General features: G+C 33.7%; 10 protein-coding genes and 2 non-coding genes across 20 annotated transcripts; 6 read left to right on the top strand and 6 right to left on the bottom strand.

Annotated features, from left to right (window-relative positions):
• Nucleotides 1–21,474: 21,474 nt before the first annotated feature.
• On the bottom strand, nt 21,475–21,581 carry LOC121225766 (small nucleolar RNA R71). Its single transcript, XR_005923646.1, has one exon. It is a non-coding gene; the product is annotated as a small nucleolar RNA R71 (small nucleolar RNA).
• A 14,480-nt stretch (nt 21,582–36,061) lies between these two features.
• On the top strand, nt 36,062–36,166 carry LOC121227735 (small nucleolar RNA R71). The gene has a single exon (XR_005925263.1). It is a non-coding gene; the product is annotated as a small nucleolar RNA R71 (small nucleolar RNA).
• Nucleotides 36,167–47,634: 11,468 nt separating this feature from the next.
• On the top strand, nt 47,635–50,075 carry LOC107886791 (tyrosine aminotransferase). 4 transcript variants are annotated; one of them, XM_016810857.2, is made up of 7 exons: nt 47,635–48,105; nt 48,196–48,535; nt 48,614–48,832; nt 48,936–48,995; nt 49,077–49,232; nt 49,311–49,404; nt 49,795–50,075. In XM_016810857.2, exons 1-7 carry the CDS (start codon nt 47,837–47,839, stop codon nt 49,911–49,913), a joined length of 1,257 nt encoding a protein of 418 aa, XP_016666346.1. In that variant the 5' UTR covers nt 47,635–47,836; the 3' UTR covers nt 49,914–50,075. The 4 variants fall into 4 exon arrangements, with proteins under 4 accessions (XP_016666346.1, XP_040956597.1, XP_016666345.1 ...); XM_041100663.1 differs by having other exon boundaries at nt 49,770–50,075; XM_016810856.2 differs by having other exon boundaries at nt 49,050–49,232.
• Nucleotides 50,076–67,261: 17,186 nt separating this feature from the next.
• Nucleotides 67,262–69,924, top strand: LOC107886792 (nicotianamine aminotransferase 1). The gene is made up of 7 exons (XM_016810858.2): nt 67,262–67,654; nt 67,784–68,123; nt 68,211–68,429; nt 68,576–68,635; nt 68,841–68,996; nt 69,075–69,168; nt 69,520–69,924. Exons 1-7 carry the CDS (start codon nt 67,386–67,388, stop codon nt 69,636–69,638), a joined length of 1,257 nt encoding a protein of 418 aa, XP_016666347.1. The 5' UTR covers nt 67,262–67,385; the 3' UTR covers nt 69,639–69,924.
• A 12,575-nt stretch (nt 69,925–82,499) lies between these two features.
• Nucleotides 82,500–86,171, top strand: LOC107886793 (reticulon-like protein B17). Of its 2 annotated transcripts, none has more exons than XM_016810860.2 (7): nt 82,500–83,218; nt 83,315–83,465; nt 83,565–83,775; nt 83,892–83,961; nt 84,059–84,124; nt 84,213–84,335; nt 84,427–86,171. In XM_016810860.2, exons 1-7 carry the CDS (start codon nt 82,660–82,662, stop codon nt 84,564–84,566), a joined length of 1,320 nt encoding a protein of 439 aa, XP_016666349.1. In that variant the 5' UTR covers nt 82,500–82,659; the 3' UTR covers nt 84,567–86,171. The 2 variants fall into 2 exon arrangements, with proteins under 2 accessions (XP_016666349.1, XP_016666348.1); XM_016810859.2 differs by having other exon boundaries at nt 82,506–83,218; nt 83,312–83,465.
• Nucleotides 86,172–87,041: 870 nt separating this feature from the next.
• LOC107886795 (protein NUCLEAR FUSION DEFECTIVE 6, mitochondrial) lies at nt 87,042–88,941 on the bottom strand. The gene is made up of 3 exons (XM_016810862.2): nt 88,563–88,941; nt 88,350–88,471; nt 87,042–87,344 (listed from the first exon to the last, which is right to left on the bottom strand). The coding sequence occupies exons 1-3, from the start codon at nt 88,706–88,708 to the stop codon at nt 87,325–87,327; spliced, it is 288 nt and encodes a 95-aa protein (XP_016666351.1). The 5' UTR covers nt 88,709–88,941; the 3' UTR covers nt 87,042–87,324.
• Nucleotides 88,942–88,945: 4 nt separating this feature from the next.
• On the top strand, nt 88,946–91,482 carry LOC107886794 (nuclear cap-binding protein subunit 2). Of its 2 annotated transcripts, none has more exons than XM_016810861.2 (8): nt 88,946–89,101; nt 89,206–89,429; nt 89,522–89,660; nt 89,840–89,873; nt 90,121–90,231; nt 90,798–90,851; nt 90,940–91,046; nt 91,128–91,482. In XM_016810861.2, exons 1-8 carry the CDS (start codon nt 89,084–89,086, stop codon nt 91,200–91,202), a joined length of 762 nt encoding a protein of 253 aa, XP_016666350.1. In that variant the 5' UTR covers nt 88,946–89,083; the 3' UTR covers nt 91,203–91,482. The 2 variants fall into 2 exon arrangements, with proteins under 2 accessions (XP_016666350.1, XP_040956572.1); XM_041100638.1 differs by having other exon boundaries at nt 90,798–90,860.
• A 2,747-nt stretch (nt 91,483–94,229) lies between these two features.
• LOC107886796 (DDB1- and CUL4-associated factor 13) lies at nt 94,230–99,139 on the bottom strand. 2 transcript variants are annotated; one of them, XM_016810864.2, is made up of 16 exons: nt 98,841–99,139; nt 98,649–98,760; nt 98,514–98,541; nt 98,221–98,319; nt 98,021–98,090; nt 97,873–97,907; nt 97,690–97,764; nt 97,504–97,599; nt 96,759–96,822; nt 96,424–96,477; nt 96,140–96,225; nt 95,995–96,055; nt 95,837–95,901; nt 95,644–95,749; nt 94,926–95,014; nt 94,230–94,670 (listed from the first exon to the last, which is right to left on the bottom strand). In XM_016810864.2, the coding sequence occupies exons 1-16, from the start codon at nt 98,994–98,996 to the stop codon at nt 94,508–94,510; spliced, it is 1,359 nt and encodes a 452-aa protein (XP_016666353.1). In that variant the 5' UTR covers nt 98,997–99,139; the 3' UTR covers nt 94,230–94,507. The 2 variants fall into 2 exon arrangements, with proteins under 2 accessions (XP_016666353.1, XP_016666354.1); XM_016810865.2 differs by having other exon boundaries at nt 98,649–98,765; nt 98,841–99,100.
• A 9,511-nt stretch (nt 99,140–108,650) lies between these two features.
• Nucleotides 108,651–109,705, bottom strand: LOC107886797 (protein E6-like). Its single transcript, XM_016810866.2, has one exon. The coding sequence runs from the start codon at nt 109,609–109,611 to the stop codon at nt 108,847–108,849; it is 765 nt and encodes a 254-aa protein (XP_016666355.1). The 5' UTR covers nt 109,612–109,705; the 3' UTR covers nt 108,651–108,846.
• A 19,864-nt stretch (nt 109,706–129,569) lies between these two features.
• Nucleotides 129,570–133,658, top strand: LOC107886798 (receptor-like protein kinase HSL1). The gene is made up of 2 exons (XM_041100619.1): nt 129,570–132,367; nt 132,553–133,658. The coding sequence occupies exons 1-2, from the start codon at nt 129,721–129,723 to the stop codon at nt 132,945–132,947; spliced, it is 3,042 nt and encodes a 1,013-aa protein (XP_040956553.1). The 5' UTR covers nt 129,570–129,720; the 3' UTR covers nt 132,948–133,658.
• Nucleotides 133,659–134,664: 1,006 nt separating this feature from the next.
• Nucleotides 134,665–137,097, bottom strand: LOC107886799 (protein-lysine methyltransferase METTL21E). 3 transcript variants are annotated; one of them, XR_005918103.1, is made up of 3 exons: nt 136,041–137,097; nt 134,992–135,181; nt 134,665–134,859 (listed from the first exon to the last, which is right to left on the bottom strand). XR_005918103.1 is itself a non-coding variant. In XM_016810869.2 (2 exons), exon 1 carries the CDS (start codon nt 136,735–136,737, stop codon nt 136,045–136,047), a length of 693 nt encoding a protein of 230 aa, XP_016666358.1. In that variant the 5' UTR covers nt 136,738–137,097; the 3' UTR covers nt 134,945–135,181; nt 136,041–136,044. The 3 variants fall into 3 exon arrangements, 2 of the variants coding, with proteins under 2 accessions (XP_016666358.1, XP_016666359.1); XM_016810869.2 differs by lacking the exon at nt 134,665–134,859 and having other exon boundaries at nt 134,945–135,181; XM_016810870.2 differs by lacking the exon at nt 134,665–134,859 and having other exon boundaries at nt 134,945–135,163.
• Nucleotides 137,098–139,552: 2,455 nt separating this feature from the next.
• Nucleotides 139,553–142,054, bottom strand: LOC107886800 (zinc finger protein NUTCRACKER). The gene is made up of 3 exons (XM_016810871.2): nt 141,575–142,054; nt 141,085–141,481; nt 139,553–140,862 (listed from the first exon to the last, which is right to left on the bottom strand). Exons 1-3 carry the CDS (start codon nt 141,687–141,689, stop codon nt 139,986–139,988), a joined length of 1,389 nt encoding a protein of 462 aa, XP_016666360.1. The 5' UTR covers nt 141,690–142,054; the 3' UTR covers nt 139,553–139,985.
• Between the last annotated feature and the right edge of the window lie 2,125 nt (nt 142,055–144,179).

The raw sequence follows: 144,179 nt of genomic DNA, 5'->3' as shown, positions 1-144,179 counted from the left end.
TATGATATTCTGTTTATACTGTGATTATATATGTTTTTACATTGAGGACAATGTACATCTTAAGTGTGGGGAGGTTATCTATAAAATTATTAGAAAATCCTTGAATTATGTCTTATGTTTAAGTAATTTTCTCACATTAGTATTAGAATGAATTCTTATTAATTTATGATTATCATTAATGTGTTTTAGATTAAATTCATAGGTAATTGTGCATTGATTGTTTAAACTTTAAGACACTAGAGAAACAAGCATGATAAGTCTATATTTAGAATAAAAAAAGTTTTAGGCTGTTTCCCTAAATTGAAGTGTTACCTTGAAGTTTGAAATTTGCAAGATTAACATCAAAAGTCATAATTTTTGTGAGATTTTGAGCCTTTAGAGCATACCATTTTTTCTTGCTCACTTTATTTTTGGTTATGAGTGTGTCAATATTGATTTGTTATTCTAGAACTTGCTTCGGTTATACATGTCAAGACCACACCTTTGATTTGATATACTGAGATGATAAAGGGCAATCTGTTTCTTGATTTACCCTTTAATATTAACCCATAACTTTTTTTTGATTAATTGATAATTGTTTCTCGTTTTATTGACTCCATTTTTGTCGAGATTTGATTTGGTTAGTTGCTTAACTATGTTCTTTTGTTTCAGTTGTTAAATTTTCTCTTATTATCTATTATTCTCAAAACAAAAAGAAAAAAAGTGAAATATATATATACACATTTATGTTGAACTATTACTAGTTCTATGTTTTTGAGTTTAAGTAGTTAATGTCATATTCTGAGAAGAAGCTCGTGTTATTCTTTAATAATTTCGATTGATGTAATTATTCAGTATTAGTTTACTTTTCTAGTTAGGTAATTTATCAATTCGATCTCGATTCTAACCTTCTTTTAATCCTTTATCTACACCTTTAACCCAAGTCCAGTTACAACCTTTTAAAGACCTTTTGATTTGTGTATCATATCATTTTATAGTGGTGGAGATTTGATTTTCATGCAAGCCCATGGTAATGACATTTCATAATTGACTTTTGAGTGCTTAATTTTTGAACCTTAAACACTTTGAGTGATTTGAGTGAATCTTTAGTGAGGATGTAAAATCTTGTCGATTTTGAATTAAAGGTAAGTACTTAGATAAGGGAAGATACCTATGTTTTCATGTCTTAAAAAAATGTGTGACTTGGATTGTTTGAATCTTTAGGGCTCTTTTAGTTGAATTTTCAATGCATGATTATTTTTGAATTATTTCGAAACATTATTGATGAGAATTATAAGTTGAGAAGAATTAATTTTAATTGTGAGTTGAGGATTTTGCTTGAGGACAAGCAAATGCTTAAGTGTGGGGGTATTTGATAAACTATAAATGCAACATATTTTAATCCTATTCTTAATGTGTTTATGGATAATTAATGATGTAAATTAGTAAATTTGATGCTCCTAATCGCTTAAATTCATGTTCTATACTTTGGAGAGCATTTGGGAGCAAAATGAGTGAAAAAGGGGCCAAAATCGGAGTTTTCAGGATCCACACGGGTAGGCCACACGCCCATGTGATCCACACTGGCAAGTTACACGCCTATGTGCCAGCCCGTGTCGATATCGCTCCTTGTTTCCCAAACACACGAAAAAATCCAATTTTTAGGGTTTTTGAGCATTCAAAAGTCTATAAATATATACTAGAAGAAGACCTAATGGGACACATAGAGTAGAAAGCAGAAATTACTCGAAGGAAGCTGTTGGAATCATCTCAGAAATAGATCCACCTCAAGATTGAAGATCTCCATTAAAATTTCTCTCGAAGTTTATTTGAGTTTTTTATGCCTTGTTGTTTTTCTAAATTTGAGATGTTTTCCTTTTACATTATGAACTAAACTCCCTAAATACCTAGGGAGGATGAAACCTACGATGGATCTTATTATTTAGTTATCTGAATTACACGATAAATGCTTGTTCTTGTTCTTGATTATGTGTTCTTAATCCTTATTTTAATATTTTCAGGATATTATTCCAAGTTTGATGTGCTTATTCAGTGGAGCAAAAGTCCCTGTTTAAGAGTAGATTTAGCATAATTAAGCGGAGTTGCATGCAATCCTAGAAATAGGACGACATAAATCTGCCGAATTAGAGTCAAATCTAATAGGAGAATCCATAAATCGAGTTAATGCGACGATAGGGGTTTTAATTAGAAAGAGTGTAACATTCCGAATTAAGGCCTAGTCGGAACAGTGGTTTCGGGAGCACAAATCTGAATTGGAAATAATTATTTTATGATTATTATAAGGATTATGATATGTTAATATGTTTGTGTAAAAATTTCATGAGGAAATTTTATGTCTAAAGTGCTTAATTTGGCTTTAAGGACTAAATTGAATAAATTGTAAAACTTGAGTTCTAGAATCTTCATTCATGAAATTGAATTGAATTATTAATTATAGGTCCTTAAATAGTAATTTAACCAAGTTTTAAAAATTTGGACAAAAATGGGCTTGTATGTTAAAAATTGAAAGAATAGTAAAAAGGGCATTTTAGTCATTTTGTAATTAAAAGATTAAAAAGGGAAAAATCAAGCCAAAAACCCTTGCCCATCTTCTTGTTTGGCCAAATGTAGCAAGGGGGAATCCATGGTTAGTGTTTTCAAGCTTCCAAGCTCAATAGTAAGTACATTCGAGCCCCGTTTTTAGCGTTCTATGCATTTTTGAAGTCCCGGGAACATGATTTACTCATTTCTACCATTAGTTTGAGCTAGGATTTATGTTTGAAAAATTGACTCATGCATGACATGTTAGTATTTTGATGTTTAATGGTAGAATATGAAATATTAAAGCTTGATAAACATATTTTACTAGGTGATTTTTCATGAAAACACCCAAAAAGGACTAAAATGTAAAAGTTGTAAAATGGGTAGTAAATGTGTGAAATGAAAGAGAAATGTGGGCTGATATAAGAGTAAAAATGGTTCGGCTAGGCTTAAAGAACAAAGAAATTGAATGAAAATCATTTTACGAGCCTAGGGACTAAAATGCAAATATGTGAAAGTTTAGGGATCAAAATAAAAATTTGTAAAAATATGATTTTTGGACCGATATGAATAATGTGAGTAATTAGTAAGCTAAATGTGATATTATAGATCAAGGAAAACAAGATTCGGGCTTAGAACGAGGTTGAACAAGGTTATGGACTAATTCGGAATAAGTAGTTGTACTCGAACCCAAGGTAAGTTCGTATGATGAAATAAGCAAGTTTTTAATGTTATTGTTGTTTATGGTTGAAATCTAAATTGGTATGTTAATTTAGTTGTGATGAATTGATTAGAATATGAAAAAGTGAAATGAAAAGAAAGCTTTTACTATGGTGAGTATACATAATTAATGTAATGTTGTACCATGTGTTTAATGCTTAAATTTTATTATGGAATGTGCTTTGATTATCCATGAATATGTGGTTGATGCTATGAATGGGCAATTGGTATTATTGTAAGCTTGAATGACAAATGGCCATTAAATATGACATTACAAGCAAGTATGCCACGTGTAAGTGGAAAAGGGTCCAGTTTGAACCTTACGAATAGTTTAGGATACACGTGACATGTCACTAGGAATTAAGCAATCTGAGCTCGTTGAGTGGTCCAATTTCGTGATATGTATGAGATTCCGAACTTGTTGAGTGGTCCAAGTTCTTGAGATATGTGGCATCTGAGCTCGTTGAGTGGTCTGAGTTTATTATGGATGCGAGCATTCGATCTTGTTGAGTGATCCGAGTTCATTATAGCCTGTGACTGAGTTTCAGGCAATGGTCTTGAGTGTTCTACTGGTGGCTAGGTAATCCTTGAGCAGTCAGATACCTATCAACTTTTATGAGCAGCCCGTTTAGTTACACCTAGATCGGTTACTATATGTGCAAGGTTCCGTGTATCCAATAGTATTACAAGTGTTCAACGGGAATTGATATGTAATGAATATGATGAAAGTCCCGAGAAGGGAATGTTAAGAGGTATGGTTATATGATATACTATGATGAGCACAGGTATGTATGCTAAATTCATGAGTAATACTTCGGTGAATGATGACTAGTGATGAGGAAGCATATGTATGTGTATATATATAATAAACAAGTGAAAAGGGTTGAATGGTGAACCATCCTTATGCCTATGATTATGAAATTTGTTGCAATATCATGTTAACTTACATTGTGTAATTTGAATAGGGGATCCATGAAATGACGAGTCCATGATCAATGTGACAATGAACTTATGTTAGTTATTATGAATTTGCACTATAACAGTGTTGGACAGCAGCACTTATGTGACTTTGTAAATCCACCAAAAATTGTGGAAATTGAATTAGAAACTTAATAAGATGTGATATTAAATCTTATTGAGTCTAGTTTCACATAGAGGAAACAGTGTAAGAAAAAGAGTTTTATACTATGAGATATTTGAACTTTGTGAGACAAAGTCAGGGTGTTTTTGAACTCCCCTGTCTCAACTTTGAAAAATAACTAGAAATTGTACAAAAATAATTATGGATTACAATTTATATGAATAATGCCTTAATGAGTTTATTTTCAATATAATTATATGAGAACATTATTCGAACCCCGTGTTAAGAGATAATTAATTTTTAGTGAAGAGTGGTCAGAACTGCCAAATAGCGAAACATGGGAGACTTTAAAGAATAAAATGTACTTATTGGATAGACAAAAAATTCTAAAAATTTTATGCTAAGAAGATATATGAGTCTAGTTTCAGCGAAAATTAGTGGATCTAAATTTTGAATTTTGTAGCTCTAGATTTAAATGATTTAGTAACTATGTCTCGAGAAAATAGCCTGACCAGAATATAAGTAAAAGTATTATTATGGTTGTATTACCTTGAGAAACATAATGATATATTGCTTATTATCTTCATATGGACTTACTAAGCTTTAAGCTTACTCCCTCCTCTCCATTTCTTTAGTGTTGTCTGGTCGGCTCGGGGTTGGAGATCTTCGGAGGCAGCATCACACTATCAAGCCATCCCCTTTGGATTGTTAACATGTATAAGTTAAACGTACACAAGTGAGTAGCATGTATAGAGACTTAGTATTTCGATATATATGTTTCATGATTTGGCGAAATGTATTGGATTATAATGATTCAATTGCATATAGCCATGAGATGTGGCTTATGCTGATTAATAGGTTCTAACCTTATTATATGTGCATGCACAAGCTTAAAAATTTCATGTGATGTAAGTATATGACTTGCCATGGTGTGCAATGTCTTAGACAAGCATGTTATTCTACGCATGTGAAATATGTTGGTATTTTATAAAGTTATGAGTTAGCCTTGAGTATGAATGTTTGATGATTAAGTTGAAATCTTTTGGTATGATGGTAACTATGGTATAAAAGTATAAGTGATATTATAATAGACAAGACCAAATAAGTGTGAAATGGGTGTGTTTAACCTAGTATAAAATGAGTATGTAAAACACATGCATCATGACATGCAAATGCTATGCTTGTGGCCTAATTGAAGATGTTTAATCATTAAATGGACGTCATGTTATATGTTATAGATGTTGTATAAATGTGTGAGGGTTTATGGTTGACCAAGGCTTGAAAAATAACTTAAGTGTTGGCCACACGGGCAGAGACGCAGCTGTGTCTCTTAGCCGTGTGGGGGACACGGCCTTAGCACATGGGCGTGTGACTTGGCCGTGTGACCCGATTTCATTACTGACGTTATAAACAGAGAGTTGCAAGGGCTGAGGACACGGGCGTGTGTGACTACACGGCCTAACCCACACTGGCGTGTGACTCTCTAAACATGGAGAATTTCCTAAGCATTGTAAAATTTCCAGAAGTTCTTAGTTTAGTACCGAACCACCCCGATGTATGTTTTAGGCCTCGAAGGCCCGTATAAGGGACAATATGCATGTGTTTGAAAATTTTTAATTTTAGACGAAATTTTGTGACCCGATTTTGCATGTTTGTGAAAGTTTAAATCCGGTAACGCCTCGAACCCTGTTCCGGCGTCAGATACGGGTAAGGGGTGTTACAAAGAGATTTCAATTAATCAACCTAGAGTCAGTTATTCTTAGTCTCGAAAGATATATTAACATAATTTAGGGATTTCTACGGACCAAGACAAGTGAATAAATCGTTTGATTCAGAGTCAGAATAATAAGTGAAGTCTAGGTGGATTCTTTCCTGGGTATTGTCCTCCTTATAAGTTTTCTTCAAGTATTTTTCCCAATTCGCTCTCTGTTGCGTTCATTAGTTAATTAGTTTAGATAATTTTAGATTAAAAGAAATCCCTTTTATTTTAGACTAAATAATAGATAGATAGTTAATACTAGTACTTTTAGTCTTTGTGGATGCGATATTTTAGCTATACTTCCATTCTATAGGTGCGCTTGCCTTTGTCGTGATTGTAGTCTAGTTTAATGAATCATAAAATGATTATCACTAACCTAAACCGTTGTCAGAACAGGGTTATGGAGCATTACCAGACATATCAGACAATTTACGAATAATTCATAAATAAATTAACACACATAGTATAATTTAATCATTAAATCCCTATAATAGATCCTCGATGTCCAAAACACGTATTAAAAGTGGAACAGACTTGTTCAAGTATTCCAAATTTTTTTTGTAAATATATATATTTTGAACTCAATATAACTCATTTATAAATATCTAACATTCCTTGCAAATTTCAAACCGCAACCAATTTATAGTTAATATGGAAACCAACAAATTTTCACATTCAAACATACTTAAATCATGCCTAAAACATTGACTTATCAAATTGATCAACAACATTCATGATACTATATAAAAGTTAACTAATAAACTTCATTTATCTCATTTCAACTTTAGTACCAAACATACCATTTTATAACTTAACATTTCATTTTTCATTCAAACATTAGAGACCAATTCTTTACAACCAAAACTCACAAGACTCTTAAATAAGACCTAGGTACATGCCACATTTACCAAAAGGAAAAAAATACATCACCAAAGTTGAGCTAAAGTCGGGATTGATCTAGATGCTGAACCAAGACCTTTGACTTCTACTAACCTGCGTACGGAAACAATCGTACTCTGAGTATACCTATACTCAGTGGTGTTACCATAATTCAAACTAAATAACATTAATGTTCTATAAGCATCATATGTAACAATGTAAATCATAAGAATTAATTTACATTCAATTTCATACTTCATTTATAATAATTCATCAACTGATATCATATATCAACAATTCGAATCTTCGATCAATTCATGAACCTTAGGTTCATGCTTGCAAATCTCATATCTCAATTTCAATTCATAGTTCCACTTTCTCATACTTTCAGTAGATCAATCGATCAAACTCATTCAATTTTCTCATTTCATTTATTTACCCCTATTACCAAGACTCGGACCTTTACGGATACACGGATCCAACCAAACATACCAGAATGATCCACCCAAACACACCAGAATAATCTACCCAAACACACCAAAACGACACTAAGTGCCTCTTCGGATAGTCCTTAAAAATCTAGTAACATCAGTGTCTCCTCGGCCAAGCCAAAAAATCCCGAAATCCTTTCAATCCTATGGCATGCCAACTATATCTGACTCAGCTCGACTAGTTAATGGGGTATTCAATTTTCATATTTCAATTCCATCATTTTCTCATATTTTCAATTCAAATCATTCTCAATTTAATCACAATTCAATTTAATATAATTTTTCACTTTCCAATCAATATATCATCAAATATTCATACATAATCATACTTCATCTCAATTTCAATCATTTCAATATTGATACTTACCTTATAATTTACTTACCATACATATAAATTTAAATATAACATCAACAAATAATAGTTCGAATTATAGTAATACAAACCGTGATTTTCTCGTGTCTATTCCTCGATAACTTTTTCCTTTCCTTTTTGAGCCGATGCCTCTGGTTCGTTACTAGCTACGGAAATTAAAGTAATTTACACTACTAATACAGTACTAATTTATATTAAATAATTGAATTTTCTATTCAACTTCAACTTTAATTCAATTTAGTCCTAACTAAATTCATTTACTTTTCTATCTCAATTCATATTTTATTTCTACTCAATTTCCTACCAAATTCAACTTAACTATCTAATATTCATGAATAAACCCTAATTTCAAATTTCTTTCAATTTAATTCCTCTAACACAAAACTTATAGCTTACTTTACAATTTAATCATTTTATCAATTCTAACTAGAAATTCTATCAATCAAACCCCTAATTCAACAATTTGTCCAACATGAATCATGTTCAAAAATCTAAGAACTTTCAAAATTTAAACTCAATTTCAACAAAACTTTGTTCTAAGGCTTCAAAAACATCAAAATTAAAAGAAAAGGACTTAATTGACTTACCAAATCAAAACTTAAATCCTTAAACCCTAGATTTTCCTTTTTCTTTTCTTTTTCTCCTTTCGCTACTTTGTTTCGAAATGGCTATTCTGTTTCCTTCCTTCCATTTGTTTTCTTTTTTACTTTTTTTTATACTTTATTATAATAATATAATAATAATTAATATAAATATCTTTTAACTTAAATTTTAAGTAATTAAATATTTAATTTACAATTGTACAAATATAATTATTACACATGTATATTTTTATTACCATAAAATTGTCTTTATTTTATTTATTTTATAATATAATAATATAATTAATATAAATTAAAATTTGAATAAATAACAATATATTTTATAATTAATTAACATAAAAATCTAAGATTTTTATACACATTTGCTGCATCATTTAATGGAATAGGCTTAATTGCCTATTTGGTCACTATTTCTTCCTTTTAATCTACAATTAAACTTTTAAACTTTATTCACTTTAGTCCCTTCTTATAGGCTAAATTCACTTAATTAAAACATAATTAGACACACCACTAGACTCATAAATATTTTTAATAATTATTTATGAGTTCGGTTTACTAAGATGAAGGCCCGATAATATACTTTTCTGATACCCGTGAATTTTGGGTCATTACAATTGACTTGGAAATAATGATGAATTTGATGAATTTTGGGTTAATGGACTAAATTGAAAAAATTGTAAAAGTTTAGGGTAATTGTGCAAGTTAAAAAAATAAAAAGGGTATTAATTGTAAAATGGTTTTGAATGTGAAATCTAAGCTGATAATTGAGAAATTTTACATTTTAGATTAAGATCCCGTATATACTCGTGAAAAGGAAAAATTATGAAATAATCCCTGAACTTCTATAACTACTACAATTCAGTCTAGGTAGGTTTGTACGATTTAAAATTTAACATCTATATGGATTGTTGAATAATGTAGCATAGTACAATAGATATATTCAATTGTTGATAATGAATGGTTATTTAAGAAATGTTATTGAATTTGATGTTTGAGTTGGATTGAACGTGGAATAGAGTACAGTCGAGATATAATGTGTTATGGGGGATTGGAGTGGAGATGATTATGGAGTGATGTATATATATGTTTCCTGAGTAAATAGAGGTTCAGCATTTGTTGAGAACTCTTGTGTTATAATCTCTGTTTGGTGTGTTTTGGTTGGACTAGTTCTTATGGGCATTGGTGTGTTTCGGAGGGATTAACTTTTATGAGCATTGGTGTGTTTCAAAGGGATTAGCTCTTACGAGCATTGGTGTGCTTTGGTTGGATTGACGATGTACTCTTACAACACCCCAAACCTGGCCTGGACGTTATAGCCGGATTAGGCGATGTCACATGGTAGTGTGTTTGAAAACCATAACTTTATTTAAAGCAATTTTCGTTTAGAAACTTTTCATTATTACTTATTAATTCTAAAATAGTGTTATTTAATGAATCGAAAGTTTTCAAAATGTTTACTCAATGACAAAGCTTTTAAAACGGTTTGCATAATTGTGAGTATTTTGTTAAAGTGTTTGTTTCTTTTGAAAACTCAAGTTTTCCTAATACTAGCAGTTATAAACCATAACCAATAAAAATCCCAAACTAAAATAAAAATCTATGGAGGCCATATTTACAGTAAAACACCCAAATGAAATCTAAAATCATAAATAAGTGCGAAACAGTGTCAAAGAGGTCCTGTGGCCATCATCGAGTCCTCCACTGCACCGATCCGTGAACACTAGGGATTACCTGTACAAATTAAACCAAAGAGGTGAGTTTACGTAAACTCAGTGTGTAATCCCCATATAACAAACAGACAGTATGCACAAGAACACAGTCTGTGCCTAAGCCCTATTCAGTAATAGTACCAGTTTCAATTTGACCTTAGCCCATCTCAGTACAGAACCAGTCATGCAGTTGAGGCTTAGCCCATCAACGTAGCAGTAGCAGTAATAGATATGCAATCATAAAATCCTACCCAGCCAGCCTCTACACACTATCTCTGTCCAACCCTACACTCCATGTGAGGATATAATCAACCCATCCATCCCTACACTCCAAAAATACCGAGTGCGGCACCAGACAGTAATTTGAAGCTGAGCTGCTAGTAAACTAGGCTTGAGGCCTTTCATTACACTTCCTCCGAACAATATCAACCCCAACCCAATGCAATGCAATATACAGTTATGACATTCTATAACATGGTAACAGTACATACAATATCAGTTCAGTGAAACAACATCAAGCTCGATAACATGTATACGTATAAATCAGCCATATAGTCATTTCATTCAATTAGGGGTCTAGGTAAGCTTACCGACCATACAGTGGGTTCACAGTCGTCTTAGGCGACCCGTGCAACCTTGGCAACAAATCAGTGAACATGGGCTCACATGCCCATGTTGTTTGCCCTTGTGGGCCCACACGGCTTAAATTGGCCTTGGCCGTGTGGATCACACGGCCTGGTCCAGATTCCCACACACTGCTGTGGTTTACCCGTATAGGCCCACACGTCTGTATGGCCACACGGCCCAAATCGGTTGAGCCCGTGTGTCGCACATGGCCCACACGGGCTGGCTCGTCAATCACAAGCCCTTGTTCTATCACATGACCTACGGCACGAGTGACCACACACTAGTGTGGCGTCGACAGTAAGCTTTTTGGCTTTTCGCCAAACCCTAATTTTTTTTATTTTGGGTACACACCTGGTTTCATTTGAAGCTAAACCAACTCCGAAGCTTAAGAACCTAAAAATTGATAATCAAATTCTGATTTTAGAGATATACGAAACTTGAATTGAGATTATAACATTACGAAAAACTCATTGATTCAACTAGCACTAACACGCACTTACCATCAATGAACTTAAATTCCTAATGCTTTAATCGCTGTGGCGCACCAACAGGTTACTAACCATCACCTAACGAAAACAAATAAACAATCCTTCATCAACACTTAGTCCAAAAACATCAATGCTTAAGCAAAGACCCAAAACTTACCGAGCACGCCGACGTCATACCAAAACCAAACGTGTTAATGGCAAAAGAAATGAAATGACAGAGGAAAATGAACAAAGATCAAAAAAGGAAAAAAGAGCAGAATTTCGGCAGGGGAGTAGTGAAATTGACATTAGAAGAAAGAGGGAAAATTTTGAGAATTTCGAAATACAATATAAAAAGAAAAAAATAAAAATCAGGTTTTGGATGATCCCCAACATCCCCTAATTCACTCCTAAGATCTCTCCACCTGACTCCCCACTACTCCTAACTACTCAGAATCCACACTAACTCAAACTCCTGCCAAAACCAATAGATAAAATTATCCCCTTTGCACACGCAGGGATTCGAACACCAAACCTAAAGCATACTAGCACTCCTCTTAACCACTAGACCAGCAGGCCATTCTGTTAGCATTTTACAAACAATCAAATATAAGCCTATTAAACCCAGTTAAGGCTTTATTCATAAAAATACCAAAATTTTCCCAAGTCAAGGCTTAAACTTAAGACCTCTCACGCACATCTAAAACACTTAACCCCTTAAGTAGATACACACTTGTGTCGAAGTTTACAAAAGCTGAAGAAGTAAATTTTTAGGGCGTTACGACTCTTATCCGTAAGTCGTTCTTCAAATTGAAAATATTAGTAAGGTAATTTATTTAATGATTTTGATAGATTTTATTTATATATTTGAGTATTGAATTGAATATTTTGATTTATCGATTGAGATTGTGGATGACAAGGAACCTTCATGGTTGAATTTTTATTGTTTGAATTATTGTACTTACTTCGGTAAGATTTATCGTTTTAATACATCAAACTTACTAAGCTTCCTTGAGCTTAATTGTGTTATTTAATGTTTTTATAGATACTGGGAAGGTTGGACGATCAAATCGGCACTCAAGTCACACTATCCAGCATAATTCGGTAGTTTTTGGAACGTTTATTTCAGATTATATGACATGTAATAGGCTTGAATATTAATATTAATGTTTTTGATATGCAAATAGTTAAGTATGATCTTGAATGTATAAACTGTTTTGGTTGATACCCTTTTTGGTACTTTAGTGCTTTATTAATATGTGTTAGTATGACTATGTTTTGATGCTTTTTTGAATGGTCATAATGGTATGTCATTAACTGGTTTCAATATAGCCAAGAGATGGTATGTTTTGAGATGCTATTGAACTAGATATGTACGATTAAAATGTGGTAAAGTATATATGTTTAGGTATGTTTGAATGTTTGCATTTGATGTGCCTCTTATGGCATACTGGTTGAATGATTTTAGACTATTAAATTGGTCATTTCATGTAGGTTTTAGTCATGTTTTGATGCCTTGATTATATGTATTAAAAGTCTTTAGGTGGATTCATAGTTTGGTGTTAAGAATGGCTTAATTTTGGGCAAATTCATGTCCACATGGCCTGAAACACGGGAGTGTTACTCATCACGGCCTAACGACATGGTCGTGTATAGGGTTTGTTGCATGCAAGTCAGGTTGTTACATGGTATATCACATGGCTTGGCACACGGGCATGTGGAGCTATTTCGAGAGTTACATGGCTTGGCACACATACGTGTGACTTGGCTATATGACCCTACTTAGAGAGTTACACGGGTGAGGACACGAGCTAGGACATGGCCGTGTGTCCCTATTTTGAAGGTTACATGGCCTCAGACATGGGCGTGTGTCTTAGTTGTGTGAGGCACACGGCTTAGCCACATGGCTGTGTGACCTCTACAGTCAAAATTTTTTAACTTTTTCTTGAACTTTTTAAATGTTTTCAGTTTGGCCCTGAATTATTTCTAAGGTGTTCCTGGGGCTTTAAGGGCTCGATTAAAGGATGATACGTATGTGTATAAGTGTATTTTAATATGTTTGCAATGATATATGAAATGTATGTTTAATAATCTATTTGTACGGTAATACTCTGTAACCCTAATTCGGGGACAGATATAGGTTAGGGGTGTTACATTTAGTGGTATCAGAGCTACAGCTTATTCGGTTCTTAGACTGAACTTAGTGTATGGAATGTCTAGAATTACATGTCATATAATCTATGATAGTGTGACGTGCTTGATCCGATCTAACCTTTGTTTTTATTTTAGATTGTAAAGATGTTAAACAAATTTGATTGTGCTAACAATAATGAGGTTAATAGTAATGTATCGACCTTTGATAATGGGAAGAGTAGTAATGTTTTGATTCCTCCAATATAGAACCATGAACTTAAAAACATGTTATTCAGATTTATGAACCAATGGTTTAATGAATATATACAAATGAATTCTCCGACTCAATGACCTCCACCCCTTGTTATACCTCCGGTTGCACTTCCACCTTCTCCGGTGACTGAGCTTAGTCGACGTATTTCGATAGAGAAGTTTAAAAAGTGTGGTACCAAAGAATTTCAGGATAGATCAGAAGATGATCCGGTTAAAGCTGAGTATTGGTTTTGGACCATTTTGCAAGTTTTCGAAGAAATGGCTTACCCTCCTGATGATTTTATTAGATATGTCATTTCATTACTAAAAGAGGATGCATATAGTTGGTCGACAACGTTGGTAGCTGTGGTACCGAGAGAGAAAATTTCTTGGGATTTCTTTTAGACTGAATTTAAAAAGAAGTATGTCAGGAAATAGTATCTGGACAAGAAAAAGAAAGAATTTCTTGAGTTATGTTAGGAAATTAAATCGGTGGCCAAGTACGAAAGAGAGTTTGTATATCTTAGTAAATATGCCTAAGATATTATGCCTACTGAAGAAAATATGTGTATTCAGTTTGAAGATGGCCTGAATGATGAAATTTGAATGATGATCAGAGGTAGTGAAATTCGAGAATTTTTTTATTTTATTTTATCGTGCATAGAAAATGGAAAAAGTGTACAACTGCAAGATACAAAGGGATAGACGGATTCGAGAGTTTAATAAGAGAAGTTCTTCCAAATCGTTTTCAATACCACTAGTAAAAAAGACTAGAAAAGAATGTAGTTGAGTTACTTCAATGTCTAAGTAACTAAACAAAAATAAATCGATTTAGCATGATTTCAAAGATCCTACTAAACTAGTTGATAGTGTGGGAAGTGTACGAAACGCTTCGAAGCCCAGTTGTAAACATTGCGGAAAATATCATCCTGGCAAGTGTACTGCTAAGTCGGGAGCCTGTTATAGATGTTGGTCGACTAATCACTTTCTCCAAAATTGTCCTAAACAGTTAAAAGAAAATGAATAACAGAATGAAAAGTAAATGTCTACATCTCAGAAAAGTAGACGTCTGGGCCAGAACAGTACTGTTAGGACTACTCGTACAGGAGCAAAAGATACTATTGTTCGGTCGGAGGCTAGAGCACCTGCTTGCACATATGCCATTCGAGCCAAAGAAGAAATTGTTGCACCTGATGTGATTGCGGGTACATTTTATATCTTTGATGTTACTGTGTATGCACTGATTGACCCTGGGTCAAATCATTCTTATATTTGCACTGCATTAGTAACAGAAAAGAATTATCCTACTCATGATCTTAAACTTGCTGCGATTGTATTCGCTTTGAAGATTTGGAGACATTACTTATACGGTTAGAAATGTCACGTGTTTACAGATTCAAAAAGTTTAAAGTATCTAATAACTCAGGAAGAACTGAATTTGAGACAGAGACGTTGGTTAGAGAGCTACTAAAAGGTTATGATCTAGTTATTCATTATCATTCGGGAAAGGCCAATGTGGTTGCAATGCACTCAGTCAAAATTTGTCATTGTTTGCACTTCGAATGTTAAATGCTCATTTAGCTTTGAATGAAGATAGTTCTGTACTAGTAGAGTTGAGAACTAAACCCTTATTTCTATAACGAATTCGGGAATTGCAAAATGAATATCCAAAGTTGATGTTGAAATGACAATTGGTTTAGAATAATTTGAGTACTGAGTATAGTGTGGATGATAATGGTATATTGTGTTATCATGATAGGATTTGCATTCCGAACGATATAGATTTGAAACGTGATATTCTGATTGAAACTCACAATAGTACATATTCTATTCATCCTAGTAGCACGAAGATATATTGTGACTTGAAACCGATATACTGGTGGTCAGGTATGAAACGAGAAATCTGTGAATTTTAGCTAAATGTTTAATATGTCAACATGTAAAAACAAAGCATCAGGTACTGTCGGGTTTATTACAACCTATTATGATTCTTGAGTGGAAGTAGGAGTGAATCATGATAGATTTCATATCTAGTTTACCTATAACTCCGGAAAAGAAAAATTTGATATGGGTAATTATTGACAGATTGACTAAATTGACACATTTTATTCTAGTCAAAACAGATTTCTCACTTGAGAGATTAGTAGATTTATATGTATCTGAGATTGTGAGATTACACGAAATTCTGGCATCTATTATTTCTGATCATGATCCGAGATTTACATCAAGATTTTGGGGCAAACTTCATGAGGCTTTAGGCACTAAGCTCAATTTCAGGATAACTTTTCATCCTCAGACGGACGGGCAACCAGAACGAGTGATTTAGATTCTGGAAGATATGCTGAGATGCTGTATACTCAAGTTTAAAGGTAATTGGGAAAAGTATTTATTGCTAGTTAAATTCACTTATAATAAAAGTTATCAATCCGGTATAAAAATAGTATCGTTTGAATCTCTTTAAGGTAGAAAGTGTAAAACACCGTTGTATTGGTCTAAATTGAGTGAATACAAAATGGTTGGAATTAATTTAATCTGAGAAACTAAAGACAAAGTTTGAGTTATTCGAGATTGTTTGAAAGTTGCATCTGATCGTCAGAAATCGTACGAAGATTTGAAAAAAATATAGAATTTTTTGTTGGCGATCGAGTATTCTTAAAAGTCTCTTCGAAGAAGAAAGTGTTACTTTTTGAAAAAAATAGGGAAACTGAGTCTAAGATTTATAGGACCGTATGAGATTGTTGAAAGAATCGGCCCTGTAGCTTACAAATTAGCTTTGCCCTCTGAACTCGAGAAAATCCATAATGTGTTCCTCTTTTCGATGCTAAGATGGTACAAATCTGATCCTTCACACGTGATTCTTGTGTATCAAAGATACCTATGTATCTGAGTCCATTTACTAGAGTTCATCAGGCTATGTGTTTATAGGTAAATGAAAAGTTAGAATGGAATGATATGAGCTTGATGTTTAAATGGATAAATATTAAATTGAGCATGAGCATGGCATTCAAATATTGATTTGGAAATTAATTGGTTTGAAATATGATTGAGATATTATATGGTTGATTATATGTTAAACTCACTTTGTTGATGTTGTACATTGCCAATGCTAGCCAATTATGTCAAGTTGTGGTAGTTTATTGTATTTAATTGAAAGATAAGTTATTGTTTAATGCCTATGAACTTACTAAGCATTTTATATGCTTACCTATTTGTTTTCCCTTTTCCTTGTAGATCGTTACCTTACGAAACACGTCAAGTCGAATCGTTTTAAAGCTCACATTATCCTCATTTCGATAGTTATATAGACATTTTGAGTCAAGGATTGTGGCATGTATATAAGTGACATGGCGTATTTATTAAATTGTGAATGTGCTTATTTGTGGCAAGTTATTTTAACCATGTTGAATCGGTGTTTTGGTATTGCCTATGGTGTTAGACTTATATATGCTTATATGCTAAATATGTGATATCCAATAAGTATATGAATGGAAATGTGGAATTGAATGAAATGAGTTAGAAATGGTAGCTTGATTGTTTAGTGAATGAAATTGTAATGTATTTGAACATTAGCAACTTAAAACATACTTATAAAATGTGACCTAGTTTGGATGATTAATAGATATGCTTGAGGCTTTTATGTCATATTTATGTATAATGTTTACAATTGTAGGTAAATGAAATAAAATAGCTTGTTTCAAAATGGTATGGCATAGGTGAGGTTAGATGTTTGAATGATTTGAGATTGATATACCTTAATGATATGAAAAAGTTCAAGTTTAAATGATGTTTAAGTGGTAAATGCCTTGTTGAAAAGTTGAATATGAGCATTGAGCTTGTTTGGTATGATTTAAGCATGTATTGAACCAGGTGAATTTAATGTTTTGTGCACAAAATTGATAGGTTTGGTGAATAGCATTGAAATAGGTACCAAATGATTCATTTTTACCAAAAATAGAGTCCACGTCTCGACGAGCAACCTACCTCATCGCAACGTCAAATGATAGTGAGTCACGTTACAACGTCAAGTGGCATGAGGTCACGATGTGACATACTATTTTGGAAACATCAAGAAATGGAGGAAATGATGCCACAACGTCAAACCTGAACTTTTAAAACTGTGCAATTTGGTCCTATTTTATGCTCAGGTTGTTAAAAGTGCTTTCGTAAGCTCAATTAAGGCTTGGAATTTGGTTGATTAACATGATTTGAATGTGATTGGCATTGGATTACATGTATAAATTATTTTATGATGTTTTATTGACTGTAATTGCTCTGACAACAAATGTAGCATCCTATAGCTCGGACTCGACAACCGGGTCGAGTGAGGGGTGTCATAGTACTCCTATCCTTACATGTTTTGGATCATACTAACAAACTTATATTTAAAGTTTACTTTAAAGAAGATTATTTTACTAAGGAGGAGTTATTTATGGGAAGAATATGTAATTGAGATGTTTAAAAATTGCCAAAAGAGGAGATTGTTGACATATTTGAAGGCAAGGGTAATTTTGTGGCTAAAACAATAGCCACAACTTAAGGCACTGTTTCATTGTGTTACTTGCCTATTATAAAGAGTTGGAAAAACTTAGAACAAAGATATTGGGGCTATCTATTTTAAAGTTGTTTGGATGAATTTGAACCCAAAACATGAAGACCAATTGAGTTGAAATTGAAAACTTGAAGATTGGTTACTTGTGGAACAAGTAAAGTCACTTTCTATGATTGAAGACTTTTAGATTGTACCGAGACTTTTATGGAAGTATTATCTTGTAATAATTTTTAGCTTTACTTTATTGAAAAATGATTAAATTATAACTTTTATGTAAGTAAAACTTAATTAGTATACAGACTTAAGTTTTGTCTAGGTTAAAATTGATTGAGAGTAACCGAGATATTAGGAGCTTGATATAAGATTAATTTGTTCAAGTTAGAAACTTGCATCTGTGCATTGTTTTCGTAAGCAATCAAAAGATTTTCTTGAATTGCAAAACCAAGCTTTCGAGTAGGAAGCTTAATGGGAGAGTAATCTAGTCTTTATACAATGATGAGGTTGCCAAATTGATGAGTGTTAGACTAGTGTTAAGACTTAAATCATTGGTTGTACTATGAGAAAGATAGTGGATCATAGTTCTGGGCAAGACCCCATAGATGTAGATTGAGGTTGAATTGCATAATCAATCTCGATGTTCATCTTTATCTCTTATGCAATTTTTAGTTCATGGTTGAACTATAGTTACAATTCAAAGCATTGTTTTAGCCACAATTTCAGTTTGCTAAGCAAGTAACCCTCTTAGTTCTATAGAGACAAAACCCCTGAGTGGAACAGTACTGTTAGAGTTGTGTGACTCGAATCCTTGTTAAAGAAAATACAGTGGCAAAACAAGGGGATCTATGTAGGGCTAAAAGATGAAAATTAGGTGCTAGTTTATAGTTGGCAAGTTGTTGTAAGCATTAACCATATTGGCGACTTGGTGGGTGCCTCATGATATCTCTCCCTTCTTTTTATAGCTTTTAAAATGTTAATAAAATGGATTAAAATTCTTTCATACTTAGTTGATCCAACTAAAACCCTTTATAATTTTACACTTTTAGTTTTCAAAATTCTTTTTTGTTTTAAAATATGAATTGGGGATTTTGAAGGTTAAGTGAAGCTTTTGCCCTATAATTAAGTTGGGATTCAATGATGAAGTTTGTTACTTTAATTAGACACACAAATGTCTGGTTCAACACATTAATTAGATAATATATTACAATTTTTTAATAGAACCAAACTGATAAACCATAATATATACATATTTTTACCCCATGCTTGGCATATTTAATGATGATTTTTCCTTGGTTTTATTGAATTCGATGCTCCTAATCCTTTAAATTCATGTTTTATACTCAGGAAAGTTTAGGATAACCAAAAGAGTGAGAAACGGGCCAAAAACGGACAAGTTGGGCCTAAATCAATGTTTCACACAACCTAGGCAGTCCCACACGGGTAATCCACACACCCGTGTGTGACACACGGGTAGACCACACGCCCGTGTGTGACACATGGGTAGACCACACGCCCGTGTGTCATGGCCGCGTCGACATTAATCCAAGTCAGAAGTGCACACGGCCTGAGCATCTGCACACGGGCGTGGCACACAGCCGTGTCCCTGTCGAGCCCACGTCTAGTTCAACTCAGAAAAGACTTATTTTGGGTTAATTTAGGCAATCAAAAGTCTATATAAAGACCTTAGAAGTGGAGGAGATAGACACACAAAGAGTGGGAGGCAGAAAATACTCGCGACTAGCCATCAGAATCACCTCGGAGCCAGGATCTACATCAAAACTGAAGATTTCCATCCAATTCCCTAGAAGTGCTTGGGTTTTCTTTATGTTTTGTTGTTTTCCAAACTTTGAGATGTTTTCCACTATTATTATGAACTAAACTCCCTAAATACCTAAGGGAGATAAACCCTATGACGAATCTTATTATGCTTTGATTTATATGATAAGTACTTGTCCTTATTCTTAATTATGAGTTTTAATTCCTGCTTTAATATTTCAGGATATTAATCCAGGTATTTGATGTGCTTATTCAGTGGAGCAAAAGTCCCTGTTTAAGAGTAGATCATTCATAATTAAGCGGAGTTGAATGCAATCCTAGAGATAGGACGACATAAATCTGTCGGATTAGAGTCAAATCTAATAAGGGAGTCCATAGATCGAGTTAATGTGACAATAGGGGTTTTAATTAGAAAGAGATTTCAATTAATCAACCTAGAGTCACGTGTTCTTAGTCTCGAGAGAGATATTAACATAAATTAGGGATTTTTACGGAATAATTCAAGTGAATACATTGTCTAAGTCAAAGGTAATAAGTAAAGTCTAGGTGGATTCTTTCTTGGGTATTGTCTTCTCAATTGGTTTTTCTAAAGCATTTTCCAACTTTCGCCTCTATCGTGATCTTAGATAAATTAGAAAATTAGTTTAGTTTAAAAACACCCTTAAATTCTTAGGCTAGATAATAAAAAGAGAGTAACTACTAGTACTTTTAGTCCTCGTGGATACGATCTTCCGGTCTCACCATAACTATACTACTGTTCGATAAATGCGCTTGCCTTAAGTCAAATTATTCGTTAGTTTCACGACCATCAAGTTTTTGGTTCCGGGGACTAAGATATTAGGAACGCTTAATTTTTATTATTTTAGCCATTTGTTTTATTGCAATTTAATTTTTATTTTAATTTTGTTTATATCACTAAATTTTCTTTTATTTACTTCTGGCAGGTTTTTATAGTTTATGACTAGAAGAAACCCGTCAGGACCCCAACTTTTTTATAGTGAGATCGAAAGCACAGCTTGCAGAAACCGAAGAGAAATAAGGCGAAGCCTATGATACATAGAGGAAGGGCAAGAGAATGATATTCAACCCACAACCGAGGAGATGACTGATAATCATAATAATCCGCTACCTCCTGTGGCTATTGCAAACCCAGTAAATCAGGATCCTACTCCTCGTACTATGTATGATTATGCTAAACCTAGCTTAACAGGAGCTGAATTGAGTATAGTTATACCTGCTATTGCTGCAAATAATTTTGAACTGAAACCTAACACGATTCAAATGATACAACAGTTTATTTAGTTTGATGGTTTACAGGACAAGGATCCAAACATTCATTTAGCAAACTTTCTAGAATTCTGCGACACCTCTAAGATCAATGGCGTTTCTGACGATGCCATTCGCCTTCGGTTATTTCCCTTTTCATTGAGGAATAAGTCTAAACAGTGGTTGAACTCGTTACCACGAGGATCAATCACCACTTAGGAACAAATGACCTAAAAGTTTCTGCTTAAATATTTCCCGCCGGCTAAAATAGCTAAACTAAGGAATGATATTTCTTCTTTTGTGCAGATGGATTTAGAAACACTCTATGATGCGTGGGAGAGATACAAGGATCTATTGAGAAGGTGCCGTTACCATGGGCTACCACTTTGGCTACAGGTTCAAACTTTTTACAATGGACTGAATCATTCGACTAGACAGATGATTGACGCAGCTGCTGGTGGGACTATTAATAATAAGACACCTGAAGAGGCCTATGAATTTATAGAAGAGATGTCATTGAATAATTATCAGCGGCAAGTCATGAGGATAAAGCCGACGAAAGCGGCCGGCGTTTTTAACGCCGATTTGGTTACTATGCTCTCGAATCTGGTAGAAATTTTGAATGAAAAAATTGATGGTTTACTTGGTTCTTCACAGGTTCATCTAGTAATGCAGTGCGATGCAAGTGGAGGTGGAACGAGAAATTCAGAATATCCACTCTATGGCCACAACATGGAGAACGAACAAATGAATTATATGGGTAATAATCCTCGACCTCAAAATAATCCTTATAGTAATACTTACAATGCAGGTTGGAGGAACCACCCAAATTTCTCATGAGGAGGCCAAGGGAATCAGAGACCACCACCCCCTCCAGGCTTCCAATAACAACCTTACCAGCAAGAGAAAAACTCGAACCTTGAGGAGATGATGACAAAATTTATTTCAGTAGCGGAAACTCGTTTTCAGAATAATGAAACTGCACTTAAAAATCAGCAAGCATAGATCCAAGGGCTCGAGAATCAAATTGGACAGCTGGCTAAGATAATTTCAGAGAGACCACCAGGAAGTCTATCTAGTAACACCGAACCCAATCCAAAAGAACATGTGAAAGCAGTTACACTAAGGAGTGGGAAAGTGTTAGCTGAATCTGAAAAGAAGCCACCACAAAAAGCTGACAGAATCGAAAGAGATGAGGGAAAACCCAAAAATACTGACATTCTAATGCCAAAGGAATACAAACCACCAATCCCATATCTAGCAAGGTTGAAGAAAGACCGCATGGATGCACAATTCGGTAAATTTCTTAAACTTTTTAAACAACTGCATATTAACTTACCTTTTGTTAAAACTATATCGCAGATGCCTACATATGCAAAATTTTTAAAGGAGCTTATAACAAATAAAAGGAAGTTTGAAGACTTATCTACAGTAGAACTTAACAAGGTGTGCTTGGCCATACCCTAAAATAAACTGCCAACTAAGCTGAAAGATCCAGGAAGTTTTACTATTCCCTGCTTAATTGGTAGTTTGAATGTTGATAAGGCACTAGCTAATTTAGGTGCTACTATTAATCTAATGCCATATTATATGTTTAAACAACTTGGTCTTGGGGAACCTAAACCCACTAGGATGAGTATTCAACTAGCTAATAGATCTGTTGAATATCCTAGGGGTATTATAGAGGACGTACTTGTAAAAGTAGATAAACTTATATTCCCTGTTAATTTCGTTGTGCTTGACAAAGATGAAGATGTTGAAGTGCCTTTAATCTTAAGTCGTCCATTTTTAGCCACTGCTAGGTCTGTTATTAATGTGGGTGATGGTAAACTTATGCTTAGAGTATGTGACAAAGAGATTATTTTTAAAATTTATGATGCCATGAGATTTTCTAGGGAACAGGATTACTCATGTTATTTCATTGACTTTATTGATCATGCTACTCAAGATTCTTTTCAGGAAATCGTACATAAGGACACGTTGGAGCTGTGTCTTGCTCAAAGAGAGGAGGTAGATGATGATGATTCTGAGATAGGAAAGATAAAAGCTGAACTAAATTCCAATAAGCCCTTCCAAGACAAGTGAAATTTGAGGGTATTAAGGTAAACGATGAACTTAAGCAAAAACCCTCTATTGAAGAACCTCCTAAACTGGAACTTAAATAATTTCCAAATCACTTGGAATGCACATTCCTTGGAAATAATTCTACATTACTAGTGATTATTGCATCTAACTTGCAACCCAAGGAGAAAGAGGAATTACTCCAAGTATTAAGAGAGCATAAAAGGGTCATAGCTTGGAAAATTTCTGACATTAAAGGGATCAGACCTTCTTTTTTCACCCACAAAATTTTAATGGAAGATGAATATAAGCCATGTGTGCAAGCTCAGAGAAGACTGAACCCCAACATGAAAGAAGTTGTTAAAACTGAGGTAATTAAACTCCTAGATGCTGGAATTATTTATCTTATTTCTGATAGTTCATGGGTAAGTCCAGTGCTGGTTGCTCCTAAGAAAGGAGGCATGACTGGCAAATGAGAAGAATGAATTAATCCCAACAAGGACAGTCATAGGTTGGAGAGTTTGCATTGACTATAGAAAGCTGAATGATGCCACGAGAAAATATCACTCTCCCCTGCCATTCATTGACCAAATGTTGGAAACATTATCAGAGCATATGTACTACTTTTTAGACGGACTCTCTGGTTATTTTCAAATCCCAATAGCTCCTGAAGATCAAGAAAAGACGACATTTACATGTCTATATGGTATGTTTGCTTATCGTAGAATGCCTTTTGGATTATGTAATGCTCCTGCTACTTTTCAGCGCTGCATGATGGCCATCATTGTTGAACTCGTAGAAGACATCATGGAGGTACTTATGGATGACTTCTCGGTATTCGGTAACTCTTTCCATCTTTTTCTTAAAAATTTAGAACGAGTTCTAATAAGATGTGAGGAAATGAACCTTGTACTTAATTGGGAAAAATCTTACTTTATGGTTCAATAAGGTATTGTTTTAGGACAAAATTTCTAGTAAAGGGATTGAAGTTGATAAATCCAAAATTGAAACCATTGAAAAACTATCTCCCCCTAGTTCGGTTAAGGCTATTAGAAGCTTTTTAGGACATGTTGGGTTTTATAGAAGATTTATTAAAGACTTTTCTAAAATATCTAAGCCTTTGACTAGGGATGTTTTGAAGCGTTTAATACTTTAAAGGATAATTTGGTTAATACTCCAATCATAATTGCACCTGATTGGAATTAACCTTTCAAACTAATGTGCGACGCAAGTGATTTTGCAGTAGGTGCAATTTTGGGACAGCGAAGAGATAAGCATTTTCAACCTATCTATTATATTAGCAAAATTTTGACAACCGCACAAGAAAACTACACCACCATAGAGAAAGAGTTGCTAGCTGTGGTTTTTGCATTTGATAAATTTAGGCCATATCTAATATTGTCTAGAGTTGTCGTTTATACTGACCATTCTGCTCTTCGCTACCTTTTAACTAAGATTGATGCAAAACCTCGACTCATTTGATGGATTCTATTGTTGTAGGAATTTGACTTGGAGATTCAAGATAAGAAAGGAGCTGAAAATCTCACGGCCGATCATCTTTTCAGGCTTGAAAATTCAAGTACCAAAGAGCTAGATAAAGTTGAAATAAATAATTCGTTCCCTGAAGAACAATTCTTTGCTATATCTGATTTCAAAGTACCTTGGTTTACCGACATTGCAAAAATTTTAGCCGCTAATGTTCTCCCAAAAGGGTTGACACATCAAAAAAAGAAGCGATTCTTTATTGATGTGAAAAACTACTTTTGGGAAAATCCTTTTCTTTTCCGAATATGTGCAGATCAAGTCATTAGGAGATGGGTTACAAGGTCAGAAGCATTTAAAATATTGGAGTATTGCTACTCAGGGCCGACTGGAGGACATTACAGTGGAAATAAGACCGCACATAAAACACTCGAATCAGGTTTTTATTGGCCTACACTATTCAAAAATGCCAACAGGTATGTTGCTTCCTGTGACAAATGCCAACGAACAGGTAATATCTCTAAACGTGACAAAATACCCCAAACGTACATACTCTCATAAAAAATATTTGATATATGGGGTATCGACTTTATGGGTCCATTCCATAATTCATTTAGGAATAAATACATCTTAGTAACCGTCGATTATATATCCAAATGGGTGGAAGCCCAAGCTTTACTTATAAATGATGCTCGAGTGGTAGTACGATTCCTTAAGAAACTCTTCTATCGATTTGGAACACCTAGAGCAATTATCAGTGATAGGGGTACTCATTTTTTTAACACCCATTTTGATAAGACCCTTAAGAAATACGGAGTTCACCACAGAACAGCTACCCCTTACCATCCTCAAACTAGTGGACAAGTCAAAGTAGCAAACCGAGAACTTAAACGTATCCTAGAAAAGACAATAGAATCAAACAGGAAGGATTGGGCGATGAAAGTAGATGATGCCTTATGGGCTTATAGAACTTCTTTTAAGACCCCTATAGGAACATCCCCTTACAGACTTGTTTATGGAAAAAGTTTTCATCTACCGCTTGAGTTAGAACACAAGGCATTCTGGGCTATAAAGTTTCTAAAACTTGATTTCAAACTTGCAGGTGAAAACAGGTTGATTTAGTTAAACGATTTAGATGAGTGGTGAACTAATGCATATGAGAATTCACGCTTATACAAAGAAACCACGAAATGCCGTCATGATGCTCGATTAAAGCAACACAAGCAATTTGAAGCTGGGGATCTTGTCTTACTATACAAATCAAGGCTCAAATTGTTTCCTAGGAAGCTAAAATCACGTTGGTCATGTTCATTCGTCGTCCAAACTGTTTTTCCTTATGGCACAGTAGAGGTAAGTCATCCAACTCACGGCACCTTCAAGGTAAATGGACATCGTCTTAAACTTTATAACAGCGAGGACTTTAAGGATAATAGAGAGGAGCTACGGCTCCACTAACCTGCCTAAATATATCACATGGTAAAGTTAAGGTTAGACTTTAAATAAGCGTTTCTTGGGAGGCAACCCAAGCACTAACCTCACTAAATAGGGTTTAATTTTTCTTAACTGTTTATAGTTTAACTGCAGGAAATTTTGACATCTAACAGGGGCGAACACAGCCTGGCTCACGGGCGTGGCTAAGGCCTTGTTGAAACAAGACTCATATTTTTTTTCAAAATAAAGGTACACGGGCTGCGACAAAGGAGCCACGGCTATGTGATACGGCCGTGTTAAGCCCACGGTTAAGAGACACGGGCGTGTCCCAGACCGTGGTAAAACTGCACCTTAATTTTTACAAAAATTTAGCAGAGACACGACCTACGATAAAATACCACTGTCGTACGAGGCAACCGTGAGAGCCGCACGGCCTAGAACACGGGCGTGCTTGCGACCGTGTAAGAACTTACCCAAACATAGACCAACAAATGAAGTCAGAATAGTACACGGGCATAGGCCATAGTGCTTCCATGCCGTGTATAATCCTGATTAAGTGACACAGGCGTGTTAGCCTGCCAATGGGCGTGGGAGAAACGAAGGGAGTACTACACGATTATGTGATGCAGCCCTATGGGCCACACGGCCCAGACCCACGAGCGTGTCTGAAGGCCGTGTGTGATACTGACTTAAAACATTACCATAAGCATGAACCATGAACACGGTCGTGTTGGATATAACATGGGCGTGGGAGAAGCGAACGAACGTGCACACGACCCTGTCGTCTAAGGGCTTGTGTACGAACCTGACTTCGAAATCACAAAAAAAATGGGTTGGTAACACTCTACGCAAGCGTGTGCAATGGCCATGTCGCCTGAAACGGGGCTTACACGACCGTGGCCCCTCTTTTAATCCCCCTAACATTAATTTCTTTTATTTCATTCACTAATCATCTTCTTCCCCAAACCAGCCACTCTTCTCTTGATCGCGTGATTCGTAACAAGTAATAAATATTTATAATAAAGATCAAACCTAGACTAACTATTATCACGACGAAAAGGCAAGCACACCTATCGAACAATAGTATAGTAATAGCAAGACCGGGATATCGTACCCAAGGGAACCAAAAGTACTAGTAATAACTATCTTTTTATTATCTAGCCTAAGAATAAAAGGGTTTATTTATTAAACTAATTATTTAAACTAATTAACTGATTTAATTAAAGCAACGAGAAAATTTGGAAAAAGACTTGAAGAAAAGCAATTGATAAAGACGACACCTGATAATACTCTAAAATGACGTGTTTTTATATACTAATCATGTGTTTATTTTGAGCTTGAGCCTACTAATTTGAGCTATTTATGTCTTTTTATCTTTTAGGGACTAAATTGGAGGTGAAAAGTAAATTCAAAGGAAAAAGCGTAAATTTGGAGATTAAATAGGCCAATATGCAACGTGGGACAAATATGGTGCCAAAAGTGCGAACATGGAAGGCACAAGGACTTAAAAGCAAATAGAAGAGATTTTATTTTGGAAGACTCTATTTTCTTTTATTCTATTAGGATAATTAATATTAAGATAATTATTAGGATTATTCAAATTTAGGATTTTATTTTAATTATCTTTGTTTATCTTTAATTAAATGTATTTATCTTTTTAGAATTTAAGTTCAATTAGACTATCCCCCTAGCACTATAAATAGGGGGTGAAGTGACTCTATTTGGAGGATCTTTTTCTGTAAACACTCTCCCCCAAAAGTCTTTTGCTCTTTCATATTTCTTTTCAATAAAATTTCTTTTTCCATATTTTATTTATTTTCTTTCCCACAATTATCATGAGCCACTAAAACCCTTCTAGCCAAAAGTTGTCAATATTTCCCCAAAAAAGGTTCTTGAGGCCTAGAATCCGTACTTAGCCTTCTCGCCAAGTATTCATCTTTTCTCCGCACTACGGGCTGACGCTTCCGTCCATGGCCCTTAAGAAGTAAGCTTTTCAGCATATGCAAAGGCGGCCGCTTTGTATGTTTTGGAAGGATTGCATAGTCGGTTCGTTAACTTACTGCGTCAGAGGTTGGCGAGCCAAAGAGACAAAATGGCGTGGGATTCGCCATTGAGAAGCATTGATCTAGCATAGATTACTGGCTAGAGTCAGGTTCCCTAAAAATCGTAAGTCTAATCTTTGGAGCTGGTGGTCGTAGGCGTCCTCTTCCACTATAACTGTCTTACTCGAGTCGAGAAGGATCATCCGAAAGCCAAGGATTGAGCCCAAGGCGGAATGAGACAACCGGAGGCTGGAACTTTCCCATAAGAATTTCTTTTCACTTAAAACTCTCTTTATTATTTTTATTATTTTCGTAATCATAATTTCAGTAAACTTTAAAATCTGTTTTAATTTCGCTTCCAAAATCAATTCTTAAAATCTATTTTTTTTTTACTTTTTTTTCCAGGAACGTAGGTTTTCTTGGGCACAATTCTGCCCAGGATTTCGAGAAACAAGCATTCGTATAATCCGATCCCTGAGGATTCGACCCTACTTTCCCTTTACTATTCTTTTTCTATTTTTATTATTTTACAGGGAATAGGTTATTTTTGGTGCTCTCAACGACCACATCAAATTTTGGCGCCGTTGCCGGGGATCGAACCCGGGTCACCCGCGTGACAGGCGGGAATACTCACCACTATACTACAACCAGACGATTTATTCACTTAACTTGATCCTTAGAGATCTCTAAGTTAAGTTATTATCCCTATTCAAGACTAATAACGTCTAATCCCTAGATTTAATAACTGAGAATTTTCTCTAATTAAAACTCTAGGGTTGCATTAACTCGATCTATGGATCCACTTATTAGGTTTCACCCTAATCTGATAAAATCTCGTAACCCTATTTCTAAGCGTTCGATCAACTCCACTTAATTATGCCAAATCTACTCTTAGGCAGGGTCTATTCCTCCTCTGCATAAGCACATCAAATCCTAAATTAATACCCGGAATACTAACTCAAGCATTAAGAATACATAATTAAGAACAAATCAAGTATTTATCATACAGTTCAGATAATAATAACAAGATCCATCATAGGTTTTATCCCCCTTAGGTATCTAAAGGGTTTAGTTCATAATAAAATAAGAGTACATCTCAAAAGTATGAAAAAAACAAAACATAAAGAAAACACTAAAACCCCTGAAGGAATTCTGAGAGAGATCTTCAGTCTTGGAGTAGCTCCGGCTTTTGAGATGGATCGTCTAGCTTTCTTCAAGTAATTCCTGGCGTATGGTACTGTATTCCAGAAAAGTTCTGGAAAGAGCGGCCTCCTTCTAGGTCACACTTAGGGTGTTTATATAGGCTTTAGATTGGCTTTCTTCCTTTCTAAGTACCCTTATTCATGTAAAATACAACACTTTGAAAAAGGGACACGCCCGTGTGCCACAGTCGTTTGACGTGGTTACCAGGCTGTGTTCAATCCGTTGAATTACACACGGCCGTGTGGGCTCAATGGCCAGGCTGTGTGAATCATGAAAACCTTGGTCGACACCCCCGAAGGCCACATGCGTGTGAGATGCCCGTGTGGTAAGGCTTAGGCTGTGTCATCTTTTCGATTTGGTCTGTTTTCGTCCCTTTTAGCTCGTTTTTGGCTCCTTTCGACTCTTGGTTCTCTCCTGAGTACAAAACATGAAATAAGCGGATTAAGAGCACCAAAATCCATAAATCTAGTAATAAACATCCATAAATATGCTAAGTATTTGGGGTATAAATATGTATAATTTGGCGTTTATCAAATACCCCCATACTTAAGCATTTGCTTGTCCTCAAGCAAAATTCTCATTTACTGCTAGGATCCATTCCTCTCAATCACACAATCATTACTGATAATGTTACAAGTTATTCCACAGAAAATCATACAGTGAGAATTCAACTATAGGGGCATTAAAAGCCTCAAACAATGATAATAAAATCAAAGGTAATCTCCTTCCTTTAAGTAATTAACTTTAGTCCTAAATATACAAGAGATGACATCCTTACTAAAGATTCACTCAAATCACTTAAAGTTTTTAAGGTTCAAGATTAAGCACTCGATTGTCTAACATGAAAAGTTATTACCATAGGCTTGCATGAAAATCAAATCTCCACCACTTGTAAATGATATGATATGATACACTAATCAAAAGGTCTTTGCATGGTTATAACAGGGTTTAGGTTACAAGTATGGATACAAGCTGAAGAGAAAAAGGTTAGAATCGAGATAATTTCAATATATTACCCCACTATCAAAAACTTAATTACTGAACCACAAACAAATATCTAGAACTATTTTACATGAGCTCATGACAACTTTAGCTTGCTGAGAATTACAATAATAATACTGAGTTTTTTTTTTAGAACAAATCAAGTCGATACAATATGGAAATCAGATTTCATGATTCAGTAACAAAAAAAATGATGAACATAGTGAGGTAACAGTATTAAATTCAATCTTGATAAAAAGGGTCAAACTAAGTAAGAGGATTTCAACAGTAATGGGTTAATGGGTTAATGGGTTAATGATTAGGGTTAATCAAAGAAAAGGGTTAGTAGACTCAAAAAAAGGGTTCACTAAGGGTTTAATTATGTGGGAAGGTTTTTTATGGAGTAAATGGATTAAATCCTAAGTGCCTTTATCATCTTAGTATATCAAATCATACGTGTGATCTTGATATGTATAATCGAAGCAAGTTCTAGAATAACAGTTCAATGTTGACACACTCAAACCACAAAAGAAGTGAGCAAAAAAAAAGCTATATGCTCAAAAGGCTCAAAAATCTCACCAAAAATTTGGGTTTTTGATGTCATTCCTATATACTTAAGATTTCAAGATAATACCTCAATTTAGAAAAATAATCTAAAAAAAAATTAGTTCTCAAAATATCAACTTATCATGCTCGATTCTCTAATGTCCTATAATCAAATAATCATGCATAATTCCCATGGTCTAATTCATGACATACCAACAATAATTATAGATCAATCAGAATTTATTCGATCAATATTATGAGAAAATCACTTAAGTACAAGACCAAATTCAGGGAATTGAGAATAATGCACAAAGTTAGGTTTCATGTTCACCCCCCCACACTTAAGATGTACATTTCCTCAATGTACAAAGAAATAGTATTCAAAATAAAGAAAACCATAAGAGGAAAGGAGGTAAAACTCCCTGTTATATGGACGTGGAGCTTGATTCTGAGGATGGAGTGTTCAGGGAAAGTGGTAGCTACCATTGTTCGTGGCTAGATGAAGAAAATCGGTCGTTGAACATGGCACTTATGAGGTATTGTTTCCCTTTTGTTTCCTCATTTCGTAAAATATTCCTAGCAACTTTGCTTGGAAATCTGTAGAATCATGAAGAGCTTATTAAGAGTTGGTGTCGAAGAGAGCGTAATGGAATTACTTGTTAGAAATACCAGAAAATGGAAAAAGTAAAATTTACTAATATAGATGTCTTTCAAAATAAAATAATAAAATTGAAATGAAAATAAAAATAAAAATAAAATAAGAGTAAATAATAAAAAAATAGGAGGATTCAATGATCTTCATTGGTGGGGCCCTCAGGTGGTGATGCTGGAGTAGCAACGTGGAAGTGCTGGCACAGTTGCTGCAACATGGCCTGTATATCGTCCATCTTTCGGTCCCGTCGCCAATCTCGATCGTGGATCATCTCGAACTGTGTAGTGCAATACTGCTCGAAGTGGGCGAGTCAGTCGGAAAGATGTGCCAATGAAGCAGCCGCATGAATTGGTCATTCCCTAGGTGGCACGGTAGAAGGCTCCTCATCTGTGGGGGAACATCATCAAGGATGTCCTCAAGATCCTCCTAGTCAATGGCATGCGAGAGATGGTACTGAGGAAGATCGATCCCACGTTGGCGCTCGATCATTCTCATGTGTAACATAGTTGTGATGCCCTGTGGGGACATCTAACCTATCAGAGTAAGCGCTGATGACTGGGCCGTGGTGCTGAGGAGGCCAAAGTGTCTGGCAATGCGCGTCACGTAAGGGCCGATGGAGATCACTCCCTTCCTATGCCGCTTGGTCTGATGGCGAATGGTGAAAGCAATGAAGTATGCTAAATCGGTCACGTGTACATTCACCATGCACCATAAATAGTAGGCGTTGTGGGTATTAACGACGCCGGTGCTCTCTCTCCTCCCGGTCAAGGTGTGTGCCAATATGGCATGGAGATATCGTAGGGAAGGGGGGAGAGCTGAGGCCTTTGAGCGTCTAAGTTCGTAGTTGGAAGAGAGTGGTGCCAAAGCCATCCAGCACAAGGAGGGGGAGATGTGGATATTGCGTGGTAGTGCGTTCATGTCCTCCTCCTCCATAAACTCATCGGGGTAAAGTCCCAAAGTAACTCCAAACTCTAGGACACTCATCACATGAACTAGACCGCCTAATTGGAAGTGAATGGTGCCTGGGTCGTCATTGTTCGTCATCACCACCTGAAAATGAAAAGTAGAGCATAATTCTAAAGTTAGCTCTAAATAAGTGGGCTCGGAAATAGCGAAGAACCGTTCCCATAGTCTGTGGACAAGAGAGCGCGGATGGTATCAGCGAGCTAGACTTGCTTTACGGTAGCCCAGTTGATGCAGCGACCTATGGTGATGGGTCGTGCGCGTAATATCTGGAATAGCTCCTCCTGTGAAGCTTGCGAAAATTCAAGGAACGGGTGCCGAACTTCGGCTGTAGCATGTACCGAGGAAGAACCCGGTCCCTTACGTCTCTTTGAGGATGGGACCGCAACTTTCTTTCCTCTTGATGACGACATAATGTACCTGAAAATATATGAGCATTGATAGAATCTAAGATACATTAGTAGTTAAGCAAGAGGCCCCAAAACTAGTATATGTTATTTAGTGGCTTAAATAATTCAAATATAGAAAATTCTAAGTCAAATTTCTAACTTGTCTAAAGCAAAATAGTACAATATCTATGTAAAGCATGTATAATACTAATGTAGAAATACAAATTGGAAAAATAAAGTTGACAAAGTGAACCAAGGGCTGTTGTATGGCAGCGCACGGGCATGTGGTGGCGAGCACGGGCGTGTGACGCGAAGAGGAAGCAGTGTGGTGGGAAAAATAGATGGTATAGAAAGGGGAAAGTGGGGATTAATGTAAGGGGGATGGATTTCAAGGTTGTTTGAGGGTTGGGGAAGTGAGAATTTTAGAAATGGTAGCCGAAATAAGGATTAGAGAGTCGGAAGGAGGATTTTTCGGTAAAGTTTTTAAAAGGGGGAAGAAGATGAACAGTGGTTTGTATATATAGGGGAGGGTCACACGGACTAGGGCCACGCCGGTGTACTTTGAGTGTAAGCCCGTGTTTTTCGAATTTTTCAATTTAGGTCGTGCCCGGCTACTGTCCCACGCCCGTGTGTCTTGGGTGTATGTGGCACACGGCCATGTCACACGACCGTGCCTAGCTTTGTTCACTTCTCCCATGCCCGTGTGTTATGGTAGCACGCTCGTGTATTGTTGTACACAGCTGAATGGCACGAGCGTGTCGCACGTCTGTGTCGAAGAAACAGAATCGAGCTTTGTCCCTGGCACGCCGTGGGTTTTCATTCCCACGCCCATTTGTTCCGATCAATTCACCCACTTCCATGTCGCACAGCCCTGGGGATTTATCGCACCCCGTATTTTGGGGAAATATGTCCTGTTTCAACACGGTCGTATCGAACGACCGTGGCTTCTTCCCCTGTTTGGCCACAGCTTTAGGCACGCCCGTGTGTATGGTCGTATGTGCTAAAAACTGTGCAATTCAAAGATTAAGTTAAGGATCCAAAGTGTTAGAAAATAAAAATAAAGAAATCAAAATATGTTAGTGCTCGGGTTGCCTCCCGAAAAGCGTTTATTTCTAGTCTAAGCTCGACTTACCTCTTCGTTGAATGATCATGGTGGTTCGAGGAGTTCATATTCCTCATTCCTGTTGTCAATTTTAAAATAAGGTCTTAAACGGGTGTTGTTTACCTTAAAAGTGTCGAACTTGGGGTGACTCACCTCCACTGTACCGAATGGAAAAATACTAAGTATCGTAAGAGGGATTCCCTCATTTGGTTTGGTAGTGACAATGTGAGGATCAACAGTATCTAGTAAGACTGTATCGTCGACCTGAAGTTGATTAGGAGAGGTATCGGGCTTGTTTTTGCGTAGTTTCAGTTTGTCATGTGTTCGCGGTTTGTGTTCTCGCCATTCGTCTAGCTCCTCTATCTGTAGTATTCATTCTTCATGGAAGTCTTTGTTCCCTTCATGATAGTAGTGCACTATTTCTGTTGTCTCTGTTCGAGGAAGTTCCTACAAGGACGATTAAATATTAGTTTTATCATCGACAGTTTTTATAGCATTATCTTGAGTCTTAGAGGTTTTGACTGAGTCGCGTGCTTGGAGAGTTATTGTATCGTCACCTACACGAAGTGTTAGCTCTCCTGTGCCTACAATAATAATGGTTCTGGCAGTTGCTAAAAATGGTCGTCCTAAAATTAAAGGTACCTTGTTATCCTCATCCATATCTAAGACAACGAAGTCTACTCGGTAAATAAATTTATCAATTTTAATGAGAACGTCTTCAATAATACCCTTAGGAAATCTAACTGCTTTGTCAGCCAATTGTTCTGTTTGGGTTTACCGAGACCTAGTCGTTTAAACATTTTATATGGCATAACATTTATACTTGCCCCTAGATCAGCTAAAGCATTATTCACAGATAGACTACCAATTAAACAAGGAATTGTAAAACTCCCTGGATCTTTTAATTTGTTAGGTAGCTCATTCTTTAGAATAGCTGAGCAGACTGCATTGAATTCCACATGTGATGTAGCGTCTAATTTCTTTTTATTGCTCAGAAGTTCCTTTAAGATTTTTGCTGAGTTGGGCATCTGCGAAAGGACATCAATAACGGGTAAGTTAATATGTAATTTCTTTAAGAGTTTGACAAACTTACCGAGTTTTTCTTCTGTTCTGTCTTTCTTCATCGCTTTAGGATATGGCACACGAGGTTCGTGATTCGTACTTACCTATTTTGGATCATTAATATTTACCTCTTCTCATCCTTTGTTCATCGTGTTGTCTTGTTGTAATTCTGGTTCAGGTGCAATGAATCCTTCCTTATCTTGAGTGCTAATTACATTGAGGTGTTCCCTCAGATTAGGTTCAGTATTACTTGTAGGCTACTTTGTGGTCGTTCGGAGATTAGTTTGGACAGCTGGCCTATCTAAGTTTCTAATCCTTAGATCGATGCTTGTTGATTCTTAAGTGCTGTCTTGGTACTTTGGAAACGGGTTTCTGACACCGAGATGAATTTAGAAAGTATATCTTCAAGGTTTGGTTTCTTCTCTTGTTGATAAGATGGTTGTTGAAAACCCTGAGGATTTTGTGGCTTTTGATTCCCTTAACCACCCCAGGAGAAATTTGGGTGGTTCCTTCAACCTGCATTATAAGTATTACTGTATGGGTTATTTTGAGATCTAAAGTTATTGTTACCCATATAGTTGACTTGTTCCTCTTCAGTTGTAGGATTGAAGGATTGGTATCCTGTATGTACACCTCCTCCGCTTGAGTCACACCTCATTACTGGATGTACCTGCGTAGAACCAAGTAAACCGTCAATCTTTTTATTGACAAGTTCTACCTGACTAGAGAGCATGGTGACTGAATCAATGTTATAGACACCGACTCTTTCGTTGGCTTTGTCCTCATAACTTGCCACTAATAGTTGTTCAGAGACATCTCCTCTATGAATTCATAGGCATCTTCCGGTGTTTTATTGTTAATGGTTCCGCCAGCAGCTGCGTCAATCATTTGTCTTGTCGAAGGATTCACACTATTGTAGAACATTTGAACTTACAGCCAAAGCGGTAACCTATGGTGAGGGCACCTCCTTAGTAAGTCCTTGTATCTCTCCCATGCATCGTAAAGTGTTTCTAAATCCATTTGCACAAAAGAAGAGATATCATTACACCATTTAGCCGTTTTAGCCGGCGAAAAATATTTTAGTAAAAACTTCTTGGTCATTTGTTCCCAAGTAGTGATAGACCCTCGTCGTAACGAGTTCAACCACTGTTTAGCTTTATTTCTCAGTGAAAAGGGAAATAACCAAAGACGAATGGCATCATCAGAAACGCCATTGATTTTGAATGTATCACAAAATTCAAGAAAATTCACCAAGTGCGTGTTGGGATCCTCATCCTGCAAACCATCAAACTGAACAAACCGCTGTATCATCTGAATTGTGTTAGGTTTTAGTTCGAAATTATTCGCAGCAATAGCAGGTCTAACTATACTAGACTCAGTTCCTGTTAAAGAAGGTTTAGCATAATCATACATAGTACGTGGAGCAGGATTTTGATTAGCTACAATTGTAGGAGGCAGCTGATCACCTGGATTTTCGGCCATCTCTTCGGTTGGGGTTTGAGTATCGTCTTCTCACTCATTCTCCGTGTAGCGTAAACTATGCCTTATTTCTCTTTGATTTTTGTGAATTGTGTGATCGATTTCTTCGTCAAAGAGTAATGGTCCTAACAAGTTTCTTCTAGTCACAAACTATAAAAACCTGCCAACAGAGAAAAAGTAAATTAATAAATAATAAATAAAATAAAATTGCAAGAAAAAAATGGCTAAAGTAATAAAAATTTAGTGTTCCTAATATTTCAGTTCCCCGGTAGCGGCGCCAAAAACTTGATCGCGTGATTCGTAACAAGTAATAAATATTTATAATGAAGATTAAACCTAGACTAACTATTATCATGAAGAAAAGGCAAGCACATCTATCGAACAATAGTATAGTAATGGCAAGACCGGGATATCGTACCCAAGGGAACCAAAAGTACTAGTAATAACTATCTTTTTATTATCTAGCCTAAGAATAAAAGGGTTTATTTATTAAACTAATTATTTAAACTAATTAACTGATTTAATTAAAGCAAAGAGAAAATTTGGAAAAAGACTTAAAGAAAAGCAATTGATAAGGACGACACCCAAGGAGGAATCCACCTAGATTTCACTTGTTATCTGACTCTGAACCAGACGATTTATTCACTTGAGTTGATCCGTAGAGATCCCTAAGTTAAGTTATTATCCCTATTCAAGACTAATAACGTCTAATCCCTAGATTGAATAACTGAGACTTTTCTCTAATTAACACTCTAAGGTTGCATTAACTCGATCTATAGATCCCCTTATTAGGTTTCACCCTAATTCGAAAAAATCTCGTAACCCTATTCCTAGGCGTTCGATCAACTCCACTTAATTATGCCAAATCTACTCTTAGGCAGGGTTTATTTCTCCTCTACATAAGCACATGAAATCATGAATTAATACCCAGAATATTAACTCAAGCATTAAGAATACATAATTAAGAATAAATCAAGTATTTATCATACAGTTCAGATAATAATAACAAGATCCATCATAGGTTTTATCCCCCTTAGGTATCTAGGGGTTTAGTTCATAATAAAATAAGAGTACGTCTCAAAAGTACGAAAAAAACAAAACATAAAGAAAACTCTAAAACCCCTGAAGGAATTCTGAGAGAGATCTTCAGTCTTGGAGTAGCTCCGGCTTTTGAGATGAATCGTCTGGCTTTCTTCAAGTAATTTCTGGTGTGTGGTACTGTATTCCAGAAAAGTTCTGGAAAGAGCGGCCTCCTTCTAGGTCACACTTAGGGTGTTTATATAGGCTTTGGATTGGCTTTCTTCCTCCCTAAGTACCTTTTTCCATGTAAAATACAACTCTTTGAAAAAGGGACACGCCCATGTGCCACGGCCCTGTGACGTGATTACCAGGCCGTGTTCGATCCGTTGAATTACACACGGCCGTGTGGGCTTAATGGCTAAGCTGTGTGAATCGTGAAAACCTTGGTCGACACCCCCGAAAGCCAGGGGCGTGTGAGATGCCCGTGTGGCAAGGCTTAGGCCGTGTCATCTTTTCGATTTGGTCTATTTTTGTCCCTTTTTAGCTCGTTTTTGGCTCCTTTCGACTCTTGGTGCTCTCCTAAGTACAAAACATGAAATAACGGGATTAAGAGCACCAAAATCCACAAATCTAGTAATAAACATCCATAAATATGCTAAGTATTTGGGGTATAGATATGTATAATTTGGCGTTTATCATCTCTTTTCCCTCCCCTTTCCATTCCTCCCCTATTTCTTCACCCCCATCCTTTTTTTTTTCATGATTCATTTTCTCTTCTTCTCTGTTCTTTTCTTCCCTTCTTTCCCCTTTCTTTCACTTTCCTCCTATTTCCCCTATTCCCTCACCCTCCGACCACCAAGTACCGCCGGCAGCCACCCCCTCCCTCTCTTCCCCCTCTGCATGCACTCCTCCGTCGTCCAACCCACACCGCTCGCGCACTAGCCCCATAAAGCACCATCGTCGTTCATCAGTCGCTTGTTTCCTTTTTACCTCAATTACTTTCAATTATTTTACTTCCTTTAGTCTACTTGACTTGTACTTGTTTATTCTTCCCACAGCTAATAATTTGCATGCTTATTAATCCTTAGTTATGTTTAGTAATTTCCAATTTTACTGACGATAAAGATTTACTTAGTCGCTGTGTTTTCATTCCTGCCTGATTTGCCCACATGATTAAGGTTATCATTAGTTATTTACCACATTTTAGTATTATCTACTATAACTTGATTTTTCTTTTAGCATTAGCTTTGTTTAACCTTAGTACTAATTCCATCTTTTGTTAGTCGTAATCATTTGGCTCGTTGATTCATACGCAATATCACTACTCAGTTTTAGCATGCTTGAATTAGTGTCCATATTATCTTACAAGCAGAGTATTACTATTTTGGACTACTCAGATTTTGCTTGCAGATTTGGGAATTATTAATGATGACCCGATCTTTTATTACAGGTACACTATGACAAATACAATAGGCAAGAAAACCGTGGTTCCTGCCTCGAAAAAACAAAAAGGAGCGACATCTTTCTCTGGCCCCACCACTGAGATACGACACCCATTTCTCCAATTTTCATCAGGACCCTAAGAGGAACTATTCTAGATATTACGGACCCGACCCCTAGGCGTGGGCCGTTGCATCGATTGGGATGCACTAGAGCAAGTCCATCTAGCTGACTCGATTTAGGCTCTCTTAACCATCGCTTCGTGGGACCGGTTCTTTGACATCATCGAGCTGACATATCTAGAATTCACCTAGGAACTAGGCTCGACTGTCCAGTTACAGACTGTGATGGCGGAACACGACGACCCAGGAATAGTTTAATTTCTCCTTGGCAGTCTAGTACGTCAGTTGAGTGTCCCCGAATTTGGAGCTGCCTTAGGACTCTATACGGACGAGTTCATGGACGCCGACATCTTTCCCAACCTCCACCATCACATTCATCGTTCACCCTCTGTGTGCTGGAACGACCTCTAACCTCATACAGGTATTTATGATCCTAATAGTTGTTCAAAGGCATCGGCACTGCCTCCAGCTCTGCGCTATCTCCATGCCCTTTTAGCACACACATTAACGGAGAGATGAGAGAGTATTGGCGTTGTCAACACTCACGACGCATACTTCTTGTGGAGCATGCGGAGAAGGCACATCTTTGATCTCGCGTACTTCGCCGCCCTTGCTATTCGCCATCAGATAGAACAACACCGAAAAGGAGTCATCAGTACTGGCCCACATGTGACTCGTCTAGCGCGCTACTTCAAGCTCCTGAATACAATGGCGCAGTCTTCATCGCTCACTCTCATTGCCCAGATGTCCCTACAGGGCATCTAAAGTATGCTCCATATGAGAGTGATTGAGTGTTGGCGTAAGTTCGACCCTCCTCAGTATCGACTTGCACGAGCCGCCGATGAGGATGATGACGAGGATATTCCTGATGATATCCCTCCAGTTCAGGACGAGCCACCTTCTCAGCCACCACCGAGACACCAGCCAGTTCATGCGGCTGCTTCATTGTCTGAAGTTTCAGACCACCTTCATCGCTTTGAGCAATATTGCACTCAGCGATTCAACAGCATCAAGGCGACTTTACAACAAATCTGCCAACATTTTCACATATCACCTCCAGCACCACCACATCAAGATCTAGCTGTCGACGAGGACTTTTAAGTCCATTTAATTTTTAAATTGTTTTTCTTTTTATTTTATTTTTATTTTTGCTTTTCTTTTGGACTTTATTTATCATTTTCTCCCAAGACTTTTATTAGTTTAATTTGAATTTTATTTTATCTTGCTATTTCATTATTACTAACTCTAAGAACCCTATAAATATAAATCCCTTAAACATTACTGATGGCATCGCAGTTTCAAAAGGTTCAGTCGATGGGAGCTACTCAGGAATAAACAAACATTCCTCCACAACTGCCATGTCCTGCTCGACCACGACTATAGCCACTATGACACCAACCACCACGATAACCTCTTCGCTGGACACTGTGGTTGTGGAACCCAACCTCTACCACCACCTTCACCTCTGTCTACATACATATCACTTTCAATGCCTCTAAACTTGTTCCAGCTCTTTCAAGGATTACATCCAAATTCAGGGCAGTTTCGTTCTCTCCCTCTCTTCTAATCTTATACTTATATGGCTATTATCTATCTTTGTAAATTGAGGGCAATGTACACCATAGGTGTGGGGAGGATATTTATGTGATTATCAAAAAATCCCTGAATTTTTATCTGTTCTTAAATAATTTTCTCATATCCTTATTAGAGTAAATTCTGATTGATCTATGATTTTTATTGATATGTTTTAAATTAAACCATAGGAAATTGTGCATTAATTGTTTAAACTTTAAGACATTAGGGAATCAAGCATGATGAGTTGACTTTTGAGAAATAAAATTGCTAGGTTGTTTCCCTGAATTGAGGTATTATCTTGAAGTTTTGAATTTACAGGATTGACATCAAATACCCTTAATTTTCATGAGACTTTGAGCTTTTCAGAGCATATATCTTTCTTGATCATTGATTTTATTGATTATGAGTGTGTCAACATTTATTTGTTATTCTAGAACTTGCTTCGATTATGCATGTCAAGACCACACCTTTGATTTGATATGCGAAAATGATAAAGGCACTTAGGTTCTAACCTATTTACCCCATCAAGGCCTACCCACACAATTGACTACTAGTGAACCCCTTTGAGTCTTAACTATTATTTATTGATTTTTCCCTTAATATTAACCCACAACTTAACATTTTTTTGATTCGTTAAGAATTTTTTCCTTTTTATTGACTCCCTTTTTGTCGAGATTTAATTTAATTAGTTACCTAATTATGTTCATTCATTCTAGTTGCTAAATTTATCCTTATGATGTATTCTCCATTACTTGTTCTTATTCTTAAAAAAAATCGCATATCTATTCATTCATTTACATATTGTTCTAAAGAGCTTGGATAAGTTAAAGTTGTTATATTGAGAAAAAGCTCACATCATTTGCTTTAGATAGTTTAAATTCTGGCACCTTCTTGTAATTTAGCAATGAGCTTCATTTTTCTAAGTTTGGTAATTCATTTTGAATTAATCTCGACTCTAACCCTCTTTTTTCAGCCTTTATCCACACCTTTAACCCAAACCCATTACAACCCTGCTAAAGACCTTTTAATAATTTGTGTATCATCTCATTTATAGTGGTGGAGATTTAATTTTCATGCAAGCTTATGGTAATAACTTTTCATGTTTGACTATTGAGTGCTTAATTGTTAAACCTTAAACACTTTGAGTGATTTGAGTGAACCTTTAGTGAGGATGTCAACCCTTGTTAAATTGGAATTAAAGATAACTACTTAGATAAAAGGGGATGCCTATGATTTTAGGATTAAAATGCTCAATTTGGATTGTTTGAAACTTTAATGTTCTTATGGTTAAGCTCTTAATGTATGATTATTTATGGATTATTTCGAACATTATTAATGAAAATTATAAGTTGAGAAGGATTTAGTTTAATTGTAAATTGAGGATTTTGCTTGAGGACAAGCAAATGCTTAAGTGTGGGGATATTTGATAAACCATAATATATACATATTTTTACCCCATGCTTAGCATATTTATAGATGATTTTTCCTTGGTTTTATTGAATTCGATGCTCCTAATCCTTTAAATTCATGTTTTACACTCAGGAAAGCTTAGGATAACCAAAAGAGCGAGAAAAGAGTGAAAAACGGACAAGTTGGGCCTAAATCAATGTCTCACACGGCCTAGGCAGTCCCACACAGGTAATCCAAACACCCGTGTGTGACACACGGGTAGACCACATGCCCGTGTGTCATGGCTGTGTCGACATTAATCCAAGTCAAAATTGCACACGGCCTGAGCATCTGCACACGGGCGTGACACACGGCCATGTCCCTGTCGAGCCCACGTCTAGTTCTACTCGGAAAAGGCTTATTTTGGGTTAATTTGGGCAATCAAAAATCCATATAAAGACCCTAGAAGAGGAGGAGAGAGACACACAGAGAGTGGGAGGCAGAAAATACTCGCGACTAGCCATCGGAATCACCTCGGAGCCAGGATCTACATCAAGACTAAAGATTTCCATCCAATTTCCTAGAAGTTCTTGGGTTTTCTTTATGTTTTGTTATTTTCCAAACTTTGAAATGTTTTCCATTATTATTATGAACTAAACTCCCTAAATACCTAAGGGAGATGAACCCTATGACAATTTTATTATGCTTTGATTTATATGATAAATACTTGTTCTTATTCTTAATTATGAGTTTTAATTCTTGCTTTAATATTTTAGGATATTAATCCAGGTTTTTGATTTGCTTATTCAGTGGAGAAAAGTCTCTGTTTAAGAGTAGATCATTCATAATTAAGTGGAGTTGAATGCAATCCTAGAGATAGGACGACATAAATCTGCCGGATTAGAGTCAAATCTAATAAGGGAGTCCATAGATCGAGTTAATGTGACAATAGGAGTTTTAATTAGAAAGATATTTCAATTAATCAACCTAGAGTCATGTGTTCTTAGTCTCGAGAGAGATATTAACATAAATTAGGGATTTCTACGGAATAAGTCAAGTGAATAAATCATCTAAATCAAAGGTAACAAGTGAAGTCTAGGTGGATTCTTTATTGGGTATTATCTTCTCAATTGGTTTTCCTGAAGTATTTTCCAACTTTCGCCTCTGTCGTGATCTTAGATAAATTAGAAAATTAGTTTAGTTTAAAAACACCCTTAAATTCTTAGGCTAGATAACAAAAAGAGAGTAACTACTAGTACTTTTAGTCCTCGTGGATACAATATATCGGTCTCACCATAACTATACTACTGTTCGATAGGTGCGCTTGCCTTAAGTCGAATTATTAGTTAGTTTCACGACCATCGCAAACCTACCCAACTACATTTATATATGATCCCTACAAAAATGAAGTTTGATAATTAATAATGGTTAGTGAAATTGTAATAGTTTGCCTTTGAAATTAGGACAATGATTCAATTACTCAAAAATAAAAATTAATTGAATACTTAAAATACTGACTCTTTTACAAAACTCAAAACAAGAATGAAAACATGTCTCAAAAATTTTATTTAGTAAGAGATGAAAATTAGGTATTAGTTTATAGTTGGCGACACTATTGAATTGATATGGCATAGAAACTTTATAGTTGATGATAAATAATTGTTAGTATATGATTTAAAAAGGAAATGAGAACAAAAGGAGTTAGTTATAAGCTTTATTGTATGTGTAGATCCAAATGAGAAATTAAGAATGTAGAGAGGGATTCACCATGAATTTGTAGCATCAAATAAATGGACTATGTCGCACAAGTAGAATATGTATAAAACTACACTTTTTCTATTTGATGTTAATTAAAATAAAGTTTTTCAACCTTTAAATAGATGTCGAAACTCCTCTTGTATCATTCAGTTTTCAATATTAGTGAATTTCTCCTCCTCTGCCTATGATTTTTTTTCTCAAAAGGGTTTTCATATAAAATCTGTGTGTTTTATTTTTTCTTTTCTTATTGTTTTGCGATCGTTCTATATTGCTATTATCAACATTCAATTTTATAAGTACTTTCCGTTAAGAATATGAAACCAACTCCCCTTAATATATATAAAAATAATGTTAAAATAATATAATAATAAAATATGTTATTTTACCCAAATAACCCAAAAAATTTAATTATTTACGTAAATGACCTTGATTAAAAAACAATTACATAAATAACCTGAAATGAACAGTAAAATTAAGTTATGGGAAGTAGATGCTCGGCACCCCTTTTTTTCTTACACAATCATTGGCTGATGATTGTGTTAGGGATAAAAAAAGAAAAATTTTGGGGTTCTGGACACTCGATGGCCAGCACCCCTGTATTTTTTCGAACCGTATCATATTGGTATACATTTATACCAGTATTAAATAAATAAAATTGAGATGCTAGCACACTAATGGTCGGTACCCTTTTTAAAATTTGTTAAAAAAAATTTAGGTGCTGGGACACTGATGGCCAGCACCCAGTACTCAATTTAAATTTTTTTGGGGGTGCTAGGATATGATGGCCGACATCCCCTTTATCTGATTAAATTCAACCAGATAAATTAAATTCTATTTTTTAAAATTAATTTCAATTTTAATCCAATTGGAATTTTATTACTATTTATGATACTATTTAGGGTTATTAATTTATTTAATTTTACAACCATATTTTAAACTTTTTTATCATTAGATACAAAATTGATTTACTTACAAATTCAAAAATAAAATTTATTTTTTTAATCATATAAAGGGGGGTCAGCTATTAGTGTCTCAACACCTCAAAAAAATTTTAATATAAAGGGTGTCGGTCATCAGTGTGCTAGCCCCCAAAAATTTCTTTTAAATACTAATATAAATGTATACCAGTATGATACGATTTAAAAAATATATAAAAATATCGGTAATCTAATGTCTAAAACCTCAAAAATTATTATTTTTAATCTATGATACAATCATTAGCCAATGATCTTGTCAAAAAAATGTGCTGGCTATCTACTCCCCATAACCTAATTTTATTATTCATTTTAAGTTATTTAAATAATTATTTTTGAACCCATAAATAATTAATTTTTTAAAGTAATTTGGTTAAAATAGCGAATAAAATATCTCACCATTGCAACTCATAAGCGCCACAAATGTTAAATAAAGTTAAAATAATAATGTATAGTACTCATAGCAATAAAAGCATCAACCCCACTTACAATAAAACAAAATATATGTATATTAAATTAGTCATAGTATATGATTGTTACCAAAAAAATACAAAGTGAAGATAAATTACTAAAAGCTCGAGGCTCGAGAATGTCAGAACAAGCTTGGAAGTTATTTGAATGCATCGACCGCAGTCTATCCTGTACACAAATTTAGCATTATCTTTTCGTTACATTTTAATTTAATATTTAATATTTTTATTTTTATTTTTATTTTTAATAAAATTTGATATTTCAATTTTTACAATACCATTAATTAATTTAAATATTTTATTTTAATTAAAATATTAATTTAATTTTAAGAATTATAAACACTATTAAAATTATTTATTAAATTCAAGTTTATTACAATAATAGATTTATATTATTTTGCCATAATTTTTTTTAATTTTGTTGTTTTTTGAAAGAATTGTTGCTTGTTTGCATATGCAGAGATGTCTTAAAGTCCAAAACTGTCTGCAATTGATGGGCGTCGAAAATACAAAAAATAATTCTTACAAAAATAACTCTAAATAGTAGTAAAGAGTGGCAGTAGCGTCGAATCCACAAGAATCGGATGTTATTATCAACTTCTGTGTTTATCTCGTAAACAGAATGTTTGTCGTGTCAAAGGTCGTGGCAAAGGTTGTGCCCACGACTCCAAACGGACCTGCTGAAAAATAAACAAATAGACCATGGGAGTTTTGAAATGTTTAAAAACTAAATAATTGAAACAACATAATTAAATAATTAAATAAATTAGAAATTAAATTCAAATTTTGTAATAAAAAATAAATTGCCTTAGCCCTAGACTTGGTAGATTCCGGTTCAAGAATCTATCCTTGAAAATTGATCTTCTCCTCCAAACAATAAGCTGGTCATAGCAGTTAAGAACGTCCTAACCACCAATTCTTCCTCTCGTAATTGGTCTCGGTACGACCTGCAAACCAACCTTTACCGATTATCTAACCGAGATACACGTGTTTCCGATTCAAGACTTCAACAACCTTGCGCTCTGAAAAACCCAACTCGAATCAACGGCCTCAACTGCGTGGGTCGTTTAAACCCAATCACTTCTTCCTTAATTTGTTCTCGGAGATCCGAATACAGCATGGTCGACTCGTTTCTCCAACTGTCAGCAAACACGACTCCAACCCAACGTGCACTTTGACTTGAAATTGAGTTTAACTTTAAGGGATGATTTGTCTATCCAGATACTTAGGGATGATTTTAAGTACGAATTCGTATCTCACGGTTCCCGACCAGAAAGAACACCGGCCTAAAGCTAAGTTGGAATTTAGGGAAGCATGGATTTGATCATGCTTTTTAGGTTATGAAAGGTGGTTTGATGATAATGGAAAATATTAGGGAATGAAAGGACTTGGAAGGCAATTGGACGAATTTTGAAAGAACAAAGAAATTGAAATGAAAATATCAGAATTCTCACGCCAAATTGAAAGGAAAAGGAAAATAATTCTATTCAACTAGAATTAGATGCGTCTTTCCTAATAAGATTAAGGCACTATTTATATATATAGAATTTAATAATTTTAGCCTTAACTAATTTAACATAAAATTAAATAAATATAAAATATAATTTTTTTTTATTTTTACAAAGTCAAAAATTCTGATGAATCCTTGGTTTTCTTCACATTTTTTATTCAGCCTCATTTCATTGATTGTGTTTTAATTTGGTCCTTTTCTATCTGTATTTTTCTCTTAGTGTCTCAATTGCATCTCTAATAAGATTAAAACATAAAAGTACTAATTTAACAGGATCAATTCAAAAATAAATCTAATTAAACACAAAATGTCATGCAAATTAACATGTTATCAGCAACCATAAAAAAATTTCCGAGAAAGAAACGTGGAAAATACTTTAAAGCTCACATGAAAAATATACTTAAATCAATAAAATTAACTCCATGATAAAAGAAATTATCAATAAAAAAATTATACTTAAATCAATCTCTCTTATAAATAAAATTTTTATTCATCCAATGATATCAACAATAGTTATTTTTATACTTGACCTGAATACCTTTTCATGGATCAATATGTCACATGATGACTGGTGAGGGACGATGCCACATCACTATGTCTATCACTTGCTCCGTACATGAACTATCGTATCTTCTGTTGGATTACTTCTTCAATTAATCCTTGTAAATCAATTTCTCTTGATTATTAGGTAGAATATAAACTAAAAATACTGAAAATTAAAAAAAATTCTAATTTTTAAAGTAAAAAAATGAAATACATTAAAGGAAAAAAAAACTTGTAGGCTGTTTGACCATCTAAAGTCTTATCGGAAGACAAGAAAATATCAAAACGCAAAAAGGACCAAATGTGAATTCCTGTTTCTTTTTGCTAAAAATAAAATGGTTGGTGCATGAGTTTGTTGAAGCCTCACAGCTTGCATTATTCTATTTTAACTCCAGACTCCATTGCATTTGCATTTGCATAGCAACAAGAAGAAGAGAGAAGATGGAGATTGAAGCAAAGAGATGGGGTTTCCGTGGAAAGCAAGAGCTGAACGCAGCATCAGCCTCCACTGTGCGAGGATATCTCAACCAAATAATAGCCCGCATCAACAAAGATAATAGCTCTTCAGTCATTCGTCTTGGTCATGGCGACCCCTCTCATTTTCCAAGCTTCAAGACTACCCCTGCAGCTGAAGATGCCATTGTTGATGCTCTACGTTCGGCTAAGCATAATTGTTATGCGCCTTCTGCTGGTGTTCTTCCGGCAAGGAGGTTAGTTAGATTGAAAACTTTAAAAAGGTGTTATTGAAGTTTGTTTATGAGTGAATGGTCATCGACTTTGTTCGGTTTGAATTCCAACAGGGCAATTGCAGATTACCTCAACCGTGACCTTCCTTGCAAGTTATCACCGGATGATGTTTATCTTACAAGTGGGTGTACTCAAGCAATAGAAGTAGCAATAAATGTTCTTTCCCGTCCTGGTGCCAATATTTTGCTTCCTAGACCGGGCTTCCCATACTATGAATCTTGTTCTGCTTATAATCATCTGGAAGTACGTCATTATGATCTTCTTCCTGAAAAAGGTTGGGAGGTTGATCTTGATGGTGTAGAGAGTATTGCGGATGAGAATACTGTCGCTTTGGTTATTATAAACCCAGGCAACCCTTGTGGAAATGTCTTCAGCTATGAACAGTTGCACAAGGTTAAAAAAGCTTTTAGAGTAATTTGTTGACTCTTCCCAAAACAAGATGTTGATTAGCATTTTCTTATTGAATCTTAGGTTGCAGAGACAGCAAGAAAGCTTGGGATTTTGGTTATTTCTGATGAAGCTTACGACAATCTGGCATTTGGAAGCACTCGTTATGTGCCAATGCGAGTATTGGGGTCAACCGTGCCTGTTCTCACCCTGGGGTCTATATCAAAGAGATGGATTGTTCCAGGATGGCGCCTGGGGTGGATTGTCACAAGCGATCCTAATGGCATTCTTAAAAAATCTGGGGTTGTCCCTTATTTCTTTTATATTCCTTTGGTTTAAGATATGTGGTGCTATATTTAAAAGTTGGGATCATGTTAAGTTAATGATCTAATTTGGCTCTTATCAGGTAATTGATTCGATCGCAGAATTCCTCAATATCTCTTCTGATCCGGCTACCTTTATCCAGGTTTGGCAATCAAAGATACTTTTGTTAAGACACACATTTACACTGGAAAATTAGAATTCCTGTCATTTTTTTATGAAACAGGCAGCGACTCCTCAAATCCTGGAGAATACAAAGGAGGACTTTTTCTCAAAGATTATCAGCACCCTGAGGGAATGTGCTGATATATGCTACAATAGAATTGAAGAGATACCTTCCTTAACTTGTCCAAAGAAACCGGAAGGATCAATGTTTGTAATGGTAAGGTAGTTGTTTGATGTTCATAATGTATGCTGAAGAAATCAGAATAGTATTTAAATTAGTAAGCTTTAAACGCAGGTGAAGTTGAACCTATCGATGTTGGAAGACATTAATGATGATATGGATTTCTGCCTCAAGTTAGCTGAAGAAGAATCAGTCATTGTTCTACCAGGTAATGTAATGTAGTTCTACCAGGTAGTGTTCAGGGAGAATCCGTATTGTCTTTTCAGCAATCGATTTGGACCTCAAACAATGGAAGTATGATTAGTCAAGTGGTAGTGTTTTTACTAATTAAGACTTTTTATGAGTACGGGTTCAAACCCTACCAAGATCAAAATGATAAAAACATTTTTTTGATGGAACTAGACACTCTCCTTGGAGTTGGAGAATAAAATCTCAGAGCTAAAATCGAGCATAAATATCCTAAGTAAAATATCTCTATTGTTTGAGATTCGGATCAGTTGCTCAAAAAAGGGCACATCAAAGACTTCTCCCGCTAAGAAGACGGATTCACCCTCAACAGATAGTGTTTTACAGAAAAACAAAGAATTAATGGATGCAGGGATAGCAGTGAGATTGAAGAATTGGCTTCGCATTACTTTTGCTATTGAACATTCTCTTCTCCAAGAAGGGTTGGGAAGGATAAAAGGCTTTTGCCAAAGGCATGCCAAGAAGCAATAAAATAACGGGAGTAGATTGGTGTTTGTGTTGGATTTCATAACCCAAATAAATTTGCTGGTTACCGATGAATTATTGGCTGGCCTTAAACGATCCCGTCTGTATCTGTTATTTTGCCCATCCAACTGCTTTGTGGTTTATAAAGTTTTAAGATTTTATTTTTAATATTATTATCAAAAGATAAAATTACTTAACGTGTATGTTATATTATTTTAGTAGGTTTTTTATTAGGCAATGTATAGTTTTGGTGATTGTCACGGCAAGATTCACTATTTTGATTAATGATGTTGAGAATTTCTCATCTTTTGAGTCAGAATTTATTGACCTGAGCATTTCAGTCATAAGTTTTATGTATTCCTTTTTATTTTGGCTTGAGCCAACAATGCGCTGATAGTCGGTTTGGCTTAAAGAAATTTGACAGTAATTTAGTCCGGGTATCATCCAAATAATTAGACTCATATTTTTCGTCATTAAATTTGTTCCACCATTTTTTTTTTTGAAATTTTGAATTAGCAATGTGATTCTCATGTATTTTGTTTGCAAGCATAATTCCAAGATATAATCCAAGAAATACTCAATTTTGAAAAGAAATGAATTGTTTTGTATATGTGTTTTTTGTATGGTTTTGGCTAAAATTTGTCAAAAAATTTAGGTCATGTATTTTGAATTTTTTCTAGTAAGATATCAAAAGAAGATGATATGTACCAATTCCACTATTTTTAAAATCAATTTGGAAATTGTAAAGGATAAATAAAGGCACTTGGTTGCCATAAAAAAATTAATTTGGGAATTTGTATTGGGTGTCATACTTGAAATATATGAGCCAAGAGTGTCTCATATATTGGTTGTTGATAAGGAAGACATTATACTAGACTGTTTGATAGCCCCAATATGTAAAATATGAGTGATGGTATATTTTGGTGGTGAATTTTGTTGGAATTTTCTTTTGGAGAGTTTGAGTTTTCACCTAAATCTCTTGGTCTAAGAATTTTAATTAATTGGGTTGTTGAATGGATCTATGTAGTGTTTAAACAAATACTGATTCAATTTGAACCAGTACATTTTCATAATATTGTTGGGTTTTTTTTGTAAGTTTAATGGCTTAAAATGTCATCCTTTAAGAAGTACTTTGATAACAATGTGTAAAGATTTTTCAGAAAATTCTTCCTCCATAATGAATTTTTTTTCAAACTATTTATTTGTAAAATATTGTAAGGATTTTTGCCTAACAGTATGCGAAGATGTTACTTTTTTTGAAAAAAACCTCTTGAAGATATTTACTTTTGAAATATTTTTGAGAGATTATGGTTTATATAAAACAGTCTATTTTTTTTGAAATTTTGGTTGCTTCAACAACAATGTGTTTGAGAGGAGTTTTCTTTTTGGATTGAGCTATGACTAATGTCAGTTATAGGGATTGAGAGAGAGATTTGATCCATTTTTTTATTTGAGAACTGATTTCATTTAGGTTTTTGTGCATTTTAGAGGGATGCATCATTTGAGGTTATTGATGAGGATGATCCTTCATTTTCTTCTTGCAAACAAATTTCATAGCATGATTTTGATGATTTGGGGATATGTTTGTTTTGTAGGAGGATTCTTTTATTTTTCCTTTTCCTTTGTCTTTTTTTTTTGTTTTGGGGGCATTTTTGAAGGAATTCTATACTGAGAAAATTAGGCAAAGAATTATTTTCTCCTTTGGTATATTCAATTTCAAAATCAAATATACACAAAACTACTTGTTATCTTGCAAAAATTTGTTTTGAAGTAATATTTTAAACATCCTTCTATAAAACTTCTTTTACAGATTTGTAATCAATTCGTGAAAGAAATTTTTTATTTAATAAATCACTCTAAATTTTGTAATACACAAAACAATCAATAAAATTTCTTTTTTGATTGTACTATAATTTTTTCGAGCTAGATTTTAGTGTCTAGATGTAAACTGGACTATTTGTTCTTTTCCACTCTTAATTTGCTTTAAGATCCCACTGTACCTTATCTTACAAGAATATGTTTTTACTGTTTAGGGGGCGGTTGCATCAACTTTATTCTAGTGCCTTAGAGAATTTCCCTTGAGAGTTCTCACTTTCGAGAAATAGGTCGACTTATGCATCTTTGAAGCAAAGAAATCGCCTAAGGCCACACAGTTTGCTAAACTAAAGTTCTAATCCCGTGACACAAGCACGAGGCTTGAGCCCAAAAGCTTAATTTAGTTCAAATAGGTTGATTCTTTCATTTTGCGCATGGTATTAGACCCAGTTTGGTTTTGCTTTTTACATTTTTTATTTTATTTTATTATTTATTATTTTAGTCAAACTAAGTTACTTAATTTCTTCGATCTCTTAACCTTAGAATCAAATCAGATTTTCTTAATATTTTCAGTATGTAGACACTCAATTTTGCCCGGGCCCAAAAATAAGTCCAAAAACAAAAATAATAAACCCAAAAAAAAACGAAGTCCAAATTCAGTCCAGAATTACAAATATAATTTGGCCCGATCGGAATGGCCCATTACTTGAAAAGATTTAAGGTCCATCTACAAGTTTGACTCATATGGAAATATAATCTTCAATGATATGCAATCTTAGATATGATATGCAATCTTAGATATGATACAATCTTAGATATGATATGCAATCTTAGAAGATATGATTTTGTAATCTTAGAGATTTAATTTGTAGATACCTTTTAATCTTAACCGTTGATGTAATTGATCTGTACCGTCGGATTTGAGGAGGTTCAACTATAAATAGAGGCATCTCCCTTCATTGTAAACACACTGGAGTTTTAGAAAACAATAAAAATTTTTGAAAGCTTTCACTCAAATTTCTCTCCCTCTTACGTTCTTATTTTCTACGGTTTGTTCTTATTTTATTCTTTGTTCATCTTCGTTTTTCAACCTTTTTTATTTTGATTTAATCCATGTTTCCCTGATTTTTTTATATATTTTATTTTATTTTTAATAATTTTAGAATCATATCAAACTCTTTCATTTTTTAATATTTTTTTAGTATTACTCTTAGTAAGTTATTTTTTATTCAAATCATTATTTTTAAAAAATATATTTCATTTAATTGTCATATTTTATCCAAAAGTTTTTCTAAAATGAGGCAATGTTTTTCGTATTTAGGAATTCGGGAAATAGTGCCCTAACATGCTGGGTTGTGATTTCCCGTTTGTCTAAATGCCTAAAGTATCCTACTAAATAGATTTTGTAAATCACGAGATGATTTCAGTTACAAAAGTTTAAGAATATCGTGTCCTATCATGCTGGATGTGATGTTTGTATTCTTTCGGAGCTAAAGAATCTCGATTTTTCAACTTAAATAATTCTGGTTTTAAAAAAGGGATCCTATTTTTAAATCCTTTCAAATTTTTGACATTAAGACAGAAAACTATTCAATTTGGTACCAATTTTTGGCGTTGCGAGGGTACTAATCCTTCCTCGTACGTAACCGACTCTCGAACCTGTTTTCTTAATTTTCGTAGACCAAAATGTTTTATAAGATGATCCAATCACACCTAAAAAGGTTGGTGGCGACTCCCGTTTTTGTTTTTCAAAAGTCGATCCCTATTTTTCAAACATCCCTTTAAAAAAAATGGTTTCGACAGCTTGGCGACTCCAATGGGGACTTAAGAGAGTCAAGCCAAGAAATTGAGTATTTTCGGTCTTAATGTCGGAAGTTTGGAAAATTTAAATTTGGATCTTTTTTACATGTGTTTGTTGCATATGTTTGTTACCTTATTGTTGTACATTGCATTTGCATGACTGTTGTGGTCACACCCTTAAGTGGGAGTGAGAAGCTACGCTTTCGTAAGGTTTTCACCTTCGTATGAGCTAGTGGATTGCTTCCGGGATGCTGTACCTATGTCTTCGTGAGATTTTCATCTCCGTATGGCCATAGGGAAATGTGTCCCCCTGAACTGAACTTGGTCTATATGAGCCTATAATGGGTGAAGACCAAGGAATCTGCTGGCTCAAGTACCCTGGCTTTAGAGCTAAAACTCATATAGTGAACTTTAAAGAGTTTAGGAAAGATAGTGATAGCCTTTAGTAAGCTACCCTTGTAAGTACTTGTTTATCTTTTTTTTTATGATACTAGCATATTTTTATTTTGCTGTCATTGCATGTCATTTGGCATTTAAAGGTGTCGATTCATGGCTCGATTTCTAGATTAGAAAGTTTTGTAATGAGGACTGAATACCTTGATAGAGTGGAGGACAATGCTTCTGTCTGTACCTGGTCAGAGAAAACCCAGTTAGAGAAAGGAGATAGTGTCACCTAGGGATATACGTCAGAGTTATGGGACTTCACCCGTATTAATTCGATGCAGAATGAGTTTCAGGAGCTGAAAAACATTTAGGCCCGATGGGATGACGAGGCTAAGCAGCTTTTCTATCAGAATTATGGAGACCTTCCCTATTTTTTAGACGACAAAGTAGATAGGCACTTGTTTCGAGCTATGGTACAGTTCTGGAACCCTGCTTATAGTTGCTTTACATTTGGTGATGTTGATCTTGCACCTACTTTGGAGGAGTATACGACTGTACTGCGTTGCCCGAGGATTCAGGGTCACAAGGCATATGTTAGGCCTGCTAGTCTTCCAACTTTTGCAAAGAAGTTGGTGATGATTACTGGGATGAGTGAACAGCGGGCAATAGCTCGTATACAGCAAAAAAGTGATAGTAAGTGCATTCCATGGGCCGTTTTGAGGGATTTAATATCGACACATCCAGACGTAAAGAAAAGGGTCGACGTCCTGGCTTTGAGTATTTACGACGTGGTGATTTTTCTAAAGGCGTCGGGGCACATAGATGAGGCAGTTGCGGATTTGTTCGATCGCATTGGTAAGCAGAATACACCGGTACCAGCAATCCTAGCTGAGACATTTAGATCTTTGAGTGCATGTCGGAGAGCCGGCAAAGGTAGATTCATTGGATGTGCACAGTTGTTGTTGGTTTGGTTCCACAGTCATTTTTGGAAGCTTGATAAGGTTCCTTGCCGAGTATTCTTTGAGGGTTATTCTCCCTTAAAAGAAGCAGTAGACATGCCGAGGAGACATGACATTTCAGAGAAGAGGTGGATAGACATTCTTCAGAATCTTCGAGAGGAAGATGTTATGTAGAAGGCTCCTTGGTTGGTTCCTAGTGAACTCATTTACCGCTGTGGCAATTTTGATTGGGTCCCTTTGCCAGGAATTTAGGGAGTTGTTGGATATACACCATTGCTTGTTCTAAGGCAATATAGAGCGAGACAGTTCATACCGGTTATACAGGGTCTAGTTCAAAGTGATTTCTCTTATAAAGGAGATCACTATGAGAAGAAGATGCGAGAGATTTCTGAGGCTTGGAAGAAGCCTTTCTGCATGAAGATCTTGACCGAAGGCTCGACGTCAATCCTTGAGTATAAAGGGTGGTTTAGTAGGAGAGTCAACGATAATGTCCATAGCCCAATTTTGGGAGTGGCTCGATCATTAGAGAAGAGCTTACGAGTGATTCCATCAGAGTTGGAGGTTACGAAGCAAGAGTTCGAAAGAAAGAATTCGGAGATTGAAAAGTGGATTGAGAAGCTCGAAGAGGAAAAAATGTGCTTAAGTCTCGACGTCGATGTTTAAAAGATGGAAGTCGATAAGGTGAAAAAGGAAAAGAGAAAGATCGAGATGATTTAAAGACGCACTACAAAAAGGCCCAGGTAACGTTGAAAAGGGTCGGATTAAGGAGATCTCCAGAGCAGTGGTAGCAAAAGATTCAGGAAGAAAGAGCCAAAGCCTAGTATTGGGAGAAGAAGTTCCTAGAGATGCAATCGCATAATCAGGCCCTAGAGAAGAAAAATTAAGGATTAAAAACTAAGGTGGCTGAACTTGGACTATCTTTTCATCATCACCGAAATCGTAACCTTACAATTGAGTTAAAGGCAAGCTTGAATAAGATCGAGAAAATGAAGCACGATATTGGAAGGTTGGAAGCAGCACTACAGGGCTGTGAGCTACAGATTGAGCAACTCGAGGCAAGAGAAGAACAGTGGAAAGGAGAACTTCACCATCTTCAGGATCAAGTTTAGAAATAGGGATTATCTCATGAGAGAAGCCTTAGTTCAAATTCGAGAGGTTGCTGAACATTTGCAGGATTTGGCAGTACAAGCTAGAACACTGAGTATAATATATGAGTCATCGTCAAACAGAGGACGAGAGTTAACATTGTTATTAGATAGGGTTAAGACTCTAGGCCTACGAGTGAAAGCGTATTTGTAATCCGTTTTATGAAAAGATTTTTGTTCCTTAAATAACATTTTCTAAAATAAAATTGAATCAGAATCGACATCTTTTTGCATTCATGCATTTGCATTTCATAACATCTCATTATATCATATGCATTCAAGTTTATAGAAAGACCCTAATTAAGGTTAAAAAGAGAAAGAAAGAAAGAAGAGGGTCACGGCTGAGCGAAAAGAAGACGCTCCCTTACATATCCTAGAATTTTGTATCAAGAGGGATAGCTTACCTAGAGATAGGGGTGTTTGGAAATGAAAATCATTCCATCAATGCCATACATGAAGAAGGGACTGATTAAGGAAACCTTGAGGGCATTCGCCTTTACGAACCGGGAAGCTCTCTGAACAATTAGACTGCGGAGGAACTTCCTATAGTCTTTAGGAATTTTTCAGAGTAATTCTCGAAACATTGTTGTTACTCTAGAGCCTAGGAGTAATAGGATTTCATTTGTAAAATGGGCTTACAATCATCTATTATTTTTTAATAAAGCATAACTTTTATCAATTTGAACGAGTATTGTTTCATTTTTATCAACCAATATTTCGTTAAATTTTGGCGATTCTTATTCTTTCATTCATAGCACATAAATAATCATTCTTAAATTCATTCATTCTTTGTATATTCTTTATACTTCAAAGATCCCTAGATATCAATGACATGAGCATTGATATTACAAATCCTGATTTCTCTTATGAGCGAGACATGTGTTTAGAGGAATCACAGGATTTTGAAGATGTCCAGGATTGTGATGCGTCTCTAGATCTTTTGAGGGTGGTGAAACAGGAGGAGAAACAAATCATGCCACATGAGAAAGAGGCAGTAGAGAATGTAGCCCTAAAGGAAGGGAAAGAGGTGAAAATTGGCACACATATTGCTGATGATATAAGGCAAGGACTGATTGAGTTGTTACGTGAGTTCAAGGATATATTCGCATGGTCCTATCAAGATATGCCAGGGTTAAATACTGATATTGTGGTGCATCGTCTTCCAATAAGACAGGATTGTAAACCAGTTCAGCAGAAGTTGAAAAGAATGAGACCAAATATCGTATTAAAAATAAAGGATGAAGTCAAGAAACAGTTCGATGCAGGATTCTTACAAGAGGTGAAGTATTCTGAATGAGTAGCTAACATTATACCAGTCCCTAAGAAGGATGTGAAGGTACGAATGTGTGTTGATTACAGGGATCTGAACAAAGCTAGCCCAAAAGATAATTTCCCTCTGCCTTACATAGACACTTTGGTAGACAATACAGCGGGATATTCGTTGTTCTCCTTCATGAATGGTTTTTCAGGGTACAATCAGATAAAGATGCATCCTAAAGACATGGACAAAACCACCTTCATAACCTTGTGGGGGACTTTCTGTTACAAGGTAATGCCTTTTGGGCTAAAGAATACAGGGGCAACATACCAAAGGGCTATGGTGACCTTATTTCACGATATGATGCACAAGGAAATTAAAGTGTATGTTGATGATATGATTGCCAAATCTCGAACAAAGGAAGAACATATTGAGGTTTTAAAGAAACTATTCTTGAGATTAAGGAAGTTTCAGTTAAAACTTAATCCGGCAAAATGCACTTTCGAAGCCAGGTCGAGGAAGTTACTAGGTTTTGTGGTTAGTGAAAAATGAATAGAAGTTGATTCAGACAAAGTTAGAGCCATACAAGATTTGCCTTCACCGCATACTCAGAAAGAAGTTCGGGGTTTTCTTGGAAGGTTGAATTATATTGCTCGGTTTATTTCACAATTAACTGAGAAATGTGACCCTATATTTCGCCTCCTTAGAAAACACAACCAAGGTACTTGGAATGAAGAATGCCAGAGTGCTTTTGATAAGGTTAAGCAATACTTGTTAAATGCTCTTGTGTTATCTCCACCTAATCTAGGTAGACCATTAATTCTGTACTTATCATTGTTTAACAATTCTATGGGATGTGTGCTTGGCCAACATGACGAGTCGGGAAGAAAGGAGAATGCTATATACTACCTCAGCAAGAAATTCACAGAGTGTGATATGAGATATTCGCCAATTGAGAAATTGTGATGTGCTTTAATTTGGATGACTCGAAGGTTGAGGCAATATATGTTGTATCATACTACTTGGCTTATTTCAAAACTTGATCCTCTGAAGTATATGATGGAGTCAACAGCTTTGAATGGAAGAATGGCGAGGTGGAAAATTCTGCTTTCACAGTTTGACATAGTTTATGTGAGCCAGAAGGCTATAAAAGGAAGTGCGATAGCAGAATTTCTGGCTAGCAGAGCTCTAGAAGACTATGAGCCGTTGAATTTTGATTTTCCAAATGAGGAGTTGATGTGTGTAGCAGCTACAGAGGATTATCCTTGGAAGTTAAGCTTTGATAGGGTATCCAATGCAGTGGGAGATAGAATTAGGGCAGTCTTGGTATCCCCAAATGGTGATTGTTATCCATTCACGTGCAAGTTGGATTTTGATTACACAAACAATATGGCCGAGTATGAAGCGTGCATCATGGGACTCCGAGGGGCTATAGAGCGAAGAATAAGAACCTTGGAAGTTTATGGAAACTCCGCATTGGTAATTTACCAGCTTAAAGGTGAATGGGAGACAAGGGATCCTAAATTGATCAATTATCGAAAGGTAGTTTTGGGGTTACTTGAGGAGTTTGATGACATCACTTTCAATTATATCCCACGAGACGAAAACCAGATGGCAGATGCTCTAGCAGCCTTGGCTTCAATGATTAAAGTGAATAAAGATGAGAAGATGAGACCCATTCAGATGAGTATCTTCAAGACTCCAGCTCACTGTTGTAACATTGAGGAAGAAGAAAAGGATAATAACCCTTGGTATCAGAATATATTGCGATATGTGAGAGATCGTAAATACCCAGAACAGGCAACTGAAAATGATAAGCGAACTTTAAGGAGATTAGCCTGCGACTACGTTTTGGATGGGGACATCTTGTACAAAAGAAGAAAGGACCAAGTACTGTTTTGATGTGTTGACGCCGTAGAAGCTAAGTTAATCTTAGAAGAAGTTCACGAAGGTGTTTGTGGAACGTACGCTAATGGTTTCACGATGGCTAGACAAATCATGAGGTTTGGATATTATTGGTCTACTTTGGAAGGGGATTGTATCAACTACGCCAAAAAATGCCATAAATGTCAGATTTATGGAGACAAGATCCATGTACCACCTTCACTTCTACACGTTATGACTTTTCCATGGCCTTTTTCTATGTAAGGCATGGATGTCATTGGACCAATATCACCAAAAGCTTCAAATGGGCATCACTTTATTTTTGTAGTCATTGATTACTTTACGAAGTGGGTAGAGGCTGCTTCTTATGCGAATGTTACTAAGTCGGCTATAAGTCGTTTCTTGAAGAAAGAGATTATTTGTCGGTATGTGATGCCTAAACTTGAACAACAAAACGATAGCAGAAGTTTACAGTCAGTTCAGGATTAAGCATCATAACTCTTCTCTGTATCGCCCAAAGATGAATGGGGCGGTGGAAGCTAGTAACAAAAACATCAAGAAAATAGTGGGAAAAATGACTGAAACCTACAGAGACTGGCATGACAAGTTACCATTTGCACTCTCATCTTACCGAACGTCTGTTAGAACTTCTACCAGGGCAACTCCTTTCTCGTTGGTTTATGAGATGGAAGCAGTGTTACCCATTGAAGTAGAAATATCGTCTCTTCAAGTCTTGTCAGAGATAAAGTTGAATAAAGCTGAATGGATACAATCGCGATATGATCAGTTGAACTTGATTGAGGAAAAGAGGCTAAAGGCCATTCGTCATGGTCAGATGTATCAGAAGCGAATGATGCGAGCTTACGATAAGAAAGTGCGACCAAGAGAATTCCACGAGGGGCATCTTGTGCTGAAAAAGATCCTCTCTATTCAGAAGGACTTTAGAGGAAAATAGATGCCAAATTGGGAAAGGCTGTATGTCGTGAAGAAGGCCTTCTCTGGGGGTGCGTTGATCTTAACGGAAATGGACGGAAAGAGTTTGCCCACTCCAGTGAATTCAGACTCAGTCAAAAAATTACTTTGTCTAAAGGAGAGAAGAATTCAGGGTGAAAACCCGCAAAGGGCGCATTGAGTTTTCGAAAAAAAAAGGAGAGGCTAAGGTGAAAACCCGCAAATGGCGCCTTGTGACCAAAGGGGTTTTGAGTTGAAAACCCGAAAGGGCAGCTCAAATTTTGAAGAGCACACGGTAATCTTGCTATATCTGATTCAACGAAGAGTGAAGCACGTTGCATATCGAGGCATCAACAAAGTACTTTGGATCTTTTAAACACATGTTGAATTCAAGAAAGTCTTCATGGAGCTAGCATATAAACGCTCAAGCGGCGATATCTAGGGCATCTGACTTTTGTCTTGTTTGCTATCTTTAGATTTTTTTTCTTCTCAAAGATAGGCTTTTAGATTAATTTCCTTTGTATTTTTGACAAATTTATTCAAATCTAATTATTCTCAAGATTAAATTCATCTTCCATTATTCTTAAAGTATGTTGCATTAAAATAATGATAGATGAACTAAATAATTTTCACGAATGAAGTTTTGCTCATTACTCTGGAAATTTCTAGATAATACAAGAAGCTAAAACAGAACAATTGTTCGAAGAATTCACGTAAGTGAGGTTTGAAAGAACTCGAGGAAATTCTTTCTTTAGTCTAAAATGATGATTGGACAAATCAAACGATTCAATCCTAAGAGAGAATCATCTTACAGACATTTTTTACGGGTCATAGCATTTGAAGAATGGTACAAACCCATAGGCTGAGTAGGAATGATACTTCGAGATAAATAAGGATAAACTTCGACGAAAGAATGAGTGGTGACGTCTGGAATAAGGGTCATATTCATAAACATTTTGCATTATAGCAGGTTTAATTAGGAGCATTTGACTCACTTCGATCATAGCATCCTAATCATTAGGTATGAACTCATACACATTATACAGGTTATGTCCTTCAAGGGATAATGAAGATTGATGCGCCTTAACCCTCTAAGCAGTAGGGTAACAGGCTAAAGCAGAGCAGATTTGACCTTCAGGTATTTACGCTGAAGTGGATCCAAGATGATTTAACATCTCTGTATTGTCAGAGAACAAATCGAAGAAACAAATTTGGCATCTCCATATTTGACGGAGAGCAGATCTAAGACATAGCAGAACTAACCTTCAGATGTTTTCACATCTAAGTAGATCCAAGATTATTTGGCATCCTTGCATTGACAAGGAACAGATCGAAGACATAGCATATGTGGCTTTCACGTGTTTACGCTGAAACAGATCTAAGATGATTTGGCATCTCTATACTGTCAGAGAACAAATTGAAGAAACAGATTTGGCATCTCCATATTCGACGGAGAGCAGACCGAAGACATAAAAGATCTAACCTTCGGATTTTTTCACATCAAAGTAGATCCAAGATGATTTGGCATCCTTGCGTTGACAAGGAGCAGATCGAAGACATAGCAGATTTGGCCTTCACGTGTTTACGCTGAAGCAGATCTAAGATGATTTGGCATCTCTGTACTGTCATAGAATAAATTGAAGAAATAGATTTGGCATCTCCATATTCGACGGAGAGCAGATCGAAGACATAGCAGATCTGACCTTCATTGAAGCAGATCCAAGATGATTTGGTATCTCTGTATTAGACAGTGAGCAGATCAAAGACACAGCAGATCTGACCTTCATTGAAGCAGATCCAAGATGATTTGGCATCTCTGTATTAGACGGAGAGCAGATCAAAGACATAGCAGAGATGACCTTCATTGAAGCAGATCCAAGATGATTTGGCATCTCTGCATTAGACGGGGAGCATATCGAAGACATAACAAATTGGACCTTCATTGAAGCAGATCCAAGATTATTTGGCATCTCTATATTAGACGGGGAGCAGATCAAAGACATAGCAGATCTGACCTTCATGTGTTTACATCGAAGCAGATCCAAGATGACAGATTTGGCATCTCTGTATTAGACGGGGAGCAGATCGAAGACACAACAGATCTGACCTTCATTGAAGCAGATCCAAGATGATTTGGCATCTCTGTATTAAACGGGGAGCAGATCGAAGATATAACAGATTGGACCTTCATTAAAGCAGATCCAAGATGATTTGGCATCTCTGTATTAGAAGGGGAGCAGATCGAAGACATAGCAGATTTGGCTTTCACGTGTTTACGCTGAAGTAGATCTAAGATGATTTGCATCTCTGTACTGTCAGAAAACAAATCGAAGAAACAGATTTGGCATCTCTATATTCGACGGAGAGCAGATCGAAGACATAGCAGATCTCACCTTCATTGAAGCAGATCCAAGATGATTTGGCATCTCTATATTAGACGGGGAGCAGATCGAAGACACAGCAGATCTGACCTTCATTGAAGCAGATCCAAGATGATTTGGCATCTCTGTATTAGACGGGGAGCAGATCGAAAACATAACAGATTGGACCTTCATTGAAGCAGATCCAAGATGATTTGGCATCTCTGTATTAGACGGGGAGTAGATCGAAGACATAGCAGATCTGACCTTCATATGTTTACATCGAAGCAGATCCAAGATGACAGATTTGGCATCTCTGTATTAGACGGGAAGCAAATCGGAGATAACAGATTTGGCATATCTGTATTAGACGGGGAGTAGATTGAAGAAGCAGATTTAGCGTCTCTGTATTAGACGGGGAGCAGATCGAAGATAACAGATTTGGCGTCTCTATATTAGACGGGGAGCAGATCAAAGATAGCAGATATCGCCTTCTTGAGTTGCAGTGAAGCAGATTGAAGCCGTCAAGAGGCCATTTAAAGAAGATCAAGGATCAAGAACTCAAGACTCGGCGAGCCCGGGCAAAATTGGTCCTTTTATAGTCTTTGCTCTATTCCTGTTACACAGCAATGAGCAAAGAGGGGCAGCTGTAGACACTCAATTTTGCCCGGGCCCAAAAATAATTCCAAAAACAAAATAATAAACCCAAAAAAACGAAGTCCAAGTTCAGTCCAGAATTACAAATATAATTTGGCCCGATCGGAATGGCCCATTACTTGAAAAGATTTAAGGTCCATCTACAAGCTTGACTCATATGGAAATATAATCTTCAATGATATGCAATCTTAGATATGATATGCAATCTTAGATATGATTGCAATCTTAGATATGATATGCAATCTTAGAAGATATGATTTTGTAATCTTAGAGATTTAATTTGTAGATACCTTTTAATCTTAACCGTTGATGTAATTGATCTGTACCGTCGGATTTGAGGAGGTTCAACTATAAATAGAGGCCTCTCCCTTCATTGTAAACACACTGGAGTTTTGGGAAACAATAAAAAATTTTTAGAGCTTTCACTCAAATTTCTCTTCCTCTTACGTTCTTATTTTCTACGGTTTGTTCTTATTTTATTCTTTATTCATCTTCGTTTTTCAACCCTTTTATTTTAATTTAATCCATATTTCCCTGATTTTTTTTATATATTTTATTTTTTTAATAATTTTAGAATCATATCAAACTCTTTTATTTTTTAATAATTTTTTTAGTATTACTCTTAGTAAGTTATTTTTTATTCAAATCATTATTTTTAAAAAATATATTTCATTTAATTGTCATATTTTATCCAAAATTTTTTCTAAAATGAGGCAATGTTTTTTGTATTTAGGAATTCGAGAAATAGTGCCTTAACATGCTGGGTTGCGATTTCCTATTTGTTTAAATGCCTAAAGTATCCTAGTAAATAGATTTTGTAAATCACGAGATGATTTCAGTTACGAGAGTTTAAGAATATCGTGCCCTATCATGCTGGATGTGATGTTTGTATTCTTTTGGAGCTAAGGAATCTCGATTTTTCAACTTAAATAATTCCAGTTTTAAAAAAGGGATCCTATTTTTAAATTCTTTCAAATTTTTGGCATTAAGACAGAAAACTATTCAATTTGGTACCAATTTTGGGCGTTGCGAGGCTGCTAATCCTTCCTCGTACGTAACCGACTCCCGAACCTGTTTTCTTAATTTTTGTAGACCAAAACGTTTTATAAGGTGATCCAATCACACCTAAAAAGGTTGGTGGCGACTCCTGTTTTCGTTTTTCAAAAGTCGATCCCCATTTTTCAAACATCCCTTTAAAAAAATGGTTTCGACACAGTAAATATGTTTTTTATTTTCGACATGCATGGTGCCTATAAATACCAAGCATGATAGCCTTCAAAATTACTCAAACTGTAATAGCTCAATTTTTAGTGGTGCCAAAAAAAGCAGTTTCAGAACCCCAATTTTCGTAACCTAGGCTCGTAAATATTAAATATAAATATTTACTGAGTTGGTAAAATAGAATATCAAAGCTTAGTCCTTCAATTTTTGCCTATTAATTCCTTAATTAAGGTATATGAACTAAATTATAAAAGTCTTATCGCTATTGATTTTTAAATAGCTAAAGGTTCCAAATGGTAAATAAACCATTTTATTCTATGAGATAGTGGAAAATGATGTTGTCATCCACTAATTTCAGTTAATTATAACTATAATTAATTACTTATAATTAATTAACTTTTAATTAAAGTATATAAGACAAAATAAAGAAAAAAAGATAGCATATTTTCTTCATCTTATTCTTTTGGCTGAAACTTGAAGGAAAGAAAAACTTAGAAAGTTTTCACCATTCAGTCCCCAATTGTTAATGTAATTCAAGTTCTTTTCTTATAATTTTTATGTTTTTGAGGTCATTTTTATGTTTTTGAGGTCATAAGAGTTTGAGTTAGCTAGCTCATGTATCAATTTGCAAAACTGTTAAAGTTTTTTAGAGTTGCCATTGTTGATTTCTTGAAGAATTAGTATTAAATTGATAGATTTTAAGTTTAGATGTGAAAAAAAGACTAGATTGTAATGTTTAATTGTTAATTTTTTTACAAAAGGACTAAAGTGTATAAATTGTAAAATTGATGTGAAATTTCTATAATAATAGATAGAAGGGAGTCCCTAAGAGATGTTATTGAGATCAATTTTGAAATCGAATCTCTAAATCGAAAGATATTGTTATTTCGGTTTTAGGGACTAAATTGAATAAAATTCAAAACTTAAAGGGAATTCGTAAAAATGAAATTAAATATGTTCATGCATATCATGGAATAATATAAAAATGTTTGTTATTAATGAATTGTCTAAAATATTTTTTTAGATTAAGAATTGAATCAAATCGAATATAATTGGGGAAAAGCCAAAATTGTCGAATAGTCCGTGAGGATTCAATTTGCTTGTTGTTTTGACTAGGTAAGTTCATATAGTATTTGTTTATATAGGTTGTTTTGCATTTGATTTGTAAATTATATATGTGCTTAATCGTGAATTGATGAAAAAGGTAAGAATTGGACTAAATTGTAAAATGTTGATTATAATTGAAAAAGAGGCCTGTGGGAACTTAATAAAGGTTAGGATACGATTGGTATGCCAATTAGGTTTTGTGCACGCTTGTACGAGATTGGTTAGATATGTTACCATGATCCAGCATTTGTTGTGGACTCGAAGATACATGTAACATATGTTTAGCTTGGATTGGTAACCTGGTGTTGTTTTAAAGGTTTAGCTCGAACGGGTAATCTGACATGTATATTTTCAGCTTGGACAAGCAATCAAATGTGTCATTATAAAGGTTTAGCCTGGACTAGTAACCTGACATGATTATAACTTTAGCTCGTACGAGCAATTGGTGTATCAGAGATACTTATGTATCCGAGTCCATTTACTAAAGTTCATTAGGCAAAATAAATTACATGAATTGAGAAATTGAAATGAGACATAAAGATCTTGATATCCACTTGTGAAAATTTGAATTTGAACTTGAACAAAGTATTGAAGAAATGATATTAGCATGTATATAATTGTTTCATTCCATGATTGAATAAGTTTTGATCTAGTTAATCAAAATGACATGAATTGGCATGATATGTGATTGTGGTATTATATGTTTTATTTACAAGTTAAAACTCACCTTATTGATATGTGGTTTTTCATGTCTAGCCAACTATGCCAAGCTTAATAACTTATTGTGTTTAATTGAATACCAACTTAAATGTAGAGTGACCACTTCGTAACAAAATAATAACGTAAGTGACTAAAACGTAACATTTCAAGTATAAGTGACTAAAATTTAATCTAAAGTAAATAAAAGTTACTATTTTTATAATTTACTCAAAATTAAATTGTAATGAAGTAGAGTGGGCGGGGATGGATGCTGCAACATATAGGCACTACCGGCCTATAGTATACATTATACCAAATATTTTGTCCTTAAATATATATATATATATTGTGTGAGCCAAGTGATTCGCGTAGGATATAGGACAATTTCAAGTTTTTAGGCGTAAACTTTTTTTTATTTTTTTATGTTGAAGTTAAGTTTTAAACTTATAATTGTTTTTATATTGGAGTTTAATTTTTTTTAAATTAGTCCTTAAAAATTCTAGAATTTAGGGTTTTAATATGAAAATAATTATTAAATTTAGATTAATTTAAATAATAAAAAAATAATGTAAAAACAGTTTCCTAGTATTCATAATATGAAAGTTCATTTTGTTCAAAAATAATATCAAAGTTTAAAATTTATTTTTCGACTAACATTATTAGTTAACCTATAAGAATATAAATAAAATTTGAAAAAAAAATCATTTCTAAACTAAAATTGAAACAAATTGAAATATATTATTAGTGTCAGTGATGAAAATTTTATCAGATGGTGAGAAATTAACAAATGGTGTTAATAGAATTTCAAATTGTAATTTGTTGAGTATCTATAAAATTATAATGGAAATTTTTATATTAAGAGTTAATTTGTATTTTACTTCATCTACTTAAAATAAATAGTTTAATTTTTATACATTAGATCAAATAATAAATTGGTCATTCTCCTAAAAATTTAATGCATATCATATCATTATTTGATTATTTTGTTAATTAAAATAATTTTTAATAGTAAAAAAGAATGAAAATTTTAATAAAACCATTTCGCTTTTTGATATTATGTACCAAAACTATGCTACTTTTTTTTTATTATTAAATGATGGAAAATGCAATTACCGTTGAGTACCGAATTGCCAATTTTTATTCTGTTGGATAAATGATTGGTAGATAATGGGTTTTTAAAGACGCACGGCCCCGCTAACCCTTAACTCCAAAGTCCAAACTCCATTAGCAACAAGAAGATGGAGAGTGGAGCAAAGAAATGGGGTTTCCAAAGGACTCAGGGCCTGGAGGCAGCGTCCACCACCACCGTCCGAGGATATCTCAACCTATTAATGGGCAACATCAACCAAGATAGTTGCCTTACAGTCGTTCCTCTCGGTCATGGCGACCCCTCTCATTTTCCAAGCTTCAGGACTACTCCTGCTGCTGAAGATGCCATCGTTGATGCTCTACGTTCGGCTAAGCATAATTGTTATGCGACCACTGTTGGTATTCTTCCCGCAAGAAGGTTAGATTGTAAATTTTCTCTTTTAATCATGTTTCAAAAGAAACTGCAAAATAATTTTTAAGGTGTGACTGAAATTTGCTTATGAATGAATGAGCGGTCATGAACTTTGTTTGGTTCGAATTCCAACAGGGCACTTGCAGATTACCTCAACCGTGACCTTCCCTACAAGTCATCGCCCGATGATGTTTATTTAACAAATGGATGTACTCAAGGAATAGAAGTTGTTATATCAATTCTTTCCCGCCCCGGTGCCAATATTTTGCTTCCTAGACCGGGCTTCCCACTCTATGAAGCTTGGTGTGCTTATAACCATCTTGAAATGCGTCATTATGATCTTCTTCCTGAAAAAGGTTGGGAGGTTGATCTTGATGCTGTAGAGACTCTTGCAGATGAGAACACTGTTGCTATGGTTATTATAAATCCAGGCAACCCTTGTGGAAATGTCTTCAGCTATGAACATTTGAACAAGGTTAAACAAGCTTGTTTTATTTTCAGTATAACTTCTTGTCTCTTCTCAAAACAAGATGTTGATCACTGTTATCTTTTTGGAAGTTAGATTGCAGAGACAGCAAGAAAGCTTGGGATTTTGGTCATTGCTGATGAAGCTTATGACAATCTCGCATTTGGAAGCACTCCATATGTGCCGATGCGAGTGTTTGGATTAACCGTGCCTATTCTCACCATGGGGTCTATATCAAAGAGATGGGTTGTTCCTGGTTGGCGCCTAGGGTGGCTTGTCACAAGTGATCCCGATGGCATTCTTCAAAAATCTGGGGTTGGCCCCTAATTTATTTTTCTCTTGTTTAAGATACATGGTGTACATTTTCCTAATTAAAGAGGCTACAGGCAATGCATATTTAAAAGTAGAAATATACGAAGTTCGGATCATGTTGTGTTAATGATCTCATTGGCTCTTATCAGGTAACCGATTCGATCACAGGATTCCTCAATATCTCTTCTGATCCCGCTACATTTATCCAGGTTTGTTAATCAAGATACTTCTGCTAAGACACATACTTGCATTGGAAAAATGCAATTGCCACTTTCTTGCCAAAAGCCAGTAGATGTACTGTAGGCAGTGAAGTGTGCTATAATTTTTCCCATAAAGCTCAGTAATGTTTCACTCTAAATCATTCTCCTAACCTATCCTTCGGATAAATTGGTGTAATTTGGTTTTATGAAACAGGCAGCGATTCCTCAAATCCTTGAGAATACAAAGGAGGATTTTTTCTCAAAGATTATCAGCACCCTGAGGGAATGTGCTGATATATGCTACAATAGAATTGAAGAGATACCTTCCTTAACTTGTCCAAAGAAACCGGAAGGATCAATGTTTGTAATGGTAAGGGAGTGGTTTGATGTTTATGATGTATGCTGAAGAATTTGAAAAAGTATTTATATTTGTAAGCTTTAAATGCAGGTGAAGCTGAACCTATCAATGTTGGAAGACATTAATGATGATGTTGATTTCTGTCTCAAGTTAGCTAAAGAAGAATCAGTCATTATTCTACCAGGTAAGATTGAAGTTTCTGTATCATTTTTCACCAATAGAATTAAGCTAAACGTCCTTATTTCCTATGGGGGAAAGAAGGAAAACCAAAAATGAATCTTCAATTGTGATTAAGTGAAAAAAGATACTCTTCAATGAACCGGAAGTATGCTCCAACAACTGCAACAATTCTGATACAATAATCTGAATGGTTTATGTTGTCAATATTCTTTATTGAGAAAGTGAGATTTAAGTCTTTGGTTATGAGTAGGTTTCATGGACTAGTGTGAGTCAATGAACACCTATAAGTACCTTTTTTTCCCAAGGAATTGTTGGTTACTATGCAAGACTAAAAAGCAAAGAATGAATGATGTAGGGAGAGCAGTGGAATTGAAGAACTGGCTTCGCGTTACGTTTGCTATCGAGCCTTCTCTTCTCCAAGAAGGATTGGCAAGGGTAGAAGCCTTTTGCCAAAGGCACGCCAAGAAGCAATAAAATAACTGTAGTAGGTGGTGTGATCAACAAGAATGCCTTGTATTTCATACTCAGTTCAATTTGCTGGTAAACTTAGGTGTTTACCAATAAACTATTCCATTAATAGTAACATGATCCCCTGTTTCTGTGATCATGCAACTCTTTCTAAGATGCTAGTACTGGATTTTGGTGGTCAACTGCTTTACTTTGATATTATGATTATGGTTTAAACAAGGAAGCTCCACAAGTAGTATTAAACCCCGGAAATTATTTTGTGCGTAATGAAATATGTGACTCTATCATTCAAGATCTTCAAGTTGCTTCTCTTTTGGCACGTCCACTGCTCTTCTGATATATATATAATTATACACACACAAGGCCAAAATTCTGAACCGTGCAGAACCACCAGGTTATGTGAGAGTGACAAGAGAGTGATGATTAAAGATTTCAGGCAAATGGAGTTCAACCTGATCAAGGTAAGAACAACATTGTGTTTGAGATCTGATCTAATGCTTCTTTTTGTTTCATTTATGTAAAGATCTGATATAATGCTTCAATTCAACTTCTATTGGGAGAAATTTAAAATAAATAATTTCTTTAGGGTGACAGGAATTGATTCCTGTAATAGTTCCATACTGATTATAATCATCTAGCATGCATATGAATAAAGTAATAAATGATTCTTACCTATAAATATATAAATAATTCATAACCTACAAGAAACATAAACAGTATAATATTATTAGCCTGTTTTGCACATATGACCAAATTTATTAATCATTAATATCTATTTATGCATTGCCATTATAACCAATTGGAGTATAATTAATAGTTTCAAGAAAAAGAAATGCTCCTTAAAAAAAAAAAAAGAAAGACATGCCACCCAATGTATAAATGTCGTTCCTAATGTATTTTTGGCAGACGACAGGGAAAGAGCAGGAGGCGTCTAGGAATTGAACTCTGCATATTAATCAATATTTTTATCATTAATTGCATAAAGTTAGTGTAAGGTCCAATTACTGCTGCTTTTTGTGTTTTCACAGGGAGATAATCTTGTGTGATTTAGACCTCTTTTGGATGGTGAATTAGCTCTGTTTCAGTGCGCTTTTTCTTTTCTTTTTTAAGTTCAATCTCACCTCAATGGTTGTTTAGTAGACTGTTCTTTACCATGTTACACCTCCAATTGCTCACCGGTAATTTTTGGTCCAGATGAAATTTTTTGTTTCTTTCAATTTTACCTTTTTCTATTCTTTTTTAACCTTTAAGTCATTTTTGAATAAATATATTTATTTAATATCATAAACAAATACTATTATTATATGATAAATTAAAAATTATTATAAGATTATAAAGTAAATAATTTCATCGAGTAAAAAATAATATTGTAACTATATTCAAATATATACAAATATTCTTTTGTACCATTATTCATTTTACTTTATTAATATAAATATAATCTACTAAACTTTAATTATTATTTAAGATAAATATTATTTTAATATATATTATATTAATATAATTATGATTTTGTTATTTTTATTATGTAGAGACATACGCTTTAATTTAATGTACTTAATGACTTTTTTTTTTAATTTTTACCTTTCTAAATTCATACGTGGGTAGAAATTGAAGTATAAAATCTTAAATAGATTGTAAAGAGCATGGACAATTCTTTGTTGCAAATTAGCATATTTAATATTTTTGAGGTATAAAACTTTAAGTAGATTGTAAAAGGGGATTTAGTTTAGCTACAAAAGTAAAAGAGTTTTAGTTAAGTTATAAAAATTAGGAGAAAGGTTTTATCTTAGTCTTGTGAAAAAGATAGAGATTGTATAGATTATACATTTTCCTTGAAAGGTAATAATTTAAGTATAGTAAATTGGGAAATCCTTAGTTGAGGTATACCAAAGTAGTGGAGGTAGGCAATTGGGGTTAAATTACTATTGTTGAACTAGCGTTATATGATAAATTGTTTTGATATAACAAATAAAAATATTTTTGAATAAAAATTATTTTTGAACAAAGAAAGTATTCAGTTCAAAGCTTAAAAATCATTTCAAGACTTCCGAACATCTTAGAAAAGGCTTTGAACACTCAAAAAATTTTGGGCAAAATTCAAAAACCATTTTAAACTCTTGAACTCGATTGAAACAATTTAAATCGATTGAAAAACTGCTCCCTATAAAAAGTATCGATATTTTCCAAAAAAGTATCGATACCCATATGATTTTTACCGATACCAAAGTTGTTTACTATCTTGCATCAAAAACTGAACAAAAGCAATAAGTATCGATACTTTTTAACGCTACCTATTGAATTTAACGATACCACTTTTGCATTCTGTTTTTCTTGATTTCTCAAACAATGACAAAAAGTATTGATACCCATTAGAATATATCGATACCTTTTACCATGTATCAATAAATCATCTTTGGTATCATTGTAAACTAACTTTAACAGTCGTTGAATCAAGTATTAAATTTACTAGTATCGATACTTGTGGAAAAAATATCAATACTTTTCGTTGCAAGTGAATTTAATGGTTTGGTATTTTAATCCCCAACGGCTCTATCTATTTTCTTAACAGCGACAAAGATTAGAAATGAATTAGAAGGTATAAATATCAACCTCTAAAGGTCCTACAACAAGAAGAAAGAATATTCAAGCAAAAATATCAATCAGACAACCTTTGTGTCAAATATTTCCATACTTTTCTTTCATACACTTGTGAGCTTCATTGTTATTCTAGTAGCTCAAGTGTTTTTCTTTGTAATTGAGCTTAATTTGCAAAAACTTTGATTTTATAAAGATTATTTCTTTGTTTTCTTCTTTGTATCTCTTTAAGAGGGTTTGTATCTTAAGGTTTGGATAGAAATATTAAAAGAGTTTGTAAGGTTAAGCCTTGTCCTCAAAAGTTATCAAATTAGTGAATTTGGAAAAATCCTTAGTTGTGAAAAGCTAAGGTAATGGAGTAGGCAATTGGGGCTGAGCCACTCTAAATTCTTATGTTCAATTTTCTATCTTTTCTCTCTAGCGTTGACAAAATTTTTAAAAGTCAATTCACCCCCTCTTGGCAATTTTGATTTGATTATTTGAGCTAACAATTGGTATCAAAACTAGTCTATTTTAGACGGTTTAACAACCAAAGAGGAGATCCTTAAGGTAGCTCAACATTCAGACAATCAATCTCCAACCAAAGAGGGGATCCTTAAGGTAGCTCAACATTCAGACAATCAATCTCCAAAAGATAGTGTTTACATCTAATTCAGTTTTTTTTGGAGAATCACAATCCATCTCCAAGCCTCCTTACTTCAACGGTGTCAACTACTCTTATTGGAAGAGAAGAACGATGTTATTCATACAAGCGAATGATCTTACCGAATGGGACATCATCATGGATGGCCCTCCATACCTCTTAAGCAAAAAAGAGTGGAATAAGGAAGATAAAAGAAGTATTCAGTTGAATGCCAAGGCTATGCACACCTTATTTTTTGCACTTGGCCCAGAAAAATATAGTAGAGTTTCATCTTGTTTCAATGCTAATAAAATATGGGATAAGCTCGAAGTCAGACATGAAGGTACCAGCCAAGTAAAAAAGTCTAAGGTTGACATTCTTAAATTAAATTATGAAACCTTCAAAATGAAACTCAAGGAAGATATCAAGGCGATGTCTGATCGGTTTCCTATCATCAATAATAGATTAAAGTCTTATGGGAAGACATATCCAAATGAAGAGGTGGTAAGGAAGATGCTTCGAAGCTTGTTTAAATAATGGGAAGCCAAAGTAATTACAATTGAAGAAACAAAAAAATTCAAAAACATTGACTTTGGATGAGCTCATCGGTTCTTTGCTTACACATGAGGTGAGGCTTAATGAAAAGGTTGAAGAAGCAAAAATTGAGAAGAAAAAGGTTGGTGTTGCTATTAAATCCACCACAAATAAATATAGTGAATCAAGTGAAGAGGTGGATGAAAATAAAGAATGGTCATGTTTGCTAGGAGATTCAAGAAGTTTATGAGGTCCAATAGAAGGAGAAATTTCCAAAAGAATGAAGGACTCAAGCTTGAATCTGTTGGGAAATGTGCTCGTATTATGGTAAACATGTAATTATTTTCTATATATTTGAACGATGAATAAATAAATAAAGTTAATTTCACATTTCACTATTATGTCTTTTGTATTTATGTCTTTTATATTTTGCATGCATAGCAAAATTTTTACAAACAAATATTAGTTTATTGATTGTCTAAAGTTCAAAGTAAAGATAAACGGCATTATAAAAAACGTTTACATTGCGAGAAAGACAATTTACTTCAATAGATAATCTAAATGAGCCCATAATCCCGTAAAAGAATCAAAGTGAGCATTTGATTCAAATACTAAGAAGGATTATTATGTCATCTACAGTTCCAATTGGGGAGATGGCTACTTGGCTATCGGAATAGTTGACTTCATAAGCAGAGATATAGATGTATTCATTGGTAGAATGGTACATTAGAATGGACCCAAGATGAATTAATTCTGGATTCGTTTGTGATTTAATTCACTTGTGATGTTCATGGTGTGATTTACCTAAATCTTGAGTTAATCACTGATCATACATATGCAACTCGTGTGTTTTGATATAAGTGGAAGCTTATGCTCTAAAGATGATCAAGCCCATAGCCGGTATGTTGGGTACATAACTTGTGTATGGCATGACTTGACTAGCAAAAGTGAATTTCATAACTCAATTAAAGAGTTAATGATATCCTTTCATTGGCATTGTGTGGATTGATAAATATGGAGCGTGGTAACGAGTTGCTCGTTTGAGAACGAGCAATTTATCACAGCCATTTGTTGACAGTGATCATATTAATTATTAAGAAGACGCAATTGTGACAATGAGACAAAATATGATTGTATTGAGTGAATGGATTTAACTCAAAGGAATCAAGGATATCATATAAGGGTAATACACACATAACGAGGTCATTGGACAAAACAGTTGGATAAATTGCTTTCGTAAAGAGTATACAATAAGGAGTTTTCAATCACGGTACTTCTTGTGGACAGACTCTATGATTAAGTAATTGTGAATTATCGAAACGATGCTTCTGGACATAATTGTAATCACTAGAACCTAATTGTATATTTCTAATTGGTCCCTCCGCTAGCTCAACAAAAGCTCGATCGAACTGCATTTGAATCAAAAGAAAATTCTACCGCTTTGAGAACAAATTAATTGAGTAAATTTATTTAATGTGAAATTAAATTAGGTGGTCATAAGAATTCAACTAGAGAATTTGATTAAAGAATTTTCTTGAAAACTTAATTTGGAAAATCTAATTGATTTTTGGAAAAATTAATTTTTGGAAAAATTAATTTTGATCAAGTAAAATTAAATTAATCAAATCAATTAAAATTAATATGATATTTTTGGAAGTTAATTTTCAAGTCAGACAATTGGCCCAATGGGTAATTGAACTTGAAAATTAGATCTAAGATCGTAAATTGGGCCCGGGAGCCCAAAATCGAAACCAATACCCAAAAACTGGTAGAACCGAGCCCGGTATGTGAAACTGGACCAATAGTCCAACTGGTGGCTAGACCGGACCAGTCGGGTTGTCATTGACCCAAACTGAACCAGCTCGGGGTGTCGTAAGGGTGTCGCACCTGCACCACCGGACATGGCGGTGCCAGTGGCTGCAACGGCAGTGTCTCAGTGGCTGGCGATGGTTGATCATCAATGGTTGAGCAGTGGAAGAGTTACACTCGTATTAGGACTCTACTAAAGAATTTAATTTTAGATTAATTATTCCAAAAATAATAGTATTTTATTAATTTAATATTAAAGTGATTATCTTAATATTAAATTAAATTTAATATTTATATTGTAGATAAACATTATTCTATTAATTTAATACGGTTTAATATTAAATTTAATATTAAAGTGATTAAGTTTAATTATAGTTGAACACCCCAAACTTTCCCTATATAAAGAGAGCATTAGATCATTGTTTACACTTGAATTCAAGAGAAAGTTGTAGAGAAAAAAATTCTCTAAAGAGATTATTCCAAAAAAATTCTAGAGATATTTTTTTATTTACAACTTGACCCAAATGTTTAGAGAAATTGTAAAATTATCCACTGGTAATTTTTGTGAAAATTTTTTTGGTTCAAAACGAGCCCACACTATGTGAGCTTGAGGGTAGCAGAGAAGACTACTTGATCGAAGTGCTCATCCTAGACAAATCGAAAAGGTATAATTTTGATTAAGTGCTTATTACTTTAGATATCATAACTAAAATCTTGTTTTGAAAAAAAATTTAAATCTCTGGTTTTTCCCAAATTTATTTTCCGCTACGTTTGTCCAACAGAATCTACCAAGGGGAAGGATCCTATCATATGCTATTAATGCAAGAAGCTAGGACACATCAAGTTCGATTGTCCCCAATAGAAGAAAAAGGGATCAATCAAACAAAAGCTCAAGGCTCATGTTACTACTTAGAGTGATGAGGATTGAAGATCAAGAAATAGTCAACCTTTACCTTATGGCCATTGATGATATTAAGTTATCTTCTAACTTGTCTAATTCAATTTCTTATTTATTTGATGAGTTACAAGATGCTTATGATAAATTGAGTTTGGAGTTTAAAATTATGGTTTCAAAATTTAAGAAAAATGTTTCAAAATTAAAAGATGAAATAGTTCACTCTTCAAAACCAATCATGAACTTGAATGTAAAATTCATGATATGCAAGCTATCATAAATAATTTTGAGAAAAAGAACCCAGACTTGCATAATTTGCTTTCAAAAGTTCATGATGATAATCAAAAGCAACTTGAGTTACTTAAGAGCGAAAAAGCTCACTTTAACAAAGTTTTTCCAAAAAGGTTTGAAAAAGGAGAAATTCCAAACAAAACTTTGTTAAAAATAGCTTTAATCACTATAAACATAGAGGTCCCTCAAGGTTTTATAAAGGAAAAATTGTTAAAAGTATATGGGTCCCTAAAGGACTTAGTGTTACTGTAACAACCCTTAGCCCGTCTAGAATCATGGCGTATAATGCTTAGCCAAAGAGACCAGCTAACTGACTAGGGTGTTACCAGCAAGTTCAAAAATTTCGACTTAACTTAAATATTTAGAAAATAGTTTTGATTATTTCCTTTCTTTGTTGAATTCTATAAATCTTCTTTCATTCCATGACGCATTTTTAGTAAAATCATTAGGGATTATAAAGGAAAACTCTATTATCCATTTGTAGCACTGATATGGCATATACATATAACTGGTAAAATTTATAATCAACCTTTCTTAGAAGGTAGGCATCCATTATCAGAGTAAATGGGTAATTCCTTTGAAACAGAAATGATATAGACAAAGAAATTACAAAAGTTTATTACAGAAAAGATTTATACGCCACCTGCTAAAATTTCCATGCATAATACAAAAATGGACAAATGGCTCACTCGCAAACGTAACTCTAGCGTAGTTCCCTTCTACTGATCTTCTTCTACAACAAAACGCCTGAGAAAGAAAAGTAACGGAGTAAGTTTATTTGAACTTAGTGAGTTCCAAATAAACACAAAATGAATACAAGAACACTAATAATCCTTAAGCAACAATACTCATGAGAAAAATAGACGTTTTTGTAAGACTCGATCTTACAGACACAATACGCCAATTTATCAACCGCGGTCTTTGATAGTAACACTTCACCAATTTAAACATAACACCTATAATGTCCTTGTTAAATTGAACATGTGTTCTCCCGCAAGGTCAGGCCGTGATCTGTCAGTGTTGTTTGCAATATAGATGACTTATTGGAGGCATCACAAATAGATTTTTTCCCATGTTTTCACATATCACAAGTTGACTGGTACTGGGCTCGTGCAACAAAAAGGGTACTTTACATCGACAATGACCATACTCACTCATACACATTGGTTGACTACACACATAACCAGACACAATGCATTGACCCATTTACAGGAAAGACAACTTACGTACCCAACCCACATATTATAGAATTTTCATAACTCAAAAGAAGTAAGAAGGAACTTATCAGCAACTTTAAAATATAATATACTCAACTACTCATTTGCCTCAATTTCTTGGACATTTACTAGCTTATTGAGCTAAATAAAAAACAATTATAACGATTAGACTATTTTCCTACTATAATTTAATCATGCATACACTACTGCAAAAACGTAAATTCCATCGATGTCATCCTAAGGGTTTTCTAGGAATTACCAATAAGCTAGTACTTATCAATGGCATTTTACTAGCTACTAGAAACCTTTCTCGTCTTCTTTAGTGAAGACAACTTAAAAATTTCCAAACACATAAGGAAGAACTCAGAGAAAAACAAAGGCGAAACATGTTGATTATCGACATCCTTATATAGCACAGACAGCAGGGACAAAGCTTAGTGGAAGGGTCAGAAAATCCTACTATAGCCCTGTAACCTGAGAATAGACTTGCCTAATCATCTACCAAACATAACTACTACCACTAATCAGTTTAGTAAGTAATAAAACGTTACCTGTACACTAAAACAAGTCAACTAAACAAGTCATTCAATTACCTAAACACATCAAGTTTACATCAACAGTATTCTAGTTCAATTTTAACTAGGTCTCAACTAAACTCTATTAAGCAGTCATTTTCTTACTAAAATACGAAAAAAAATTCTAGTGCCAACAACTTGACCACCTCTGAACATACTAATGTCTAGAGTGTAATTCCAACAACTAAATTTAACAGTTAGGCTATTTCTACAAGTATACAAGTCAAGTTGTAATATGGTTTATACAAAAAATATAGAAATACTTTAAGGATCATACCCAAGGGAGGCGAATACTAAATTAATTTTAACTTCGACGTTAATAGATCTAATTAATATTTTAATTAAATTTTATTATGATAAAACATAAAAAGAGAAAAATTTTATTAAAGAAAAATATATAAATTACATTAAAAGAAAAAAATAAAAACTAATTTGTTGAGTCAATCAACTAGTCATTAACTTAGTAAGATATCTCGATCTTCTACTAAACTAACGAGTCAGCAAGAACTACTTACCTCTCAACCTCACAGCTCAGTCCAGATTAAGGTAAGGTGTTCATGGGTAAGCAATACCAATTTTGGGTTCATTCCCACTTAGATGACTTCTTAAGGTTGTCAAGCCTAGGGTTTAAGTTCTTTCTATCCTAACCAGCTGATCCGCTAAGAACCCTATATAGGAATTAATTACTTCCACGTCCACTCGCTAATCCCCCATAAGTGGATTAGTTCCTCATGGATCTCATAAACAAAATAAACTTGATTAAAATGATGAACATGAAAAGTAGATCAAGAATATGGGTTTAAGAGAAATCCTAATTTGTATTGAATATTGAAAAGACATAAATCCACAAAGAGTTGATGAATCCACAAGTTGGATTCTCTGAAGAACAAGAATGAAAATAAATTTGAATTACAAATAGAAATCCTAACTATAAAAGAAACTAAAAACTGAAAACTAAATAAAAGATTCAACCTAAACTAGAATAAAAGATTAATGGTATAAAAAAGATGTTTATGAAGTGTTCAGTGAAGCCTATTTATAGATTTAGGGTTAATTGACATCTATTGACCTAATTTGGTTGGCACTTCCTCGTTAAAGTTTGTTACGCTGACCAAAATGCCCTCAACTCATTAATTCTTCATGTCAGGCAGTGTCGTGACATCCATATGTCACGACACTGGTGGCAATTTACAGGCTCAGGCTTGGATTCAGGGTTGTGTCACACATACATAGTATGTCATCCACTCAAGATTTAGGTATGCCACACTATGAACATCACGAGTGAATAAATCCACAAACGGATTCAAGATCTATTCTGCTTGGGTCCTGTCTGATGTATTATCAGCCACATCTATATCTCTATCTTTTGGAAGTAATACGCTCTGATACCTAAGACAAGGCATCTTTCCAATTGGACTTGATAGATAATGCATCTCAAGTCCAAAAACAATATTAACAGTTCATAAGTCTAATCTTGAAATAATGATAATAATAATTGTAACTATAACCCACATTGTCTTTATTTAAAGTGTCCAAAAATCATAAAACCACCTACTCGAATGTTATACCTTGGATGGATCAACGCTTGTCCACTCCACACTCCTTAAATATACTACTAGCCTGTGAATTTTAGGGAACGAGTGTGAGCTTTTCCAAGCTCAATGAATGTTTGAAATTACCGCAAAGCATACACAATAACATAAGTTAAGCAAGAGCATACTAAGGCACATTCACAACCATATACTCATGAAATAAAAATAATGTATTCATGTTTCATTGTCTCACAAGTTTAGCATATACTCTCACATGCATTTACACATAGCATAACTCATATATATATATATAATTCAGATAATGATAATTTGGTAGCTTGAAATTATAAAACATAAAAGTAGATTTTATCACCACACATTAGATAAATAAATTTCCATCACACTAATGACTCAAAGAGTCTATCATGTCATATCAATGTAGCATAAAGCTAAACACTCTCCAACACACCAACATGTCCCGATGAATGGAGCATAGCCCGACATTCACTTATCTCTCTAACATTTCCCAGGGCCTCAATGCCTATATCACATAACACAAAGGTGAGTACTCACAATCTTATGATATGTCAACTATATCCAACGATTTCAAGATATCACAAGGCCAAAATATTCATCATTACACATATTTAATTATTATTTTAATGTATATAACCTCTATTCATATTCATTAATTCACATCACAATCTCATACACAATGCATGCTTATCGAATTCGCATTTAATCACTTTAAGTGCCACAATAATGCTCATTAAGCTATCAAATCTCAAATCTCATATGTGCACGTTAAAAACAGTATATCTCATATTAAATTCACATATTTTCACATATTACCTGTTGTAATAGCATCACACAACACAATCCAACTTACTGAGGCATAACTTTTTGACACAAGCAACAAGTTTAGAAAAGACTTACTTTCAGAACTTAGCATAGGGGCTTAGGCTAATATTAAGCTCTCAATTAACACTACGAATCACGCATACCAACAACGACTCCGGGCACTCACTGATCAAATTTCCACTTACTAGCTAAAGGCTTAAACAAGCTTTTCCTTGCCTTTAGACTTGCTCATAGTGACTCTCGATTGATCCAGCACTTTGCACACATAACAAATGCATTTTAAACTCATTAAAAATAGCATTGAATACAACCAAACAGCAAAGAAAACATAATTCAAGCCTTTCATTTCTCACTATCGAAAATAGCTAGCTTCGCCAAAATTGAAGTTTTGACATTCTAATCTTGTTTCTAATCTTTAATTTTGAGTTCAAACATCCTAAATATCATTTAATTTCATATCTAAACCATTAATTTCACCTAAATCCATGGTTCTAAAATTTTCGAAAAATTGAAGCTATCAAGATAATGTAAAAAGGGAAAATGTTTGATTCTTAAATATCCGGCTATGAATTATCAAATTGAAGTGAAATACCTTCTAATTAGGTTAGAATGAATCAAAAATCACTTTAAAAATGCGGGTTTACTCAAGATTTCGTGATTTGCCATTTTTGAATCCAAGCTTGCTTTAAAAATATTAAATCTAAATAAATCTTCATACAATCTTTTAAAACTTAATTTGAATTAACAACACTCTTTATTTAATCCTAAAAGTTATAATATTACCTTAATTTGATGAAAATGATAATTTACAACTCTAATTCGGGGTTTAAACTTAAGAAGAACAATAATAAAATTGGGGAAAAACGTGATTTTCTTTTAAAATTGGGGGTTATTTTGGTGTTTGGGAGGTTACTAAATCTAAAAGGATAAGTCAATTTCGAAATAACTCTCTAATTTAGGTTTAGGGAAAATTTGAATGAGTTTAGGTTTTAAGAAGGAAGAAGACGGTGGTAGACTCCATGTAGAAATCTAATTTTCAAAAATTGCTCAAGTTTACCCTTTTGGTCACTCATTGTTTCTTTCCTTTTCCAATCAAGTCCTAACTCAATTAAAACCCACTATTTTCAAATTAGACCTCGTAATTAAATTTCATTTTAAGTCAATTAATAAAATAAAAATCTGATTATACTATTTTGATATCTCAACTAATTATTTATGACCATAATTTTGGTATCTGACTTGAACCCTCGATTTAATAACCTGATTCTACTACCTCGAAACTACTAGGCTAAATTTTGAGATGTGACACTAACATATTTTTTAAGATTAAATCATTATTTGAGACCTGAAAGGCATAGATTTGACCAAGGGCGAAACCAGGGGGCTGGTAAGGCCCCGACTCCCCTAAAATGAAAAAATCATTTAGGCCTTTTGAAATTTTTAAACTTTTAAATCAGTAAAAGTAAAATTACACTTTAGCCCCCCTTAAAATGATAAAAATTTGATTTAATCCTTTAAAAATTTTAAAGATAGAGGCTATTAAAATAATGAAATTGTATTTTTACTATCATAAAAATTACAATTTAATTTTGGCCCTTAAAAAAATTTTCTAAATTCACTCTTAATTTTGAACCGACTCACGAGCGCCTCTAAATAGAATCTAATCTAAAATTGATTGAAATTTAATTTTGACTCCTAAAAAATTTTCTAACTTCATCCTTGAATTTGATCTAACCCACGAGCATATAAGCCAATCTAAAATTGATTGAAATCCAAAATAAGGAGGCCCAAAAGATGGAGTCATATATGGTTATGGACATTGGCCTTGAGAAAAGTCGGTTTATTTAACCGTTGCAAGAGTGGAGGTCCCATTTCCTTTTGTTAAATAAAAATCCAAAAGAGAACTCAAATCCCTCCCTTTTCTCCAACGGCTATTTCTATTTCTTAAATAATTTTGGCCCCAAAGTCTCAATCAAAACCCCCTCTCCAGCACTACCTCCAACATCATCTTCCTCTTTTAATTCTCCTAAATTATCTCTCACTGACTCCCCCCGGAAATCTTGCTTGCAATTAATTCCAGCTTTGCTATCAAAATGGAATCAAGTTCGACCCCACCTTCACACCGCTCAAACCCCATTTCTCACACCAAATCTGCTTCACGTCTAGCAAGAATCGGCTACTCTGTTGTTGAATCCGGAGAACGAGAAAGACCCACCATCCCCCATCTTTCTTTGGACCACATTTCGCCTTCCCCCAAGAAACTAACTACTCCAGCTTCGCCCTCCCCTCTTTCTCTCCGATCATCTACCAACTCTCTGCCTCTCCAAGAACTTTTGCTTCTCTCCCCTGCATCTCCTCTGAGGAGATCAAGAACCCGACTCGCCGATAGGCTCGAAATGGCGGAGGAAGTTGGTGCGGCGGAGCTAGGTGGTGGTTCTCGTAGGAAATGCAAAAGCAGGGCTTCTCAGACGGGTGTTTTGGGATGTGGGACCCCTAGGAACGGTAGAAGGTCGAGGAGGAGAATGGAGATGGAGTTAAGAGAAGATAGGGATTTGGTTTTGGGAGAGGAGATGGGGAAACCAAGGAAAAGGCGGCATAGTGGGAAATCAAAGAAGGAGAAACTCAGTCTGGTCCCTGCTCTTCCTTCTTCAAGTATGCATTATGTTTTTTTCTATGTAATCTTGTTTTTGGCTCTCTTTTTTACCTTATTCTTGATCTTTCGTTGATTTTTTTTAATGGTTCTAGAAGCCGATCATTGTGAAAAATGTAATCTTGATCGAATGGGGGAGATGATTAGTGATCTGGTTATGTGGAGGGATGTTGCAAAATCAAGTCTTTGGTTTGGATTTGGATGTTTATGTTTCTTATCCTCTTGCTTTACCAAAGGTGTTACTTTTAGGTAATATGCCAATGGCCACCTGCTTTTGATCTTCCATTGATTTTCACTTTGGAGTTCTACACTTTTACCTAACTCTCATATTGTTGTTCATGTCTGTAGCATTTTCTCGGTGATATCTCATATTGGTCTTTTGTGTTTGGGGGTTTCCTTCTTCTCCAACTCCATATATCAAAATGTTGACAAGATGAATGAGTTCAAGCTAAAGGAAGAAGATTTTCTCAGACTAGCTAAACTGTTTCTTCCAGCTACAAATTTTGCAATTTCAAAGATGAGAAAACTCTTCTCTGGGGAACCATCCATGACCCTCAAGGTGATCCACCAAAGTTCAAATGTCATTCCAAGACTTAGGGTTAGGATGATGATGATAACAAAATGGGAGAAGGTTATATGAGGCATGCTTCTTTTTTCTTTTTTTTCTGCCTGCAGGTAGCTCCATTGCTCCTCCTTGGAGCTGAGTATGGCCACATTATAACCCTGAGGAGACTATGTGCATTTGGTATATATACCCAAACTATCTCCCAATGCATCTTTATTAATGAAGTTTGTGTTTACCTAAAAATTCTGAAGTGGAATCATTGTTTGCTTTGGAGCAGGATTTTTCATCAGCTTCTCCGTGCCAAAACTGTACTCTCGCTACTCTGGTCTGATAAACAAAAAGGGTATACAGTAATAACCTCTCAAAATACTTGAATATTTGTTTTTTGGTATCTGCGAATTTGTTATGGAAGTGAATTTGTGGGTGTGCAGCTGAGTACATGAAAGAATGGGGCATGGAAACATGGGGAGCTTGCTCTCATAAAAAGCTTGTGGCAGCTTCAGCAGCAACAGCCTTTTGGAATCTCTCTAGTATTAAAACCCGTATTTTTTCTGGTAAGTTGAATATAACAGTGACCTTGGGTACGATTTTTTGATATCTCTTCTTCACCCTTGCATTGGCTAACTTAAATTATTTGTCTCGCAGCATTCATAACTATGGTGATAATCCGGTATTGCCGGCAACATCTAGTGCAAGACTCGGTTGAAGTGGAGGCCGAAGAAGTGGAACGAGAGCTGTCACAGAAGGCCTTGGTGGTAGCAGGAGAGGAATCAAAGAAAAACTAATTTGGTTTTTTTCCCTTGTCCTAACACAAATAAACTACTGTGATAATGTTGGATTCTTTTTAATAGGCTGATCAGATTTTTAACAGAATAAAAACAATAAACACCAACAAGATGTTTGATTTTGACATGTATAATAGAGAAGGAATTTGTTTCTTTTGTTCTCCTTTGATCATCTACATGTTCATGCCATTGACACTTGGGCTTGCAAGGTGGTGATTTTACTTAATTTGGCAGAGATTAGCCTCTAAATGAAAACTGGCATTGAAATGATTAAATAACACTGCTAATTCATCCAAAACATAATCATTTTTCTCAAAATATATATTTTATGGAACAAACAATAGATCAAAGTCCCATGACCAGGTGGGGTTGCAGTTGTAGTCGGAACAAGATTTTACTAAAATGTTTGAGAACAAAGTTACACAGTAAAATTGACAAGATAACAAGAATATCTCCTCTCAGCTGGAATTGTCATACACAAATAAACTACTGTGATAATGTTGGATTCTTTTTAATAGGCTGATCAGATTTTTAACAGAATAAAAACAATAAACACCAACAAGATGTTTGAGTTTGACATGTATAATAGAGAAGGAATTTGTTTCTTTTGTTCTCCTTTGATCATCTACATGTTCATGCCGTTGACACTTGGGCTTGCAAGGTGGTGATTTTACTTAATTTGGCAGAGATTAGCCTCTAAATGAAAACTGGCATTGAAATGATTAAATAACACTGCTAATTCATCCAAAACACAATCATTTTTCTCAAAATATATATTTTATGGAACAAACAATAGATCAAAGTCCCATGACCAGGTGGGGTTGCAGTTGTAGTCGGAACAAGATTTTACTAAAATGTTTGAGAACAAAGTTACACAGTAAAATTGACAAGATAACAAGAATATCTCCTCTCAGCTGGAATTGTCATACACAAATAAACTACTGTGATAATGTTGGATTCTTTTTAATTGGCTGATCAGATTTTTAACAGAATAAAAACAATAAACACCAACAAGATGTTTGAGTTTGACATGTATAATAGAGAAGGAATTTGTTTCTTTTGTTCTCCTTTGATCATCTACATGTTCATGCCATTGACACTTGGGCTTGCAAGGTGGTGATTTTACTTAATTTGGCAGAGATTAGCCTCTAAATGAAAACTGGCATTGAAATGATTAAATAACACTGCTAATTCATCCAAAACACAATCATTTTTCTCAAAATATATATTTTATGGAACAAACAACAGATCAAAGTCCCATGACCAGGTGGGGTTGCAGTTGTAGTCGGAACAAGATTTTACTAAAATGTTTGAGAACAAAGTTACACAGTAAAATTGACAAGATAACAAGAATATCTCCTCTCAGCTGGAATTGTCATACACAAATAAACTACTGTGATAATGTTGGATTCTTTTTAATTGGCTGATCAGATTTTTAACAGAATAAAAACAATAAACACCAACAAGATGTTTGAGTTTGACATGTATAATAGAGAAGGAATTTGTTTCTTTTGTTCTCCTTTGATCATCTACATGTTCATGCCATTGACACTTGGGCTTGCAAGGTGGTGATTTTACTTAATTTGGCAGAGATTAGCCTCTAAATGAAAACTGGCATTGAAATGATTAAATAACACTGCTAATTCATCCAAAACACAATCATTTTTCTCAAAATATATATTTTATGGAACAAACAACAGATCAAAGTCCCATGACCAGGTGGGGTTGCAGTTGTAGTCGGAACAAGATTTTACTAAAATGTTTGAGAACAAAGTTACACAGTAAAATTGACAAGATAACAAGAATATCTCCTCTCAGCTGGAATTGTCATACATTAAGTGGATATTACAGCCATAAGAAGAAGAAGAAATTGTGTCAGTACTGTCAAAGAAGTCTTTGTTTTTCCTTGAGCAAAAAAGAAAAGTTACATCAGCTTTGACACCATATGAGGGCACATCAGCTTTGACACCATATGAGGTCCATAGCATAACACGAATCAACCAAAAAAAAAAGGTATATACTAGGATTTCAACCCCAACAATAGCAAGCATGTTAGTGGGGCAGCAATGAGCAAGCATGCCAATGCATTAAATGTTATTTAATTTATTTCAAAGGGCTGATCCAACCACTAAGGACAAGAGTGAAACAACCCCCCCCCCAAAAAAAAAAAAAAACCCTGGGGTAAACTGAATCTGGAGAGTTATCAAGTTCAACCAGACAATACCAATGAGGGCAATGCCAGATATATTAAGAACCCAAAATTAAGAAATGTGTCAAACAAACCTTAAGTTAAAACACACTGTTTTGAAACAGGAAAATACCGATATGACATATAAGCACAATGTAACCCAAACAACCACTTCACATTCCTTCAGCTAAATACGACAATGAAAATGCGAAATTATAAGACGCTTCCAGAATGGCATCGTCTGCTTAGCCAGGTCAATGTGTTTTTGCACCATTTGACATAAAAGATGAGCACGAATGTGATACATTAAAATCATATTATCAATAATCTATGATTCATTTCACATTAATTGTCTATGAGCTACAAAAGGCAACACAAATAACTGACAGAAAGTATTAGCACATTTTAGGAACTAAGGCACAACGCCATCTACTGGTCCATCTAGGTTTGAAAGACTAGGAAATTCAACTTGGCTCCTCATCAGCTCATTGAAAACTTCTATGTTACCGCAGACACTCTTAGAAGGGAGAATTGAGTGCATTAAACTTGCTCCAATCCTCTGAACATTAGTCACACATCATCATTGCAAGCTGATTGAACAGAAACTATCAGTAAGCTCCTTATTGATTGCATTGGATTTATTCTTATATCAATTCCAATCAACTGAAATGCTTACGTCAAACATTTGGACTATATATCTGAAACTTTACAAAAAGATGTAATCTGGGCTAATGCATGAGTTTACAATTATATTTAGATAAAGAGTGAGTTTTTTTAGCTGTTTGACCAAGGCTACTTATGCAAAAAGAAGCAAGTTTTTTCTAAGATGGAGCACATTAAGCATGTGAAGAACTCCATGAATAGCATTCATGAATATTTAGGGGCTACAAAATATAAGAGATGCATACAGTTATATCATTGTCATCTTAAAACAAAATAAAAGGTCCATGTGGTAAAGAACCAAGGAGCTTCTTATCAAAAAAGTTAAACTGAAACTTCTTATTGAAACAGATAAAGCAGGTAGAGGAAAACAGAATATCTTTATGAGGAAGCATTCAACTGAAAGCCTTAAACGACTAGAGAAAAACCACAAAACAAATATTAACCCTCAATTTATGTTTTCTTCAATCGCTTCTTCGAAATAAAAAGCACAGTAGGTCTAGTCTAAGAATGATGCAATGCCTAACTCAAAAGCTTGAAGTTAATTGAATGTTGTCTCACTATTTATGAAATAAAATTCATGACTCAAATCACAGGAAAACTGAATTAAGCATTCGCTAAGACCACTACTGCAAACAAGTTCCTTTAGTTTTACTAGGACAACACTAACAAGTACCTAGGAGATGCTACTTACCAAAAACCAAACCAAAGAAAAGGAGGTAATAATAATATCCCAGATAACAAGTCCATGGTTTAGACAAAGTGACAAGACCACTTCTCTATTGAACACAAGTACACAAGGGTCGACGTGGTTTCAAAAGATTGAGCAAAATACAACGAGGCAAAACAAAAAGATAAAGCAAATCGATTCTCCTTGAAGCTCATAATAAACAAGCCCAGAAAGCAAATAAGGAAACAGATTGAAATCTTAATACCTTCCGAGAGCCAAACATAGCTTCGGCGAGAAATGGTGAGCATCGAAGTCATCAAAGCCGAAGCAGTCGCCGAGTGATACGGCAGCATCGATTCCAAGCAGAAACTCGCTTCAACCGGACACCTTTCGACCCCCAAAAACAAGAATCACTTTTATATACTGTAAAAAGCTTTGATTTTTTTTCCTTTTTGCTAGTTTAAGATGAAAGGGGTACCTGCAAATGCAGTTGGAAAGAGGAATCCTCGAGGAGACACGAAACTGCGATGGTGCAGCTTTCGATTGTGGGGCGAGCCGAGCCGCAGCGTTGCGAGCAGAACTTGATCGGAGAACTACTCTTGTGGCGGCGCCAATCGATGCCATTGGCAACTTTGTGGAATGAGATGAAGTCGATATATTCTAGATAACCAAAAATATTTCTTCTTTGTTCTTTCTGCTGCTGCAAGGATTTAGATTCGGATTCGGAAGCCTTTCCAGAGCGGGCGAAGTAGAGAAGCCAGCTAAGTTGGATAAGTGGGTAAAAAGATAATGGGCCAAAGGCTAAAAAAACCCCTTTTTTCTTTGTAAAAGCTACGGCCCAATAAATACTTAATTCGCCTGCAGAAGGCATCGTACTCAGCTGTACTGTTTATCAAGGGCAAGGGCAAGGGCAAGGGCAAGGTCAAGGGCAAAAGTTTCGACCTTTATAATTCGTTATATGCAGGCAATACGTATATTTGGGAGCTTTTGAAGAAGGCAATGGCTTCTCTGTTCAAGGTATTTTATTAGCTTCCCAGCTGCTTTCAATGTGAATAAGTTAAATGATAAATTTTCTCTCTTTTTTTTTTTGTGGTGGGGGGGGGGGGTTTGTTAAATTATAGGACCCAGCTAAGCTTTCAGCATACCGAGACAGAAGATTCAATGGTTCGCAAGAGGAATTCGAGCAAGCACTTCTCACTGCGACAACCGTCTACATCGGAAACATGTCTTTTTACACTACTGAAGAACAAGTTTATGAGCTTTTCTCTAGAGCCGGTGAAATCAAGAAAATTATTATGGGCCTTGACAAGAACTCTAAAACGCCTTGCGGCTTTTGCTTTGTCCTGTAACTCTCTCTTCTTTTGTTTCCCTCCCCTAAATCATGTTAATATCTATTTTAAAGCTCTTAATTGGTTATTGGGTGTTTTTTTTCTTCAGGTATTATTCTAGGGAAGATGCTGAGGATGCCGTTAAATACATTAGTGGGACAATCCTTGATGACCGCCCGATTCGTGTAGATTTTGATTGGGGATTTGTTGAAGGAAGGCAATGGGGCCGTGGTCGAAGTGGTGGCCAAGTGAGCTCCCTGCAATTTTCTAAATGCTTGCCCCGATTTCATATTTTAATGAAATTTTGCATTGTTTTGGCTTTTTGAATTGGATGTATGGTTATGGACTTGTGTAATATGGACCTATGATATGTACAATGGGATGGAGAGAGTGTTGCTAAACTTCAGTCTCTCATGTGTTTATGCAGGTGCGAGATGAATATCGAACTGATTACGATCCTGATATCCTTTCTGTTGTTGGTTTGGAATTTAATGCTTTGAGTTTCTTATCTTATTCTGAAACTAACCTGCCATGTATAAGTATGTTGATACTGAAAGCCTAAAATTGATTTACAATTTTGGATAAGCACTTGTTTCCTATCTTGTGAGATCTTATGCATAGACAAATATGATTGTTGAAATAAAGCATTAGGGTCTCTTTGGAATGTCTTCTTGTCCATATATTGTCTTCTTCCTTAATGTGCTATACGCAGAGGTGGTTATGGAAAATTAGTTCAAAAAGAGTTGGAAGCACAAAGACAGCTTGTAGATTATGGAGCTGGGTCACTGGGCTCATTCCCACCGGTTATGGCCCCTCATTGTGAGTTCCTACAGACTTTTAAATATAGCTCTATAGACTCTCTAGTTTTGGTGGTGTTGGTTAACATTATTTCTTCTTTTGACTCATAAAACCATGATGTTGCTTATCGTTTTCTCCTTGTTTTAAAATGCTTGAGTGGGAAGAAACAGGCTTTCACTGGTTAGTTTGGTTAAATGTTGGAAACCTATTTATTTTAGTTATGATGCTTGAAAGTAAGTTTGGATGGCATGGGATTTGTCATGCAAGTAGGCTTAATTACCCTCTCCTATAGTAATTTATGAACATATTTGGAAAAGTAGGCTTAATTCATATTCTTGATAGATAGTTCGTTTGCTTTTGGCTGTGAGGTCTTATTTTTTCCCCTTGTTTCTCGGTTTATATAAATCTCATTACTACTTATCATTTGATCCCTGCATAGTTTAATCCTTTGTTCCGAAGCAAATCTCCTGGATGGAACTTCTAATGTGTTCATGGGCTTCTCTGTCCATAATGTGCATCTCATGTTGTTTCGGGTGGTAATATGCTCAGAGAAAGGATTTAAACATACTGACATGTTATAATTTCAGATGGTAGGCATGGTGGGGGCCATGGTCATGGTGGTTCTTATCGTCATGGGAGAGGTATTACCTGTGAATTGCTCTAATTATTCTTGTTACATTGATATACGCTTGAGCCATTCATAGACTTGATTGATTGTTGGTGAAGCAGATTACCATCGGAAGCGACACCGAGATGATGACCACTATGCACGTGAGTCCTCAAAGAGAAACTCGGATCATGAATCCAGGAGAGCCTCTGACCATGACGCTAGACCGGTAATGCTTCACCTTTTATGATAATTTCTACAATCCATCCTTTTTGTTGCATATTTTGAAACCGTAATTTTGACTCAACAGGAGAAGAATCCACGTTTCCGAGAGAGCGGTGATTCTGATGAAGAAGAAGATGATGATCGTAAACGACGATCTTAATAGATACATTATTAAGTGTAATATGTGAAGTAAGTTTTTGGTGTTTTTATGCATTTGTTAAGAGGGGCTCGAGACGCAGAACAATGAGGAGTTTTCTTGGTACAATTGGTAGGACACCAAATGCTGCTTTAGCGCTTCAGTTGTTATGTAGGGCAGTATGCTGCAGCTGTCTTTTAGATTAGATGTTGGTTTTGGGCATTTGTTGCATGTTTAAAGGTGAAGCATTGTATTTTTTTTTTAAATATTTTTTTTTTGACAACTAATCTGATATATGTTGTTATATCGTCCTTGATTCTGCTTTTCAATTGAGAGCCATGGCTAGAAATGCTGTTTTTCAACAGATAAAATGGGATGCAAGTGTAAGACAGCGAGCCATTCTTATTCTCTGCATGGAAGAGGGAGTTGGTTCACTGGTTTACTATTTGACCGGTGCGAAATTGACTACACTCAGGGTGGGTTTGGGACGGCAGTGCTGTACGTTTAGTTTACTTTTTGTCTCGCGTTACAGTATCGTTACAGTATTTAATTTCACCGTCACTGTTATTTTTATACTAATCACAGGTAAACATACCGCCTATTCAAATTCACATTCAGTTTAAGATTCGGGGTCCCACAAAGGACGGGTGGTAAGGGAAAATTGTGTTAGGCATGGCTACCGAGTCTCGTGTACAGATGGTAAGGGAAAATTGCACCACTTATCCCAGACAAACTGGTATTTGTATGGAATAGTTTTTGCTACAGAATCACAAATGTTGATAGATAGGAGATGAATGGAGATGATAATGTAGTAGATTAGGCGTGAGCCTGAGGATTGTTTTATCCATCTTCGCCTCCCTTTCTTGCATGGATCTCAAAAACATCCATTTCATACATATCTAAAGCCGCATCATCGATGGTTTTTAATTGAATATTTTAAATTTTATATATTTAAACATAATTTTAATATATTTTAAATATTCACCCACTTAGTATTTTGTATGTATCTATATTTATACTATTATTTAAAAGGTTGACTAAGTTGATGTCACCAAAAATTTATTCTTTTTATTAATAATAAAGAATGGTAGGGTAAATCAATCATTTTATATTTTATGTAAAATATAGAATGAAAATTAAAGTTGAACCCAAAACACCGTTATATTTAACTATAACTATCATTTTAACTAAAACATAATTTATTTGTTATGTTACTTCCTATAATTTATTTTTTTATTATATATATATTAGATAATGTTATATTTGGTGCCTGTATTTTCATAAAATGTTCAATGTGGTACTTATACTTTGAAAATATCTAATGTGATATCTAAATTATCAATATATGTTTTATTATGGCTTGATGATAAATTTGGCCACTAACGTTTATATGTTCTGTCAAAATAGTTTTAATTGTATTTTTAAGTTTTTCTTTTGGCCATCAACATTTGTTCTTTTTATCAATTTGCTTTTTCTAACAGATTTAATGAATAATTTGAAGGTTTCAATTTTCCTTTTTCTTTCAAAATGTTTCAATCTTTCATACATTTGTTTACTGTGAAATTTTTCTACTGAGTTTATTTTTTTTAGATAATTCCATTTATTTTCTTTAAATTAAGTTGTTTTTTAATTTAATGTATTATTTATTTATTTTATTATTTTTCACATGTAATTATTTAATTAGGTTATCTAAGTAATAAATTATATCTCATTAAAAATATTTCACATATGAAATTTCACATTATCCCCGTTAACTTTTTTAACGGTAAAGCAGATTGAAAAAAAGAACAAAAGTTGATGGCTAAAAAAGGCTCAAAAATACAGTTAGGGCCATTTTGACAAAATATGTAAACATTAGTGGTCAAATTTGTCATTAAGCTTTTTATTATTATATATGTACTTTCGTAAAATGTCTAATTTTGTAGTACTTACACTTTGAAAATGTCTATTGTGGTACTTGAATTATCAATGTGTTTTATTATAGTACGTGGTATTAACATCGTTAGTGAATCACAAAACTAATCAATGAAATTTGACACGTAGAATTTTTTTCTAAATTAAATCCACATGAATAATATAATATTATGTGAAAACTAAATAAAATTAAAAAAATAATTAAACATAGGGTTAATAAAAAAAAGGCAATACTAATTTGCATGAAAGTACACTTTCATAGATAATAAAATAATATTATTTAAAAATCAATTAAAATATTATTTCAAATTGAAAACTCTTTGGAAATGACTATTTATTTAAAGGAGAAGATTTTTGCTCATGTAAGTTTAGTTTTTTTTTTTATTAATGATAAGTCTAGTTTTTTTTTTAGTTTTCAAATAATATTATATTATTCATGTGGATTTGAGGATTTGGAAAAAAAATTCTACTATTAAATTTTTATTGATTGATTTAATAATTCATTAATGTTGTTAACATTAGCAACTATAATAAACGCATATTGATAATTCATTAATCATATTGGATATTTTAAAGTATCACTACCACATTAGACATGTTATGAAAGTTCAAGTACAATAATAAAACACATATTGATAATTTAAGTATCACATTGAACATTTTTAAAGCACAAATACTATATTCAACATTTTGTGAAAATACAAACATTGCATGTGTACCATAATTTAGTGTGTATATGTGCTTTTAGAAGAATATATTAAAAGATGCACAGAATATTTCAGGGTAAAAAATAAGTTTAAAAGGCAAAGTAGAGTAAAACGAAGCAAATATTTACCCAAAAATATCCGTCCCGTTAGAAGAACGCCGGTGCAGAATCCTTATATCTAGTCTTGCCATTCCTGGATATAGGGCCAATGTCCTGAGATGTATCTTAGTTTGCCTTGACTCGTAGTTGTTTACTATAATCTGCAGCAAGTAATCATCACTTGTTTAGGTCATTTACTCTTTCCTATTGTTATTTGCGAGTCTTTAAATGTAGCGACCTATGCCCAGCTCCTTTGGATGGCTGAAATTTTAGTTTATCCGAGAGACAGAACATCGATGGATAACAAAATGCCCAAAAAGGACCAACTGCAATTAAATGAAGCCCAGTATCCATTTTTTCATTCGTTAATAAGCCTTAAAACCAGATTATAATATTCATTACAATTACAAATACATCTATCAACTTTTTGTGTGACAAAACTGTTAATTGAAACAAAAAGAAGCTGCCTCAGCTTACTACAGCCTACATTTAGTTGAGGGTCGAGCACAAAAGTCACGAAATTCAGGAAATGCAGTCAACTAACATTCGGCTACAGAGAACTGCAGATATGCAGTGCTGATGCTTGTTCAAGGAAGTTCCTCAGGACAACTCACTCAACCTCTTTGATTATTCTTCTTTTACGAACCGGTTCAGTCACAATGCTTCCAGGGGCACTGTGAGCTTTCCTTCTTTGTTCTTTCCTTCTTTCTGCTTCAATCATAGTGCGTCTAAGGTTGGCTGCCTTATAAACTGGTCTTGGCAAGTGCCTGTGCCTGCATAATCATAACCAATACAGGAGCATTAAGAACTCACTACAAAATCACTACTAATTCTCTTGTGCCCAAGTTCATTTATCTAAGTTGATAAAATAGGGCTTAACATATAAATTTCCTAGTGCATAGTTTTTAAAATCCTTAAAATGTCCACCCTAGGGAAACTCCCTAAAAAAAGGTAGGGAAATATGGGTATTTTATTGACATTGCCAGAAGTTTATAAACGTGAACCAAGTCTCTTCAGTTTCAATTTACCTCACAATACGCTTAACTTCAGGCAGATGCTTGTAACGATTCTTAACAGCTTCAAGATACTCATGTTTCTTTCTTTCCCTTGGAAGTACCTGCATAAGGCAGAAGAATGGATGAGATATTTAAGTGAGAGATAGAATAAGAGAAATTACTTTTCAGGCAGAAGAATGGTGTTCGTTGGTTAAGTGGAAAAAGTAAAAGGCTAGAAGGAAGCAGTGAAAAGAAAATAATTTTTGAGTGTGCTTGGTAGGAAAGAAAAGTGAGAGGAAAAAGTTAGAGAGATGATCATTTTCCATTTTAATGCATAAAACAAACCATGCCATGATAAGAAAAAAGAAAATAAGGGATGTATGTTAGTTCAGATTTATGCATTTTTCAAAGTTTTCTTTTCTCTTATTTTTCAACTCTACCAAGCAATGAAGGGAAGAATTACTCTTTCTTTCAATTTTTATCTTTCCTACCAAGCGCCAGATAAAAAGAAAAATGTATATTGTCTATCTTTCTACTCCGTCAATTTTCCATCTTTCCAATTTTCTTTCCACTCTACGAAGCAAAACCTAAAGCTACATCTCAAAGTCTCAGAGCCTAAATAGACCAAATATTTTCTGTTATAAATGTTGATTCCATTGATAAGACAACCTCAACAAATTTCTCAGTCGCTAGGAAATATGACCTAAATGTAGAAACCCCAATGAATCATGTGAAATGAATAGATTCTTACCACTCCCAATTGTTCTGATGCTTTAGCTTTCCAGAGCCTAAGGTTAGTATCATCACTTCCCGAAATGACATAACTGGCATCACAGCTACACTTCACACAGAATACCCTAAAAGAAGAGGAAAGTTGATCATCAAACAATGACAGATTCAAAAAACAGACAGACTATTATTATCTAAATGATTAGAAACTAAACCTTTGCATTCTCTTCGTATGGTAGATTTCTCGACTGTGACCACCATTATACTGGAAAATTCTGACCTGTAGAAAAAAGTTCGTTTAGACACTAACAATGGCCCTGATGAACAAAAACAATGCTGCAATTGAATTAGAAATGAGAAAAGAAAGACTCACTGTTCTATCATAAGATCCAGTTACAAATTCCCGACCAGTTGGTGAGAAATCAATATCCATTCTGGAAGAAAAAAGGAAGAACTTAATATTTTCAAGAAAATATATTACTTGAACATAAAGTAACAAGACTAAAAATAGGTCATACACTGCAGAAACATGATCTTTGTGCACACACTTGGCCTCCTCCAGCTTTCTGGCATCATAGCTGTAGCAATTGCAATCCTCATTTGCCTGCACTTAAAAGAGCTCTTCAGAACAAATAATTCGTTCCTTTTTCCTTTACTTTCTTTTTCTCATTTTTGTTCTTTTTCGATGGGTGGAGTAATGCTGCCAAAATGATCAACTAACAGACAAGATTTGGCAGAAATCTTACAGATCAAAGAAGGTTCTATAAGTAAATGGAAGGACACTTCAACTTGTCACACTTACCGAAGTGAAGTTCATAGGCTCCATTGGGTTCCAAGCAATAGAATTCGTTTTCGTCTGCAACAAAATAAAAGTCAGATTCCCTTTGATGAATCACTGATTTTACAGTATTACTGAAAAGCTATCACTAAAAGCAAAGTTACAAATATTAACCACTAACAGAAAGTATTCTGCTGAACTCTTCCGAAATCTACATTTAACAAGTTATACATCTCTTTTAAGGAAAACTACCACAATTTATAATTAGATAAAAAAGGACCAAAAAATTATCCGACTTTTATCCTCTCAAGCAAGAATATCGGTTCCATGTTTTCATACTCAATAGTGTCGAGAATTACCCTCATAATAACTTTCCTTGCCGGGGATGACATTCGCAGATCATACAATGTTATGCTCCGATCACTAAAAACAGAAAAAATATATGCAAATAATCATATACTCTTTATAATACATACTAGAACATTGAAAAGGAGAAAATATGTTTTCAGGATGCCAAAACATGGGAAACATTTTCAACACCACACCACTGGCTGGAAGCATATTTCAAAAGTTAATGACATAACATCACCCATAAAATTCCTTAGATTAAAGAATACCATAAATCATATCTAAATTAACAAAAAGGTCATACATTTTCAACTACCTATTTTGATGGAAAGCATCAATAATAGCAATATAAAATGACACTATCTCAGCAGCTGTCAGAGAAAGAAATAAACAAGTACATAGTGTGTCATGGAAACCCCATGGTAGATAAATATGTTATTAGAAGACTACACTACACTGTTTTGGTGTCTCTAAAAGCCAAGCTAGCTGACGTTACTGATCTCACCACTACACTGTAGCTCCCTCTAATTTCATCTTTAATTTATACTTAAAAGTAAGGAAGGCTGAAACATGAGTTATATTTAGTATAACTTGATTTATCCATATGAACATCATCATTCTGTTTCAATCGCCTATTTTAACTTTCTTGGGACAGAACATATGAGATTTGAAAATTGAAAGGTTCTAGCATTACATGCATTTTCCATTTTCATCAACCATATAATATTGTAACCAGAAACAAGCATCTACACATACTTAGCTGATGTTGCCAAGATATTCGGCTCTCCTGGATTAAATCGAACAGATATAGTTGTGTCTGCTCCCCAATCAAAAGTGTTCACTGGCTGAGACCTAATTAAAGAAAGGCATATTCTCATAAAATAAATATATAAATCAGCATATAGCAGAAGGAAAAAGATTAAGAGAAGTTGAGATCAAAACCTATTGTGATTCCATATATCTACTTGAGCACCAGCTGTGGCAAAGAGGTCACCATCCCATTGGTGATCAACAGCCCTGAAGAAAAATAAACATTACAATTTACACCTAAGAAGGAGAAAAAAAAAAACGCAAGAAGAAAAGGCTGAAAGAATATTGATAATTTCTGAATGTCATGATCCTTACCGGAATGCATTCTTCCAAACATAAACTGCTACCGGCTGAACAATACAAGTTGTAGATATTTTAGAATGATAACAATGAAATTCTTGATCAAACAAGATAGAAATCTTTGCTTTCGTAGAAATATGAAAATATTGTAAAAAAGACATACCTTAGCTGAATTATCAGAAAGATTATCTGAATCTGCAAGATTAGCATCAGGAACATTCCAGAGCCTAACACTGAAAAAAGAACAGAAATAACAGTGAGAAAATTTAGGTGATACTTAGAGATAGTATGTGTTCAAGTTCCAGGTTAATCAACCGTCACTAGAGATCAAAAATCAACTTCAGCTATCAAAATTTGTCTTACGTGCAATCACTTCCACATGATACAAGAACGCTTCCATCTGTTGATACTGTCAAACCTTGTACAGCACCTTGGTGACCAGGAAATTGACAAACTGTTCGCCTTCAAATCAAAATTTCAAAAATAAATGCAAATTGCAATGCATTTTAAATGATAATGTAACAATATAAAACCTACCAAAAATCCATCAAAGGAGAAGAATAAAATAAGTTAATAAAAATGATATTTGAAACCACTACAGCTACCAATCATTATAATACGACATTAAATTGTAAAGAAAAATGTACTACGAATACCTGGAAGCTAAATCCCAAAGTCGGATATCTGCAAAAAGATGGGAGATGAGAAGTTAGAATCTTTTGCAATAACTTAGTCTTACGACGGCATTAAAATTTGGTACTAAAGAGATGAAAATAATATATATAAATTACCTCCGTCGTCAGAACCAGAAAAAATTGCTTTCAAGTAATTTGGGTTCTTTGCCATACACTTAATGGAATCTCTATGCCCATCCATAGCTCCAATAAAGGGTCTTGCAAATATCTAAACTAAGAAATCAAACATTGAGTGAAACTTCAAATTTTAAAAAATCAAACTAATTCAATCCGAAATTGATAATTTACCTTGTCCAATTTGGCTGCGTTAAGAGCTCGGACGTACTCGACGGCTTTCTCTTGGGATCGTAGGCTGGGGTCGAAATTACGAAACACCCTCTGCAGATCTTGGCTTCGTTCTCGAGTGAACTCATCTGTAGAACGTGATATTACTTTCACCTTCATTTTCTTTCACTTCCTATTTCTCTCTCTCTTTCTAAGGAGAATCTCGGTCCTCAGAAAGCAAAACCCTTACGGAATGGAGAGTCAAACTAAAACCCTAGAACTAGAAGACAGAGAAAAGCAGGGCCAAACAGTGAGAAGATTTCACTTTAACTAGATAGGCAGGGTTCACTTAGATAAAAGCCCAATACGAGCAAATCTGTTTTATTTTTTTTAGGTCTGTATAGACAGCAGAGTAATTAAACAAATATTATAATTAATAGGTTAATAATTAATAAATATTCACTTTTAATTACAAATAATTATAATTATATGTTGGACTAACAAGAATAATTACATTATAACTTTTATATCATGTTTAGTACTACAAATTATAATTACATAATTTATACTCTTAAAAAATATTAATGACTATAAAAATTATTAGCACAATAAAAAAAATTATAAACAAGTAACAAAAATTAAAATCAATTTATCATGTACATCATGTTAATTAAAAGAGTGGTTGATAATAAGATTACTAATAAAAATAATAAGAAAAATAAATAGCATATACACTTTTATCTAATTGTTCTAGTGTTACATATTTGTTGGGTCATTCCCTCTTTAATATTTACCATAAGCTCATTTTTATCAAATGTTGGTCTTTGACTGAGTTCATCATCATCTGAATTTGAATATGTATTATTAAGATTATCAAAATATTTTTCTTCCATGTACTATTTGAAGTACGAATCATCTCAAATCCACTTATAAATGAAGCTTTGAAGTATGAAACATGCTAGTAGCATCCAACCCTTTTTTTTTTATGCTATACTAAGGTGACATTGCAAGTATGGGAAATATTTTTTTTTAGAATAACAAATGTTCTCCCAACCATATTTGGAAGCTTTAAATGTCTCATTAAAGAGTTCGAGAGCCATCTCTGATACTTGTGTCTAGCTCTGTTCTCTCAAATGGTGTTCAATAAAACCTTTTGTATTTGAATAATTAACATCTATCATATAATATTTGAATTCATGGTTTAAATAGTATATAGCTTTAATCATAAAACCTTATATAAACTTAGTGTCTAATAACATTCATAAGAAAGAATTGTATGAAACAGTGACGCCACGTCATCTGTATCCATTTCTAATAGTTTTATGCCACATCAATATTCTTATCCTAAATTTCAGGATTTTATCCTGAAAAAAATCAAATCCAAATTAAAATATTGAAATTCAGGATAAAATCCTGAATTTCAGGATAAGAATACTGATGTGGCATAAAACTATTGGAAAGTGATACAGATGACGCGGCGTCACTGTTTCATACAATCCTTTCCCACACTGGTAAATAATTTTTTTTATCACAAAGTATTTTTACAAATAAATTATGATAAACTATAATATGTTTTTTTTTTACGAATAAGCATAATTTTTTTATATTATATAGTAAGGACATATAAATAAGTTATGTCCATACTTCTCGAAAATAACTTCTATTTATAAATAAATATATTATAATACTTTATAAACAACAATAAATTATTTTTATAGTATAATTTTTTAGTATATATGATATAAGAAATCTTTGGTTATAATCATCCCAAACATTCATACGTATTCATGTTTATAATATAAAAATTTATAACTTAATTTAAAATTAAATGGTGTAATTAGTTGCATAATTACTTCAATTCTTATTCTCCCCATAAGAATTAGAGAGTGTCTCCAATTACACCCGATCCAATGAAATCCACCAATACAATAGCTACTCAAACATGTCACATTTGTGTAATTATACACAATTAAATTTAAATTCAAATTCAATTTTTAGGTTGCTTTCTAAACACTTCCGTCTTTTAGATCAATAAAAATATAAATCAAAATTAATTAATTAATAACCATAATTGAGAATAATTTAATGAAAAATTGACTAAAATATAAAAGAAAAATTATTTTAAAATTAATATTATAATTAAACTAGTTTCTAAAGTCACTTGCCTTACATATTATTTTACACATTTAATTGTTTAATTAGATTTTAAAATAATTTTTTTAATTATTGTAATTAATTTAAAGTAATAATTATTATTTAAACTTTTAAATATGATTAAAATATATTAATTTATTTAAAAAAATAAAATACTTCAATAATAATAATAACTTCAAATAATAATTAAAGTATTTTTTACCATATTCAATGTAGAATATAATTTTACGCCATATAATTAATACAAAGTAAAATTATTTAAAATAAGAAATAATAAACATAAACAACATATATATCAATTATTTTTATCATTCAAATATATTTTGCTACTAAAAAATTTTCTAATCATTATTAAAATATTTGTACAAACTATAAAAAATAATATATAATAAATTAAAATTATTATTTTTTGATATAAATTTATCATAAATAATATTCAATTATTATTTTTTGATAGTGAATAAATTTATCATAATAATTCATAGATAATATATAATTAATAATATTATATTATATAAATGTATTATTTATAAAATTTTATATGAAATATAAAGTTACATGTTGTATAAATAATTAAAATTTGTTATTTAAAATTAAAGTAATATTTTTCGTTAATGGAAATATATTAATTTAAATATAAATTAATTCAATGTAAACTTTAATTTTTTTTATTATTGTATGATTTTTTTATACAATATTGGGTATGAGATGCGGTCAAACCATTGAAATCATATTTTTAGTTATTTTTAAATTTAATTTGTTTTTTTATTTAGCTTCTCACATAACCTTATATTATTCATGTGAATTTGATAATTTAGAAAAAGAAAATTCTACGTGTTAATTTTTCACTGGCTGGTTTAGTAATCTATTAACGATGTTAACACCAAGTACCACAATAAAGCATATATTGATAGTTCAAATACCATATTGGATATTTTCAAAGTGCAAATATTATATTTGACATTTTATGAAAGACCAAGTACCATAATAAAACACATATTGATAGTTCAAATACCATATTGAACATTTTCAAAGTGCAGGTATCACATTTGACATTTTATGAATGTACAGGTACCATAATAAAACACATTTTGATAGTTTAGATATCAAATTAGATATTTTATGAAAGTACATGTACCAAATTTGACATTATCTCATTTAATATTATTTTTGATACAATGAACTATATCTTGGAAAATTTTGATTATGAAAAAAGTTTATTGTTATAGCGGAAGTTTAAAAAATTTTAAAATCAAGTCGTTTTGTGATATTTATAATAATAAACTTTCTATCGAAAGGTACTTATATTTTGTGCGAGACAGATCCAAAATGTTCTTGCTTTCAACCGAATAAACTTCTTCGCTCTCCTTATATTGCAAATTGCGTCGAGTATGAGCTTGGACAACAAGAACCAAAAACAATTTGTTAGTTTCATTAGGAAAGTAATTCACTCAACAAAATCGGTAGAAATTATCATTTACTAAAAAAAAATTATTCTAAGAAAATAATTTCCATTACTGTAACGCCCCAATCTTCGGGAATTCTGTGAATGTTGGCATAGGTTTAATTATGTTAGTGGGCCTCTAGAACGCCCAAGCCTAAGATAGAACCCGGCAATTTTAGTTAATTTTTTTCCATAAGAAAAAGGGGGTGAAATTATGAAATAGGACCTATGTGAAAATGTTTGAAAATGCTATAGGCTAAATTGAAATGGCCAAATAAATAGGAGTGCAAAATAGGAGGATTTGCATGACAAACCTCCCATTTTACATGAAGTGGCCAGCCATCATGTTGTTGTAGACAAAATGTGCACTTGATATCCATAATTTATGGTACAAATTGATACAAATTGATAATGGGTTAGGTAAATGTTCCATGATAATGGGTTAGGTAAATGTTTCGTGATAATGGGTTAGGTAAATATTCCATGATAATGGGTTAGGTAAATGTTCCATGATGGGAATTTCATGTCTTTTGTATTAAAGAATTAAATTGATGAAATATGAAATTTTATTAAAAAAAGGGGTGAAAAGAACAAAGTTTTGTCCATCTTTGTTCATCATAGCCTAAAGTTAGAGAAGAGAAGGGAGAGGAGAAAGGTCTTGAATGTTCGGTCACTTGGGGAAGAAAATTGAAGGTAAGTTCATGGTAGTTTGCTTTTATTTTGAGGTTCATGAGTTCTTCTTGATTCTACCTTAACTCTTGAAGCATATTTTGGTTTTTGGTTGTGTTGTGAGCATTTGGTCATGAATTAAAATGAAGGAAATGGTTGTTGTTTCATGTTCTTTTGATGAAAAATGGAAGATAGGTGAAGTTGAGCCAAACAAATGAGCATGCATGTGCCTTAGATGCTAAGGGGAAAAATCGGCTAACATATTGTTCTTTAAAATGATGAAATGGAGATTATACTTAAGTAAAATCATAGATATGTGATGATTGATTGGTGATATACATGTTTAAATAACAAGCATGCAAGTTAGGTGTGAAAGAGTGATTTGGTAATAAATCTGCTTGAGACAACAGCAGTAATGTGACTTTGGAAAATCACCATAAATTGTGGGAGATGAGTTAGAAGCTACATAAATTATGTAATTAAAACTTAATGAGTCTAGTTTCAAATGGAATAAACGAGAACATATTTTGAATTCTGTACAATGAGAAATTTGATTCGTAATGAAGAGTGGTCAGATTAGTCAAACAGTGAAACATGGGAAACTTTGAGAAAAATCTGGTATTGATTGGCTAAACCAAAAATTCTGAAAATTTTATGGATAGAAGATATATGAGTCTATTTTCAGAGAAAATTAACGGTACTTTATTTGGAGTTTCGTAGCTTCAGTTATAAATGATTTAGTGACTGTTGCTCAGAAAGACAGCTTTCAGTGAAATTATGATTATGTGGTAAACATTGACAAAAATTTGTTAATGAGTTGCTTATTGATTTCTTATAAGCTTACTATGACCTGTAGGTGTGGTTGGTCGAATATTGTAAGGGGTTAATACGTAGTTTGTATTTGAATAGTTAGATTAACGTGTTAGTAATCCAATTGTAGGCGGTTCGTGTGTGGATCTCGTCAGCATATCGTCGCAAACAAGTGTGTAACTAACACCCTCTTTCTTAGTCTAGATCGGCAAAAGCCGAAAAGCCGAAATGCTGAAAACCGGTATTTTGTAGATTTGTGAGTGTGCGAATGCTCGTGAGGTAAATCGATTAATGTTTTTGGTAAGCTACAAAATTTGGACTGCAAAGTGCATGATTTCTGTGCCCTCGATATTTTTGGGCTTAATGGGCCAAATTTGGAATGATGGGCCAACGGGCCTAATTCGGTAAGAACCCTCGGTACGTGATTCTGTTAGTATGTGAAAAGTAGGAATATGCATGAAAAACCCTAAAATAGATAAATTACTGAAATACCTTTAAAAGTAGAAAATTTACAGTTTTACCCCTAGTAGATAAATTACCGAAATACCCCTAGGGTTAAATTGACCTAAATGCATGTTTGACTGTTGTTATTTACTGCATGCCATGTTGTTATTATCTGATGCATGGGATTGGGATATTGACGGAGGAAGTACTGAAAGTGGCTTGTCCACGTACTGGAGGCTTTGCCTCAATTTACTGTTAACTAAGCAGCAAGACTACAACTGTGGAGTGTTGGGCTAAGTGGGTTGAGCTATTCCCCACATGGAGTGTAGGGCTGGTACGGGTGGAGTGTAGTGGTTGGTGGGTTGAGTAGTCTCCCCAAATGGGCTTACATATGTTATTGATGTTGCATGTATTTTGAAATGGGCCTATGGGCCATACTGTTATCTGAATAAGGGGCTAAGGCCCAGTTTATTGTAATCTGAAAAGTGCTCTGGTCTAGTACCACTGTTACTTGAATGGGCTTAGGCCCAATAGGCTTGAGCTGACTTGGGCTTTGAATGGGTTTTCCTTACACACTGAGTTTCCCCAAACTCACCCCTTTTATTTTCATCCACGCAGGAAATCCCCAACCATAGTGGGCTTGGAGCTGTGAGAGAATTCGGAGTGGCCACCCGTTCTGAAAGTTTGGTTTTCTTCTGGTGAACTGGACATCCTATTATTTACGTTGAGGTTTGGGTTTTTAAATGTAATAAGGCCGCTTAATTATTTTTGATGGTTTTAATATGTATTACTAAGATAGGTATTACTTATTTTAACTGTTGAAATTGGATAGCTTTAGGGCGCGTTTTCAAAAAAAAAACAATTGATTTCAAAATAATATGACAACAAGCAAAGCTTCCACAATGAAAGTATTTTCCAAAATTAATCACTTTTCCTAAAAATGACTTAATCAAATCGGTTTCCTAGAAATATACATGACGTTAAGGTGTGGCAATGGCGGTGTGCATGTCTAGGATTGGATCCGAAGGGAGCTTGGTACTTAAGTAGTCCGATAGACTCACCTCCTCTTTTCAGGTTTCCTACCTGGTGCACAGCTTCCATTCACTTTAACCTATAATGAAATTATCTTTTAAAACACTAAGTAGGTTTTTCTGGATCAACAATATAAAATGTTTTGAACGCTTCGATGTGGCATGTCGGATCCGGCCATAATGTCTGGACCGGGTATGGGGTGCTACATTTACTTTCTAGCAAAATAATAATGTATGAATCTTATGTGTTAATAGTTCTACTTATGTCATCTATTTATAATGAGATATTAGAGAATCCTATTAGAATAAGCATAACACAAATAATATTTATTTAATAGCATAACACTCTTTTAGTCTAACTAGAATAAGACAGAAGCACACCCTAGATAAAAACACTAGGGTTGTCGCCCTTGACATTTAAAATGAGGAGAATTAGGCCTCTCATGTATTGCGTCTAATTATATGTATTTCTTAAACTTTTGATTCAACACTTTATAATTTAATTCAACCCAATATTTGTTTTCTATTCACAAAATAAATATTATTAATTTAAATAATTTATCAATTAAATAAATTTCTCAACCAAATCGTATTTCCATTAAAGTCATGACGACTTTAACCTAAAAGAATCTATGATGAAATATATTTAATTTTAATATTCAATGGATTCATAATGACTAATTAATTTAAATTCATTTTCAAACTTCAATTATTTAATTATAATTAATTAAATAATAAATTGAAAATCTTAAATTAGTTCTCAAGTAATTTCTATATTTAGTGAGAAAACACATTTATTTGTGAAAGCGATTCATTTCTCTGACTTCATCATTTTTGTTCATTTAGTTCTATATGTAATTCATTTTTGTTTCAACGAGTTAGTAGATGGACTGATTGGATATATATCATTAGAGCTCAAATAGTTTCTAATTAAGTTTTAGTCTTTCGTCAATTAATTATAAACTTATTTAGTTATGAAGTCATTCCACTATATATAGTAATTGCATATTGTTACGAAAGCTACTCAATAAATGCTTGTCCAATGATATTTTCATAAGTATATTACCCTCATAAGATATCCTCAATCTCTTTGAGATAAATTTGTTTTCCTAATATGATCTTATTTTATCTCATGGTGACAATTACATCTTTCTTCATGAAAAGTCAATTACTATCAAATAATAATTAAGTCATTTATCACAGTGACAAATGAACCATGACCACATTTACTTTTTATATATAATGTAATATTAATGAGAGGATCATTTACCCATTAGTTAGACTATGAATTCCACTATTGTGAATGATGCTACGCACTACGGAAGCCATATGCCTAATGCATCAACTTTCATTTTTTTATCAATTTGAACTCAGATTTTTACTTACATTAAAGTATATGAGTCACATATATATAATCCATCATCCACACAGTATTAAGGTATGTCACACTATGAATGTCATAAGTGAATAAATTTATAAATAGATTTAAGATCTATTCTACTTGAGTCTTGTCTGATGATCAAGATAAAGCATCACCCTAATTGTACTTGAGAGATAACATATTAATTTTTCAATCTGTTTGCTCATTTTTAGTTAGACTAATGACGTATTTAAGTTCATCTACTAATACAATTTTTTTTTGTATTACAATCCGACCATGTAATATCGCTTAATATTAGTTAAATGCTAGATAATCAGTGAGTCAATATTTGCTTCCATTTTGCTTTATATGCAAAAACATCGAGGACAATATACATAAGGTATTAATGTAATTAATAAATATTTAATTAAATTAAATTGTTTGAAAAATACAAGTATATACTTAAACGAAAATACTACATTACTAGCATTAGATCTCAACACTATAACTTCCCATAACACCCTAACATTTAAATAAGAGGATAAATACACTTCAGCATGTTCAAACCTATGCACTCTTGCATTACCAACAATGTCGGTTCCAATCGAAATCATATTCAGTCAACATCCCATTTAATATTGTTTAATAATACATTTATCCCTTTGTGCTTTTTTTTTACTTGTTTTATGTTAATACTTAATCATGATATTTAAGAAAACAACAAAAAAGGAAAAAGAAAATTAATTGAATGAAACAAATATATTTTTTTTAGACTGTGGAACAGAACAAATTATCCTTGCATTGTGGGGTTGGTTAAAATATTCACAGGTGTTCCTACTTCTTCTAAATTTGAAATTTAGTTTTTATATTTTCAATTTTAGAAATTTAATTTCTTTACTTTTTTTAGATTTTAAATTTTAGTTCTAGTTATTATCACTCTTAATTGTTTTTGTTAAATTTATTAATTGATGTTTTAAAATAAGAAAAAAAATTCATTTAATAACCGTATAACTAAAAAACACTATTCTAATGAACTTAAATTTAATAAAATAATAATGACATATTTTAACCATTCTAGTTCCTACACTTTGAAATCAAGCTAGCTTTCAATAGGAATTGGAGAGTAGATCATGTCCTTTTACATCCTATTAAAATGAGGTGCGACTTTGTCTATTGAGCATTAGTTTGGGAAAAGTATCATGGAAGTCATTATATTAGGAGTTAAATTGTATTTTGTCTCATCTACTCAAAAAAATAAGCAAATTAATTTTTATATATTAGATCAAAGAGCTTTATGTTAAAAATTTCATCTATTTATGCTATTAAAAATTAACGTGGTTGATAGAATAATCAGATAGTAACATATGGTATGCCACGTGTACCTCATGTTGATGTACAAAAACCAGTTTTTAACAACAAAAAATAGATGAAATTTTTAACAGAATGACCAATTTGCTCTTTGATCTAATGTACATGGACTAATTTGCTCATTTTTTAAGTAGAGGGGACAAAATGCAATCCAACTTTTAATATAGGGGACTCTATGATACTTTTACCGCATTAGTTTATATGTTTAAGTAGGTGCACAAATTTTCCTTTTTCTTCTTATAAATTATAATATATGTTAACCATAATTTTTTCTCCAAACATTTAAATTAAGTTTGAATATTAAAATTATCAGTTGATAAGATTTTACTTAAATACCACCCCACCTAAATAGAATAATTCTTGAATGGTAGCCCGGGACTGGAATGGAACAGAACATGTGTGATTATACCAATATTCCTTATTCAATTTACCACATAATAAATTTTGGGGTCACTTGGATTCTGAAATTTTAGCAATACCAATGATTCTTTCATTTGAATCAGACCAAATAATAGTTAGCTCTTGCAAGAATAATTAAAATTAAGTCCAAAATGTGAAACTGTATAGTCTTGGATCCATTTTGATTTGTAAAGCATGAACTATTGTGCAAACACAAGTGAATGCTATAAAATAATAAAACACAGGAAAGACTTCATAAACTTCAATCTTCCTCATCTTTAAATATATGAACCACTATATATGTCAAACTCCTGTTTCCTTTTTCATTCTTGAATCATGATAATCAAATATCTAGGGCACATACTCTTCTTGCCTCTCCATGTACTGATCTTCCTTGTTCTGAAACTCTTCCATGGAGTTGAACTCATTGGAGTTCTCTGTATTCCCATAGTAACCTTCATTTTTAGTAGTTCCCTTGCTTGATGAAAACTCATATCCATTAGGGTAGTACTTCTCATTCTTCATATTGTAATAATACTTACCACCTTCTACAAATCTGGTGTCACTCATTCCTTGTCTCTCTGTCTCATACCCATTGTTGTTGTAGTTGTCATTGTAGCCATTGGTGTTGTAGTTCCCGCTGTAGCCATTGTTGTTGTCGCTGCTGAGAGTGTAGCCATTGTTGTTGTACTTACTTGTGGTGTAGCCATTGTTGTTGTTGTTGTAATTGTAGTTGTTTTTCTCGTAGCCGCTCTCGTATTTTTCATCCGCAAGTTCTTCGGCGAAAAGATCGTTTTCAAAAGCGGTTGGAGTGTTGCTAGTGGTGACACCCTCTTTTGCAGGGGGAACCATGCCAGAGCCATGACCATAGAGGCCATAATAAGGATCTTGGATACCAATGTTAGCCGGTGCCGCTGCAGGTGCCACTGTCGGTGCTAGTGCCGGCGCCGATGCTGGTGCTGGTGCTGGCGTTGGTGTAGGTACCACTAGAGGAGAAATTTTGGCCCCAAGGTGGAAGATCTTGCTAAAGAACTTGCTCTCCCTAGCTTGAATCTGGACAGAAGAAGAAAGCAGCAGAAAGAAGAATAAAACAATGTGGTTTGCAAAGGAAGCCATAGTAAGAAAATTAGAGGAAATACGAGTGTAAGTTGATGGTGGGAAGCTAGCATTAGTGACCAAGTTGGTTTTATAGAGATGGTTGGCGTGGTGATGGGCGGGAAATTATGCGCCGATTGAGGAAAGAAAAAGAAGTGGGGGAAGAAAATAATGATGACAAGTAGGGCATGGAGCATGTGAATGTCCGGCAATTGAGACACCTAAAATCTTTGATTTTCATCGGTCAATAAAGAGATCATGCTTCGTATAACTTTCTTTTATTTAGGCTCCTTTTCCTTTTACTTACATCAGAGGGTAGTGGGAAAGGAAGATTTGGAATGTTTCAGTTAAATTAGTTAAACATATTTATGCTACATTTTTAAATATTTGAAGAATCAATTGATTGAATTTTAATTTTCGATTGATATTGACATTATTGTCAGTACAAGAGAACATGAGTTTGAGTGTGTTGAAGCATATTATATTCCTATTTAAGAGTTGGGAAAGAATTATGAATAGTTTTAGGTATTGTATAAAAAAAGAGAAAAAAATATATATTTAAAGAATAAAATTTCAATATTTATATTAAAATTTTAGCATGATTGCATGTGGCAAAGGTTAAGAGGTTGATAGTAATGAGATGAGATGATTAGTTAGTTAGGAAGACATGGCAGTGATTACTCCTTTGTTTTAAGTAATGTTGAAGGAAGAATTTAGATGTTTAATGGTCGGAAGCTTGAAATTCAAGGAGCTGGGAAGCTACGCTTTTTGACCTTTTAAAACTCCGCTCCATCAGGAAACACATAATTCAGCACCTACCAATTTTACATTCAATAAATTCAATCAATTTATTTCTTTCCTCAAAACCGCTTAATACAAAATAAATTTAATTATTTTTTTATTCTATTTCACTTAAAATTATATCATTTTTTATCCAACAATTTAATTATAATCAAGTAATACATCAAATAGATTTTATAACTTAATTTCAACATTTAATTTTTCATTTTATCAAACATAGTCATCTTTGATGTTTGAATCGGACTAACCAATTACTTGAATTGAGAATCAATCCAGAAAATGACATTGAACCAACTAGACTGAGAATCACTTCAAATTGATTGAACCAATAATTAAATCGATTAAACTTCGATTTCTTAATCAGACCAATCAAACCGATTAAAAAATTGTTAGAACCATGTCAAAGTTAATTTAAATATTTAATTTTGTTGTTATAATTTATAAAATAATTGTTTATGTTGTTGATTATAATTTGTGTTTATTTACAGGTATGATGTCACATTTGGTACTTATACTTTTATAAAATGCTTAATGTAGTACCTAAACTATAGAGCCATTCATGGGTTGAGTTGAAGCTCGATTTAAAAAAAAAAATTCACGCACAAGCCTGTGTTCGGATTGGCCCATCCAAAAAGCACATTTCACTATTAAAAAATAAAAAAAATTAATTGATATTTCATAATTAAATTTAAATTCTAAAATATTTTTCATTGTTTAAATTAAATTCGGGTTAGCTCAAGATCTACTGAACTATCAATATATATTTTATCATGGTACCTGTACTTTTTATAAAATATTCAATGTAATACTTGAATTAACAATATGTGTTTTATTATAGTATATAGTGTTAACAACGTTAATGAATTGTAAAATCAACCAAAAGTTCAACACATTAATTTCTTTTTTTCTAAATGAAAATTTTTAATTTATATTTTTAGTAACTAAGCTCATTTCCATTTATATTTGGAACTGAACTTTGAACAGTTGAAGGTTGATGTAAATGAAACCAAGAAAAGTTGTCAAAAGTTGATAGGAAGAGCATATATGTGTTCGTTTTGGGCAGATCAGAGGTATTTGGGTTGTTATTATGGGATATGGGAATGGGGTGTGTTCATTATTGGGTCACAGTTGTGGGTCATTTATGTATTAGGTTGGGTTTAGAGGGTGTAATTCGGGTTTCATATTTTTGGTTTCTAAATTTAACATAAATTTCTAATTTTAGAATTTAGTTTATAAAACATAATTTAATCTTTTCACTTTGTTAATCCATGACAATTTTTGCTTAAAAATACCATTTCCAACTCATCATGCTAACATTTTTTTTCATTAACATTTTAATTAAAATATTTAACAAGACTAATTAATTAATTATTATATCATAAAAATAAAAAGATTAAATCACGTTAAATTAAATTTCAAATTCAAAAATAGTAAAAGAGTGAAATTTATAATTTTACCTAAACTTAAAAGCCGCCAATTGTCCAGTTAAATGCCTTAAAAGACATAGTGGTAGATTTATCCTTAATATATATATATATATATATGATGAATTTGACCCTTGTTCTTTTTAGTTAAATTTAATCCTTAATTTTTTAAAAACAGTCGAATTTAATTAGAAATATTTTTAAAAGAGTCAATTTTTTTGTTAACAAAAATACTAACTACAATGTTCAATTTTTAAGCATGATAGCTTTCATGCTAATCCACGTATATTTATGCTCTTCTTTTTTTTTTGAATTTTTATGAATTTTTTTATTTACTTTTAAATTATTTTTTGGGGTAGCATATAAAATAAATAGTGTCATATTAGCATAAAGAATACATAGATTGTTACACAAGTTGTCATATTAACGTCGTTAAAAATTAATGTTTTAATCAGTATTCTCATAAAAAAAAGTTGATTTGACATTTTTTGAAAGATCCAAATTTAACTCAAAAAATTAAAGATAAATTAACAAAAAAATTATTAATATTAAACTTATTAACCAATAAAAAAGTAGGGTCAAACAAATCAAACTAAATGTAACACCCCTAATTCGAATCTATTGCCAGAATAGGGTTACAGAGTATTACCAGAGTTTATAAATCAAACAGATAGAAAATGCAAACATTTTATATCATATAGCATTCATGTCCAAAAACCAATCAAAATCATACATATTGTCCCTTATACGAGCCCTCAAGGCTCAAATAACGCATTGAAAACAAATCGGGACTAAATCAGAAACTCAAAATTTTTTTCGAAAACATTTATAACTTTCAACACCGTAGGGGTCACACAGCCGCGTGGCCAAGCTGTGTGACTCACACGACAATGAGACACACCCATGTCTTAAGTCGTGTGGGTATACTGACTTGGGTTACACGACCAAGCCACACGCCCATGTGTTAGGCTGTGTGAACATACTGACTTGCAAACGTTTACAAGCTATAAGGGACACACGGCCGTGTGCCACACACAGTTGAGACACACGCCCGTGTCTCTGCCTGTGTGAACGAAAACAGACTATTTTACAAGTCATTTTTCTCACCCAACAAGGCATGTACCTACAGTTAACATTATGCATATAAACAAACCATATTATGGTATCCAAAACAAGTAAAATCAAGCCTTAAACATGTAGTATATTCACATATAACCAATATGCCCTTTGGCACTTCCAATGACAAATATAAACATGTTTAACCATGTAATTCATGTAACCAAGTAATCAACCAACTTTTATGTATAATTGCATTAATACACAACATGTAAATCATTTATCAAAACTTACTGTTTGGTACCAATTGTACCACATATTCAATAGCATTAAATATATATACACTTACTATAACATACTACCAAATCACACCAAGTTTTAAAACATATTTCATATGCATATTCAACTACTATTTTACCTATCATCATTCAACCACAATTCATTCCACACATCTACATTATAAGGCAAATTATGGACATATCAAAATACCAAAACACAAGCCAAATAAGTGACTAAATCTCAACAAAACACATATAGGCCAAAATTTAGCCAAAATAACCTATACATGCCATTATAACCAAAATCAAACCATCTGAAAGTATCGATAGAACCTATGGATAGTGTGATATAACTCTAATAAGCTTCCAACCCGATCGAGCTTCCGATAATCTGAAAAATAAAGGAAAACAACTACATAAGCAATGAATGCTTAGTAAGCTTGTATAAACTTTAATCATATCAATTCATTTCAAATATGAAATTTATACATATAAAGGATATTTCAATATCGATACTATAAGATTTGTGAAGCTATATTTAACAACTCATAAGGTGAACAAATCCATAGCATACTCTTTCATGAGCTTAAGTATATTTTCATTTGAGCATCTACCATTTCAATGCAACTTATAATTAAACATATTACCATTCAACCAACAGTTTGGCACTTGCCTAAGCATCAAACAACAACATTTGTTAGCATACTTGAACATATTTCATATAAATTCAACACCGATAACCTTATTATCTCAACATGTCACACTTGAGTTTATTACTTGTCTCAACTTACGTAATTTCCATGTATCAACATATCAAAGATATTCATATATGTACATGTCATGATACATAACATTCTCTTACTGTTTCTTCATATACATATATCATCCATTTCAATATATCAATATATCATGTACCATCATTTCCATGTATTTCATGTATATACTTGTATTAGTTTGTATTGAACTCATATTGTCTCATAATAGTACATTTCTCGTTGAACCATTTAGAATATCATTGGACACACGGGTAGTACACACGAGGTGTACTGAACTATAATCCGTCAATTCATGTACATGTATGATCATACGAGCTGTTAATTATAAGCTTTTCCGAGCTATAAATAGTAAGCTCTTCCGAGCTGAATAACGGAAAGCTCATGCGAGCTGAGTATCGGTAACCCTAATGACATATCATTTGTATTCTACGAATTCTTAAGGTTCAAATAGGACTTGGTAATCGTCGTACGTCTTTGGATTTACGTCGTTTCGTAACACAATAAATTGCATACTAACATATATATATTGATTTAATCACATATTAACATTTTAATCAAAATTATACAGAATACAATTCATACGAACTTGCCTGGCTAAATTACAGAAATACCAATATTTAAGGGCATTTTGGTAGTTTTTTATTTTCCTCGATTTTCTACTCGATCTTGAGCTAAATTAATAATTTCATTCAATTTATTAATTTAAACTATAAAATAATTCATTTCATGCAATTTGGTCATTTTTGACAATTTTACAAAATTATCCCTAAAGTTTTACTTTTATTCAATTTAGTCCCTAAACCCAAAACATGCAAATTAACCATTTTTAATACAAACCCAAGCTATCTGAATGTTCATAGTATTCGAAAAATCTCATTTATGCAACAATTTCACATTAAATCATTGTATTTTTACTATTTCAACAATTTAGTCCCTAATTAGAAATTTCATCAAAATTCACTTAATAAAATATTTTTAAATAAAAATTAATATCTCAAATTCATCATTTAACATAAAAAAAATCACAAGATTCATCAATGACAACATTCAAAATCTTTAACAGTTTCAAAATCGAAGGTACGAGCTAGCTGGACCTAGTTGCAACAATCTCAAAAACATAAAAATTATAAGAAATAAGATCAAATATACTTAGATGTAAAGGAACAAAGCCAGGACCAAAGCCAGGACCAAAACCCCATCCATAGCTATGGCGTTCGATGGAGTGAAAAAGAAGAAAATGAAATTAAAGTGTTTTAATTTTACTTTAATTACAAAATTGCCATTGAATATATATTATTTAATTCATTTTCAACCATTATGCCGACCCACTCATTATTTATGGCTTAATTATCAAATAATCCCTTCCTCATTTATTAATAAACCATCTAATCACCTAAATGTACTAATTAACAAGTTTTTCACCTTTTTTCAATTTGGTCCTTTTCTCTTAATTAACTATCGAAATATTAAAATTTCTTAATGAAACTTTAATACCACCTTAATGACACTTCGTAAATATTTATAAAAATATTTACGGCTCGATTTATAGAAATGAGGTCCTGAAACGTCATTTTTTAAAACCACTTGACCTTAGGATCAAATCACTTAAACTTAATAAATTGTTTATATAACGTATATTATCATATCAAAAACCCTTTTAAAAACCATATTTTACTCATAAATATTATATTTAATATTTACGAACTTACTCATCGGATTTAGTGGCCCCGAAATTACTATTTTCGACATCACTAAAAAACGAGCTGCTATATTAAATGAATTGAGTTGCTTCAATTTAGGTTTTTGGATTTTTTACACACCCAAGCAACATAGAATTGGGTGGATGTCAAAGCTGAGATATTAGAAAGCACCATTATCGCTCTGCTGGCTTCTTTTATGCTTGCCTTAAAATGCCCAACACGATTGATAAGGCTGTTTTAGTGTTTATGTAACGCCCCAAAATTTCTAATTTCGCTATTATGAAAATATAACATGAATATTTGTTAACTTTAGTGGTTATGTGTTTTGGGAGTGTTTGGGAGGTCCCAAGTTCAAGTTTTTGCTTGGGCAAATTTTGGTATTTTGAATGAATTAGGCCTTACTCTTATTCAGTAGGCTTTTATTTGATTGTTGGTAAAAACATATCAAGGTGGGCTTGCTGGTTTGGTGGTTAAACAGAGTGTTAGTGTGTAAGAGGTCTTGTGTTCGAGTCTTTACATAAGTAGAGGAATTAATTTTTGTTTGAAGCGTGTGCCGTGGTGGAGTTCAAATTAAACTAGACTGCTGAGTAGTTGTGTTTTAGTAGGTTAATAGGGAGTGTTTTTAGGAGATAATTGAGGAGAAGTTATCAAAATAAGATTTTCTTCTTATTAGTTTTCTATTTTCTTTTTTCCCAACAAATTTTCTAACGTTAGACTTTTGTTTCCTTGATATTTCTTCTCCATTCTTGTTCACTTTTGGTTTTTGTTCCCCTTTGGCCGAATCTTGTTTCTTCTCTTTCTCCTCTCTTTTCGTTTTCTTGATCGGTTCATCTCTTGCTCTATAGCCGAAATTCTCTTCTCTTTTCTTTTACTCTTTTCGTTTCTATATTTTTTGCGAGTCATCTTTTTGGGTGCAACTTTCAACTTCATCTGTTTCGGTAAGTGAAATTTTCCCCCTTAGTTATTGTATTTCGATTAGGCAATTAACAAAAGGTTCGTTTTACTCTCGTTTAGGTGTTGTTCAAAGGTTTTAAGCGGATATTCTAGTGTGTGGAGATGACTGGTTATCGGATTCGTCGCGATAAGTTTTCGAATTGTTGTTGGTTTAGTTTCTTGAGTTTTATGTTGGGGATATTTAGTTTCATTGACGAATCAAGTGATTAATTAAGGGATATATTGGTCAAATATAGGTTTTTGAAGGCTCGGGTTACTTTGTACAGCGAATAGATACCAGGTGTGTGTACCTGAAACGCAGAAAACGAGATTCAGCGAAAAGCTAAAATTGTTTGCTGTCGAGAAATAAAAGAAATAAGAGAAAATAATGTGAAAAACTGTAGAGAAAGGAAATAAGAGTGTTATAAACTTGGAAATCAACATTTTGCACTAAAATAGTTTTGGACAACAGCAATAGTCTAATTTTGAAAAATCATCAAAAATAGTGAAAATTGAGTTAGAGGTTGAATAAAATATAAAATTAAATTTTATTGAGTCTAGTTTTTCATGAAAGAAACAGTGTAAGCAATGAGATTGTAAGTTATGAGATATAATAAATTTTGTGAGACAATGCCAGAATGATTTCGGGTTCCCCTGTTCTGACTTTGGAAAATCATAAAAAAATGTAATAAAATAATTAGGGGCTTAAATTTATAAGTTTAAATCCTTAATGAGTCTATTTTTAAGAGAAATAAACAGAAACATCATCCAAATTCCATACTAAGAGATAAATAATTTTTAGTAAGGAAAGGTTGAAGTTGTCAAACAGCAGAATAATGATAATTTGAAGATTTTACTATACTTATTTGATCTATAAATTCTTAAAATTTTATAGTAGAAAGGTATTTGAGTCTAGTTTCAAAAACATCAAGCCGATCTTAATTTAAAATTCTGTAGCTTAAGATATAAATAATTTAGTGACAATGACTCAAGTAGACAACTTTGAATGAACATATAAGTAAATAGTGAAAACATATATGAATATTTAACTAGCATGGGTTACATTAAAAATGAATCACACAGCCAAGGCCAATTTGGGCCGTGTGGGCCACACAGGCGTGTGAGCCCTTTTTTTTTGAAAAGTTGTCCAAGGTTACACGGGTCGCCCAAGCCGACTGTGGACTTACTGAAGGGGCAGTAAGCCCTACTTAAACTCCTATACGAGTGATCTGTCTGTCTGATTTCTGTACCGAGCATGAATTATGATATCTGAATGTATGTACTGTAATTGCATAATAGCATGACATCTTTTGTATGTTGCATTACTTCGAGGTGGGTTACTGTTATCTGGAGAAAGTGTCTTAAAGGCTATTAAGACTGTTATCTGGCGGCTCTGCTGCAAATTTCTGATTATGTGCCGCATTTTGGTACAGCATGGAGTGTAGGGATGGGTGGGTTGATTTAATCCCCACATGGTGTGTAGGGATGGACGAAGATGGTGTGTAGAGGCTGGTGGGTAAGATTCTGATGTTTCTGCTATTGCATATTGTATTTGAGATGGGCCAAAGCCCTAAATTATATCTGAGACTGTATCTGAATGGGCCAAGGCTCAAACTGAATCTGTAATAGGCTCAGGCCCATTCTGTAATTGATTATTTTCTGATGTGTATCTGTATTATGTTTTCTGCGGGGATTAAACACAGAGTTTGCGAAAACTTACCCTTTTTTCTATTTAATTTGTATAGGTAATCCTCATACTTAGGCGGATCGGTGCAGTGGAGGGCTCGACGGTGACCACCACTACTGAACTACTTTATTACAGCTTTTGATTTTATATTACCTTTGGGTATTTATTATTGTAATGTTGGGACTTTGGACTGTTTGGTTTAAATTGGGATTTTATACTGTTTTTATGGATTTTTAAACTGTAACTCAACAAAACATGATTTTTTTCTAAAAACTAAGATTTTCAATTTCGTAAAATAATTGGTTTCAAAAGCTTCTGTTTAAAAGACATGTTTTAAGGCAAATCAATAAGTTCACGTTTTTTCTGAATTAAATAAAAGCTAATTAACTGGAACGGTTTTAACTTGTCAATCTTGATTTCAAACCCCATTCCATGTGACATTGCTAGATTCGACCATAACGTTTAGGCCAGGTTTGAGGTGCTACAGTTTATCCTTCATCATCTTAACCAACTGATTTATACAATGGATAAACTACTAAAATAGTCATTTTTGTTTGCTTCAGATTATATTTTAGTCACTTATATTTGAAATGTTACGTTTTAGTTACCTATGTTATCATGTTGTAACATTTTAGTCCATGAGCTGGTAATTTCCGTCAATGGTGTAATGGTAAGCTGATGTGGCACGTTAAATCATTATTTCAAACAAAAATTTTAGGTTAAATTCTACAATTGGTCCCTATGCTTTTTTATTTGAGCAATTTAATTTTTTTTCTTTTAAGTTATTTTAACTTCCATTTTTTTCCATTCTTTTCTGCTTCTCCCTATGTTTTTCTCCCTTTTTCATTTCTTTTAATGTAGTTTTATTAAAACTAGTTCACAAGCTTGCCTTACTCGAAAAATTTAAATTGTTCAAAAAATAAAAACAGTATAGGGACTAGTCTTAACAAATGAAAAATATAGAAAAATTACGTTAAAAGAAATAGAGAAGGGAGGAAAACAGAGGGAGAAGCAGAAGAGAATGGGAAAAAAGAAGAAGTCAAAAGAACATAAAAGAAAAAAATTAAATTGCTCAAAATGTAAAAAATATAGGGACCAATTGTATAAATTAACCTAAAATTTTTATTTAAAATGATGATTTAACATACTACCTTAGCTTATTGTTACACCGTTAATGGCAATTAACGGCTCGGTGACTAAAATGTTACAATGCGATAACGTAAATGATTAAAACATAACATTTTAAACATAAGTGACAAAAATGTATCCTGAAATAAATAAAAATAACTGTTTTGATATTGGTAGAACTAGAACATTTTATTTTTATTAATCATGTTAAAGTTTTATTATCAAATTATTATAAATATATTTAAGTATTACAAACATTAAAATGGATAATTAACTCAACAACTAACATGCAATTGATGCCACCTTTTATTGGCAAAAGAAGAGACAAAAAAGGAAACGAAGAGAAGGGCACGTGCAATATTAGTTATTCTCGGCCAAGAAAATTTGAGTTCTTGCACAAGCCGAAAGCTTGTCTTGTCCAATCTGTTTACACTACTGTATGATGAAGAAATAGAAGAAATCAAATTAACTTGGTTGGTTGGATTTATCACACACATTTTTCCACAGTTGAGGAAAGTTTTGACTTTTGACCAATGTTTTTTATTGATTTATTTTTCCTATTAAAAAATGAATAAAAATTCCTGATTGGCAGTTGATTGGTTGCAAGTAATATTAGGGGATATGCATTGTTTAAAAATTAAAAAAGGTGTAAAATTCTATTTCAACACTCAAGAGAAAACTGTAAACTGCCCACAGATCTGGTAGCTGCTGCAACTGTAAACAAGGGTTTGTCTTCTACTTGATGTAACATGTACTGTCAAGGAATGCAACTTATTCATCATCATTGTCTGAATTTTGATGTTTTTGTCCATATTCATTTCTAACTATTCGAGTTTGAAATTATGGTTCTTCATAAAAACATAAGTGGAAAGTGTCTTTTTTACTTTCTGATGATGAAATGTGTCTTCTGGATAATGTAAATTTAGAAATCTTATGAGTAGAGAATAACAAAAATTAAAATTAAACATTTTTTATTTCCATTTTCTAATTTTTATTTCTAGAAAAAAGCTTTTATTTTTATTTTTTAAATAAAAATATAAAAAAATGTTTTTAATAATTAAAACATGAAATCATGTTTAATACCTATTATTCTATAATAAAAACATTATAAATAAAATAAAAAGTTTTACACTTTATATGGTTTTGAATGAAGGTAACGAATTTAATATTTAAAAATTTATTGAAAAACAAAGAAAAAAACATTTTTATATTTATATGAGGTTTAAACCAAAAGTAAATTAATTTAAGGTTAAAAATTTTTGTTTTCATCATTTTTATTTTTACAAAACATTTTTAGTGAAAATAATGAAAATGTTTCTTTTATTATTTTATAATTTTCACATATTTTCATTTTCTAAAAATTATTTTTAAAATTTTCAATAAAGTGTTTTTTTATTCTTCTATTTCCTAAAACCAAACAAATAACATATTTCTTACAATATCATATTATATTCAAAGACATGATGTCCTCTTATTTCACTTGAAAAATAAGTTAAAATTTATGTCATTAATGTTGATTCAGATTTGATTTTATTCATTTTTTAATGTTGAAAAAATTTATTATAAATTAAAATAAAAAATTGAAGATTTAATTGAATGAGACGAAAAATATTTTAAATTAGTTAAGTTGATGAGTCTTATTTTATTATTTTAATTTAATTTTAAAAAATTATAAATTGAACTAAGTGAAATAAAATTCAAATCGGGTAAAATTAAATAAATTTATTTAAGTTAAATTTAAAAAATAAACAAATCAAATTAAAATGTTATTGACAATATAAATAAATTTCAAACTATAACACATAAATCTGTTACCATAATATTCTGAAATATTTGGAAAACAAAATAAAAGAGAAACAAGAGATTTTGAATTTATCATTTTGGAAAAGAATTATAATTTAATGTTGTTATAAATGGGTGAATTATTAAAAAATATTTATTTTTAACCATAATTATTGGATCAGATTGATTTTTTTGAATTTAACTAGATTAAGTCGATATTTGGAAAACGCATTCAATTGGATGTGTTTTTAGTGGATATGGTTAAGGGTGTTCAAATTTCAATTAAAATCGAATTAACCGATCGAACCAATCTATTTTGGTTAATCGGGAGCTTAATCAATCTAATTCAGTGGGAAGTTGGTTAATAATTTTTTGGAAGTTCGGTTATCAGTTAATTCGGTTCGAAATCGGGTAATTAATTGAATTAACTTAACTTAATAATTAATAATACAAATTATATGTAGCTTTTATTCGGTTAATTCGGATAGATGAACATTATCAATTTATTTATTTATTTTTATATATTTTATACTTGTTTTAACCAAAAACCAAAAACATATAAATTTCGATTAACCGATCGAATTAATAGAAATAATTCGGTTCGATTAATTTTTTTGAAAAATTTCGATTTGGTTAACGATTAAAGGATTAAAAAGTTCGGTTAATTTGGTTAATATTAATTCAGTTCGGTTAACCGTTTGAACACCCCTAGGTATGGTATGAAAAACTTCCAATTGAATGTGTTCTTAACTTTGTCTAGGTGGTTAAATGTTAGTGTTCTTATCCTTGAGTCTCAGGTTCAATTACTCTCTTATTCACATTTGTATTTTTCATTTCATGTTGCTTCAAGCTTTTTAAATTTTTAATTATTCTTTTAGCATATTAGTTCTTTGGTTTGATGGTTAGATAGTTGCAATTACATCATTGAGTTTTGAGTTCGATTAATCTCCTACTTGTATTTATATTTTTTTTCATGTTGTTTGAAGCTTTTTATATTTTAATTAATATTTTTTAACATATTAGTCCTTTTCGTTAGATGGTTAGATAGTTGTAATTACATTATTAAGTCTCGAGTCCAATTCTTCTACACATTTATATTTTTTATTTCATGTTGCTTCAAGTTTTTTTTTTAACATATTAGTTCATTTTATTAGATAGTTAGATAATTGCGATTATATCCTTAAGTCTGAGGTTCCATTATTTTTATAAGCATATTAATGCATTTTTTATTTCATATTATTTCAACCTTTCATAAAAAAACTATTCATCCTTAGTCACTCATCATTAGCGATGTAATAGCCCGATTTTAGGCTTAGTCGGAACAGTGGTTTCGGGACCACAAATCCGACGAAAAAAAAATGTAATGGCTTGAATTTTCAGAGGTGTCGGAACGGTGATTCGAGATCACTAAATTCGACAAATTGGTAGAAAATATTATTAATTTAGTAAGTATAAGTTAAATATGAAGTTAGGAAAATTTTTGAAATAGTGAATAGTGCACTAGAAATAAATATTAAATAATTAGAATCGAAATGAGGTATCAAGACCTCGGGGATTTTAAACTGAGCCATAAATATTTTTATAAATATTTATGGAGTGTTAAAAAGTTAGTATTAAAGTTTCGTTAAGAAATTTTAAAGTTCCGATAATTAATTGAACAAAAAGGACTAAATTGTAACAAATGCAAAATTTTGGGAAATGATTAAATAGCTTAAATGATAAAAGGAAGAGGGCTTAAAAGGCAAATAGACCCAAGGTCTATTTGGGCTGGACGGCAGAGGCATGAAATCAGCAAGAAAGTAAGGAGAATTAAGGGCAAAATTGGAAAATTGCAAAATTTGCTTAATAAAGTTAGGACCCAAGTGGAATTATCTAGATTTCTCTTCATTTTTCTGAATTCTCATCAGCTAAAACACCATGGAAGGGCTTCTTCAAGCTGGTTCTTCATATTTTTATTACAAGTAAGTTCAATTCTTGACTATTTCTTGAAATTTTTGTATTTTTATGACTTTTACAACTAGGCCCACTTGTTAAATCCATTAGTTTTTGATTTTATGAAAGAAGTTGAAAGTTGATATGAATATGTGCTGGAAGTATATGATGATTTAGCATGAAATTAGAGCTTTAAATTGTTCATATGCTGATTTTATTGAAAGAATTGAATAGAAAGTGAATGTTTGGGACCTAATAGTAAAAGAGTTTGAAGATAGAGTTATATGTGGAAATTCTGAATTTCAATAGTTGTGTAACAACTTATAATGTCTAGTAAAGTACTAATTGAGAAAATTAGATTAATTGAGGGGTTAATTGAGAAAGGACCGAATTGTATAAACTGTGAAATTTGGGGCAAAATGGAAATCAACATTTTGCACTAAAGCAGTTTTGGACAGCAGCAGTAGTGTAACTTTGAAAAATCACCAAAAATTGTAGAGATTGAATTAGAGGATGAATAAAATATGAAACTAAAGCTTATTGAGTCTAGTTTCTTATAAAAGAAATGATGTGAGCAATGGAATTGTAAATCATGAGATATAATAGATTTTGTGAGACAAGGTCAGAATGAATTCGGGTTCCCCTGTTCTGACTTTGGAAAATCATTAAAAATTGTACAAAAATGATTATGAGTTATAGTTTATATGGTTAGAATCCTTAATGAGTCTATTTTTAGAAGAAACAAGCTAAAACATCATCCGAATTCTGTACAATGAGATAATTAATTTTTAGTGAAGAGTGGTCGGAACTGTCAGACAGCGAAACAGGGGAAAATTTAAAGAATAAACTGTACTATTTGGCTGAACCAAAAATTATGAAAATTTTATGGTATGAAGATATGTGAGTCTAGTTTCAGGGAAAATTAACGGATCTTAATTTGGAGCTCTGTAGCTCCGGATAAAAATAATTTAGTGACTCTGACTCGGATAAACAACTTTGAATATACATGTTAGTGAATATTGAAATTATGATTAATGTTGTTTAAGTGTGTTATACACATTAAGGATGTGGAATGGAGAGGAGGAGGAGGAAAATTGGGAAATATATGAATGATTCGTGTATAAATGGTCATATGTTTGATTATAACTCATAAACGATGAAATATGAATGATGCTTATTTTTGTGCATTATTGGTCATGGTTTAAGCTCATGTGTGAAAATAAAGTTTCATAGTATGTGTGTATGGTATATTCAGTATATGATTTGGCATGAAATAATACCATGAATGGTTTATGAATTAACACATGTTGGTAAGCCTGATATATGAATAAATGATCAAATTGAGCGGAACGCCGGATTTGAGTACTTCTGATCAAATGACAAAGTGATAAGTGGTAGCTTTAGCTACACTTATCTGATCAAGTGACAAGTGGAAAGTGATAAGTAATAGCTTCGGCTATACTTATCTGATCAAGTGACAAAGTGATAAGTGATAGCTTCGGCTACACTTATCTGATCAAGTGACAAGTGAAAAGTGATAAGTGATAGCTTCGGCTATACTTATCTGATCAAGAGACAAAGTGATAAGTGATAGCTTTAGCTACACTTATCTGATCAAGAGACAAAGTGATAAGTGGCTACACTTATCTGATCAAGAAACAAAGTGATAAGTGGCTACACTTATCTGATCAAGAAACAAAGTGATAGGTGGCTACACTTATCTGATCAGGGACAAGTGATAAGTGATCATACGTAAGACCATAGTTATACTATGGCAAAGTGAAAGTGAAGTACTCAATTTTCCGTGACCGTTCCCTAATTTGATTAAGGATGGTAAGTGACAAATGGGCCCAAAAGAATTAAAGTAAATGGATAAGTGGTAGTGTATTTATATCAGGACGATGTTGTTATTCAAACTAAGGTGATATTTTCATTGCTAAATTGAGAATTTCATAAATGTGTTATTGAATGGTATAATCAATAAACATTGGGTTAAATGGTAAATACGTATTAGTTTTGAATTTGATGTCATTGAATTGTACGTGAATTAAATGGAAATTGCTAGTGATATGATTTAAATTATGAGCATGAGAAATTGCGAATTGAATGAAATGGAAATGAAGCATTAAATTGCATGAGTATGTATCGGGTCTCGCAGGCCCTAATTATTATGATTATAATATTTTGAGGATATATTGTGAAAAGTTATAGAAACATGTTAATTATTTTGAAAGTTTTAATTTTGATGAAATTTTATAACTCGGTTAAATACGTTTACAAGTGTATGTGTTTTGGTAATGCCTCGTACCCTATTCCGGTGTTGGATACGGGTAAGGGGTGTTACAAGCGAGCCCTTTATTAGGCTACCTGCTTTTAGAGGCTTGCTCTTATTCCTCAATGGGTGACCATTATGGGATTATTGAGGACAATTACAACCTTAACAAAAGAAATGTTGGAGTAAATCTTTCTTGATGACAACCGATATATAGTGAACTTGCCACATGACAAACTTCACGAGCAAATTATCACCCAAGACATGATGATGAAAGAATCCTTTTCCCCGAACTCTCAACTCCCTTAAACATGGTACAACCTCCTCTCCTCCTTGGTCCTCTACTTCAACTCTCAGTCTAATTCAAGTGAACCGATTTCCTAATTATCACCATCGATTTCTCTTTATCTCTTCCTTGATGATAACAAATGTTAACATTATTAAAATAAATAAATTGTATGCATTTATTTTTAATAATTTCTAATAAAAAATCAATCAACTTTAAGTTGTTTGAGAGTCAAAAAGTGGAGCGTGGAAAAATGAGTGGGGGTGGGTGCTGCCTCTATTTTGAGGGCATCAAATTCTCTAGTATTTTACCAACCCAATAAAAACACAGAACTTCTGAAATTGGAGACAGATAGATTGATTGATTGGTGATGAGCATTTAGCCTTGTTCTTCAACTAATTGGGCTGGCTAATTCACCTGCTTAAAAATTATTTAACTTCACTTGCATTAGCTGTACTTTCATATATTCCATATAATGAGCTTGTAGAGAAAGTGATGGATAATAACATGGTTAGGAATCAACTGTTCTATCATCTGCATAAAGGAAACCAATTTCTACACTGAAAAATCAAAGCCCAATCTTTTTGACCACTTCAATCACCTAAGATTTGATTTTGAGCACTGACTCGTGCAATGCTACCCGTGGTGGTGGTTGCACCTAGTACTATAACACTCAATATAACTTTCTATTTTTGGAGTTAGAAACATTTTTGAGTAAAATTTTTGAATTATAAGCATGGCTGATTTTATGAAACTACTATAATTTCATTTATGAATAACATATCTTGAAGATGGGATAAAATTAAGTCAAACAATTGAATTTTTTTGAAATAAAGAATATTCTTACATTATCTCGGTATAGATAAAATATAAATAAAAGACATTTTATTTTTTTAATTTAAATGATGTATTTAAAGTTTTAGTCTTGTGCACAAGCTGAAATCAGACATGTTTTTGATTCATTATGATATATATATATTTTTTTAAATCTAATTTGATTGTGAAAGTATTTGAAATTTTTTAAATTGATACAATATTTAGAACTATCTATTAAGAAGAAAGATAAACACGTTTCAGCGCACTTGAACTCATGTTCTCGTGCAATATCAATACCAAACGAACTAAAACTCAATCGACCATTATGATAATTTTAAATGATAGTTTTAACGAGTTAATCCATACAGTTACTCACAGCTTGGTATGTATTACTTAAATTATTTACTTAATGAGATTGGTTTATATTATTGAAAAGGTTTGCTAATCATCTATTCTTGTTGTTTCCTTAATTTTCATAAATTCCATATTACATTATAATTTTTAATATATTTTTTATTCGTATTATGTATAATTTATCACATGTATTGTATAGGGATAAAGTAATTTGGTCTCTTTTTTTTTTTATCACATTAATCTAAAACTTGACAACTTTTTCTACCTTTAGTCTATGTGATAATGTGACGCTCTGATATAAGTGATAATGCGGCAGAATCTCTAAGTATTACATATCACATAATTCAAAATTGAAAAAAAATTATTAAATTCATGAATTAATGTGAACAGAAAAAAAAATCTAAAAATCAAGTTGAAAAAAAGTATCAAATTCAAGAATTAATTTTTACCTTATCCAATTGTATATATAGTTTTATATTATGATTTTATTTAAAAAAAATCATATTTTCATGTTGGGTTCACTTTATGTATTAATTCATGACATATTTTCTAAAATGTATAAAATTAACTCAAAATTTAAAATTATTTTTGTTTGTTTTGTGTTGTTTAGGTTAATGTCTCAACAATTAGTTTATATAAAATTTTGTAATTAAGTTGATTTTATGCAATATTAATTATAATTATTAGAGCTTGTTTCTAGATTTATCTAGATAAAAGATTATAATATTGAAATAACATAATTAAAATTAAATTATATCATAAGTAATTATTTAAATATTAATTTAATAGTGAAAGTTAAATATATCTAGGCATTAAAATAAATGAAAAAGATAAATGTGAACGTAGAAAATCCTCTTATTCTATAAAAGAAAATATGTGGACAGCAGGAGCAGGCTATGAATGAAGGATTTTATATCATAAAGTTAAAACAAAATTATATCCCTTTCACATTGACTCCAGAGTAGACTTTTAACACTGATTGTCATTATGCTTTTTATTTCCATTGGCCTATACTTTTAGTAATTATTATACTTGGCCCCTCCCTCCCATCATCACCTCGTCTCATTATGCTTCTTTTTTTTCCTTTTATTCGATTATGTGTAAATTCATTAACAGTTACTCAACTTTGATGCACTCGACAAAATAGTCATTTTGAGTTCAATTCAGTTATTTGACTCTCAAAAAATAACAAATTAGCTATTAATATTATCGAAAAGTGACAAATTAGTCACCCATTAACATTTTCCGTCATAAGCTTAGCGAGACAATTGATGTGGCCAATTAACTTGCCACGTTGGAAACCCAATTAGCTGACGTGACAAATTGATGTGGAGTTTGCCAAAAAATTACCCAAAATTAAGGCTCGAAATGGGAAAAAAGAATTTGGGAAAAAAAAACGGAACCTGGAAAAGCTCTTTTGTGGTAGTGAAAATTGAAAATCGATGGTGAAAATGTTGTGGCTGGCATCAAAATGGTTGCTTGAGCTATCGCCAAGGGAGATCCCATCACAGCCCATTCAGATTCTTCCACATCTTTACTATGAAAACATTATCAAGCACTACAACAATCCTCGTAATGTCAATTCCTTCAATAAGAATGATCTAAACATCAACACTAGTTTGGTCGGAGCTCCTGCTTGTGGCGATGTTATGGAGTTTCAAATCAAAATCGACAACAAAACAACAAAAACCAGCAAAAAAAAAACCAAATAGTAAGCATCCAAAATCAAACCAACAAAAAAAAGAACAAGAATCCCAAATTGGTCTGCATCAAAATAGAGACGTAAAAAAAACTAAAAAAGAAGATAATCAAAATAGAAGAAATCCACACCTATTTCGGGTTTTACGGGTTGGAGAACTTGGGCCACCATTTTGATGATCCGAACGGTCAAGAGTCATGGTTGGTTTAGAAAAGCTGTGGCCAGAATATTGTGGTGATCCAATGGTGGACGGCGGAGATCCATTGAAAGCCTTGTTCGAAGCTTTGAGGTATTAATCTTAGGATTTTGAAGGCCTATTGGGAAATCTGAAGTGAGATTTGAGAGGCAAAGATGAGGCATTTGGTATGAATGACAACGATTAGAGTTAAAAATTAAAAAAAAGAAAAGAAAAAGAGAGGAGAAGAAGAGAAGAAAAAAAGGTGACAGAAATTCAATGGATAGCAACGAACTGAGTGGTGGCTCCACCTTGGAGAAACAAAACGGTCGTATATCTCCATTTTTTCTCTTCTTTTCTACTGTCCAACTAGGGTTATGAGGCTGTTTAAATGACAACTAGCCTTTTAATTGGCCAATTAATGACAAAAAGGAGTCCGTTAAATGCCATACCACTTTTCCGTTATGTCTGTAATGAAAATGGTTAAAAGGACTATTTTGTTATTTTTCAAAAGTTGAATTACTGAATTAAAACCAGAGTGATTGTTGAGTAAATGTTAAGTGTAATTATCTTGTTGGGATTGAATTTAAAAGCAATGGAGTTATTATCTTAATTCATTATGCTTTTTTTGGATCTAATCAACTCCATTCTTTTCCAAATGGTGGGTTTAAATAATCTAAACATTGAACTAAAAATTGATATTAAACCTTCATTAAATAAATGTCGATTCTATATTAGAAGCTAAATTTAGATTAGATAGTGTAAACAGTTACATTACCTGAAGATGTAGTGGAGTTAAATTATTTGCCAAAAGCACTGTGATCACTACTGAACTCTTTTGACCGGGAAGTTTCCTGTGTTTGTCTTAAAGTTTCAATCAACTTTTGAAAATTGATCCAAATTGCGCTTCGTCTCTTGGGTTCAACACACTTCACCATCTTCATCTGATGTAAGACCCCAGTAGCAAACCAGGACCCACTCCTACACCCACCTTTTCTCCCTTAAAATATCCAAACGCTTTGCCGTCTTCCATGCCTCCCTCCTTCACTCTAAACAACGCAACAACATCCAAATACAACCACACTCCACTCTCTCTAACCCAAACCATGTTTCTGGTATTCTTGCTCCTATTTTTGAATCCTCTGCCCTATGCCTTTGCTCTAAACCAGGAAGGTCTGTACCTGTTGCAGGTCAAGCAAAGCCTTTCCGACCCAACCAACGCCCTCTCCTCCTGGAACCGCCGAGACGACACCCCTTGCAATTGGCAAGGTATTTCTTGCCACTCCCCCACTGCCCGTGTTCAGTCTGTCGACCTTTCTGATTTCCAGCTCGTTGGGCCTTTCCCGCTTTTCCTCTGCCGTCTCCCTTATCTTCGCTCCATCTCTCTCGCCAATAATTCCATCAACTCTTCCCTACCCCTTGATCTTTCCACCTGTCAAAATCTAACCACCCTCGATCTCTCCCAGAATCTCCTTGTTGGCTCTCTCCCTCCCTGCCTCCCCAATATTACCACCCTTGAAAATCTAATCCTTTACGGTAACAATTTCTCTGGCGAAATTCCCGCGACTTTCGGACAATTCCAACGGCTCCGGTGTCTCAACTTGGCGGGAAATCTCCTCGACGCCGCCATTCCTGCTATTTTGGGTAATATTTCCACTCTCGAAGAACTGGATCTCGCTTATAACCCTTTTTCTCCGTCTCATATACCGAGCGAACTAGGTAACTTAACGAACCTTGAGCAGCTTTTTCTTGCCGGCTGTAACCTCGTCGGCCAAATTCCGTCGAGTTTCGGTCGGTTGGTTAGCCTCCGAAACCTTGATTTGTCCCTTAACCAGCTCTCTGGATCCATCCCTAGTTCAATTTCCCAGTTGAAAAGCATTGAGCAAATTGAGTTATATAACAACTCTCTATCAGGCGAGTTGCCGTTAAATATGGGAAATTTAACTACGTTGAAGCGATTCGACGCGGCTATGAACGAGTTAACTGGGACAATTCCAACCGGTTTATGCGGGTTACAGCTTGAGTCATTGAATCTTTATAATAACCGGCTTGAAGGGACTTTACCAGAGAGCATAACTGTGTCGAAAAAGTTGCAAGAGCTGAAACTGTTCAACAACAAACTCAGTGGACCATTGCCGAGTCAACTTGGTGTAAACTCGCCACTACAAAGCTTGGATGTCTCTTATAATCAGTTTTCTGACGAACTTCCAGAGAATTTGTGCGCAAAGGGGCAGTTAGGGGATATTATTCTGATTTTCAATTCATTTTCGGGCGAAATTCCGGAAAGTCTAGGAAAATGCCAGAGCTTGGGCCGGGTTCGGTTCAAGCACAACCGTTTCTCGGGTCGGGTTCCAGACGGGTTCTGGGGGCTGCCCAGAGTAATTTTGCTCGAGCTTGCTGAAAATTCCTTTAGTGGGGAAATTTCAAAGTCGATTTCAAGTGCTCATAATCTCTCTATTCTGTCAATTTCCAACAACCGTTTTTCCGGGTCGTTACCTGATGAAATCGGGTCCTTGGAGACACTGGTAGAGATGTCTGCTAGTGGAAACGAGTTCACCGGTCACATTCCTCTATCTTTGGTAAAACTGAAGCAGTTGGTCAGGCTTGATCTCAGTGAAAATGAGATTAATGGAAGAATCCCCGAAGGAATTAAGGAATGTATGAGTTTGAATGAGTTAAATTTGGCTAACAATAGGCTATCCGGCAGTATTCCTGGTGATATTGGTAGCTTGCCTGTACTTAATTATCTTGATCTTTCAAGTAACTCATTTTCCGGGAAAGTCCCAATTGAGTTGCAGAATTTAAAGCTGAACGTGTTTAATTTGTCGAATAATCAGCTTTCAGGAGAGCTCCCTCCCTTTTATGCCAAGGAAAATTACAAGAATAGCTTCTTGGGTAATCCCGGATTATGTGGTGACTTGGAAGGTCTTTGTCCGAAGATAAGTCGATCTAAGAACCAAACCAATATGTGGATTCTTAGATCCATTTTTGTACTGGCCGGCTTGGTTTTTGTTGTAGGGGTTGTTTGGTTCTTCATGAAGTACCGGAGTTTCAAAAAGAACAAGAAAAGAGCGACTGTAACGAAGTGGAGATCATTTCATAAGATCGGTTTTAGTGAATACGAGATTACAGATTGCCTCAAGGAAGAGAATGTGATAGGAAGTGGAGGTTCTGGCAAAGTTTACAAAGTTGTGCTGAGCAATGGTGATGCAGTAGCTGTGAAGAAACTCAGTGGAGTTAAGAAAGAAGATTCTTTGAGTGCGGCCGATATGGAGAGAGATGAGTTTGAAACTGAAGTTGAAATGCTGGGAAAAATTAGACACAAGAATATAGTGAGACTGTGGTGTTGTTGCATTACAGGAGATGACAAACTTTTAGTTTATGAGTATATGCCGAATGGGAGCTTGGGGGATTTGTTGCATAGCAGCAAGGGGGGCTTGTTAGATTGGCCCACTAGGTATAAGATTGCTTTAGATGCAGCTGAGGGATTATCCTATTTGCATCATGATTGTGTTCCTCCAATTGTTCATCGGGATGTGAAATCGAACAATATATTGTTAGACCACGAATTCAGTGCCAGAGTTGCGGATTTTGGAGTTGCTAAGATTGTTAAAGGAGTCGGGAAAGGTGCTGAATCAATGTCTGTGATTGCAGGCTCGTGTGGTTACATTGCACCAGGTTTGTTCCTTGTTGATGCTTATTTATATTAATTCCCCCTTTTCATTTAGAATATACAATACTTGTGTTGATTGGTTAAGTTTAGACATGGATAAATGGCTACATTGGCCTGTTAACATGAACTTATCTGTCCTGTAAGATCTATATTACCTCTTATTATTCAATTTGTTTTCATTTGCATGCAGAGTATGCATATACCCTAAGAGTAAATGAGAAGAGTGATATCTACAGCTTTGGAGTTGTCATCTTAGAGTTGGTTACTGGTAAACCCCCCACCGATCCGGAGTTTGGGGAGGAAGACATGGTGAAATGGGTCTGTGCTACCTACAACCAAAAGGGAGTGGATCAGGTAATTGACCCGAGACTGGACTCTACGTACAAGGAAGAAATTTGCAGGGTACTTGATATTGGTATCCTTTGCACTGATGCTCTTCCCATTAACCGCCTGTCAATGCGGAAGGTGGTCAAATTGTTGCAAGAAGCTGGTGGGGAGAACAAACCCAAGGCCAATCAGGATGGAAACCTCTCACCGTATTATTGCTACTACGAGGAAGCCTCTGATCAAGCTAGTCTAGTCTAGTTTAGTGTAGCTTTAAGTAGTTCAAATCTTCAAGTGAATCACACTAAATTTAGACTTTCAATTTCGCCAAGCTGGTGGGTTTCATGGGGTAGCGGGAATGGTGCAGTAACAAGAGAGGTGCCCGCTTTGACAAGTGTACCAAGTAGTTAGGCCTACCTTAGAGCAGCCTTGCGTAGGACAATTGTACAAATAGTGTGAAAATTTTGAAAATGATTCAAAAGGATCAAAGCGAGTCAAGAGTGGCTTTCATTTTGAATCATTCCTCTTCCCCTTGTTTTAAAATGCTTGGCAGCCATGGCTTCAAGTACAGCTCTGCTGGTTGAGTGAAAGGATAGGTTAGCTGTAAGCAAATAGAAGATAGCAGTGTGGTCAAACCGCAGTTGCCGCCCTTCATAAGGGAATTGGGCCCTTTGTTATTCTCCTTCATGGCTGTGGTTGTCACAAGAAAATGATAGGATGCCTTTTAAAATTTTGACAGTACACGTTTCTAATGAAGGATGGACCCAACCAAGGCCTGTATCTGTCTTGGACTGCTTGGGGTTTGCCAAAAAGTCTACTGATGGTGAGAGCGACATTGCATGGACATTTGGTTATTGTAGGTCTGCCTCATTTATTAACTTTATAAATCAATAAAGTAGCTTCATTTCATCCCAACCATGGTGGTGGTGGTCAATATTTTCATAAAAACAAAGACTTGCTCATATTTTTCTACATTGCTTTTTGTAGAATATTTATTTGGTGTTTCTACATTGGATCCATAATTAATTGTTAGGCATATCCTGAGTAGGTAAATGTAGTTCAGAATTGCTACCTAATTCTCACCCTAAATTGCAAAGAGATTTATTAATTTTTTTTAAAAATGTTCCTATGGTCTCATTAACATGATTTAATAATTTTCATAATTTTAAATTTTTATATAACTTTTTAAAACATGTTTTGCTCATGTGAATCATTACATTAGCATAATAATAATAATAATAATAATCTAATCAATTCTTAACAATCTTTAGTTAAAAAAATTTAATTGATGTATTTTTTTAGTCTAGTGTTACACTTAGTGATATGTCTTTTGTAATGGTTTTATATGTATTTTTTTATTTTGGTAAGTTTGAATAAAATTATTAGGTAAAAAAATTAAACCCGTTTAATTTAAAATAGATCAAGTTCAAACCTTGAATTGTAAGTTTGCAATGTATATTTTATTATATAATTTATAACACAAAAAAATTAAATCTATAGTAATATATAATATTATAAAGCATTAAAAATTCTAAGAATATAAACATTTTTTAAAAAATTTAAAAACTAATATGAGTAAACCTAAAGTGAGATTCGACAAGTCATTTACAAATATAAACGAGTTTACATGAAATTTTAAGCCCATATTTTATAATAAACTGAATTTAAACAAGTGTAAAATATATTAATATCACTTACGCTACCTCAAACCCACTCAAACTAGCCCATAAACATCTCTAGTAACATATACCTAAAGGCGTTCATAGGCCACCTAGCACAACCCTTCGAAACAGTTTACATTAATAAAAACTAAAATAATAGTGACTTGAAACAACTTTTTAGAGGATAAAAGATTAAAAATACTCTTTGTTTAATAAACTTATGTTAGATGTTAGTAACTACTCTTATCAATAAGCAAATATTCTCATTGGGAACGCAATATCCGTTTTTCTTGTACGGTGGACTATTACACAAATAATCCATCATATGATTCTTTTTAGAAGTTTTCTATGAAAGAGTTTAAATTAACATTGGCTTAGTGAAATCCAGGTTCAAGAATGGTGAAATAGGAACCTGCAATGAAATATTCCTTTCAATACTCTGCATAGTGCATCTTAAATTAGCCTCCACAAATGCATTTCAAGAAGCATCAAAGTGATATGCAACGCCCATGCTACACAAATTGAATTCAATTTCATGAAACTCAGACTTGTAGAACGGAAAAAGTGAAAGAAATAAAAACGAAATGAAGCTTGATGTGAAAGAAAAATAGAAATCAATTAACAGCAGGAACACGTATACCAACCAAGCATAAGTGGAGGGCACAAAATTGAGTTTCAGAATGCTCAACAATCAATAGAAGAAGAAAGCTTGACCCTGCCTGCTTTTAAGCAAACTTTGCTTGAAATAGAGTTCCCAATATGGTATAAAATTTGCTAAGGGGGTAGCCCAGAAAGGTCCCAAGCCTTGCTGCTGGGCTGAAACACATCATACATCTGGCAAAGATAAGAGACAGGTCGAGTAGTAACATCCGGGTATCACTGGTCATAATTATTAAAAGATGCTGTAGCATTTTAACTATGATATGAATATTGGATGTTAATATATGTTTGACATGGTAATGTTCAATCCTTTTAAAAGGTTCTGTATACGTTTGAAAGATTATATCTTATATCTATATAACCTGAATATAAGTTCGTTCAAACAATTATACACAAGTACTTTAAAAAAACATATATGGTTGGGAGTTACGCACCCTGAACAAGTCTGGTATGGTCTTATCTCTCGACTCTACCGAAAGCTCTAGATCTAGGGAGAGAGTGAGAGTGCTTCAAAGTGCAATAGCAGGCAAAAACAAAGTAATTAAAGAGTAAGCACATGGTTGGACTAGACTCCATTACCCATAGCATATAGATCATTTATGGGAGAGTGCTACCATTTGAACTAACTGTTAGTAAAATAGGGTGATAAAAACCTGATCAAGAACAACGCCGGACTTGTTGAAGATCCGACCTCTCATAGTGCTTAAACAGGTGAACCGTAACAAACAATTAGACTTGACCAATGACTTATGACATAGAAGCATTCTTCAGTCATCATGCGTTACTCAATTTACTTGTATTCACCAAACAAAATTCAATGCAGGAACTGGCATAATTAAATAACAAGATCAAGTGAAGATTGCAAAAGACAACATTTCAATCCAAGCCCACAATTTTGCAGCAAACAGGCTAAGCAACAATGACTACAAGTTCAATTTTATCCTTATATTGGCATTCGCTATAGAAAAAAGGACAATTTCCATACCCAATTGCCAAACTTCATTAGTATATATATAATCGATCCAAAACTTACCCTGCTAATTGTTATTGTTCTTCTTCTTTCTGAAAACATAAACATCGGTCTCCTCATAAGCATAATCAGGGTGCAAATCCTGATGAGGAACCTTTTCGATCACGAAAACCTTTTCACACATTTCCCAAAACAACTTATCAGCTTCCGGTGACCTCAGCTGGTACCCTAACAGAATCACCCCATCGTCGGAAACTAACGCCTCCATAGCCCCAACTAAATGACCCACCGATTCCTCGATGTAGACTACATCTGCCGCGATCACCACATCGAACGGAGGATTAACGCCCCTGATCTGATCCTTGTTGTTCCAATAAAGAATCGAGGTCTTCATGTTCTTACCCAGAACGGGTTTATTACGTTTGAGGTTATGCTTGAGCGCAGGCATAACAGGGGATATATCGGTGAGGATGATGTCTTGGAGACCCAATAGGCGGAAAGTCATGCCAGCAGCTCCACAACCAGTTCCCAATTCGATGGCGCGACGACGGCGGGTGTGAAAATCAAGGAGGTCATAATAAGGGTTATCGCTGGTGGTGGTGGTGGGCGAAGATGGTGCCCAGCGCTCTACGAATTTGGCTAGAACCAAAGAACAAGGCCAGACGGAGGTACCAACGTGGAAGGAGCCATTGTCTTGTTGGATAGAGAGTTGGGAATCACGCACTTGAAGCTGTATCACCGGTGAGTCCGTGAATTTCATATTTGCTTCGTTCTCTGCTTCAATTCAGTGAGTCTGAAAGGTATAATTTTGGTGTTTGAATATGATAGGGCTGGGTGGGGGTTTAAGCTTCGTTAATTGTGTTAGGTTTGTGACCCAATCCAATAGGATTGATGTTGGGCTCAATCTCCTATTCTAAGAGAAACAATATGATTTCCAGCAATGGCTACTTTTTCAAGGGTCTTTAAGGGGGTGATTGAAAAAGTGTAAAATGTTTTGCTTTAGAGCACACAAACTTCTTTCTATCTTTTTTTCTTGGCTTTTACCTAAAGAAAAATGAACACCCATTTTCACTTTGCTATCATATCATGTAGTATTTCATTACCAGAATCAACTCCTTTTCTTTTTACCTGCCTTTTTTCTCCTCTTTAAACTTGCTCAGAAAACAAGAAATCATCATGTTAATGCATTTGTATCTCTTTACTGGAAAATATGAGCAAGTAATGAGCAAAATAGTTCATTCCTTAAATGCTTCTTTTGGTTTTATGTTTATAAGGTATAATAACAAATTTAATCCTTGATTTCTATACTTTTATTCAATTTTACCCTTACTCTTTTATTTGAAGCAATTTGGCTCTCAATATTTCATTGCTGATATAACACTATTTTATCTCATATGTTGTGGTAGCAAATAATTCAAATATTATTAAAAATTAAAAGAAAGCTAAAAAATCATAAATGAAAATTATAGTTTCAAAAATTATGAAAATAGATATTAAAAATTAAAGAATTGAAAACATAAAGAATGACAAGGTTTGGACCTGTGTCATTTAAGCACCAGACACAAGCTCTAACTACTATTTCAAGCAAGTCTTGGCAAAATTAAACAATTTGGGATATATTTTTAGAAATTTTAATTTTTTTAAAAAAAAATTGAATAACTATATTTTTATAATTTTTTATTTATGATTTAAAAAAATATTTTTTTTGCTGATATAGTATATAAGACAAAATAGTGGCATGTCAACAATGAAAAGTTGAGAGTCAATTTGATCCAAGAGTAGGGGCGAAATTGAATAAAAATGTAAAGATCAAGGGCTAAATTTACTATTATTCCTTATACATAAAACACTAAAATAAGTAATTAGTAGTACTTGTATTATTTTACTCGTTTATCTAATGTATAAAGATTAATTAATTCATATTTTCGGTAATATAAAGGATTAATTTACTCACAAGACCAAAATGATTGTGGAAGTTTTAGCCATGAATGCATAAAATAAAAGATGAATATATAAGTTTAAGTTGGTTAGCCTAGAGTCAATAGCTCTTTTAACTTTCTCTAAACCTGGTATAATGAATGGATTAATTTAGAGGAAGAATGTATATTTTTATCCATTGACTTATTACTGAAGTTTTGAAGAAAAAAAGATAATGAGTCAGCTGGATTATGAACCTTCATACTTTTTCTTTTAATGGAAATGCAAAAGTTGTTATTGAGAAGAGTGAAACTTTCATCCAAGTCATCTCTCTTTTGGGGATGAGGTCAATCATTCTAGGACCTACCCTTTCTCTATCTCAAACCATGATTTCCCTACGTACCTATACACTTGTTCAATGCTTCACACAAACCATTCCAAATGGAAACTAATATCTTACCTTTACTTCTCTTGCTTCAGTTTGTTTGAAAAGATTTATAAACTCCATTGTAAATTTCTATCAAATAAAGAAAGCAAAATTAAAAGATGTATAATTGGTGCGTATTTTATTTAATATTCTTTCACTCATTAATCTAATAAGTTCAATTAAATCAATATGAGTTCATTAACTTATCATGAGTTATTAAATTCAAATAATCAATTTAAGTTAATGATGTTTCAAATTCATAGTTTATTGAATTGATATATTTAATTCAACTCATTAAAGATCATTTTCATTTAATAAAATATGATTAATAAATTTTTTCTCACCTAAAATTTCAAAATTTTATTAAAATAATATTTTAATTAAGATTATGTTTTACTTAATAAATTAAAATCAATAAGCTTGCTTATATGAAACAATTATAATTTATAGAAAAATAATTTAATAATTATTGTTATAAGTGAAAAGTTGTCATAAAAAATTACAAGAAAATATAAAAAAAATAATTTTATTAAAAATTTGATTATTATAATAAAATGGTTTTACTCTACAAATATGTAAAAATGGAATATGTGGTACAACTTGAGAATGTAAGCAATAGAGGTCAAAATAATATGGGGCCACAATACTATATATATTATCAAGTATCAATATCCTGTTAAGAGTCAAATAAGCCACAAAGTTAAACTCTTATCCATTGTCCACTTGTTTTCCATGTCTGCCTGACCCCATTCTATTGTGATCATTGGGAGAAAAAAAGCAGACAAAAGCAGGAGGAATGGTGCACGCTTGATGGCAATTTTATTCTTTTCCCTTATATATGAATATGACTCTGTCCCTAGCTCAAGTTTTGGGAAATTGGGTTTTTTCTGCTGCAATCTACCCTTGTTTATCTTACTGCTTCAATATTAATTTAGTGACACTTTAAATCAACATTTGAGTTTGAATCTCTTGATTTATGATTTGTACGTATCATTTTCTGTTTTCCATAAAATCCATAATATGCTCTCAAAGATATAATTTTAAATATAAATTACAATTACTGGGAAAAAATATTGAAGCTTTTAATTAATGCCCTTCTTTCCATTTGTTTTTGCATGTTATAGTGGTAATCTTGACGAGGGAAAAGCTATAATTCACTGTACACATGCATGGTTTGATGAGGGGAAAAGCTACATTATATTATTTCCAATTAACAGTTCATAGCTTGTTGTTTGTATTAAGTAGAATAATGAAAGCTTTTATTTTATGGATACGTAATTACTTTTTTAAAATCTAGTATGACAGGACAACAACAACCATAGAGATGAAACAATTAATGCAATAATGGAGCTCCAAAGTTTTTTTTTTTTTGCTTTGCTTTCCCCCCACTACTTCATATCCCCTTTTATCAAAGTTAAAAAAAATAAAATAAAGGCATAATTTTTAAAAGGGATTGTTGGGCTCTCAAATGTTGAAGAGAATATGCATGGATCTCATTATTCTTAATCTCTTGAATAATTCCCCTAGGAGCACTGTTAACCTCTGCAACTTTTCTTCTTTGCAAAGTCATTATGTCGTCTCTCCCTTTTCATCTTTAACTCCACTTTTATTATCCATCACCCAAGCTTTCCATAAAGAGAAATAGGTAAATTTCTGCTCATTTTTCATATCCATCCATTGATTGAAGATGGGTGACAGATGGCCTGCTGTACTCCCACACCCAAAAAATCCCTTGTTTGTCCTCCCCCACTTTCTTCATTCTGCAAGTACCGGCGTTTTGCTGGGTACATTTGCAATTGATTCAACGTGGAAATATCGTTTGCCGAATTTTCCATGTCACATCCTAGGGTAGTCGTTTGTGTGTTTGACACATACAGATCACTGTATTTACTCCCATCTTGAACTTGACTGTTGCTACACTTGGTCCCGAAGCTTCCTAGGAATGAAGTGTCAGTTGAAGTGGCACCAATTTGGGCAGCTTTTTGTAATAAAGCTGTGGCAGACATACTGAAAGATGGGGTTTGCTGAGACTGGTGTTGGGTGCTAAATAATGAAGGAATGCTCACAAGTTGAGTTCCATTTTCCTTGACATTATTGTTCAAAGGAAGTGAAGTGCTGGTTAGCTGATCTTCAGCATTACCGGATGAGACCTTGTTGCCAAACATCCAGTTTAACTGATAATCTGATGCCGGAGGATTCGATGTCGAAACCAGGGGATCGCTGTACATGGATCCCGAATTCAAAGAACCAAATTGTTGAATCTCTTGGAGACTTTTGCCAATTGAATCATGGCCCTGAGGTGCTTGGCCCATCCACAAGGAAAAACCACGTCTAGTTTGATCTATGGTTTCATCATTGCTTGAAATTGTTTTGAAGATAGAGGGAAAATGTTGTGGCATCCCAGTATCTAATGGATTCCCCATAAGTTGGTAACTGAAATTGGTGGTGGCCAAGCTGTGCATGCTGGAAGCTGCATTTACTCTAGCTGTTTCCTCAGCCAAAGCATCACAGAAAGCCCTGTGCGTGATGAAGCTATCTCTTCTGCTCAACGAAAAATTTCATACAGTCCATGCATCAATTAATAAAAATATATTTCAGTAAATACGAAATGACAATATGTTCTTTGTCTTTACTTCCACTTTTTATTATTTCAACTCCTAGCTATAGTTGAAGAGAGGGTCAGAGGGCGGTGTTTGTTTAGCCTATCACTCGGTCAAAAACTATGAGAACCACAAAGATGAATTAGGTATAGTAAAGGATTACCTTGAAAATAGAGTACCACAATCGCATTTGTACTCCCTGGTGCCGCAGGTCTTTGAGTGAGCTTTCCAATCTGACTGCACAGCGTATCGCTTTGAACACTTCTCACACTTCCACTTCTTCTCCCCGTGCTTCCGATAAAAGTGTTTCTTTATGCCAGTCAGGTCCCCGAGAGCCCTGGAAGGATGGTGATGGACGCAGGTCTTTTCAGGGCACACATACACCCGCTTTCTCACTTCCTTTGTAGTCCTTTGCTTCAACTTCCATGGAAGGTTATGGCCTCGCCTATGGAGTTGAAGGTTTTGGTCTCTTTGGAAACCCTTGCCGCATATTTCACACAAAAACCTGTTGGTTGCCATCAGAGTCTTTGGGGACAAAGCTATCACTTCAGCTTCAGGATCTGGTACAGTAGTTAGCTTGATTAATTACTTTGATTATGTAACATAAATACACCCATGAGACCACGAAGAAAGAGGAAACTATATATACTTGCCTGGTGTTCCTGGTAGGTTTCTCTTCCTCTTTGCAACAGGAGGGTTATTGGATCCAGGAACAGGATCCTGCATAAAACCATTTGAAACCGGTTCTTCTGCCATCGTCTCTAGCATCTATGTTGTTAAAGCTTATAGAACAAAAAAAAAAAACCCCAGAAAACCAAAAAATGGAGTGTTTATATTAATGTGGTGATTAAGAGAAAACTCATGAAGAGGTACAGCTCGGTGTTTGGTTATGGTTTCTCAACCCTAACAACATAAACTGATATATGCAAAGGAATGGATCTCCTCTCTCTTTCTCTCTCAAATATGCACTGATTTAATTATAATTAATCACTTTTGGGTGGAATATAATACTAATATATAACATATTATTTTTTAATGAGAGGCGGTGAAAAGTTAAAGTTGGGAGGTAAGGAAGGAGGTTGAAGAAAGAGAGAGAGAGAGAAGCCCAAAGGTGCATAATGACACATATGATGAGGTCCGTAGAAAGCTAATCTCCATGCTTTTTCCATTGGGAATGATTATCTCATAATTTGTATGCTTTTTCGTTTTACCATTTTTCTATTCTCTGCTGCCTTCCAACCTGCAATTTTTTATTTCTATTTCCCAATATGTAAAATAAATCAAAGGTACTACTATTTATGCAGTTCCAAATCTTCTGAAAAACAAAGCTTGAGCAGATGTCTGAGAACCAATCCTTCGTCTGTAAGCACCACTCAATTATATTTTACCATCAATTGTAATTAGAGCCATATATATAAATCATATGAGAATTAGTAGTAACATTATAATATTCAAATTGTATTTTTTTATTTAAAAAATTGAGTAAATTATCTTTAAATATTAAATCAAAGACCACACAAATCATCCATTTCTAGTGTTAAGAATTAATTATTTGTATATTAATATGAAGTAAACGTGACACATAATATATTACTTTTTTAATTATCCCATTAACCATTTTAAATTTTTACCTGGTGATATGAGATGGGTATTTAACTAGTACTTTGGGTTGCTTTCTCTTGAATTAGTTAAAAGCTTTTCCTTTAAAGTTAATAAGAAAAGCATAGTGAAAAGGTTTTTGATTTATAATGAAATTCTAAAACAAAAAGCTAGGTGGTTCGGTATACAATGGTCCACTTATGATCACCGACTTATTTAAGATTAAACAATAATAAAATTATATATGTGCTGTTTCCGTCAAAAAGATGAATTTAACAAGAGACCCTAAATGAAATGACTTGCAAAAAGAGATGCCAAACTTGTCATCAACCCTTCATTTTTTTGTTCCTCATTTCCCACGAAAACTAAAAATCTTTTTTTTTTCAGTCCTTGGATTTAGCTAAAGTTGGAGCCATTTGCCCTTGTTTTAGTCTTACTCAAATAATTCATCATTGGTTTTAACTTGAATGGTAACTTTATATTATACACTTTTTAGCTTACATGTAGCTTTGCTTTTCATTTGATGGTTTCTTTTGGTTCAAATTTGAGGCCATCCATCCATTGGGTGGTATAGGATTTTGGGACTATGGATGTATTGCATGCACTTTATTTAGTATGAAGAAAGTATTTTCTTGTATACCATATTTAAAATCCAACCTACCTGTCTAATCATCTACTCTTACACATTATTTTCAGATATTGTCTTTTCCACCCAAAATTAGAAATAGAGAATTTTAATTTTGCATCCCCATAGTTTGATCCAATCCTAACTCAATACTTCATTTTGCTACATATTTAAAATAGCATATTAAACCTAATAAATGGCCTCCCCCTTTGGAAATATATATATATATAAGTGTTGCAACGCTTTTATTTAACCCCACAATTTTTTCTGAAAATTCTGATTAATTTTTAAAGGATGAAATTGAAATTTTGGGATGGGAATGAGGAGTAGATAATAATAAAAAAGAAAAAACTGCAGTATTTTAAAATGAAGAAGAGGGACAGAAAGCAGTGAATATTTGGAAGGGAGAGCAGTGGTCAACTTGTGGGCTGACTTTTTCTTTTTATCATAATTATGTAATCATGTTATGTGATAGCATCCTGTCTTTATTTAGAATAAAAGTTTTGGAGTTTAGCTGTTGAACTGTGGCGGCACCAGAATATTCTCTCCTTCTCCAACACCCCCTATCCTTCTTAAAATAAACCTAATGCTTCAACTTTCAAGGTTTTATCCATTCATAGATTCCTATTCAAACATCTCTTGGTTTGTGTTTACAAAATAAAGAAAAATAAAACCTGACAATTATATGTTAATTAATTACATTTGTGTGTTAGAAAACCATATATAGACAGGGTTCTTGAAATGTTTGGGGAAGACCAAAATGTTGTAACCAAGGCCAAGCTGGGCACGTTTTTTTTTTTTAACTTTGAAAATCAAGGTCATGACATTAATTCAAGCAATCATCCCTATGCTTCCCCTAATTCGAGGCATGCATATGACTCTTTATAACCACTTGCATTCTTCTTCTTTTTCATTTGCATCCTCTTCATTTTTTATTTTTATTTTGCATCATGGTGCATAATTTTGGAACATTCAACATATCATATTTGACGGTAAAAGTATCATCAAGGCTTCTGTATTAATACTTAAATTAC

This window comes from Gossypium hirsutum, chromosome A03 (genome assembly GCF_007990345.1).
Source record: "Gossypium hirsutum isolate 1008001.06 chromosome A03, Gossypium_hirsutum_v2.1, whole genome shotgun sequence".
Classification (NCBI taxonomy): Eukaryota; Viridiplantae; Streptophyta; class Magnoliopsida; order Malvales; family Malvaceae; genus Gossypium; species Gossypium hirsutum.
Note: the sequence above shows the minus strand (reverse complement) of the source record. Positions and strands in the feature narration are given on the sequence as shown.

What these genes read in the sequence shown, in the direction of transcription:
- LOC107886792 (XM_016810858.2), top strand. Translation starts at nt 67,386, where the DNA reads ATGGAGAGTGGAGCAAAGAAATGGGGTTTCCAAAGGACTCAGGGCCTG. An exon ending in GCTATGAACATTTGAACAAG is followed by an intron (nt 68,124 to 68,210) that starts GTTAAACAAGCT and finishes TTTGGAAGTTAG; the next exon opens with ATTGCAGAGACAGCAAGAAA. An exon ending in ATCCCGCTACATTTATCCAG is followed by an intron (nt 68,636 to 68,840) that starts GTTTGTTAATCA and finishes TTTATGAAACAG; the next exon opens with GCAGCGATTCCTCAAATCCT.
- LOC107886794 (XM_041100638.1), top strand. An exon ending in TCGAACTGATTACGATCCTG is followed by an intron (nt 89,874 to 90,120) that starts ATATCCTTTCTG and finishes AATGTGCTATAC; the next exon opens with GCAGAGGTGGTTATGGAAAA. An exon ending in CTGACCATGACGCTAGACCG is followed by an intron (nt 91,047 to 91,127) that starts GTAATGCTTCAC and finishes TTGACTCAACAG; the next exon opens with GAGAAGAATCCACGTTTCCG.
- LOC107886797 (XM_016810866.2), bottom strand. Translation starts at nt 109,611, where the DNA reads ATGGCTTCCTTTGCAAACCACATTGTTTTATTCTTCTTTCTGCTGCTT.
- LOC107886791 (XM_016810856.2), top strand. Translation starts at nt 47,837, where the DNA reads ATGGAGATTGAAGCAAAGAGATGGGGTTTCCGTGGAAAGCAAGAGCTG. An exon ending in GGTGTTCTTCCGGCAAGGAG is followed by an intron (nt 48,106 to 48,195) that starts GTTAGTTAGATT and finishes GAATTCCAACAG; the next exon opens with GGCAATTGCAGATTACCTCA. An exon ending in GCATTCTTAAAAAATCTGGG is followed by an intron (nt 48,833 to 48,935) that starts GTTGTCCCTTAT and finishes GGCTCTTATCAG; the next exon opens with GTAATTGATTCGATCGCAGA.
- LOC107886795 (XM_016810862.2), bottom strand. Translation starts at nt 88,708, where the DNA reads ATGGCATCGATTGGCGCCGCCACAAGAGTAGTTCTCCGATCAAGTTCT. An exon ending in CTTTCCAACTGCATTTGCAG is followed by an intron (nt 88,472 to 88,562) that starts GTACCCCTTTCA and finishes GGGGGTCGAAAG; the next exon opens with GTGTCCGGTTGAAGCGAGTT. An exon ending in CTATGTTTGGCTCTCGGAAG is followed by an intron (nt 87,345 to 88,349) that starts GTATTAAGATTT and finishes CTGTTCAATCAG; the next exon opens with CTTGCAATGATGATGTGTGA.
- LOC107886800 (XM_016810871.2), bottom strand. Translation starts at nt 141,689, where the DNA reads ATGCTAGAGACGATGGCAGAAGAACCGGTTTCAAATGGTTTTATGCAG. An exon ending in AAACCTACCAGGAACACCAG is followed by an intron (nt 141,482 to 141,574) that starts GCAAGTATATAT and finishes CTACTGTACCAG; the next exon opens with ATCCTGAAGCTGAAGTGATA. An exon ending in TGTGGTACTCTATTTTCAAG is followed by an intron (nt 140,863 to 141,084) that starts GTAATCCTTTAC and finishes TTCGTTGAGCAG; the next exon opens with AAGAGATAGCTTCATCACGC.
- LOC107886796 (XM_016810864.2), bottom strand. Translation starts at nt 98,996, where the DNA reads ATGAAGGTGAAAGTAATATCACGTTCTACAGATGAGTTCACTCGAGAA. An exon ending in AGCCTATGAACTTCACTTCG is followed by an intron (nt 96,226 to 96,423) that starts GTAAGTGTGACA and finishes TTTTAAGTGCAG; the next exon opens with GCAAATGAGGATTGCAATTG. An exon ending in GAAGTTAAGCGTATTGTGAG is followed by an intron (nt 94,671 to 94,925) that starts GTAAATTGAAAC and finishes ATGATTATGCAG; the next exon opens with GCACAGGCACTTGCCAAGAC.
- LOC107886793 (XM_016810859.2), top strand. Translation starts at nt 82,660, where the DNA reads ATGGAATCAAGTTCGACCCCACCTTCACACCGCTCAAACCCCATTTCT. An exon ending in AACCATCCATGACCCTCAAG is followed by an intron (nt 83,776 to 83,891) that starts GTGATCCACCAA and finishes TTCTGCCTGCAG; the next exon opens with GTAGCTCCATTGCTCCTCCT. An exon ending in TGGTCTGATAAACAAAAAGG is followed by an intron (nt 84,125 to 84,212) that starts GTATACAGTAAT and finishes GTGGGTGTGCAG; the next exon opens with CTGAGTACATGAAAGAATGG.
- LOC107886798 (XM_041100619.1), top strand. Translation starts at nt 129,721, where the DNA reads ATGCCTCCCTCCTTCACTCTAAACAACGCAACAACATCCAAATACAAC. An exon ending in GTGTGGTTACATTGCACCAG is followed by an intron (nt 132,368 to 132,552) that starts GTTTGTTCCTTG and finishes ATTTGCATGCAG; the next exon opens with AGTATGCATATACCCTAAGA.
- LOC107886799 (XM_016810869.2), bottom strand. Translation starts at nt 136,737, where the DNA reads ATGAAATTCACGGACTCACCGGTGATACAGCTTCAAGTGCGTGATTCC.